Below are 144,179 nucleotides of genomic sequence, written 5' to 3' on the forward strand. Positions count from 1 at the left end.
ATTTACTTGTTTTAATTGTCCACTTTATGCCATTCCAAACCTCAGAATGTTTTCTGCCACACACTGATGAAGGCCGGATGCTCGAAACCATTCGGTGGTTTGGAATGGCATAAAATGCACAATTAAAACAAGTAAACAGATCCTTTCTGAGTGACCTTTGTGTATGATGGATGGGCCACTTACAGCAATGTGCTGGTATGAGTTGTTCATCATTGCAATCAGCATGTTGAGAAGAACTACAAGGGAGATTATATTATAGGTCCCAAACATGGTCGCGCCCACAAACTCGGTGAACTCATGGGGTGCTTTCACATTGGTTACATACAGGCTGATCAGGCCAAAGACAGACCAGAATAAGGACTGCAGTGTCTCAAACAACCTAAACAAGCAAACAAAACACAATACAATTATTTGCAGCTCAGGCACTGATACAAGTATATTTATGGGCAATAGTGTGTCTTAAAAAAGAAAAGACTTGCGTTGAGAAGGCATTGTTTTGGTTTTGACAACGGATGCCAACACATTCCTCTTCCTCAGCTGTATCATAGTAAAAGTACAGCTGGTTGAGGCCGTTGGCAAAGGCTACAAGCACCAGACAGTAGATAAAGAGGAACTTGAGGATGTCCAGAAGCATACGACCCAGTGAGATCTGCAACGGTCCCAGATGTGAGTTGGCTGTGAAGAGGCAGATGAGGCGCAAGGAGCTGAAAATGTTGGCTATGGCAAACAGTGCCTCAGCCACCAACGTTGGGTGCCACATGTCCCATTTCTCTCTTGGTTTTACACCACTATACTGTTGGAAAAAAGAAAGTTTACTCAACATTGTCATTTTATTGGTCCTGAGGACTGTTGCTAAATGTAATGAGGAACATGAAGACAGAATAACGAAAGATAGAAATATGCATTGAGTTCATACTTTGCAATAGGCAACAATCTTCATAGAAATGGTTGCAATGTACAAAGAGTTCATAATAAAGTCCATTAAGTTCCACCAGTCGTTGATGTAGTCTTTGAAACCACCATCCCACATCTGTTTGATTTCTGTCCATATGAAGCCTGTGATAAAGATGAGATAAAGGGGTTAGTACCACTGGACAAGCAACAACAGCTTGGTGTGTGTGTGTGTGTGTGTGTGTGTGTGTGTGTGTGTGTGTGTGTGTGTGTGTGTGCGTGCGTGCGCACGGGTGCGCCTGCGTGCGTGCGTGCGTGTTACCAATGACCCAGGGGAGGATCATCCACTCCACAGTGGTGGGCGCTGGGCCCTGCCGGTTGGGGTTGTTTAACACTATGTGCTGTGAGGCCATCAGGAGCAGTAAGAGGAACGTCAGATAGGACGCTGTGTGACAGATGAACTTAATGAAGGGCTTCCGGATGAACAAGCCAAATTGGCTCTTTGGAGAAATCAGGTAAAAGATGGAGAAGAGTGGGAACAGGAGGCCAATGAACACACACGTGATGAACTTCCCTGCCCAGTGGCGCCTCCTCCAGCCTGGAAACTCATCATACCAGCGAGACGCCAGAAGCTGCTGACAGTTGGGCTGTGCAACGAACTGAACGAAAGTGAGAGATGGGAAGAAACAGACAAAGAAAGAGAGGGAGAATAGCCAACATAGACAGACAGAAAGAGATGGGTTGTGATGGTTTGGTCAGGTGGTAGTTTATTATACTATACTGTACCTTTCTTGAAATATAAAAGTAAAATATCCTTGGACCACAATACAAATGCTACCAACTACCAAGTGGATACTAAATATTTCAAAAGAACTCCTTGATCTGCTTCGAGGACTGGCTGTTTCCGTCCTCCATGTTCTTTGCCCTCTGAGATTTGATATAAACATCTGCTGGACATCTGCAGTTGGTGATAGGACGTAATGGCTGCCTAACTTTGTTATGGCTGACAAATGGAGCCCCATTGTAGTAGAGGAGAGAGAACCGAATTCTATGTGCTAAGGTCCTTCATCAAACAGACAATTAGATATCTTGGATGGCTGCAACTTGTACTGTTTATGCCACAGGTTTGAAAGATTTTCAAAGAGTTACTTTCAATTCAAATTCAGTATAGCACAATGTTTCGGTCCAACTGACCTTCATCAGGTGTCCATGATTAAAGTCATCAGTTGAACAGAAACATTGTGCTGTACTCAATACTATTATTGTAAGTGAAGCCAGTGTGCATGACTTCTCCCTCTTTTCAATTAGATTTTTGAGCGGCACTAACCCCTCCAACATCTGGCTTTTGGAATTACATCATGTGCCAGCCAAGTCTTCGAGCTTCAGTGCCCAGGGGACCTCAGAGGTGTTCATCCGGCCCTGCAAGTCTATGGCTTTTACGGTTTGTTTAGAGCACTTTAAACAAACATTACCAGGCTCCCCTCACTTCACACGAGTGTGATTTTTCCTATGCACCTGGCCTAAATTCCAATTCATACAATTATAAAGCCATTTTAACCACTTTCAACCTGGCATACCTATATATGTGATTATTAATCACATATTGTAAAACCTGAAATAGTTTTTCTTTTTAAGCCATTTTGAAATAAGGGGGCCACAGCCTGAGGCTATGGGACTATTTAGGGGGAAGGTATGCATGGAAATGTTTGGGAACCCCTTCTCACACAGTAGCTGTAGGTTGACATGTTTTACAAGCTTTGTTGAATTATCTGTATACCATGCTGGTAAAATTGTTGCATTATCAACATGAACGCCAACACTGTTTTGAATGAAGATGTAAGAATATACATTAAAAACATAAAATAAAATAAAAACACTTTAGGATTTATAGCATCGTAATTCACAGTGAAAGGACAATAAAATGTACTCAGTAAGATTATTAAAAGGTTTATGATGGAACAGCCTATACATTTTTCTCAGTCTGGAACACTTTTAGAAATCATGCCATTTATCAAGTCCTCCGCACTAGATCAGAGAACTTACTGTGGAAAAGAATATCTAGCAAGATAGATATAGTATCTGCCTGGTAAATTAAAATAATAATTATGTTTTAATATAAAATATTTAAAATATCATCATATATTCATCATGAGTAAGCACGCTTTGAACCTCACATGGAGCTCACAGTGTGGCACGCCGAAGATAGCAGATCTATAACCTCACATGCACTTGTAGATTGGCTATTTCTGACATGCAACACTGTAGTATGGCAGAATATACAGTACATTAGGCATTAGGGTTATGATGATCATAATCATCCATGGTATGAGAGAAAAGAGGAAACAGCCAAATGCTTTGAGAGAGAGCTTCCAGTTACTTTACATCCACCAACGTTTAATTTATACATAGTCATACAATGGAGTCAAATGCGGAAAATAACAGATTTCCACGCGCACGTGTCATAGTAAGATCAGGCTTTTAAAGAGAGTGATTAATGTTTGCTTGGCTACTTCTTCTCTGAAGTGGAACCCTAGTCTGCACACACACACACACACACACACACACACACACACATCAGGTAGAGCGAGGCTATTTTGCAGTGACTTGATAACTCATTTAAACATTTTTAAAATGTGTTATTTGTTTTGGCTTTAAGGGTGAGAGATGTAAAACTTTGTTATTCCACCTAAAATCCTCAACTTGTCGTACACCAAACCAAACATTGACATGCGAAATGTATAGTTTAAAACATTTTGAGTGCTACCTTTGACATGCAATTATCTTCTATTATGGTTAGGTATAAATGCATACATATACAATATACTTAGACAATAGACAAATAATACATTATTGTGCCAATAATACATTCCATATGAATCTTTGTATTGTGTGTTGGTGAGTGTTGGTGAGTAGACCTAGCCTGGTAAAACCACTCCCCCTGCTGGACAACAGAATGCAAATCTGGCGAGGGGGAGGGGTTTATACCCAGGCTAGAGTAGACCTACAGTGATCCTTTTAAATGTTCTCAAGATAATTAGCTATGCCAATTTGAGTCTGGTCTGCAGATCGTTCCACGACCAGGGAGAGACGAAGTAAAACAATAATAATAAATGTTTTACCCCCTTCAGTTGTGTTGTAGTTTTCCAATTGTCTGTAATTGGTTAGCACTGGTTCATCCCATAAGCCAGAGGAACAGGAGAGTTGTAATTTAGACAGACAGGAACCCAATTGGTTACTTCCGGTCCATAGCCTGATAGCCTTGCGGGAAGCGTGCCCCATATGTGTATATCTATTCTATGTCCGAGCATAGACCAAGGAAGCTCTTAGAAGGAAGTGAAGTGGTCACGTGACTGGGCTGCGCCATGACACTTTCATGGACACTTTCACGGGAGCCAAACTACACCCGGAAGTTCGGCAGAATGCACTGGAGCCAATGAGAGCTCAGTGACCAGCTCATGAAGAAAATTTATTTATGAATGACTGAGACCTTTTGTAAGTGATCGCTTCTGGAAAATAAAATAATATATATAACACGTTATTTTAGGCTGTCTTATTTTTTGATGTGCATACTACTTAATGTGATTTATTTTTTCAAAGAGCAGAGAGCAAGCAGCCCAGGCAGAAAACGTACAATGTGCTCTTCTATAAATACCTCAATAAAAATAAATAGTTATTAAGTCGAAAAACAACCACTCGGAAAAAACGTGTGATATCACTTATGTCTTCTTTCATATTCCTGAACCAATTATATGACAAAGCTCGCAATCGTTCATGAATAATGTTTGTTATGAGCTGGTCCAGCCGGCTCCATTCACTGCCATGTATTCATTGCATTACCAGTGTGAGTTTGGCTCCCATGAAAGTGTCCATGAAAGTGTCATGTCGCAGCCCAGTCATGTGACCACTTCACTTCCTTCTAAGAGCTTCCTTGGCATAGACATGGTAACACCCCGCCTGCCTCTGATTGGCCTACCGACACTGCCCGTCTTGCCTGTCCTCCGAGATGCAAGGGCAGTCCGTGGTGGGAAATAATACAAGTACAAGAGAATGGCAAAATGCGACAGTAACTTGAAACTTAAATTTTTGTAGAAGAGGCAAACTAATATTGTTTGTGCCGTTTGCTTTCATTGAATAATTGATGTATGTACTATGATTTGATTTGGCTGTGTTCTAAATTAAAGTCTTAGTGTTGATTATCGTGTATTCATCTAATTATAGTAAACTAATACTATTATCCTACGCACACACAGAGAGAGAGTAAAAAAATGATTTGCCACTGTTAGCTAGATTGATTTCAGATATCATATGATTCATATCAGGTTGGCATCAAATCCATGAGAAAACCAATCCAGTACAGTAAAGATGTTAAGGAGCATTAAAAGCTTCCCTGGAACGCCCTCATTAAATATTACGAGTTTAAATTTCAGGCAAATGCTACATCAGTTTACCATGGCATCATTATCCTTAATTATCCTATTACCATGGGCCCGGTGCTGCTATAGTGCATTGGGAAGAGACGTCTTGGCAATTACTTGTTGTTCTAAACTCCCACAGGATGTCTCCACCCATCTCAGTTTACTTCCAGCTCATTACCACAAAGCTTTTCTACAAACCATCACTGGACTGTATATATTCAATATGTGTGTGTGTGTGTGTGTGTGTGTGTGTGTGTGTGTGTGTGTGTGTGTGTGTGCGTGTGTGTGTGTGTGTGTGTGTGTGTGTGTGTGTGTGTGTGTGTGTGTGTGTGTGTGTGTGTGTGTGTGTGTGTGTGTGTGTGTGTGTGTGTGTGTGTGTGTGTGTGTGTGTGTGGGTGTGTGTGTGTGTGTCATTATGAGTGTACAGTGAAATGTAAAAAAATAAATGGGAATGGGATATGATATGATGCTGACTCTGTTTTGTCTTCATCGCCACAGCACTACAGTTTGCACTCGGCAGTACAACAAAGTAAAATCCTCAGTGTTAATTTTACTATCAGTGTAAAAATTGACCCAAAAGTAGCTTATGGGCCCAGGCCGTAGCGTAACGGTCTGGGCACCGGACTGGTGATCCAGTCGCGGTGTGCCGCGGGTTCGACTCCCGGACCCGACACGGCCTTTACCGCATGTCATCCCCCCATCTCTCTCCCGTTTCCTGTCAGCCTACTTTCTATCCCTTAAAAAATCAATAAAGGCGTAAGCCGCAAAAAAATATCTTAAAAAAAAAAAAAAAAAAAAAAAAAAAAAGGTAGCTTATGCACTGGGCACTCGGGTGAAGCAGTGGTAAAGTACCTGGCCACCACCCCGGAGTCTAGGGGTTCCAATCCACTGTGGTGCGGCTTTGTCTACCATGTTTGGTGGAGTGAAGCCGGTGGGGAGCGTGATAATGGGGGCGGCGCTACGTGCTCCCGGTAGGAGCTCATCACTGATAGATGAGCCAGTAGGATACAGCAGCAGCGACAAATGTGTGTGTGGGGAGAAATCAATTGACATTAACGACAAAAAATTGAGAGAAAAGGGGATAAAAAAGCAAATAATAATAAAAAGAAGTACCTGATGTCATCGGTACGCCACCGGTACGCTTACCTCTTTCTGACGATATTTGATGGCCAGCTTCAGACGGGCCAGATCGTTCACGGTCTCATCCAGCAGAGGGTTGGTATCATCCCGGTAGTTGAGGATTATCTCCAGCTCTCTGGAGCTGCGGGTCTGATCTAACAGATCTTTTGCAAACTGTTTGCACAGCCGGGACAGCTCCTGGTATTCGGACTTGAACTCGTTCTCCACAACGCTGAGCTCGTGCAGCTCCCAACTCAGTTGAAAAGCAGTGAGGAAAGGGTCCTCACTGGAGACGGCGATGAGAGACGGGCTGGAGAGGGCCTTGTAGATGTTGATGCGAGAGCGCGAGTGCCGCAGTCCGTCCATGTCGGAACTGACGCCGCATTCTCCACAGTTGCAGTGCACGGCATGTGGCTGAGGTACGGAGACACCTCTCTGCACAAGCAGTTTGATGATCTCGTAGTTGTTGGTATGGGCTGCAAGGATGATTGGAGTGATGTCTGGGGTGAAGTCTGAAAACTGCTTGTCCAGGAGAATCGGTGGTACCTAAGAACATGAGAAGACCACACAATTACACTGTCCTGAGAAACAATTAAAGGTATATTCAGTGATTTCACTTTTTTTGTTTTGTTGTGACAATCCTCCCTACTATAGTGTGCTGACCATATAAGGAGTTCCTCCCTGTCCCCAGTTAACCCCTGGGGGTCAAAAAACCGTAGCCCAGCCTTCCGCCAATCATGATCGAGCGGGGGCGGGCCTTGGTGTGCGTGCTGTTGGCCTGTCGCGTGCCCACCCCACTGTAGTGCGTGCATGTGCACATCTTGTTACCGGGGGAGATCGGGGGGGTTTCCAAATCACGCAAATCACTGACTGCTCCTTTAACATAATGCAAGTTGCAACGCTGTTAATTTGTCGAAACCTAGACAATACACGTCTTTGCCAAGCATGTACTGTAACTGGTATTCGGAGAACTCACCAGTTTACCAGTTTACTCGCCGCGATTTAGTGCATTTTAGTTTTACTTCACCTTCATTTAAATTGCATTGAATTGAGAGAGAGAGGTGATAGTTGTTTAGAGTTAACACTAGAGAAAGTAGGAATGCTAAAAGTTTAAACACCAAAGTACCAAAACAATGTAATTCATTAGTAAACAATTCCTGAAATGGTACAGTAGGCCTACTTATCATTGGTATTCACATACTCACCTTTTTATCATCATCTAGCTGACCATTTAATCAGTGGCGTGCACAGACATTTAGAGGGGCAGGTGCTCAAATGAAAAAAGCAGCGTTGAACCAGCTGGTTGCCTTAACCCATTTTGGGGCGGTAACCCATTTATGTGTTAGCATCATATGCTTTAGCTATTGAAAAATAGCAGATCTACAAGCTCATAGCGCGCCACCGAGTGGCGCGCTACGAGCTTGTAGGTCTGCTATTTTATTTCTTTATCGAAGAACCACTGACATAGAAACATAGCTTTAGATTGTGGGGGCCTAAATAATATAGTAGAAGCGTTTTTTTATCAAGATTTGATCAATGTCACCGCACAAAAAATTAAGAAAAAAAAATAAACCTTTTTTTTAAAGAGCAAAATTGCCAAAAAGGGCAGGGGGTGCTCTAGCACCCCCTAGTGTCTATCTATGCACGCCACTGCATTTAATTGCACAAAATAATTTGATCACTTCGGAAATTAACTATAACATCTGTGGGTTTGACATACTACACTGATGAAGACAGCATGTTAGCAACGATGAAGACATTGATGAAGAATGCAATTCATCCTGATGAAAGCTATAGGCTGAAATATATGTCTCTTCTAAATATAGCTACCGGTATTTTTCTACAATACTGCAAGTAGAAATTCACAATTTAATTTAAATTGATTTTGATTTTATACTATTCAAAATATATGGGAAAGAAGTTGCCAATTCTAATCTTGGTGGGGTTTTTGTAAAATGTGACACATCTAACTTTGATTCTGCCTATGTAGCTGTCTTTTTTGCAATGGTTTTCAATGGGAACAGAGCATTTTGTTGCCATTGTGCGACTTTCAGCAAGAAAACGCTCTGTTCACATTGAAAACCATTGCGAAAAGACGACCTCATAGTACCCTCTGTGAGTCTAACAAAAAATTAAGCTAATGGTTTGCGGTTCTACCAGTGGCATAATATTCTATAAGGTGGAAGCAATTCCTTTTCCCTTTCCCACAGAAGAACACTATATTATGCACAGTGAAATCCTCAGTGTAATTTAGTTTAAATCTCAGCATGTGAGTCAGAATGGGGTTCGTTTTAGTCAATTTGTTAAATTCAAACTGAGGATTTTACTTGTGTGGTGTAATATAATTTATAAAGTCCATTACAGCATCTCTGGATCTTCATCATCACTTAAACCCTTGCATCTGTATGTGGGAATAGCTTTCAAAGAAAATAGCTAATTGACAATGCATCACGCTGTGACGCACTGTAAGCTTGTTTCAACAAAAGCTTTCCCCACAATAACAGAAAAGACACTAGCATAGAGAGCCCTGAGGGATGAATTAGGTCCTAATTCATCCCTCAGGGTTAATGGTATTATAGTATTTTGATGTAATATTGTCCTAATTATTAGGACAATATTACATCAAAATACTATAATACCATTAACTGCTGATTTTGGTAATGGGAACAATATAGAATTTTGAATGGAGGAAACAGGAAACTTTTATTATCTAAATTCTACAACTGTGCAATTTACAATTTCTGACACTGTGATTAATATTTAATTGGACTAATTCCATTGTTTTACAGATAGGTAAATATAATTTGCATTTCACACAGACTGACAGTGCCAACAGCTATGTGATTACCTCTCTCGGTTTGCGCTTGAAATTCTTCTATATACCAAGAAGGGCAATTATTCTGCAGCCCACACAGTCGACACATGTCACAAAAAACACGAGCAAAAAGCCATATTTCAGAGATTTCCGTTGTGAATGTCACAGCTAAAATCAATTGCTGACCACAATGAATCATTTAATTAGTGGCCTTCTCAAACCCACAGAACTCCACCCTGATCCTGGTAGCTGGTGTTGTCCTTTAAAATTATATATATATTATATAATTGTAGCGCCCCTCAAAAAAAAAAAATCACACCTGTGTGAAGTGAGGGGCGCTCTTATCATCTTACAACATCAATTACAACACAATGTTTGTTTAAGCAATGGCTGTTAATGTTTGTTTTAGTCCTCAAAACAAACATTTAATTTCTCTTTATTGTCTATGGCGTTTTCTTAAACAAGCATCGTTGAAAGACAAACATTAAAACTGTATATAGGAGGGGCTATAGCGCCCCTCAAAAATCAAATAAAAAAGCGACGTGGCCCGCCCTAGTGGTTGAGCCCTAAAAGGATAAACAAGTGAAACTGAAGTGAAACAAAAATGTATTTGGAACCTCAAATTTGACACACGCGTTCCACATCACCACAGGGAGTGCACTGTGCCCGGTGGCGAGTCCGTCGGATAGCCGGTTGTCCAGAACCAGCACAAAAGCCTCTGCCCGGGATCCGGACTGACAATTGATCAAACCTGATCACCCCTAGATCTCCAGATATGGATATGTGATTCTGACATCACATGATGTTATAGACGGCTTATTTGGGCATGCCTGACAAAGAACTCCATAATATGGGCATAAAAGGGAAGGGACACGGGCATAATAACTGGGTGGGTCATGCATTTCCAACTTGCATCGTTCCAAGTAGGCCAGCGCCTAACGGTCAACACTCTATGACTGAAAGCCAGTGAATGTCTGTATGCCTACCTGCTTATCTCTGCTGGGCTTCTTGTGGTTGAGCAGTAGTTCCACTGCACCCACAACTTCTTTGCGGATGGCGTGAAGCAGCGCGTCCCCTACATACACATTAAAGCTGAGCAACAGCTCAATGATCTCCAGGTTTTCGTTCTCAATGGCAATGAGCAGAGCCGTGCGGCCCAGGGGGTCAATGCAGTTGATGTTGATTCTGAAGTAGATCTCAGCCTCCTCCAGCGCCTGTTTAACGCTGCCATAGTCGCCCTTCTCCACCGCGCTCAGGTAGGCCTTCTCCATGGAGGAAAGCTCCGACTCGGCTCGTACAATCCTCAGGGGAATCCGGTCCCTGAAGGCGGCGTTGTTCGCCTTCCGGTAATATAGCTGTGACATTGCTGCAATGCTGCTAGACCTATAAGTCTGACTGAAATAGATTAAACATAATAAGAGAAATAAGACGGCAGTTGCGTAAAGTTGTTTGGAAGATGTTTTCATCTTTGGTCAGGACAATTAGATTTGGATTTTGAAAAATAATAATTAAGGCAATGATTGCCTGGCAAATTAATATCATATTGAGAGCGCATGACTTCACCTAAACAATGACCTGAACTTTAAATAGCTTATAATTGTAATTGTAAACCACCCACCTTATTTCTAAGCTCTTTTAAGCTTTATTTTCCGTTCGAATCGTTCTTAAAAAAATTAAAAGAAAGGAAAAAATAAAGTAGACAATCCAATAAGAATAGTAGGGTAAAATCCAGACCTGTTGAACTTGCACTCGCACTGGAATGGTGCGGAGCCTTAGTATTCCCACTCAGCAGATATCTCACTGTCTGTGCAGTCCAGCATCGCGCCTTGCCTTGTTGTTGTGAGAAAGAAGACGGCAAGTCGGGCAAATAAGACGCATAATGTGAATGGATTGCGCGCGTGCGCACGTGCCCAAACGCGCGCATTATGTTTACAGCCGGAAATGTAACAAACAAACACCACACAACGCAACCGGCTGCATGTCTGCAGTCTGCATATTTTCGTGGTGTGTGTATCTAGCCCGGCGTAGCCTAATTAATACTACAAGGAATCTGTGACCTGATACCTTAATTTGGTATATGATCATTGAGCATGTCCAAGTCTTCAACTCCAACAGTCTCCCTCAACCCCCCACCCACAGGGCCACTCCGACTTCCGAAACCGAGACCATTATCAGCCAGCGCAGTGCACACAGCGCTGACTGGCTCCTCGATGTACAAATCTCCGCCTGGCAGGCTTTATATGGCAAGCATGCAGGCACGGAGTGTTCTTGGTATACTTTATTTACAGTTTGCTAATGAACATTCATGATTTGATGAATTGAACAAGGTGGACCCTCTTGTAAACAAGTGTAATGCTTAATTGGGTTGTCCACTCACAGTTAACAGTCTTTGTATTGAGTTTGTGCTTGAAATGGAATTCTGCAAACTGTTAATAAATATTTAAATTAAACCAAGGTCTGTTTTTCAATGGTGCCCTGTATACAAACAACTTAAGAACATTTTACAGCAATGATTTTACATGCATGACATGACATAGACAAAAACACACATATACACACAAAAACAGAAACAGAATCGGAATCTTAAAATATTACAAAAAGCAGGTGCATAAGCCTTATTTTTCTAGTGTGACGTGTGAGGTCAGTTAAAATTCTTTAAAAAAAGCATATGAAACAAACAAGGACATCCAGATTCAACTTGTCTTGACAGATATTCCATAGATGTGGAGCATACACCCTGAAGGCAGTATCTTATAGTTTAGAAGACGTTTTTGGTACCTTCAACAAAAGCTTATCTTGAGATCTGGTACCATATGCACTGCAGCTTTGTCAAATAAAGGGGTAGTTTGCCAAGTGCTTTGTAAGTGAACAGGGTAGCATGTTGTTTCCTAAGAGCCTGAGGTGTATAGTGCACTACAGTGATGGGTTCTGTAACTTGCTCCTGTAATAAAGCGAAGTGCACTGTGATAGATTGCATCCAGGGGTTTTAAAATGCTGTCAGTTTACAAAATATCTCCATAATCAAATATTGGCATGGTTGTTGCTTGAATTATGCTCTTTCTATTTTCTTTAGAAAAGCATGATCTGTTTTACGGTAGAGGAAGCCAATTAGATTTTCTTTGATAGACTTGCTACGTGTGTTTTGAAAGACAAATCCTCATCTGTTGTTCTAGGCCTTGCCTAGAACAGGCGGCCGCAGGGCAACAAGACCATTCTACCCTACGCTCAGGGTTTCATGGAGTTCTTGACTGTGATGTGGATCGCTCCTACTTTCCAGTACCAGGCACCACGTCGCAATCTCTTCACTTTGGACACGGAGAACCCCGAGACTGCAGGTCTCACAGGCATCCCAGGGATAGACCATGGCGGGCTACTTCACCAACCCAGGACAGCCCCGTTGTCCCCCAGCAGACAGACCACCTGCCTTCCCTGACTCCAAGGACAGAGACGCTTCAAGGGCGCTTAAGAGAATTTGTGCGGGTGAGCAGAGCAGACGCAACGCTGAAGTGCTCCTCCAGCACCAGGAGCCACCTCCACCAGCGTAGCGGCTCGCCAGGCCAAAAGAGGCCCCAACCAGGTCAGCTGGAAGTTCTGTGGATGCGGACAGGCACACAACAGGACTCCGTCACCTGTGCAGGGCAAGGGCAGAGCCCTGGAAAAGTAAGGCTGAGGCAGAGGCTGGAAATTGCACAGGTGAGGGGATTTAGGCTGATTAGGCCCACTGTCAGAGCCTGAGCAGAGCCTTTTGTGGTGGTTCTGGAGAACCGTGGGTCTGACCTACTCGATACCGGGCACTGCACCCCCTGCGGGGGTGTGGAACGAGTGTGTCGAATAAGAAGTCGGTGAGGCAAACGGTTCTCGAGTTACGTGCATTACAACCGTACGCACGCAGCCACGCGCAGACACACAGAGACGTGGCGCATTTATAGTAGGATATAGCCTACAGTAGCATTAACCCCTTTTACCCTGGACAAACTGTGCTGAACTTTACAGGCTGATTCAATGGATCAAACATAATACTGCTATGGTTACAGCTTCTACACAAGCAAAGTCGGGTAATGATGAGGTCACTCAGTACCCATGGAAAACTCTTCCTTGTAAATTGTCTTCACCTGCACTGACCTTTTATATGTTTGCCATGCACATGAGTCTGGAAAACATTTAGGAGGCTTTGTAATATGTCAATTATGTATGATCCATTATCCTGGGATTTGGCCCGTAATTCTATTTTCTGGGGCAGAAGTTTAGAATCATATAACCATAGAATTATACCTCCTAATCTTTCTGTGAGATGAAAACCCCACTTAACTCAAAGGAAACATGAAGGAACAATTTGATGGACAATTTGAGGCATTTTGTTCCAAAACTATTTGTAGCAAAACTCCACCTGTTGGTTGCGCTATAACAGGCCAATGTGGAAAGGGTGGGATTTAATCCTCTGCCTATAGGAAAGTGTGTATAAAATGTCACGCAAATTGCATGCTGCGTTCATGATTTGAGGCTTTCTGTTCAAAACGGGCCAATCCTGCAAACTTTGGAAGCCAATGTTAGGCAATTAGGATGGAATATGAAATATCGGACAGATCCTTCTTGGCTATAGAGATACTGTGTAACGATTTGTGGGATTTTTGGACAGAATCTGGAGGAGTAATATTTAAAAAAATGTTTTACAAAATCGGCCTCCTGGTGGTACTATAAACGGCAGATGTGAAAAATGCAGGTCAAAGGTTTGTCCTTGGCCTCTAGGGAGTGTGCAAGCAGATCTGTGCAGTTATAGGTAAACATGTGAAAATCTGCCTCATGGTGGCGCTACAACAGGCTGTTCTTGACATTTTGGGGCAGAGGTTCGGTTGGCATCCAGGGAGTGTGTGTGTAAATTTTGGCATCGACCGGGTTAACGGGGGTCATGCCTATGTTCCCTCAGCCCTATGTTCCCTCAGCCCTATATGTTCCCTCAATCCCTAACATTAGATTTTTTTTATCCAAAGCCCTATATGTTCCCACCGCCCTAGCTGTACGCAGACAGACGGTTGGACGGACGGATGCACACACACACACACACACAGACAGACGGATGGACGGAGTGCAAAACATACTCTCTCCACATGTCTTCGGCCTAGTGGAGACAAAAATGATGGGATTTTATCATGAACATTAGTGAGGACCAATTATATGAAGGTACTGTGTAGGTGTTATTGTGTTAAGTGGTGAACTAGTCCTTTAATGCAATATATCAATGAAGCACTGTTCTTTTAAATATGAACTTGTATCCTTCATACAGTAATTTGTGTCATTTGCTATTATACAAACTTACAATGTCATGTTGCCACCTTCTGGTAGCACTTGAGAATTGTAAATAGAACAGGCTACATCTGTTCCAGACAAAATGTAAAATATAGATGACAGACTGCACGGATACTGTACATGCTCATATGAGCTAAAAAAAAAGAAAAAGAAAAAGCATTACAACTTGAAAATGAAATGACATTGTAAATAATTTACAATCTGTAAGCTCTTATATTGTGCTAACACCACAGAGGTTGATGATAGAGGTTATATGTTCTGTTTATATCTGCAGGATAATTTCCAGAACTCGATTCGACCAACAACACTTCATGTTATGGTTCAATTGTCAAGAAACATTAGCAAATGCACGATTACTGTATGTGCTGACACTTCAGGTCAGCAGGCGAGGGCACAGTAGGAAGGTTAAAACACACTGCGGTCACACTGAAAACCCATCCATCATGAAGCAAGAAATACCTGCCTCATTACACTCAGCAGTTAACTAATAGATTTGATTACAGATGACTGGCCATTGATGTTAATGAAAGATTGAGATTAAGTTAATTATAACCATGCAGGGGGTCTTAGAAATATTTGAGGTATTCTACAAACTATTGGAACAATACAGACTCCTGCATACTGTGGAGCTGTCATCACTCTGTTGAAATACCGGTAATTGCTATTGTGTGGAGGTTGCTAGGGTATTCCTGTTCCCCTGGGTAGTGCCAATAAAAAGAAATTATCTGCAATGCTGACCAAACTTTGTCTTTAATTCTCTAGTTGTACTGCAAATTGTGCATTGTTCTATTCAGGTCACTATGCCACACATTTCCTTGTTGCAATCATGTTCCATAAAAATATTTTAATTGCCTCAACTGCTATTGAAAAGGGTTTTGTAATTTAAAGGAAACCCAGGGTATACTGCTTTATCCCACACAGCATATTCTTTCAAATGGTTTAAATGTAGGCCTATCACATTTTTAGCTGCATTGTGTGGCTCTGTCACGGTGTGTCAGGTCACAGGTGAGGACCCAGAAGCAGAACCAGGCAGGCAAACTGATGCAGTCCAATAAAGTGTAGCAGGACATACACAGTAACATTGATTTATAAGCTGACAACAGTGACAACAAGGTAACACTGAACACGGGAGGTTTATATAGACTAGACACAGGTGCAACAGAACTACACAATCAACACTGGTATTGGCTGGAAGACTAACAGGACACAGGTGGAGAAAACTAGTAATCACAGTGAGGTGAGACAAGACCATAGAGTATTAAAAGGAGGGACAAGACAGGCAAACAGAAACAGCACTAGGCAGAACAGGAAACACTACATAATAAAAGTATACAACAGACAGATATTGTGATAGGCTCCAATCGACAAACAAGGGAAATTATGATAACAAGCCATATTTCAAAACAAGACAATTCTCCAGTCCACATTCATTGTCTATCAACAAGACTAGAGGCTAAAAGTACTTGAAGATGTTTTGTGCCAGGACCACCAGAAGAGATGATTTGTTTTAAAAATTATTAAAACATTTCCAAACATTTTCGATAATAAAGAAATAGAAGATGTATAAGCTTGGCATGAAGTGATGTGCTGTGAGCTCGTGCATCTGCTATTTTTGAATAGCCAACATATACATGGATATTTAATTAAGAAGTTAAAAGGATTGCGATGCTATTAACTACTTTTGCTGGGGACCAAATGGAATCCCTCCAAGGACCCCTGGGGGTCCCCGAAGTCCACTTTGACCGCTTTTCCAAGGGTTGGGAACCGGTTCAGTTCAGAACCAGTTTTTAGTCCATGAGCCAGACCTCCAAAATTGGAACGTTAATATCAATTGAGTGGGCAAAACCATATTAAATTGTTTATATAGGATCAATATAAGTAAATTAATATATGATAACCCTTCCTGCGGGGCGACGCTTCCCTCCCCCATCCCCTCCCATAATTCTGTCTGTCAGAAAGCCTTGGGGGTTGATTTCACCCTACACCTGATTGCAGTCACGACAACCATGCTTGCAGTAATAACAATAAGCACTCCATCACGTACAAACACAAGCAAAAATAGTGAGTTAACTCAAAATACACGTAAAATTTATTTAAATAACAAAGTTATAAGTAATAAGTAGGCCTAATAATAAGTAACAATTCGTAGGCTATATAACTCCAAACTGGTGTAGGCTGGCTCTGGGCTGAATGAAGTCTTATCTGAGCTGGAAACTGAAACACCTGCATGCAAGTGTCAAGCATCAAGTCTAAAATAAATAAATAATAATAATAATAATTAATTTTGAAGACGAAAAAGACATTTTGCACAGTAACAAAGTACACTAGTACAGTATTGACTGTAGCTGATGATCAAAGACCATACAGGCCTTAAAGATGCACTACAGTATACTGACCAGCTGTATCATTGCCTGGTATTGTGAACTGTACTGCCCTCAACCAAAAAGTGCAACAAATGGTTGTGCAGACAGCACAGCGTCAGCATGTCAGTGGGTGTGAGCTTCCCTCCATCCAGGACATATACAATGGATGCTGTGTCAGAAAAGCCAGTAGGATTATCAAAGTCCCACACTATGATACAGACGGTTACAGGTGCTACAATATAGCGGTTTTGCATCCAATGAAGATGAGTTGTTTGGTGGCTAAATGGGGTGCATACTTAGTTTAGACTGTCCTATGGCAGGTAGAGCACAAACGTGTGGTGGTAATGGTAACTCTCCAGTCTCCCAGCTTCTTATACTCCTGCATGTGGGTTCTATCCAGGCACAGCTGCCAGCGCACGTGTTATGCAGCAGCAAAATCCTCCATGGTCTGATTTTGCACTTCCTTAACGCAGTCTTCAGCTGGTATTTGTAGCGCTTCTGCCCTCCAGCTGAGCATTGCCCATGGTGTAGCTGCCCATATACTGCAAGGCAGCTTGTTGTCCTTACTCTATGTCATCATAGCTGGTATTGGGTGATCGTATAGGCTCAATAATACTCATACACGATCACACAGGTAACTCCAAGGATGCGCTGAAGGCAGCATATATTTGCTCTAGGGATTTGAGTGGTGGCTGTAAGTTACCCACAGATCTACCGTACGTGCGGACATGAAGGTTCTTGATTTGAAAGACCTGACACTAGAGTCTCCCAAAGGCAGCTGATGCCTGCTTGATTCTGTTCTGGACCTCATTATCAATGCTGTTGTCTTCAAAGAGAATGCTCCTCAGGGATATGAAGGATGGAACAATTGACAGTTGTTCACCAGCAACAGTGAAGGTATGCTGTGTGTGGATGCGATGGTGGTACTCCACTGGCTAACTACCTCCATTCCATGCACGCACGCAAGCACACACAGACATACAGCAATTGTTGGTCTGATTGAGGATGATTGATTGATGAGATAAGCTATCGAAGAACAGTGAATGAGTTTGCTGGTTGGTGCAAGAGTAACTTCCTTCAGTGAATATTAAGAAAACTAAGGAGGTTATATTTGATTTTAGGATTAGTGCTCAATGCACACCATAGTAATAGACATTGATGGGGATGAGGTAGTGACTGTGGAGGAATACAAGTACATGGTTACAATGGTTGATTCCAAGCTGAAATGGAATTCCAACATGCCTATATGATATGAGAAAGTCAGCAGATGCTGCATTTTATGTGCAGACTGAGACAGTAGGCTATAATGTGGAAAAAAGTTGAATGATTCCATCAATCCTTTGTGGAGAGTGCATTCACTTTTTGTTCCGTTTCCTGGTATGGCTCATTATCATTGGTAAATAAGAACAAACTCCACAAAATCATCAATGTAGGCCCAGGCCGTAGCGTAACGGTCTGGGCACCGGACTGGTGATCCAGTCGCGGTGTGCCGCGGGTTCGACTCCCGAACCGACACGGCCTTTACCGCATGTCATCCCCCCATCTCTCTCCTGTTTCCTGTCAGCCTACTATCTGTCCCTTAAAAAAAAAAAAAAAAAGGCGTAAGCTGCAAAAAAAAAATCTTAAAAAAAAAAAAAAAAATCATCAATGTATCCTATCCAGCAAGATAACTGGGATACGACTTGAGAGTATGACAGCAATGCATGAGACCCGGGTACTCCGGGATAGGAGGGGAAAGCTATTGCTGTATGGAATGCATCCGTTATAGAGTCAATACCATCTTTTACCATCAGGACGACGGTACAATGTATGTACCAATGTTGCAAGCTAGGGCAATGTAGCCTTTCTTGTTTCCTCTCTGCAAGAGAGGAGCTGTGTAGTAATAATGTATTGTGTGATCTGTCTATGTATTGTGTATTTATGTGTATCCTGATGGGTTCTTGCTTGGTACAAAATGAGAACCACAAGGACAAGAAGGCATATATCTATCTAGTAAGTATAGTGTAGATGGTAGATGCTAATATACATGATAGTAGTATGTAGGCCTTTAATGTTCAGAAGTTGGACCTATACAGCACCTTTAGAGCACCACAATGTAAGAATTACTACAATGGAAACAAGCTCCTGGGGCTTTTTGTGGTGTTATCCTTTTAGCATAACTTTACTGTACCTGTACGTGTACTGTTAATAATCATGTTAATAAAGTATTCAATCAATCAATCAAACCTCCAATCAATCATTCATAATTTCCTTTGTAAATGTTATTATTGCTGCTGTTATTGTTATTGTTGCTACTACTACGTTGGAAAAGAAACCACATGTTTTCTGTTTTGTGCTCATTTATGAAGTGCAACATATATATATATCTTGAATCTTGAAACTCAGATCACAGCAACAGTGTGTGTGTGTGTGTGTGTGTGTGTGTGTGTGTGTGTGTGTGTGTGTGTGTGTGTGTGTGTGTGTGTGCGTGCCTGAGTGCGTGCGTGTGTGCGTGTGCGTGCGTGCGTGCGTGCGTTTGTGTTTGTGTGTGTGGTATGGTATCACACACCAGGGGGAGACAAAGTTTGTCTCCATAGCTTCTGGAGTCTAGACAATTTGCATCTGAATTGATTTATATTATTTTGCAGTGGTGTAACTGTAAAGTAACAAAGTACATTTACTCAAGTACTGTACTTAAGTACAATTTTGAGGTATTTATTTATTTTTCACTTTCCTGGAGTATTTCACATTTCCAGTAGGCTACTTCTACTACACTACATCGGATGCAAATATTAGGCTATATAGTACACTTTGATTATTATTACAAAACTATAATATAGTTTTGTAATAATATAAATACATTTTGGCCATTTGAAAATAGCAGTATACAACCTCACAATGCTTTGCGATGCTACGCATTGAGAGCTTGTAGATTGACTATTTTGTGAAATGGGACATTCTGCATAATGAGTAGCCTACTTTTGGTAGGCTACTTTAAATTCATTTTGATACTTTTGTACTTTTACGCAAGTACATTTAGAATTCCAGACTTTTATTCTTATACAAGTAGGCCTATAGTGATACTTATTTTTATTTTTTTAAGATATTGTTTTGCGGCTTACGCCTTTTATTGATTTTTGAAGGGACAGACAGTAGGCTGACAGGAAACGGGAGAGAGATGGGGGGATGACATGCAGTAAGGGCCGTGTCGGGTCCGGGAGTCGAACCCGCGGCACACTGCGACTGGATTACCAGTCCGGTGCCCAGACCGTTACGCTACGGCCTGGGCCTATAGTGATACTTCTAAGTAAAAATCACACCTGTGTGAAGTGAGCGGTGCAACTATACATGTATTGTTATAGTTATTGTACTGTGCTCTGTACTGTATTGTAGTGTACTGTGTGTGCTCTGTAATGTACGTACTTTGATTATTTTTGGAAAGAAACTTTGAGAAATGACAGAGTTACCGTGTGGGGGTCCCCGGAACATCCAGACCCCCAGGAACGCGCCCAGGGGGGGGCGGCCCGGTTCCGGTGAGCCTTACTGGGTCCGAGAAATGACAGTTACCATGTGGGGGTCCCCGGAACATCCAGACCTCAGGAACACGCCCACACATAGGGACACACATAGCTGCGTAATGGAGCGGAGGCACCGCTCAAAAAATCTGACCCGTGTGAAGTGAGGGGCGTCCTCGCTTTCCTGTCCTCACTTTTGAAGCTTTTCTGTACTGTAATTCTCATGTTAAATACTTCATAATAAATACTTCAATCAATCAATCAATCAAACTCATCCAATCAAATCATCGCTATGGGGGGCACACACACACACACACACACACACACACAAACACAGTCACACACACACACACACACACACACACACACACACACACACACACACACACACACACACGCACACGCACAAGCACGCGCGCGCGCGCACACACACACACACACACACACACACACACACACACACACACACACACACACACACACACACACTAAACTGGGCATAAGAGGAATGTGAGTAATTTTTCCACTGTTCTTTTGTCACCTTGATCGAGGTAATTATCGGTGGTTCTGAAAGCAGTCTACGAGAGTATGGCCTATAACTGCATAGCCTATTATATTAACAAATAGCACAGTCAATCTGGTGCTACAATTGTGTATGTAGTTGAATGAATCAAATAGTCCATCTTCATTTAGGTAACAAGAAAATTAATCAATTGTAATTGCAATTTCATAGTAACCCCCAAACTTTTTTTCTTTCTTAAAAAAAAAAAAAAAAGTATAATCCAACCTGCTCCGATCAATCCACCCCACGCGGTGCTGTCTTCTCTTGAAGTCCTGTCCAGAATGACACTGCCCACACCCATTTAAAATCAAAGAAATGCATTCCACCGTGAATATCAACCAATCGGTAAGAAGGAGGGCGTATAGCCTACTGCCTTTACTCCAGCTTTGTGAGAGTGGGAAGTTTAGGTTATCTGTGATTCTGTGAACACTGAACAGCTGCTGCAAGAGAATGATGCACCTTAGCACGGATAGGTGCGGGATGTTTTTCGACTCACAGTGTATATTCTGGCAACTTTAACCACTGCACTTCGTTTTAGGGGTTTATGTTGAAACTTCAAGGAGTCTTCTCTGTGGCTTTACACTACAAATGGCTTGGATTATTTCCCCGCATCTGCACAGGACTGGTGCTGCTTTTATTATTCTGATTGCCGCCATTCTGACAGGTGGTGCGGTTGCGCAGATTTTTGACAGTTATGGATTATCCTATGCCTTGAGATCCGAGCTGTCAGAGGATGCGATATTGGTTGCCAACAATGGAATACGCGTGCCTTTTGGGAGATCCGTCTTTATCGATCCAATCAACGACTTGGTTATTCAAGTCCAGCCTGGTGACAAATGCAGCATAACAGTTCTCGACCATGATCCCTTGTCTCAAAGACCCGGACACCTGTCTCCAAAAAAGTTTCCATGCGAATTCGGTCCAAACGACGTGAAGTATTCTCACTTCGGTTCTAGGAGCCCTCCGAGGGATAGGGTGAGGTTACAACTCAGGTATGACACTCAAACGGACACAATTATAATTCCGTTTATGATGGAGGTGGAAGTAGTTTTCACACAATTGGAAGTGCTAACCAAAAATATGCCACTCACGGTGGACAGGCTACTGGGCACCAGCAACCCTATTGATAGAAAGATTTTAGAGTTCACATTTGATAGAAGCGCACACCAATGCAAAATAGCGTCTCTCTCCAGTGACAGCGCGCTGCCCAGATATGGGAGACTTGTGGATGAGAGCAATCTTGGAAAGATGGTTGACTGTGATGAATTCACAAGGATGAATATCCGTTATCAGCACACTTTTGCTTTCAAATCACCAAACAGAGATTATATCCCAATGCTTGTAGAATTACAGGATAAAGAAGGCAATTTGCTCAAACAGGAATTTTTCCAAATCTTGGTGCGAATTAAAGAAGGGGAAGAAAATAGTGCTCCTAAACCTAGTTTTGTAGCAATGATGATGATGGAGGTGGACCAGTTTGTAATGACAGCTATAACCAGTGATATGTTGGCTGCGGAGGATGTTGAATCTAATCCGGATGATTTAATTTTCAATATCACATCCCCTCTGTCATTTGAGGAAGGGTACATAGTGAGCACTGATGATAGGAATTTGCCAATAACTTCATTTTATCAAGCAGATCTCAAAGACCTGAAAATAGCTTACAAACCTCCTGCTGTGGATTCAGACACTGAGCGCATTTTCCAAATTGAGTTTGAGGTTGTGGATACAGATGGGGCTGTGTCTGACCCGTTTGCTTTCATGATTGTTGTTAAACCTATGAACACGTTGGCCCCCGTGGTGACAAAGAATACTGGACAATTGCTGTATGAGGGGCAATCCAGGCCGCTGTCAAGTTCACATAATCTTGAAATCAGTGATGAGGACAATTTAGACAAAGTTAGAGTCAGTGTAATTGATGGGCTTCGACATGGAGAGCTGACTGTTTTGGGCTCAAGGAGGAAATTTTTCACCCCTACAGACCTTGATGCAGGTGTTGTTATTTACCAACATGACGGAAGTGATACATATAGTGACAATATTATTTTCAGGATGACTGATGGCATAAATGAGGTGGAATTTCTGTTTCCTATCACTGTTGTGCCAACTGATGATGAGCCTCCTATTATCAATGCCAACACTGGTTTGATTTTGTTCAAAAACCAAATGATGCCAATTTCCCCTGTTATGCTCAGCGCAGCAGACATAGACTCAGAGGATTCTACTATAAGATTCACTATAGAGCCTCCCTTTTCCACTGTTGGAGAAGTACTGCTCCGCCAGTCTGAGGCCCCAGAAGACCCATCGACATGGCGGTTTAATGCTGAGGATGAACTATATGAGAAAGTAATAACAGAGTGGCTGCAGCAAGACATTACTGATGGTAAACTGTTTTACAAGCATATAGGACCTCACAGCACCAGCACAGTCATGGATCAGTTTGTGTTCAGAGTTCAAGATGACAATGATCCGCCTAACCAGTCTAGTGAGAGCTCATTCATCATTAAGGTACTACCCATTGATGACATCCCCCCTGAACTGTATCCTGGCACTTCTCTGCAGATGACTGTACACGAATATCAGCTCACTTACTTTCGCAAAAAATTCCTCCGCTACACTGACCTGGACTCGGAAGATAGGGATCTTAAATACATTATCACCCAGCCACCGACAGATACAGACAAGAACAGCCCTGTTATATTGGGATCCATTGTGTTAACCGAAAGACCAGGAACTGAAGTCACAACCTTCACTCAGGCACAGATTAACCACCACAAAATAGCTTACAAACCCCCAGACCTTGAGCTAGGAATCACTACTCATGTTGTGCAATTCAAGTACTCTGTGGAAGATACCTCTGGAAATAGCGTACCTGGGGATTTCACCATAGTTCTACAGCCAGTTGACAATAATCCACCCCAGATAACTAACACTGGCTTCACAGTGTTTGAACGCGGCACACACATCATTACAAGTGCAGAGCTGGACACCACAGACACAGACACAGACAGTAAACAGATATTGTTTACCGTCACTCAGCCTCCGCTACATGGCCATATCAAGTTTACTTTCACTGATATGACAAAAGGCGACACTTTCAGCCTTGATGACATTGCTGGTGGTAGTGTGTCCTACATTCATAATGGTGATGAATCAACAGCTGATTCAGTACAGATAGATGTCAGTGATGGTGTCCACGTTGTTTCAATTACTATCAGGGTTACTGTGAAGCCCATTGATGATGAGACACCGACTATCAGCCTCCCACCTGGCACGATTGGCTCTTATATCGATGTATTGGAAAACGGTGCAACAGAAATCACGACCAATGTTATTCAAGGAAGGGATGAGGACACAGACGACCTGCGCTTGACCTTCATTGTGGAGGACCCACCAGACTTTGGTGAAATCCTAGTGAGAGGTGTCCCCTCAGGCAGGTTCACCCAGGCTGACATCATCAATGGTCTGGTGGTCTATGCACACACCAGTGGAGAACTGGGCTTTACCACAAAGGATGATTACTTTAATCTCACACTGACTGACATGTCTGACGAGTGGACTGTAGGGGGTAATATGGTCTCCGGTGTCAGAGTTCATGTCACTATTCTTCCGTTAGACAGCCAAGCCCCGGAGGTCTTTGTGGGGCCGCAGTTTACTGTTGTTGAAGGAGAGAAAAATATGATTGACATCCTTCATATAAGCGCTGATGATGTGGACACGCTCACTGATGACCTCCTTTGCACAATTATTGTCCAGTCAACCTCTGGCTATGTGGAAAATATCTCCCCAGCCCCAGGCTCAGAGAAGTCCAGGTCAGGGACAGCTATTAGTGCTTTCACCATTAAGGACATCCGACAGAATCACATTTACTATGTTCAAAGTATTCATAAAGGAGTAGAACCAGTGGAGGACAGGTTTACATTCAGATGCTCTGATGGAATTAATTTCTCTGAGAGGCACTTCTTCCCTATTTCCATAATACCCGCTAATGATGAAAATCCTGAGATTTACATGAGAGAGTTTGTTGTTATGGAAGGTATGAACATAGTGATTGACACACCCATCCTAAATGGTGCTGATGGAGATATCCCCTTCGATGAGTTGACATTCATTATCACGATACCACCCAAGCATGGAAATATTCTCAATCAGCTCACTACTGGCACTGTACCAGTCACAAACTTTACCTTGGATCAGATCAGGGAGGCCTCCAGCATTGTATACGAACATGATGACTCAGAGACCACAGAGGACAGCTTTGATGTCCTCCTGACAGATGGTAAATTCAAGGTGGAGAAAACCGTAATAGTTATGATTATCCCCATAGATGATGAAACTCCGAGAATGGCAATCAATGATGGACTTGAGATAGAGATTGGTGACGTGAAAATCATAAGCAATAATGATTTGAAAGCCACTGATTTGGACTCTGATGACAGCACACTTACATATATTGTCCGCTATGGGCCTGGCCAGGGTTATTTGCAAATGGCAACGCCTTATGGGACATTCCAAAATATCACAGTTGGAATGAACTTTACACAGAGCGAAGTGGACCAGGGATTGATTGTGTATATTCACAATGGACAAGAGGGGATTCGTGACCTTATCAAATTCGATGTGACGGATGGCCTCAACCCTTTGATTGACAGGTACTTCTATGTCACTGTGGGTGGCATTGACATGGTTTTTCCAGATGTTGTCAGTAAAGGCGTTTCCCTCAAAGAGGGAGGCAGGGTGACCCTGACCACTGACCTACTCAGTACCAGTGACCTGAACAGCCCAGACGAATACCTGGTCTTCACAATCACCCGAGCCCCAATGAGAGGACACCTGGAATGTACTGACACCCCTGGGATGCCCATCACATCCTTCTCGCAGCTCCAGCTCGCTGGAAACAAAATCTATTACATCCACACGGCCGACGATGAAGTGAAGATGGATAGCTTTGAATTTGAGGTAACCGATGGTTACAACCCGGTGTTCCGCACATTCCGTGTCTCCATCAGTGATGTGGACAATAAAAAGCCTGTCGTAACAGTGCATGGCCTGGTAGTAACCGAGGGTGAGAACAAACTCATCACTCCCTTTGAGCTTACAGTGGAAGATAGGGACACTGCAGACCGACTGTTGAAATTCACAGTCACTCAGATCCCTGTGCACGGACGCCTGCTTTTCAATAACACCAGGCCTGTCACCACCTTCACCAAGCAGGACCTGAATGAGAACTTGATCAGTTACAAGCATGATGGCACTGAGACTGCTGAGGACAGCTTCTCCTTCACTGTCACTGATGGCACTCACACAGACTTCTATGTGTTTCCGGATACAGTATTTGAGACTCGTAAACCTCAGGTGATGAAGATCACCGTCTTCTCTGTGGATAATGGAGTGCCACAGATACTGGTGAACAAGGGTGCCCCAACATTGAGGGGTTTAGACACTGGTCATCTGGGCTTCTTGATTACTAGTAAGACACTGAAGGCGGAGGACAGAGACAGCCTACAGGATTCAGTGACCTTCAAGGTCACTGTGGGAGCAGAGCATGGTTACCTCATCAACCTCGGCAGAGGGAATGCTACTGTCACCACCTTTACTCAAGGTAAGTGTATTTTATTACTACTGGGAATAAACTATATTTACTATATTTGCAAAGCTTTGCTCAGGCTTATCATAAATAAAATAACTATGAAATGCACTTGGTAGAGTACAGACTGAGAGCTCAGCAGGTTCAAATCCATATCCAAGATTTCACCTAATAAATTTACAGTATATTATTGCATTTATTCATTTACTACTGACAACTGTAAAGTAGCGTGGTTATAAAACCAGAAATCATGGGCATTGACCAATGACAGAGGGTCCGACTATACTGCAGCACAGTGCGATGATGCCCCACGTGGGTGGTGGACTGGAACGTCAACCAGTAGCTCTGAACTCAGCCCAATGAAACCCCAAGCAGAAAGTGGGTGTGAACTGGAAAGAAGGTCAATCAGTTCTTTCTTGTCCCATGGCTAACTTTTCCTGTAAGTTCTGTTCTGTTCTGTTCTTTATAAACTGAGTTTTAATTCAAAGGTTTTGCACGCACTCAGACACGCATGCATGCACGCACGCACGCACTGTGTGTACTGTGTGTGTGATATTCCTAAACACTTTCAGGCAAGCGAGATCAGTGTACAGTGTACACCATGTACCTCCTGCTTGCAGTTATTGAATCACTCTGAAGACGCTCTTCTCAGGAGACATGTTTAATATTTCAAGAGAGCTTGCAGGGATAAACAGACAGCAAATAAAGTCACTATTTCCCATCATGGATATTTGAAATTGTGGCTATGAATATTTATGAGCCAGCAGATTTGAGAGGAAAGGATTGACATTAAATATTGAAGATATATAGCAAGGGCTAGTGTGAACTTCACATTCTGTCAGATTGTATGGATGTATAGAACCCACTATATTTTAAATAGTAAAACAGAAGACTGTGGTAAAGCCCCTGGAGTGTAGTTTGTTGTTCCTTAATGCTCAGTGTGTCATTCGGGAGACAATTTGTCAAGCAGTCTTGGCTTGCCTTTAAAAGCAATTGTCAAGCCGAGTCAGCCGACTGTAGATAGTCTTTAAACCTCTGGACATTTATGTCCATTAAGTCTAAATAGGGGAGGAATCCTACTTTGCCAAATATTATTTGTGTGATATTCATGAAATAAATATATTTATTATTTATCATCATCATTTTATTATATCAATATTTGCCTTTTTTATTTTAGCTGACATTGATGACATGAAGATATGCTATGTTCTGACGGACCATGACAATGCAACTAATGACATCTTCCATTTCTCCATTGAGGACAAGGGTAAGTTCAATTGCATACATTACCAAATATAATTTGATATTTCAAGAAGATTGGACAGCATCTATGCTATGTAGTAGCAAACAAATTGATTCAATGAAGCTTATTGAAGAGTACAATTTTCCATCTCGTGCAAACAGCCAATGTTAAAATAATATATTTGTATGGATATCAGAGCTGTCCTTTAACATTCCAGGATATCTTTCTTCATGGTGAATCTCCTTGAAATACTGGTGACAGCTTCTGGCTTTACACACAATAAGATGGTCTGTTTAGGCTACTTAGTGACACTCAGGCCACCAACATCCCAACAATATGAACCAGTCTTGAATTAGGAAAGATAAAGGCTTTCACTGTTAGGTATGCAAGTGATGAGGCCCTGTGTATGGTTCGAGATGATAACGCTGGTGTCGCATGTTAGTCGAAGTAGCATGCCTGACAGTGTCTCCTTTCTTCTACCCTTCTGGGGTGATGAGGGAACACAAAGGATCCCACTGACAGAGGCCCTCTCTTTTCCCACAGGCATATCAGTGGGCCCCCTAAATGCATTTCCCCATCCCTCAACTTGGGACTAATCTGTGGCTTCAGCGAAATAATAGACAGGTTAACCGCAATGCCAACAGGTGGATGGGGGGGATAATGAGTGTGTTGACTAAAATTAGACGCCGCTTTATTGAGAAGATCGAGACACTGAATGCCAGGACTTTTATCTGTGTGGCTTGTGGTGGCGAAGGCATTGATGTTTAGTTAATTCTATTCAATGCCTTTTTATTTTTGCTCAATTGGATTATTTGTTATGGATCTCTCTCTCTTTCTCTTGATAGTTCTTCTCTCTCTCTCTCTCTCTCTCTCTCTCTCTCTCTCTCTCTCTCTCTCTCTCTCTCTCTCTCTCTCTCTCTCTCTCTCTCTCTCTCTCTCACACACATGCACACAATTAACTTGAAGGGTTGTCTCAATACTCTGTAGGTAGACACAATGAATTTGTACAAGTCTGCATGCTAATACTGCTATGTTAATAATGTTAATACAGATTCCTTCTAAAACATTGTTTACATAAAGTATTTCAGACTTTCAAAAGGACCTTACACCTGGCACATCTTATCGTCAGATGTCAAACATATGCTTGTCAGTCATAGTCATCACCTTTTATAGACAGTTAAAGCTGAAAGCATCATCACCTGACAAGTGATAACAGTCAGTGCACTTAGGAAACAGCTGCAGTCTGCAGAACATTGGAATGGCATGCACACGGTCGTGTAAAGTGATGGAGAGCCTTCTACGATTGACCCATTCGCAAGAAGCTGCCCTAGGCCTACATATTATACGCAAGCTTGTGAGGTAGCCACAGAGCTGTAATTATTTTAAGGATTTGAGCTGTGCTGGTGGTTGCTGCCTTAAATCCCCAGATAGAGCCTCAAACTCTTTGAACAGCAGTTTTGAGGAGCAGCCAGCAAACAGTACACAGCTAATATAGTCATGTTCAGCAAAGAGAAATAAGAAACCCACTAGTTCTTAATTCATGTTCAGTGGCACAGTATATACTAATGCAAGTACACCTGCAGTTGCTATTACTGTATTATTATTAGCCTATTATTATTATTAGAAAAGCTATTTTTCTTGTGAATGGTAAGATGTTTCTTTCTTTAATTTATTCTAATTCCTGTGAATTAATGCATTCACAATGTAATAATAGTGTGTGGTGTGCAAGAGTTTTTATGTGGTTCAGGGGTACACTGCATGCATGTGTGCGTGTGTATGATGTGTGTGGTGTGTATGATGTGTGTGGTGTATTTCTGTCTGTTAGCTCAATTAAACAATAGAGCTGAAAGCCTTCTCTCAGCTGCCATTGTTGCTCTTGCTCTGCTCTAACTTGAGAGCACTGGACTGAGGCCAGTGTTCTACCCAAGTGATTGTTTTAAGGTTCCTGTTTACATTGCCCATCCAAAAGGAAAGCAATTACAGAATGCACTCACCATGAGAAACATCTCCATGCACTCATTTATTTGCCCTTGTTTAGAGTGTTTTACTCTTTTTTTTAATGCAGCCACAAGCTTGTTCCTCCTGATAAAGTTGAGGTCCTCAGTCTCGTTAGTTGAGTTGATGGATTATACTTTGTTACTGTAGATAACCCAATCTCTGCCTATTTGTATACCTATTTGACCTACTGTAGTACTGCCCTGGTGCGGTGGTGATCACTTGCTAAGTGCGTGCTTGAAGTGTGTGATTTTGATAGATAGAGATACTCTTGCTCAGACAGTCTCATGCAGAATATTGCATTTTAAAAACTGGCTGCAGATTACAGAATAATGCAATTTTTCAATGTAAGCTGGTGGAAAATTGTCATCTTTTAACCAAGGATAAATACTGTATAATATTGACATTAGAGAACCTATTGTAATCTAATTGTAATTTGTTGGATTTCTATAGCCATGCCATTGAGATAGGCAACATAATTGAAATGTGACACAATGAACGAAGGCAGAAATAATGTAGCCTGGCTAATAACCCAGACTCAAATAACACTGTCGCCAACGGCTGATTCGGTCTGGCTTATTAGCCAGGCTACAAATAATGCATCTTAAACCCCCTTGTGGAACTTTGTTCACATAATTTGTGTACTTAACAAGTCTGCAAAACTTTGTGAAAGTGTTTACATTGAACCTCTTACTTGAATGCGTTTTCCGTTTGGCTAGGAAATGAAGCAGTCACAGTGGTCCTTTATTTCTGGGTTAGGGTGGTTGAGTTCTGCCTAAAGCAGGTGACAGACAGAGGTCATAATCTGCGAGGAGTTTGTGTGTCTTGCCATTTGTCATGCTTGTCAAAGCCTTGAATGAATTATCACTGGAGGCTGAAGTCGCACATGTATTAGTTTGTGTTTCTGTGTTTACCGTGTGAAGAGAAACAACACACCTGGACTAAGTCAGGAACAAAGTTTTGGAACAAGAGTTGCTTTAATTTCCTACACAGGGTCAGAGCATTGATTTTGCGTGTGTGCAAATTCACGTCTATGTGTGTGTTTGTGTGTGTTCATTCGTGTACGTGTGCATGCATGCACGTGCGCCATGTTAGCTGTCAGGTAGATGTTGTGTTTCGGTGCACTCCATCCCTCACACTGTCTCTGTAGGACTGGTGGTGCATTCAGGTGAGCTTACCTAAGCACACACACAAGCCTTAGCAGTCCCAGCCAGTTGTTTGTGGAGCTCAATCTCTGTCTGCCTCCAGCAACTTAATCCAGCCAGTCAGTCAGCATCAGGGATGTTCCAACTGACAGACAGACTGCTGTGGCCTTTGTTATGTTTTTCATTCCATGCTACTCATCCTCCCTCTCATTCTGTCTGTCTGTCTGTCTGTCTGTCTGTCTGTCTGTCTGTCTGTCTGTCTGTCTGTCTGTCTGTCTGTCTGTCTGTCTGTCTGTCTGTCTGTCTGTCTGTCTGTCTGTCTGTCTGTCTGTCTGTCTGTCTGTCTGTCTGTCTGTCTGTCTGTCTGTCTGTCTGTCTGTCTGTCTGTCTGTCTGTCTGTCTGTCTGTCTGTCTGTCTGTCTGTCTGTCTGTCTGTCTGTCTGTCTGTCTGTCTGTCTGTCTGTCTGTCTGTCTGTCTGTCTGTCTGTCTGTCTGTCTGTCTGTCTGTCTGTCCCCTCCCACCCTGTCAATCTATCCCCTTCCCTTCCCTCCCATCCTCCCTTCCCATCTGTCTGTCTGTCCGTCCCTTCTGTCCCTCGCTTAGTCAGTCAGTCAGTCAGTCAGTCAGTCAGTCAGTCAGTCAGTCTGTCTGTCTGTCTGCCTGTCTGTCTGTCTTTTCCCCTCCCCCTCCTTCATGTTAAAGGGTTAAGGAGGAAGGATGAGAATGAACTACTTTCAAAGTTCAACGTCAGCAAATATGACATGCTTCTACTGTACCATGTGAGAAGTGAGAATTTTACTGCCACGTTTCTAATTCCATAAATCAGATTTTGTGGTGGATTGGATCTACAGTCTGGAACAAGAAGCACATTCCTCATTGGATCATTCATTTTTCCTTTACATGGCACCAGCTTGAAATATGGAGGAATGTATTTCCCTGCCTGACCTTTGCAATATTCAGTGCATTTATAAACTGCCTTACCTGACTCACTAGGCATGATGGCTCGTTATTTCTGCTCCATGAAACGAGATACATACTGTATGTGTACGTCATCATGAATGCCCTGAGTTCTCACAAGTGACTCATGCTGACTTATACTTAGTTGCGCACTATGTCGCCCTATCTACAAGCTCACAATGTGTCATGCTGCAACGTGTTGTGAGTTTGTAGATCTGCTAGTTTTGGCGTGCAATACCGGCATGCAAGGAAGAATAATAAAATCAGGCGTCAGTGTCACGTCATGTGCTATGTTGAGCACCTACAGTATGTTTTCTATATGATCAACAGCAGTGACTGCAGAATGCATGTTTGAATCCATCTCTCTATTTGCCCTACCTTCCTAATCCCAGGTTCGAAAGGGATTAGATTTCTCTCTGTAGCGTGCCAAAGCATAGCAAACGTAACAGAGAACATGTAGTTGCACTCGCACGCAAATCAAAGTTAGTAGAATGTTTGTATGGTTGGTCATAATCCTTGTTCCCAGCCCTGGAAAGGTTTTGTCTGTGTTTTTCTACCCCATGAAATTACTACCCCCAGACTTACATTAGGTGGGACATAGTTATAGTACTATTATGGTAGTTATGGTATATATATTGCATACATGGTTTGCTATAGGCATCTCTGCAATGCTGTGGGAAATTATATAGCAAGGGCTATTGTCCTTGGTTGGTGTGTGTGTGTGTGTGTGTGTGTGTGTGTGTGTGTGTGTGTGTGTGTGTGTGTGTGTGTGTGTGTGTGTGTGTGTGTGTGTGTGTGTGTGTGTGTGTGTGTGTGTGTGTGTGTGTGTGTGTGTGTGTGTGTGTGTACTAGAGATCTCATCACAGTCCATCTGTGCTGTGGCTAATAAAATATTTGTTAGTCATCTTGTTGGGGGGAAAATGTAATGTTATGATAAAACATCTGGTAGCTGATTACAGAGCTGTTCCCAGGTAACAGCTGCTTGATGGAAACAGAATTACAGAGAGGATATAAGTTGATCAGTATGATTTGTCTGGCTTGCTTGTTTCCTCAATTCATGCCACTAACATTTTTTTAAAGATATTTTTGGGGCGTTTCTGTCTTTATAGATTACAGTGTAGATAGACAGGAAACAGGGGGAGAGAGATGGGGAGAGACATGCAGCAAAGATCGTTGGGAACGGACTCGAACCCGCGATGCACTGCCATGCCGCTTATGTGCCTACAGTAGGTGCCTGGACTGCTGGACCACGGCCCAGGTCATGCCACTAACTTTGAGGCTTGTTTTTCACCACATGACAAAACAAAAATACACCTCTTCCTCTATGCAATTTCCATCCGAACTCAAGTACTCTGTGAGGGAAATCCATTCCGTTGCCTTGCACTATTATGCAACAAAACATTAGCCATAATTGGGTCGTTCATTGTGACAAGGTCAATGATGGTCCGCTATGACACGATGAAGCTCTGGCAGTGCCAGAGACTTTGGGCAAATGTGTAGCTGTTGAGCTGGTTGTCATAATGAATGTTCTATGTTTGTGTTAACAGATACTACTACTTGACCAGAAATATATACTGTGGCAACTTGACAGGCTTCATGTGTTAAAAGCATAAGAAGTCAAATAATATCTGCTATAGACAGATACAGTATTATGAAAGATGTCAGGAAATATTGCCTTTGGAGAATTGCCAACCCATGTTGTCCTCTTCTGCATATGCCAAGAGTTTCACCTAGTCTCATCCCATGTAGACAATTCAACTTGTACAGTCTGATGAAGTGTATAATCACAATTCAACACTTTTCCCATCGCGTAGTGCGACATGTGAAGGAAATTAGACAGTGAAAATTGTACAGGCTTCAGGAAACATAAGTGCCTGTTGAGGCTGTGAAAAATGCAAATGTGTTACTGTTAATCCACTATTCTGGTACAGTAATTAACAGAAGCAACAGCAATGCAATTAGAAAATGGCCTGGAAGTTGCCAGTGCTTCTTTGCCGTGTCAGTGCCATTGTCTTTATGGAGGTAAAGGGGTTATCCCGCTCTATCAGTCCTTCACTCCCTCTTGTTGTGCTGCCAGAGTAAAGATAGGGATCCGGGGTTCACTTGGCAAAGACAAATTCCGGTGTATGGAAACCCCAGGCCCAGGCTTGTCCCCTGGATGATGATGTGTGTCGTCATCCCTGCCTTAGGATGTCTCTCTAGCAGAACTGAGATTGTTCAAGCACACATAAGCTGGCAGGCACAATGACCAATGCATTCCCTTATGTCTGAAGTAATGCCATAGTGGAGCTTTTACAACGTTAAATCCCTCTATCCCTTTGTGGAATAAGGTGTAATATGTATTATAGTAAGGTGTTATGAAGATCTAACGACCCAATCATATAGTAGCAATTTTCAGGGTGGTGAGGATTTCTACCTGCTTTGTAAAACCTGAAAGAAGAAATAGTTTACAGGATCCACACAACGAAACCTATAAGATACAATGTTTTAAATACCTAATATCCTATCCTATTTTATTTGCAGCCAAATACATTTCCAAATACATTTCCTAAAAGTAACAGTACCCAGAGGAAGCTGCTGCTGTATCTTTGTCCACTGTAGCAAATATTTTGCTCAACAAATCACCCTGGATAATGTGTCTTTGTCCCCCGAATCCCGGTAGTGGGGCTGAGTTGCCCCTCTCAGCCACTGCCCTTTGAAAAGCTGCTGACAGCTGGGGCGAGGCTACGATGTCACATCTCTCTCCCGACGGACCCGGGTGGCATGGTTGGAACCTGATGGGTACCACCAACACACCCTCATTTGTACCTCCCCCATATACTACACGCAGATGTGTATCATTTTGTGCTCACATATTGTGCACAAAAATGTGCATGCACATACAAGCACCCAAACACTGAACATTTATTCACCATGCATGCAGATGTCTAGGGACCAGCAGCCTTATCATATATTCTCTGATAAAGGCAGCACTGCTAGGATGGTGAATCAAGATGTGTAGCATAAAATGAATTTTAATTGATATCTGTCTTTGATTTAATTTGATTTGTCTTTGCTTTCAAGCTGCTGTCAGCTTCGTTATGATGTTAGGCGAGTGAAAGAAGGAGGTTAAAATAACCTGTTCACTTGATTATAATATTAGTAGCGAGGTGTAATTGCAGGAAAATCCACAAAAGGTTATTAAAAAAAGTTCAATTGAGAAGGTTTCTGGAAATGTGATGGGCGCGTAACTTGGGAATATCCTGCCTCTCATTTCACAGGTTTTTTTTAATGCACATGTTGACAAAAACCTTTTGGGGATTCAACATATGTACAGTAAGTAAGTAAGTAAGTAAGTGCTGTAGCTCCTGTTTACCACTACCACCTGCTTCCTTCCGATGTTGGGCTTGATAGGCAGGATGTGAGGACTCGTCAGTTGAGGAATGGCATGGAGTCCGGGGGAAATGAAAAGGTGTTCTGTGGGTTCCAGGGCAAGGCTTCAATCCGCTTCCTGATGCCTCAAGCCATGGCATTAAAGTGCTGACACGCAGCTCACTCTCTAAACACAGCCTGCGTTGACATGTTCTGAGCACTCAAATACAGTAGGTAGGCCCTGTGGATATGCAGCCAAATCTACATATGAATGGAGATTATTTTTCTGTCATATTCGATTAGATGTAGCTATGAACATACATGTATAGTGTTGGTACTGTAGTCTCTCAACAAACTACCTAAATACCTAATGGGCATGGGTCAGAAAATACGACTTCTGCCTTATAACATATATGTTCTCTGCCTGTCTGCACCTATAACTACACAACATACCTCACACAAATTTTCACAAGTAGCTAAAAAAAGATGTGCTCGAGTTGCAGGCCAAGAGAGCTATTATCGAGTAACTTGGATGCAATGCAAGTGAAAGCTAATCTTGTTTAGCTAGAAATGTAGACGGCACCCTGTAAATCAGTTAAAGTTTTCAGACCCATTTAAAAGTTACAGGCATCACATAATAAACTAAACAAATTTCAAACAGTATTTCCAAGTTAACTAACTTCATCAGTTACCACATTATACATGTTTATACATTTTTGACATATACATAATACATTCTTTATGAACAGCACTGTTTGAGGGCTTAACTTAGTTTTCCAGGACTGGGTCTGTAAAGGTAAAAGTTACATATTAACAAGAGAATGAAGTGAGGGAAACAAAGAATGTCAATTAGGAGGACCAGAACTAGACGCCAGGGGAATCTGATATACTGTAGTTGGTGCCTTTAGCTTCTCAAATCCCTCAGTAATTTCGCAGGACTGTTCCAATTAGCACAGAATTGTTCTTTAATATGTTTAGTGTTAGAGTGACTCATCTAGTCTGGGCCATATTTCATGATATTGTATGTTTAGATAGCTTTGGAGGGCCCTCTCTTTCTGCCAGTTTAATTTAGAAACCTTTGGGATTGTTTGTTAGTTGTTAGTCAGTCGATCTGAAAAGTGCATTTTTCATGGGTGAGTGATTTTCAGTTAAACTGTCACTGACTGCGCTTTAGACAACAGGGCAGCTGGCCTTTGACATTTAGCCTTTGGTCTGGTCTGACAATGTAGACACTGGAGGATCTTAATATGCCACAAATGTTACAGTATGTGTATTATTATTATTATTATTATTAAGGGGCCAAGCCGAAATAACCTATGGTTCCTTATTGTATTTATCTGTTTTCTTCATATTTTTCTTCTTCCTCTTCTTCCGTCAAAAATTGCAGTAACCGTGGAGTCGGTTTTCGCAAAACTTGGCAATATGGTAGAGGGATATGCCAAACGGCGAGGAAGCGAAGCCCACAACCAATGGCCAAAGGGTGGCGCTATAGCACTCAATTGAAAATGCTAACTTTGAACACGTTTGACCGTCCGCAATAAAACTTCTGACTTTTGACCACTGATCTTTAGATCACGCACTATTTTGAATTATAACGAGGAAGGGGCGGACGTTAGATCAGAGTGCACCAGACGGTCTCTCAGGCTACGACTGCGTGTGAAACACAACAGAGGGGGATCAGTACAGGTCCTATATTTGAGGATCACTTTGAAGGACAGCTAGTTTTTTTTTAATTATGTTTTAATAGGACCTGCCGCTGGTGTATATCGTGTGGTTTGGTTTCTTTTGTAAAAGGGCGTAGTGTTCTGTCGTATGCAGAGTCGAGGTCTATTTTAGCATAGCCTCTTTCTGAAAAATGGTTAGTGAGCTCTGTGGCTGTGTTTACAAAGTCGGGTTGAGCTACAGTTCCTCCTGAGACATAGGAATTGGCCTACAGGGATGTTACTTATGAGCCGTTTTGAGTGATTGCTGTCAGCTTTGAGGAGGGTGTTCCTACTATTAGGGTTTTCTAGAAATTTGATTGATTATTGGCATCATGGTAAGAGTCAGTGGTGGGGTTGGCATATGTGAGAAAGAGATTTAGCTCATCTTGGGTACCTGTCCAGACCAGACCAACAGGATGTCATCTATGTACCGGTGCCATAGAGCAATTTTAGGGTGGAAAAGGTTGTTCTGGGGATTATACTGTAAATACATTTATCTTCCCAGAAACCCATGGTGAGGCATGCATAGGAGGGACTGGAGATAGAATTTGCCAACGTTATATAGTTATTAGAATTCTTTCTGCAAGTTCCACAAGAAACGTGGATGGAGGCAGCACATTTGTGGGACGTCTACCCAAGAAGTGTGAAATGGCAGTGAGACCATGCAGGCACCATGCTGCATCATGCAGGATGCATGTGTATAGGCTCTGAACATCCAAAGTGGCTAATCATTGTTACATTTGAGATTTGCGATGATGTTCAAAACATCTGTGGTGTCAATGATTGACGGCATGATGATGATGAATAGTCTACATATTGGGATAGGGGTTCTGTTATACTGCCTAAAGAAGACACATGGGACATCTGTCACTTTGTACGTGATGAAAAAATATAGCCGCAAGCAGCGATAAGAGGGGCCAAGGAATGCAGCAATAAGAAAAAGACTACAGGCAATATGCACAATAAGCGGATCTGTTAGTCCTGCAAGGCAGTAGGGGCGTGGAACGGGGGCTGGAAGTGGGCCAGGATCATTACCCATGGCGTAGGGGAATAGTGACGGGGTTTGTGCTGTGTCCGTGTGCTCAGAGAGGGGTGCTGGGACTTTCCTCAGCCTACTAGCGTGCCACCCTGAGCCGTCGTCGAGCAGGAATGTGGCGGGGCCCAGAAGGTGTCTGACCTGTCTGGGCTGGGACCAGAATGAGGCCATCTTGTTGAGTCCTGACCCAGTTGGAGACTTGAAGTGACTAGCTCTATGAGTCTATAGGGACTCAGAGCAGCAGTCGTACCCAGACAGACAGCAGAGAGCTCTATAGGACTCAGAGCTGCAGTCGTACCCAGACAGAAGAGCGCTCTAGGACTCAGATAGATAGATAGATAGATAGATAGATAGATAGATAGATAGATAGATAGATAGATAGATAGATAGATAGATAGATAGATAGATAGATAGATAGATAGATAGATAGATAGAGATAGATAGAGATAGATAGATAGATAGATCAATCAGTGCATCAGATCACAAAACAACATAAAGCTAAAACTATGAAACAACAAAACACACATTACTTCCTGTTATTGCTCAACCCCTGTAGCACTAGGCAAATATACTGCACAAAAACATGTAAATGCAGCTGTTTTTGCACAAACCCTTATTGCATTTAAGACAGCAGAAAAATTACAAAACATGTATCGCAGCAACAGATCATTTCTTAGCAGCATTGAGTGAAACTACCGCTGTGGGATAGAAGCTGTTACTAAATCTGCTGGTCCCTGACTTGATCACTCTCACCGTCTGCCTGATGGCAACAGTTGGAACAGCGAGTGACCGGAGTGGGAAGTGTCTTTCATGATGTTCTGTGTTTTTTTAAGACAGTGGGATCTGTGTAGTTCTTCCAGTGTGGGCAGAGGGCAGCCAACAATCTTCTGTGCTGTATTAATGACGCCCTGGAGCTTTTTCCTCTGTGCCACTGTACAGCTGGTGTACCACACACGTATATGCACCGGCAGTCTCTGTGTGATGTTGTTCCCCCTGAGCACCCTCAGGAAGTATAGTCTCTGCTGGGCCTTTTTCAGCAGCTCAGAGGTGTTCACGCTCCAGGTCAAGCCCTCCTCAATGTGGACTCCCAGAAAACGGAAGGAGGACACCCTCTCCACACAGTCCCCATTGATGAACAGTGGTGGAATGTCTTTTTTCTTCCTCCTGTAGTCTATGACCAGCTTCTGGGTTTTTTGATGTGTTTAGGAGCAGGTTGTTCTCACTGTGTCAACTGCACCACCTCATCCCTGTAGGCAGACTCATCTCTACTGTGGTGTCGTCCGCAAACTTTACCATGCAATTGCTGCGGTGGACGGGGGTGCAATTGTGTGTGTAGAGGGTGTAGAGCATCAGGCTCAGTACACAGCCCTGTGGAGAGCCGGTACTGAGGCTGAGGGACGTGGATGTGTGAGCAGCAGTCGTACCCAGACAGCAGAGAGTTCTATAGGGACAATGAAGCGGTGATGCCAGTGGTGGGCGCACTTCCATGGTGCGCTCTGCTTGCGCACAAGTAGGCCATACATGGCCTACTTGTGTGCATGGTGCAAGTTGGCATCTTGAGAGAGCGCATTTCTAGTTGTTATTATTATATTATTATTATTATTATTTTAGTTATATCTTGCTCATAATAGAACGCTTTAAATAGACAGGAAATGTGAAGATAAAGAATATGCAACATACTGCAAGGTCTCTGAGCTGGAATGGAACCAGAATGGCACTAACCTGGATGACGCACTAACCTGGATGACGCACTAACCTGCCAGATGTATTTATATATTTCCAGATCAAAATCTGCAAATATCACAGTTGCACCATTCCACCAGTGTTTAAAGAATGTAATGCGGAGACAGCTCTGCTGGCTCTGGAGGAACCCTGGGAGCAGTGGTGCATCATGCCATGCCTGGGGCCCGATGCAAGACCATTCCTTTGCTTATCTGACCATAACTGTAAAAACACTATACACAATGACTTATACCATGGCCACTAATGCCTCATCTGGACACCCAGCACTTTGCAGACTGGGATACAGCATAGTATGGTAGAGAGAAATAGGGGGGGGGGGGTTGATGTAATTGTGGTCAGGGCACAAGGTCATGCTGAAGGAGGAAGAGCAGTGTAGGCTGATTTAAGTTGTAAATGATGATTTAACAGAAAGAGATGCTTGTCCACATGGAGCTAGAGTTTATGTTGTGCTCTCAAGGCAAACGGCAGCAAACATTGTTATATGGAGTCTATAAAACTTTCTTTAAAGGACAACTTTAGTTTTTTTTTTTTTTTTAGGTTCATGTTTTAGGTTGTTATTAGAGAAAGGTGAGTGTTCATTTTCTTTCATTTGCTGCTTTCTTTCGTTTTGGGGATTTTAGCAGTTTTTGACAGGGGGGCGGGGGCATTCGAGCATGGGGCTTAATATGATTTTCTTAACACAATTTTATGGTGATTTATTTTTTTATGGTTTACTATAGTCCTAATAAACGCCAGGAAATTACATCTGGCCACAAAAGATCACGGGATCTATTGAATGTGACAAACTGACATATTTAGCCTATACACACAGTATAAGCCTTCCCCCAGTAGGCTACCTTCACATTCAGTAGATCCTGTGATCTTCTGTGGCCAGATGTAATTTCCTGGCGTTTATTAGGAACCATAAAATTAGGTAAACCATAAAAAAATAAATCACCATAAAATGTTGTTAAAAAATACATATTTAGCCCGATGCTCGAATGCCCCTGCCCCCCTGTCAAAAACAGCTAAAATCCCTAAAACGAAAGAAAGCAGCAAATGAAAAAAGATTAACACTCATCTTTTACTTTCTCTAATAACAACCTAAAACATGAACCTTGGTTGAAAAAAACAAAAGTTGTCCTTTAAGCTGGTATTTGACAAATCCCTTTCCTTCACTGACAGTCTGCAGGGCTCAAAAGGCAAGCTATAGTCAGAGTATGCTGTTACCTTTTGTTCAGAATTTTCCACTTTGACTTTCACCTTGAGTTCTTTCATTCCTCGTCATCTTAAAAGGCGCCTTACTATGTCTTGCCTATGGCTTAAACCTCAGACATTCTAGAAGGCTGTGCTGTGCATCAGTTCAAATGCAATTGTATCGTCAGAAGTAATATAATCTCTAGCACACACACATTAAACGCTGTGCTGGTTACAGTGCACATGAAGTATCTTGAATTCTCAACTTCAAGAAGACTGGGAACTAAACGCTCCCTCAGACACCTCCTCACTTCTTTTTACTTATGCAGACTAGCATGCTTATCTTTAACGTGCAGGTTTGCATGGTTCCACTTGAAAGCCCTGTCTTGCCAGCCAAAAAACAAAGGACTTTGGATCATTTACTACTTCTTTAGGAATTACAATTTCAGAGAGCTTTTTTCCATTAAATGGGGAGGGGGCTTTTCACGTGTAAGGATTTGCAAGAAAACAAGTGCAATGCAGTTGAAACATGCTGTTCCGAATGTGGGCTGGCCCTGAGGAAAGAGTCAAACAAATGCCCACCTCTATTAGTATGGAGCTCATGGTTCTGTGGGACCAGGATGAGGTTTGATATTCTGCGTCCACACTACTGCTTTCAGCAAGCAGTCCACCATTATTCCGCCTGACAAGAGAGCAAACACTATGCATTCGGGGGTCAAGATAAAGCTTGTCTCTCTCTCTTTGTCTTATCGCTTTATCCTACATCCTTATGTTGCTTTGTTCTCGCAACACATTTTCACAGTGCAGGGCCATGCAGAGAGCACTGAGGGGGCAGGTGCCCAAACTCTAGAAAATGTTTTTTTTTGTGAGGGTCCTTTGTGCCATTTCACACCAGAAATGTAGTGCATTTGATGTCTTATGCTAATGGAGCAATATGTTCCACAATAACTTGGCCCATGTCATTGGACAGTAAAATAAACATTAACATATATAATATTGATAAGGGCCACAGATGTTGGGCAGGCCATAACATTTGCCCATAACGTTGGCCATGTGCCCAGGCACCAAAAGCAACTGGTTAAAGGTGCAGAACTTTCTTATTTCAAATGTATTAAATACAGTAGCTGCATATTAAATGGACTGGCTCCATAAGCTGCCTCTTATTAGTGGTCCTATTGTGCAGCCTGCAATTATTTCTTGAGTGGGCCACAGAAGTTACTTCAGTAAAAAACTGTGGCCTTATGGCTGTCGAAGTCCTCATGCATAATTGGCTGTTGCATTGACTGAGAAAAAAGAAAACAAAAAAAACTCAATGTTTAATCCACGCTGACCTTTATGCGTGAATGGTGAAGGATACACTGCAGCTGTCGAAGCAGAGCATTGCTGTTTTCTCTCTACTCGCTACCATGTGGCAGACTGTTCATAAGACAGGTGAGAGCTAGCCTGTGTTCTCTTTGACAGACAGCAGTGCTATTCAGGCAGTTAGTAAATGTTTTGTCTAACCTCACCTATGCAATCAAAACCAGAAAAAGACTAGATAAAGTGCCCCTCGGGCACAGGTCTCCACCAGGCCAGGTTGTGACCTTCTGGTGGCGCTATAATAGGCCAATGTGAAAAGGGTGCCATTTCTTCTTACGCCTTGGATGGCAATTGAATGATTTGAGGCATTTTGTTCCAAAGATGTGTTTTGCAAAAATCCACCTGTTGGTGGCGCTATAACAAGCCAATGCGAAAAGGGTGGGATATTTTCCTCAGCCTAGTAGGAAAGTCTGTGAAAGATTTCACGTAAATTGCATGCTGCGTTCATGATTTGAGGCTTTTTGTTCAAAACTTTGAAAGCCAATATTAGCCAATTAGGATGGAATATGAAATATCGGACAGATCCGTCTTTAACACATGACTATATAGATACTGTGAAATGATTTGCAGGATTTCTGGACAGAATCTGGAGGAGTAATATAAAAAAATATGTTTTACAAAAGTCGGCTGTTATATCAGGCCGTTCTGGAAAATTGGTGGCAGAGGTTCATTCATTGTTGGTATCCAGGGAGTGGATCAACCGGGTTCACGGTGCCGGAGATTAGCTGGTAACAGACGGACAGACAGACGGACGGGCGGACGGATGCACGCACACACGGACGGAGTGCAAAACATACAGTAGCCTACTCTCTCCCCATGCCTTCGGCCTGGTGGAGCCAACAATAACTTCTGAGCTGTCTTTCCAATGTTTATAGCGAGGGATACATCCCGAGTCCTGACCTTGTGAGCTTGGCAGAACACCTTGTGTGTCCCTGGTTGGAACTATCAACTCATGACAGAGCCTGTTTGCAATGCTGGGCACCCAGAGTGGGCTGCTCACTAATCCTAAAGGTGTTCGCAAAGAGTCTGCTTGAACTCATATTCTCAGGCAGGGCTAATAGGATTATATTTATAAGCTCAGGATTTCTTTGCGTGTACATTATGCTAGTGACTCCCAGTCACAGTGAAATACTGAACAAAGTTTTCAAAGTGTACAATTCTGAGCTGTTTTGAGAGTTTGGGACAAATTGTGTTACAATTCTTGATGCATTCCCACTATCTTTTTGAGGGGCACTAGTGTGTGCACAAACTTTGTCCTACACAATCATTAAATTCCCATTGACAATGAATGGCCAATTTTATGTTATAGTGTAACACAAACGCCCCTCACTTCACACAGGTGTGATTTTTTTAAACTAGCGTTTCCGGCCTCACACGGCCCTCACACCTACACTGCACCGCCAATATAACTGATATGCCAATGGAGTTTTCTGAATCTGTCTGGCCCTGTCCCTACTTTATGCCCATTTATGGACATCCCTGATGTAATCAGTACATATATGCCCATATATGGGTATGCCCCTTCTGTGCACATAATATATGGAGCTGAGTTATTTGTTTGTGTGACAAACTCCATATTTGGTTGTAGCTGCATTGGAAAGTGTGAGGTATGAGGCTTTTGTGAATAGGAGAAACTGTGATTAATGTCCACAACTTGCATACTGTATGTGAAAGATATTCTGACTGGTAAAAGGAGGCTGGCTATTGTACAGTATGTGCACTCCTACTAGCCTGGCTAATAAGCCAGACTAATATCACACAACACTGTCGCAGGATATTTCTTTTTTGCCAACGGCTGATTCGGTCTGGCTTATTAGACAGGCTACACTCCTACACCTGCATGCCTATAAGAGCATGTGAGGTCCACAGATCAGGCAGTTTGATAGTCAAGAGGTTTAGTCAGTGACATTGGTGGAATGAGGATGAATGATGGTTTAAGATGATTTTAAAGTAATGCATCAGTATACAGGCACGGAGGAGTTGTGGTCCTGCAAGCACCTCTCAGTGAGGGACAAAATGTCTGCTGCTTAGTTAGGCCTATATATAGTCCCCAGGTGTGCTCACTGTGCTGATTGTTGGCCCCGCCCACACCACCAACAAGGCAACCTTCCACTATTCCACCCCACTCACAGCTAGAGTGGTGGGGTTTTCTAATTTCTACAGCATAGAATCAATCATTAGGGCTTAACACATTTCAGTCATGTTGGAATTTATGCATTATCGTAGACTACACTCGTAAGAACAAGTTGTTTCACAACTTTTGTACTGGCAAAGCATAAGCATAATCCGTGAGCTTTAATGTGAACTGCTGTAGCTTGGATGCATTTCAATAGATTGGCTATGTGGTGCAGGATGCTGAAAATATGCCCTCTTCTTCATGTTCACTTCTATTTTTCTTAGAGGCTATAATAAGCTGTCCTCTGTCTGAGTATAGTGATAATAGTTTAGGCAATCTAGTCCCTAACCCTAACCCTAGTACACACAGGAAAGCTGAACAGAAGGGCAGAAACATCCAACTGGTATAATATTTTTGTCATGTAGGCTAATATGGAAAAAGAGTTAATGAGCTAGGGAATTATTAGGGTTTAGAAGTCAAATAAATCACAGCGGCTTAACAGAGACCTTTGAACTAGACAGTGTAAAGTAGTCATTATATCGAACCCAGGTCCCACTATTTCTACTGTTGAGCTATAAAGGGAAGCTCTTTAGGGAAGGCTGTATTTCCCATTGAATTTCAAGCGATACCTCTTGTCAGCCTGTAGCAAGGTTATTATAGTTAACTATAACTAACGAAAAAACGAAAACTAGAATAAAAAAAACATTTTAGTTAACTGAAACTAAACTATAATGAAAAAACCAAAACTATTATAACCTTGGCCTGTAGTGATCTGACCAGTGTGACCACAGGATATATTTGATATTTCTCAATGGAAAAACAGGGAGACCACCTCCAACTACCAAAGTTGTGTTAGTTACATAATCTACCTTTCAGATAATAATGTTTTACAGAAATAATGTTTTATTCACTAAAAAGGTTGGAAATGCAAGAGACCCGGGAACAATAATTTCTTGGTCTGGTGAAACTCGGAAAACTCGGAAAACTCGCAAAATAGTTTTAAAAGGACTCTTAAGGCTAAATCTCCATTGTCCAGAACCAGCATTCTGAAGTTTATAGTTGAAAGACCTTTCCCTGTGTGCCAAGAGCAAAGCCTTCTGCTATTTGTGGTGGATTTGATCCAGGACGCCCTTTGGCCCTCCTTTCAAGTCCCTTACATGTCCACTGTGCAAAAGTGGGCACAGAGGGCGCAGACGCCAAAATGAACCTGATGGAGTGGTCAGATTTATGATAATCCGTTTTCTTGTAAGGCTCTGCCAGTGAAGAGGGTTTTTTGGCCCTGTTGAAATCATAATGGCTTTATATCTTTCAGCCCGTGGGCCTTTTTACTGCTGATACAGGGATTGATGTCTCTCGCTATCTGCTTTGCCGTGTGCTTTCGCTCTTTCAACAGGATTATCATACAGTATCCTCTTCCCTTTAATTGGAGCGGTGAAAAGCATGCTGGATTGTCTGGTATGCCAAGTGACCAAAAACAAGACGCAATAGACACAATGCACTGTAATAATAATGACATACTGTGACTGCTCTAGCCTCTAGATATACTTGGTTCCAATGTTATATAAACAATATATACGAATTTACTGGCAGTTGATTTTTAGACTTCTTTTGTGAGAAACAGAGAAAATGATGTGAGCAGCAAACAGACCTCCCTGCTAGCTGTATTTCCATACATCTGCATGTATTTACTTTGCTTATACTTGAATTATTTGACACCTGCAATATGTTCTCTGACGGGACTCTGTTAAGCTGCTGTTACTTGCTGTACAAAATTATGTTTTTCACTAAAGCACGTGTGGCACTCACCCCACACGTGCAGTCAAACATATCGATCGGGACGCTCTTGTGCCCTTGTCCTGCCTTCGTTTTGAAATACATTTTAAACTAGAAAAAGTGCCCTTCCGGGCACAGGTCTCCACCAGGTTATCCACAGATCCGTGCAGTTAGAGGTAAAAACACTTTTCGGCCAGTTATAGCGCCACCTTGAGGCTGAGTTGAAATTGTTCATGTGGCATTTCGTCCTCGGCCTAGTGGGAATGTGGGTGCACAATTTCACGGAATTCACGCGATGTGTTCATGATTTGCAGCATTTTGTTTGAAACTGAGCACTCCTGTGAACTTTGGAAGCCAATCTTAACCAATCAGGATGGAGTCTGATAAATGTGAAAGACCCGTTTCGTTGAATGGCTCTAGAGAGACTGTGTACCAATTTGCGTGATGTTTGGACAAAATCTGTAGGTGTACTGTGCAAAAACTTGTTTTGCACAAAGCGGCCTCCTGGTGGCGCTATAACAGGCCGTTCTGGAAAGTTTGGGGCAGAGGTTCATCGTTGGCATCCAGGGAGTGTGTGTGCAAAATATGGCATCGACCGGGTTAACGGTGGCCGAGATTAGCTGTTCACGGACACACACACGGACACACACACACACGGACACACACACGGACGGACGGAGTGCAAAACATACTCTCCCCACATGCCTTCGGCCTGGTGGAGACAATGAACACAAACAATGAGATCCTGCAGTACTAGCAGTAGTGTGTCTTTCAAGGTGTTGATGTTTGAGGTTAAATTAATGCTCCACCTGGCAGACTATTATTCAGCTGGAACTGTCACTGTGCACAGTCAATCAAATTTACATTATGCTTTATGTTATGTTATGTTATGTTATGTTATGTTATGTTATGTTATGTTATGTTATGTTATGTTATGTTATGTTATGTTATGTTATGTTATGTTATGTTATGTTATGTTATGTTATGTTATGTTATGTTATGTTGTGTGCAGGCTAGAGCTTTGGTTACATATCAACATATCTGAATGGATTACTGTCATTACATCATGGAAAAACGTGTAAAAGTTATTTGCAGCCGTACCATATGAACATTAGGTATTTTTAGCCGCATTGTCCCCCATTGAACAGGGTTCAGAGACCAGTCCTACTTTATCCAGCCTAATCAGTGCGGTGCATGCTAGCTCTGTGTGGGCAAAGGGCCGCCTGTCTGTCTGTCTGCCTGGCTGAATGAACAGAAAAGGGTCCGTTGGGGCATCCTGGCCCCACGTTCCTTTGGGGTGACCAAATAAGGACTGTCTGCAACATGTATGCAGGGAGGAGACAAGGGCACTGTGTTGGCACAGCCCAGCCTTTCACATTCTCTGGCGTCCCTCAAAAGCCTTCTGTCCTTCATCACACATCCAAGTGATTTCACTGTACAGCTACACGCACAGTGCTTTCACCATCTCAATGTTGTGATTAAATTGCCAGTAAGCAATGGCAATTAAAGTATCTAAACTAATACAAATAGATAGTATAGTACTTTATACACAATGAGCTGTCTGTGATGCCATCATTGGTGTGATGAGCAAGTATGATGCACTGTATGCCTAAATGATTACACAGCCATGCACTTCACACATAGCCTATAGGTAATATACCACAGTAATACAGCACTCACAACTCAATTGTGGCTCACTGCTGCTAGCAGCAGTTAAAGATTAACAGTAGTGTTTCCCTTGAGGACTCTTTGAAGTGGACGTATTACAAGCTTATCTTAATTAGAATGAAATCTGGGGGAGTGAAGTGGTCCTCAGGAAACAAGCATCTCCAAGCTCCAGCTCCTTAGGGGCCACATCGCAGGTTTTAAAACCACACTGCAGGTTTTAAAATGACTTCAAGGCTTCCTCAGCCAATATTTACTCATGCTACTTTATACTGGGGAATGAGTATAGTATAAATTGTGCATAAATCGTTTCCCCTGTAACGCGAGGACATTATATTGTTTTGACTTTTGTGCTCACCTGGTCTTGCTGAATGTGAACAGATACTTGATGGGCCCACTTTATTATACAGCTGGGGTGCTTCATTTAGATCTCTGTATATGAATAATTATGCAGTATGCGTCAACGTAAAATTTTCCTACTCAAATGTATGAAACACTGTGTAATGAAGCTTACCTATAATTAACTGTCATTTAGGAGCTGCCAGAAACAAACTAATTTTAAAAGATCATGAGTGGTGGAAAAAGTACTCAAATGTTTTACTTCAAGTAAAAGTATCAATACTGCAATATAGAAATACTCCATCCAATGGAGTACAAATGTATTGGCATCAAAATGTTCTTAAAGTAACAAAAGTAAAAGTGCCCATTATGCAGAATGTCTCATTTCAAAATGTCATGTATAAATTCATCATATATCTTCATCTGATTCATCCTGTATTTTCATCCTTTATTTTCATCCATGTATTTTCATCACGTATTTTCACTGCATATTTTCATCGCGTACTTTCATCCACGTACTTTCATCCACGTACTTTCATCCACGTACTTTCATCCACGTACTTTCATACCCGTATTTTTTTATTGCGTACTTTCATCGCATACTCTCGTCGCATACTTTCATCCACGTACTTTCATACGCGCGGGAGACACTTTATTGTGAAGGGACGACAGGATGAGGAGAGCTGTTGTTGCTGCGTAATTGTCCAGAGTAATGGCTGCGAGCGATATTGAACAGTCAAAACTATGTGTCAACAGAATTATTAGGTATATATGGGGGCCTCATTTGGTCATGAAACGGGCCTCCAGATTCCTAAGGCCTATAAAATGTATGGTCTTAGGACGTCCCTGTGAAAGTCTTTGATTATAAAGAGCTATTCACATATATCTAACCGCCTGTATCAGTTGTGCTTTGTTGAGTTAATATCAACAGTGTTATCGGAACTACAAAGCAAAGTCTTCGGATGCTGTACGTGTTTAGATTAACAGCGCAGGTCCTTTTCTCTTTCCGTTACATGAGTCATCCATCAAGACACAGAGGTCCTACACACTGTATAGTGTTTACCTGTGAGTTTAGTACAATGCTGCTGGCTCCTATCCAATACTGTTGGGAGGTCCCACACACACGCACACACGAACAAACAGTGTCTCAACTTGACCTAATGTAAGTTGAACACCCATGAGGAAAAATATTCTCTGCCGAGACCGAACTTAAGTTTCAGTGGTGTTTTGAGACTCAGTAGAGTCCAAAAGCATTTCTCATTGTTAGTTACTCATTTAGCTGGAGGAATTTAATACAATTATGATTAACGTTGAGATCATTTTTATTTTATTTTTTCGTGAGAAGAGAAGTATGTTTTATTTTTTTCCATCTCTCATCTATTCTCATTGTGCTTCATACTGTTTCACAGTATTTTTCATTCAGCCTCAGTTATAACGCACGCACGCACGCACGCACGCACGCACGCACGCACGCACGCACGCACGCACGCACGCACGCACGCACGCACGCACGCACGCACGCACGCACGCACACACACACACACACACACACACACACACACACAGGGAAACGTATACATAGTGCAGTGGTTGGCTGGATGTGACAGATTTACAGATCATGACCACTGGGGTGGGGCAGATGAGAGGTTTGTGAACTTTGGCCTCAGCTGTAGCGCCAAGACAAACAAAAGCAACTCTCTGAAATCCCAGAACAATACCACCGCTGAAGTGCCTCCTTGCAGTCATTTCTCCTTCATTCCACCACTTTCACATCTGCCAGCTGTTCAGTTGGTTAGTCACCTGGGCCTGTATCACATAAGCCCTGTCTATTTTATGCTTCATTGTTTAGATCAGCTCAACCAGATCTATCCACCAAAAATATATATTATCCCATTGCTGAAAGTAGTTACGTATTAGACAAATGCACTTTTTTTCCCTTTTTGTACTACTGATGTTTGTGCAAAACACTTTTGACAACTATTGCATTGTGGGTTTGAGCTGTCCTTTTTTGATGTCAATGATCAATCCAATGAAGTCACCTTAATTCAAGTGGCAGATGCCAAAAATAGTTTTTTATTTAATATTTATTTAAATTGTATATTTTAGGGGCATGTCATGTGTTCTACAGTACCTGCACAGCATGTGTGATCTACTGGTAGATCACAATCTACCTTTTGGGCGCCCCTGGTTTAGATGGTGTCATGCTACAAACTAGCTCATCTACAAGCTCAGCTTTTAGATGTGAACTTTTCACTATACAGTATTTGAAAATGTATTTTCCTATAATTACATGCCCAAAATAGGGATGCCAGGTTGAAAGTCATGTTACATTTTCTCCATTGAAATCAGTTTGTTTTTGTATGATGAACAGTAAATTAGGCTTTTATTCTCTACGTTCATATGTGCTCGCGTTAAACGGCTGTGTGTGCGTGGCTTTGGTCCCGCTCTTTACAGTATGGTCAAAATGGTAACAGCAATGCCCTCCAGGACCACAGCTGCCACAACTGCCTCTGATACCAACTAACCAGGGCAAGGTGTAAATTGTCCAGTTCAGAATGGAAATACACATTTCTCTATTAGAAACCAAGCCATTAGACAAAATGCTTAATATAAAATTGTGCCGCTGCATGGTACCTTGTACCACCCACAGAATCCTGCCAGGCTTTGGGAGGCACAAGGTATACATGGATTCACTGTAATGAAGGGTTACTGAAATTGCAATGCAGAAACATTTCCACTGCATGTTTCTCAATAGTAAAGTCTTTAAACTGAAATAGTTTCAGCTAGACATAATTCATGTGATTATCTGGGGTTAGTTTTATAATATCCTAAAATCTGCTCCCCTTGCAGGAGGTAACAAGTTGAAGAATCAGCAGTTCCGTCTGAACTGGGCTTGGATCTCTCTGGAGAAGGAGCAGTATGTGGTGGACGAAGGCGTCCGCTTTCTGGAGGTAGTTCTGAAGCGCAGGGGCTACCTGGGAGAAACCTCCTTTGTCAGTAAGTACACTGAGACACAATTCATTAAAATGCTTAATTTCTTTCTAGTTTTTACTCTTTTTGATACTTTGATACTGAATTTTAAATTAAGATTTCATTAATGTTTGTTTTTCCAATGCAAAATTCATGTCCGTGTAAACCCCGTGCCACCATCTTGACATATGCACACACGACTGCACGCCCTCATACTTGAGCGACTGCGCACAAACTTCGATCTCCTGACTAGTAAAACAATAACCTTTAGGGTTACACAGGTCCTAGCCTTTCACCTTTCTCCGTGGGTCAGTACTTAAAGTCCAGTCACACAATGGAACTGAAGGGGCTGCATGTGCTCATGAGAAAGGTCATTCAAAGTTGGTGGACACTTAAGGACACTTCTCTGCAACTTAATCACCCAGTTTTACTGGCCTGAACTAAATGAGCAATAACTGAAGCACGGCAGCAAAAAGAGCTTCTGTAAGAGTTTATGAGTGGCTGGAATCTTCACTATTGTTGGTAATTGTTCCTCGCTACCCTCTATTCTGTCTATATAAATGACACGTTTAAAAAATGACCCGCGGATATATGTCTCACCCCATACAAGGTGATTTAACTGTGGTCTGTATCTTTGTTTTCTCTGGAGCCACTGACTAATGAAATGTCCCTAGAGAGAACGGCCCTTTTTGGTGAACTTTATTTAAGTCTTACATTTTTTTAATCTCCAGCTTCTGAGTCAGACCATTTAAGTCAATAAAACAGAAAAAATGTCCATCTCAATAATAGCATTAATATTTTAATCACCATTACAAAGACAAATGGATGGATAATGCCTAGCATGAAAAACAATGGTCCCTGTGGAAAGAAAAGGGATGTGATTTGCTTAACTGAGAAGAGAATGATGCAAGAGAAGAGAAAAGGGAAAATAAATAATTATAAATAACACCCAACATGCATTTTGTGAGCATCTATTGAAATCCAAAAATAAACATGAAAAATAAGGCTCATCCGAAAGAACAATTTCAAACAATCATTTAGACCGGGAACCCAGAAAACTTTAGGATTTAGAAGGCATTTTTAGAATCAGCCTCAGGTCTAAATGGGTTTAATCCATTTGGTTGAGACATTGTTTCATTTTTTAATTGTGAGAACAAATATGAGCACAGTCACAGATTGTGATGACATTCAGGCTGTCTGGCTTTCTAAAAGATCAGAGAATTCTCTGATCTTCAAGAAGGCTGGACAACCAACACATGGCCGATTGTGATTGAAATTTTGTATGATGCAAAAATGGGGGAACAGATGAATCCAAATGGCTCGCTCCGTGTTTCTAAACCAGAAATTGCTCATTTGAACTTTGATAATGTTTTCCATCATCTGCCAGTCTAGTCTTCAATCCAAACATCAGGCATTGGATCAAAGCCTCAACAAAGAGAGAGGCAATACAGAATATCTTTGTCAGGGATATATATATAAATATATATTTTTTTTGCATAATGGTGGTCATATGACATTTATATCATCTTTGGTATGTTCCGTATGGGTGTGTCACATAATATGTGACACACAAATACAATATATTATATTGTATTATGTTATTTGATTTGATTTACTGTATACCCTGAAATCTTGAATAAACAAAACTGTGAAAAAAGGGATATTTATGACTTAATGTTAAATAAATAATAATTAAAATAATAAATGTATTTCTTTATAAATAAAGTGTTATACTTCTCTGTACTGTAGATATGAGAAACTCAAGCTTCTCTCCGTTGTATTATAGAGAGAAGCTTGAGTTTCTCAATGTGGCTCTAATGTTTGCTACTGTATTTTGTGAACTGTTATGAATATAATGCATTTTAAAGGCATTTGAATGAATTATGGACATCCTTATGAAACTTAAAAAGGATGTTTATCTTAATTACATTATCTCCCTTTTCTACAACAATCCATTCATTGCTTTCATTTCAGATGTGAAACATATTTTAATTAAGAAAATATACACGCACGCGCACACACACACACACACACACACACACACACACACACACACACACACACACACACACACACACACACACACACACACACACACACACACACACACACACACACACACACACACACAATTCATGCTGAAAAGATCAATGTTTTGTCTTTGCCCTTTGACAAGTTAGAAAGAACAGCAACATTCATTAGTTCTTCGTGGGTATTCTTTGGTGGCTTTCTCTACTGCGGTGAAAGAAACGCAAATCTTTTGATCAATAGGCATGACAGCCTGCCGATTCACGCCAGTGATGCCACCCATCTGCCTCAGTGCAGAGATGAGACTACGGCTGATCCCAGGCCAGTGCCTTCACATGTAGACTGGGGGCATCTCCTCCAGGCAAGCATTGCATGACTGAACACTGATCAGAGGGCTCCATTGACGACCTGCTTCAGTGGTCAATATGTGCCATGCAGGTGGCACTGGTTTGAAGGCTTGACCTCAGAATGGCTGCGGTCGTCACAGCAATCCAATCCCTGCTGTTTGAGTTAGGATCAACTAATATTGTGCTCTTTGAAGACAGGTGATTTATTTTGTCTTAGCATACATACATATGAGCCTTTTCCCCTAAGGTTATACTTGCATATGAAAGCCCATTTTTGAGGGGCCTAGCCCCTCCTATATCCAACTTTTGGTGTCTCTCCACAAACTTTGTCCTACAAAAACATTAAATTCACATTGACAATTTTACATCATGATGCTGTACGATGATGTACATCTAAATTTAACACTTATTTGTTTTACTTTCTGGGGCTGTGCCATAAAAAATGTCATACCCCAATTTGTATGCCAAATAACTACAGTACATAGCTATGAATATGACTAAGAGTTCACACTTTGAAGTGTACCAACAGTGAAAACAGCATATTATAGTGTAGGTAAACAGTGCTCCTATTTTAAGTTCCACAGTCCAGAAGACAGAGCCATGTTCTGTTTAGACAGATCGTGGTGTGTTTATAGACGGTTGCGTCCCCTCTCAAACCACTACTTACCTGGTCAGGCAACCTGAAAGCAAACTCCCCCTGCCCGAAAGTTTTATTTACCTGTCAGAGGCAGGTGGGCATGCCCTTAGTGTCAACGCCTGTTCATAAACTAAACTCATATTATTTATTACATTTTCTTATATTTTACTAAAATGTTACTCTCTAATAGGCCTACTATCTCCATCGTTCTTTCCCTGTTCTAAGAAAGCAGGTGGGTGGCTTTTTGAAAACGACCCTGTTATCTTTAATTATTTTAATATTCATTTATTCATTATTTTTTTAACCTTTCGTCTTCATTTTGTCATATCCGTGGGCGCCCTATGAGACAGCCAGCTGTTAATAGACAGCTATTGCAGAGCATACCTATTTACACGCACCTCGACAGTGGATTCTGCTGTCACAACATGCTTGCTGATTATCGTAGCTGTTACATTCTCCTGTTACATGTCATGACCATATGTTTATAAATACTCCACGGTTTTCGGTGCCAATTGACTGCATTCTGTTCAGCCTAGGAGACTGTACGCTGTGCCAATGTTACTTTTTCTGTATGATTTCAAGTGATAATAGTACTTTTCCCCCCTTCTCCTCCCAAAAGGCATTGGCACTGAAGACGGCACGGCGGAGACAGACAAAGACTTCCGTGGGAAATCTCAGAAGCAGGTTCAGTTTAACCCAGGGCAGACCACGGCCACCTGGAAGGTCCGGATCTTGTCCGACGGTGAATATGAGATGTCAGAGACTTTCCAGATCGTTCTGTCTGAGCCAGTCATGGCGGCCCTAGAATTTCCAGACACTGCCACGGTGGAGATCTTGGACCCCGGCGATGGTCAGTAATATTTTCACTTGCTATTAAATGCTTCCATTGTAGTATTTGAAAAGTAGCGCTACCAAAGCACTAGTCTGGAAACAAATCTATAATGCCCTCGGCAGATTTGGTCTGGCACTGCTCAGTTGTGATTGGATTTCACTCCCTCCGAAGTAGTGAGGGACCAACCAGGACACAGTATGCTTATATGAGGCGGGTCTATCACCAGAGGCATTGTTGTTTTATCCACATCTTGGAATTGAAGATTCCACACAGAGATTCCAGAGAATATCTGCGTAGTGATATTAGTCTGGCCATGCCAGCCTACCAATTAAAGCACATCCATTTTTTGAACCAAACAGCTTTCATCATTTCCGTTTCCATAGGTCTTCATTAGAGTGAAGAAGACTTTTGGAAGACTTTTGGTAGAATTATGACGTGAATACATTCTCAGTTTCCTATTGATATTTTTGCATTAATATAGTAGCTTGAGATGAATATTCTGCAGCTGTTAAAAGTATGTTTTTTGTTTCTATTAAAACAGGGATTGTATCTGTGGAATTTTTGATTTTAGCATTGGCGATTCATAAATAGCAGATATACAAGCTCACAGTGTGTCTCTTTGTGCCACGCTGTGAGCTTGTACATCTGGTATTTTTGAACAGTTTTGAAAAAAATGGTTTAGAAGGCATTTGTAGAAATAGCCTCAGGTCTTTATGGGTTAAGAACCTATTTAAACAGTGACTAAATAAGTATGCCCTGGCCTCCTGCAGCTTCTTTATCTACCGACAAGGCGACAACCCAATTCTGCAAGTTGTGATACAAGATCACAGTATCCTCTCTGTCCATCTTAGCCAGCCAGAGTACATACAGCAGCACAGTGCTTCACATTTACACCATAGAACGATAAGACTGAAAGGAGAGCAGAACTCTACGGCCTACCTATATGGAACCCAGTGAGAACGAATGACGATGTTCAGATATAGTGAAAGAATGTTTCCTTACCACAGGATTAAATAATGTCAATTAGATAAGGAATCCACCAGTTTAATGAACAGTCAGAATGATAAGACTGAAAGGAGAGCAGAACTCTACGGCCTATATGGAACCCAGGGAGAACGAATGACGATGTTCAGATATAGTGAAAGAATGTTTCCTTACCACAGGAGTAAATAATGTCAATTAGATAAGGAATCCACCAGTTTAATGAACAGTCAGAATGATAAGACTGAAAGGAGAGCAGAACTCTACGGCCTACCTATATGGAACCCAGGGAGAACGAATGACGATGTTCAGATATAGTGAAAGAATGTTTCCTTACCACAGGAGTAAATAATGTCAATTAGATAAGGAATCCACCAGTTTAATGAACAGTCAGAATGATCACGCATATGGCATTCAGCTGATGACAGTGGTGGAAAATTGCTCTGTCAAATTTGTTCAGTTAAAGTACTGGAGTAGGCTACTTTAAAAATACTGAGTTGTGGGCTTAAGTGGTTAATTAATAATGTACATATTCCTTCCTAAACATGTAGTGGAGTCAAAAGTACAATATTTGTCTTTGAAAAGTATTCAAAATTTGTAAATGTACTTTGTCACTGTCCACCACTGGCTATTGGTTACTAGCTTTGTTTCACCCGTTTCTAATTAAACCGGCTGGCGGCTGATACAAGAATTGAATAGCTCACTCGTGTGGCAAGTTGTGGTTACTTCTTTCAAAGATGACACACTGGACAGGCTTCAAAGATAACAGCCAGGTTTAATTGCAGTTCGAATCAATAAACAATTGACTTGTCAACATTCACAGCAAAATGGGAGGTGGTCACTGGTCACTTCTTTCACTATTTCGCTAAAGGTGTCAGCTAATACAAACAGGTTAATTCTAGCTCAGCTAGGGCTGACAGTTAGGATACAGGGGTGGACTTATGGAGTTATGATCTTCTTCTTCTTTCGTGTAACATTAGAGGTCCAACTCGGTGTCGTGGAGCCACGCCCGCATCTCTGGTCCCAGGTCAAAGAGGCCGGCCTCTGAGGGTGGTCTGTGTAAGGGGCAGGTGAAGATGACATGGTCGGCGGTCTGCTCAGGGGCACCGCACTCTGCCAGTCCCCACTTCTGCAATGATGCATTGAAGCGCCCAACCCCAGTTCTTAAGCGGTTCAGTGTGGTCCATTGCTTGTGAGGAAGATCATCTCCTCCTATGGCGCCAGCTCCTGGATCCCAGATGAACCGATGCATGCGGGAGGGCCCGGCTGACTCCCATTCCTGCTTCCACGCTGCTGCTAGCCATGCATCTCTGGAGATGGCCTCAGGGGTGGCGTTGAGCATCTCCTGTGCTGCCCTGTTGTAGGAGTGACGAGACCTGAGTCTGCTTGGAGGCGCTGGAGTTGTGGTGGTGCCATGCAGGATGTGCCAATCCTGCTTTTGGGCTTTCCTGGCCAGGACGAGGGTGGCAGCTTCCCGTCGGAGGCCGGCCGGAGCTATTCCCGCAAGGACTGGCAAGTGGGACACAGGGGTGGGCTTCAGGCATCCCGTAATGCTCCGGAGGGCGTTGTTGATTGCCACATCGACCTTTCTTGCATGTGGGCTTCTGCTCCAGACTGGGGCGCAGTATTCCGCTGCTGAGAAGACCAGGGAGGCTCCCCAGGTTGTTCCAGCGAGGCGGCGGATCAGTGCAACCCTAAATGTCACCTTGGCCTTGAGATCTTTGAGGTGTTGACTGAAGGACAGTGTCTGATCCAGACGCACGCCAAGGTACTTCGGGGCTTGCTGGACCTCCAGGCGTTTGCCGTCGACACTCACCTCAAGCTCCCTCCTTGCTTCTCTGGTGCTAAGGTGGTATGCCGCAGCGACTGTCTTTCCAACGCTAAGCTGTAGACGCCACCTTTGAAGGTATGCTACCATGGTGCCCATATCTTCATTCAGGCCCTCTTCCATCGTCTTCCATGTTGGTCGACTCAACATGGCAAGGTCGTCTGCGTAGCCATACTTTCTGGTCATGAATGTAAATGTTGAACAGCATTGGCGAGAGGACAGACCCCTGCGGTGCCCCGTTCCTCAGTCTTCTGAGCCTACTGCACTGCCCACTGCTGGTCTGGAGAATGAAGCTGCGGTTGGAGAGCGTCTCCATGATGAACTTCACCATATGCTGGTCCGGTATTGTCCTCAACAGCTTCAGGTGGAGCCCCCGGTGCCACACGGTGTCGTATGCGGCAGTCAGGTCCAGGTACACCACCCCAGCTTTCTCATTGTCCTGGAAACTGTTCTCGATGTCTTGAGAAAGTAGTGTTACCTGGTCTGCTGTTGACCTTCCACGACGGAAACCAGCTTGTTCCCGTGGGAGCTGTGAGTCCACTACTGGCTCTATGCGGCCATGGATCATCCTCTCCAGGATCTTAAATGGGACACTGAGCAATGAGATGGGCCTGTATGACTTGGGGTTACCTTTGCAGATGGAGTACAGAGTTCCAGCAAACCCCAAAGTGCCTTGGTGTTCGCCTAGATAGGACACTGTACTGGAGTTGAAGCACACATGTCATCAAGGTTATAATTATGTAGTTGCTAGAACAGCAGAGAAACCCTCTGCTTAAAGGCAGGGCTTAGGAGGCAGTCGCTAATAAAAACGGGCCTGTTGTATGTAAGGTTTCACCTGACAAAAAAGGCTAGAGTTACAGTAACATTATCAAAGTTTGCTCGGAGGTACATTCTGGAGGCAGGGATGAGTACAATACTCTCCTAGAGCTAGTGAAGATCAACGACTAGTAATTGCTGAAAAGGACAAGGTTTCTTCTCATTCTAAAACAAAAATATTATTGATTCAGTTTATTCAATTTATATTCATTCATAATTGAGGGAATTATTTGGATTATTACTGTGTTGAGATGTCCATGGTGCTTAAAGAGGACATCATGCAGTCCCAAACATAATACCATAAACTAACCTGAATCCTAGTTATATTTTTGTCTCTTTTCTCTTTTATGTTTGAAATGGACCCCCAGATGCTGTATACTGCAATATGGTTTTACCAGTGGAGATAAGCAGTGTTTGCAAAATAAGTAACTTCTAATAAACAACAGATATGGCAGAGAATGATATAAATGACTATATTGCTGCTTTGTTGTGATGATTAACATGTTATGTTTTTCATACAAAGTAGCAGTCTCTGGAGAATAATTAAACTTTAAACTGACCTGTATCTCTCCAAAAGTTGTGATATATTTTCCTTGTGCCAGTGCCTTTAATAGACCCTGCTTTTCTTTCTTCTTCTGTTGATAAACAAACATTTTCAATTACCATATGCTGTTTATGATTCATAACATACTGCAAAGTCATTTGAACTCGCCGAATGGAATGAACCCATGTTCCAGAGGCTTATAAAAATGTAAATGTTTGTCAGAATGTTTTCACGGTGAGCAGAGAACTTGAATGCATCAGGGATTGTCCCTGTGAAATAGTTCAGCTCCAGTTGAGATTACAGCTATCAGAGAGATTACAATTTAAAATCTCCAATTGGTTATTTGTAAGCTATCTGAGTTACCAATGGACAAATATACACTGGGGAATTTACTGGTGGTGGTGGCTTAGGAAGTGGACGGACTGCTTTTGAATGGGTAATTTCTCACTTCGATCAAAGTGCCTTTGAGCAAGACACTTGAGTCGTAACTGAGAATTACGAGAAGAAGCTAGATCATGTATTGTAATGTATCGAACGTTTAGAAACTGATATTTAGAACCAATAATCAATTAGATCTTGCTCATGTACTGTAGTAGGTTAACAGAATAATCAAAAACCTTTTTTTTAACCTTTTACTGTATATCAACTAATCAACATTTCTTATAATCAACTAAATCGATTAGTCTGATTAACCACTTAAGCACTGTATTATAACTTGTTGTAATACATAAGGTACTTCTTAATTGTACAGTACTTCAGGACAGTACTTAGTAGTGTGGTACCACTAAGGAAATTAGAGGGGGGAAGATATAGGGGCCACCAGTAAAATAGACCAGTAAAAAACACCAATAGAACAAGTCTTTGCTTGCGGAAGGAATCACGGCACATGCCTGGCTTATCCAGGCCAACCTTTATGATTCGTCTTTGCATGCAAAGATGCGGGCAAATATCAGTCGACCTCTATGAAGCAATATAGCGTGTAAGACCCATAGCCCATAGCCTAGAGTATGCCTGTTTCATTAATCCTCTCTTCTCCATTCCTAGATAGCATTAAAGTACTATATGTCCCAGCTGTCTATCTGTGTTAGGCTGCATGTCACTCAAAGCAGTGATGCTGAGTATTAATTTAAGCGAGGGACAATGGAAACCCATCCAGGTGACCTTTACAGAGAATTCATATTCATGCCAGTGTGTCAGCTAGCCAGCCAGTGAGATCGTTCTCTGTGATCTAAGCCGAGGTCTGATATCATCATGGCGCCTATACAGTTGCTTTCTCTGGGTTCTCTTCTGGTCTTCGATCTCCAAACGGTCAACAGATCTTCCACAGATCTCTGATCACACACTCCCTTGACCTAATCCCCATATGAAAATCAAAAAGAAATATTCAAGACCTTTCTGTATCCTAAGCGTGTTAGTGTGTATGAATAATGTAAGAGTGGTCATTTGATTTGCTTCTTTTTCTTTTGATCCTATATAGAATCAACAGTGTTCATCCCCTCGGCTGTCTACAACATAGAGGAGGATATCGGTGAACTTCTGATCCCTGTACGCCGGAGTGGAGATGTTAGCCAGGAGCTCATGGTCCTCTGCTCAACCCAACAAGGTACACTAGGGACACTTCATGGAATAGTTTGGCTTTATTAATGTCATTAAAGAAATGCTTAGCCCGTTTCTTACAGTGTACACAGTACCATGTACCAAACTCCGACTCTTAAAGTGAACACGTATGTTGGCAATTAGAACTGGGATTTATGCTAACAGCTAGCCGCAATAAATGTGTTAATTTGCCCCTTGAAAAGGCAGGTTCCACACAGATATATTAGTCTGGCCATGCCAGGCTAGGTCAGGCTCTAACTGACTCTGTATCCATGCTTTGTGTCACGTACTCCAGTGTCAGCCACGGGCACCATCCCCACCACGGTGCTGTCCTACTCTGATTACATCTCCAGGCCTGACGATCACCACAGCATCCTGCGCTTTGACAAGGGCGAGGTGGAGAAACCCTGCCGCATTGTGATCATCGACGACTCATTGTATGAAGAGGAGGAGAGCTTCAACGTCTCTCTCAGCATGCCAATGGGTGGTCGCTTGGGTCAGGAGTTTCCCGCTGCTAAAGTCATAATTGTGCCTGACATGGATGATGGTAAGATGGCCTTTCACCCAGCATAGCTACAAGGTGAAATATTTAATAGATAGACCTTTATTGATCCTGAGGAAAATTCAGTTGTCATGGCAACACCACAGTAAGGAATCGGATGAAACAAAGATTCAGGTAATGAGAAGAAGTACAGAATAAGTAGTAACACTAGAAAAAATGGGATTACCATATCATTTAAAATACAGTATAAAGACATGGCCTATACAGCCTATAAATATACTGTACCACAGGACTGACCTGACCAGGCATAAATAACTATAATGAGCTGTGTATCATGTACTGTATGTACTGTGAGTATCAACAGCAAAAATGTACTGTACATAGGCCTATGCATGTACATAGGCCTATGTAAACTCTTCATTTCCATTTTCCAGCCATTCAGTTGCAAAAAACATTTAAGAAAAGAACATGTCAACCCCCAAAATATTTTGATGACCACCCAAGGGGTCACGACCCACAGGTTGAAAACCCCTGCTCTATAGCAATGATTACTATCAGAATACAGAGCATTAACGTTTTAGAAAAGATTTAAAAAATGAAAATTTACTTTTTCTTTCTTTCTTCACTTATACGCAGTTCAAGTTCAAGTGGTTAATACAAATTTAAAACAAATTTTAAGCTCAAATTAATTTTCAAAGTTATACTGTAAAAGTAAATGTAAAGTTAAGTGCAATTGTGCAGTATGAATGCTTTTATTTGTGCGTGCGTGCGTGCGTGCATGCGTGCATGCGTGCGTGCGTGTGTGCGTGCGTGCGTGAGTGCGTGCGTGCATGCGTGCGTGCGTGCGTGCGTGCGTGCGTGCGTGCGTGCGTGCGTGCGTGCGTGCATGAATGATAGAGAGCGTGAATGATAGAGAGCGAGGTTGAGTGGGTATGTCCGCACTCTTTGCTGGAAGGGAAACGCTTATCTCCTATCTGCAGGCTGAGACCGGAGGCCCGATAGTCTTCATATCTCCCTGACGCCTCTTTGTTGCCCAGCACCTCACCGCCGTTCCTTATCGCCCTGCTATCTGTGAAAGCACACCCACTGATTGTGGGCAGGCAACAGTGCAGCTGAAAGATTTGGCATAATTGCTCAACCTCCTTTTTCCTTGGATCACAACTCTTGTTTGAAGCGAGATAATTAAGCCGGTGCGATTTTTAATCCACCATTTAATTAATAAATAATGTTTTAGCAAGGTCATAAAGCATAAGAGGCATTTTTCAAACAGAGTAGTAAAGTCAATTAGCTGTGCATTGATTTATTTCAGATCTGCAGTTCAGATTTGTGGTCTCTCTGGTTAAGGAGACATGCACCTCTGTTATATACTGTATGCTACATTGCAGTTCATTACTGCTGGAATAAGTTCACACATTCATAACGAAAACTTGGTCTGGTGAGCAGCTAATATTTATTGATGTATGCTAAAGCATAATTAAAACTGTGCAGTCAAACTGACTTATGGATTAACAATGTCCATATACTGCGTTGAACTAAAACGTAGTGATTAAATGTAGTTATTAACGTACAATTCTATTTTCTTTAGTTTCTGTGTCAATAATATTCATAGATGTTATATTGTAGAATCCACAAACTACTCAGACTGTGTGGTAGCAGGTTCTTTTCCCTCTCTTCTCCCCTCGGACTCTAGGCAGACAAACTTCAAGTGGATTTGTTTGACCTGCTTCACGAGGGAGGTTACGTGTTTGGAATATTTACTTACTGTAGCAGTGTACTCTGTACTGTGTAACGTGAGACTGTGCTTAGGACCCTTTGACCCTCACTACTCCTGGGCATTGACTCCAGACGGCCAAGACAGCTGCTGAGACAAACAGGTTTTTAATGGGACCCCCCCAGCACCCCACTGCACAGTTCTGTAGGCAGAATACCGCTGTTTTATGTCCCAAGTGCCAAGTGTTAAGATCAGCAGGTCTGCAAGTGTTTATCAGTGTAGCTATTGAATTTCCAAACACTGTCAAAGTCTAGGTAGACACGACAGGCTCGGACAGTGTTTGTCTGGTTGATCTATTGATCTGATCTTGATTTTTATATAACTTCCCCACTCAGTCACACACTTTGATGTTTAAGTTGAGGGTCAAGGATATTTGGGAGTCTTGGAAAATGACAGCCCATAGATATTTGGAAACACATTAAGATAACACAAGATAAACAAATGACAAGATTGCAGTGGAAGTGATCTCAGAACAAAGGGAAAAGGTCAATAGTTTACACAGTGTGTATAGAATGCAGGAGTCTTTAAAATGTCTAGACCAATTTCATTGTTATTGCAAAGCAGTGTAGATAATCATACACCGTTTTATCATGGGGACACAGTTGCTGAGACTGAAGGCAAACAGTTTTATACTTATAATGGGCTCCACTCTATAGAGTGACAGGCAGTTTGCTTATCTCAGCTGTTAAACAATGACATGTCTGACTAATCCAATTAATGCACCTTTTTGCAATTTGAAAAATCTATTGATTCTACATACATACATTAATGTTATCTCCACTGTGTGAACTCCTGGCATGGCTTCGCCAAACCTACTGTATGAAGACATTATTGTTCACACAATTTATCACCACACAAAAAACAACACGCCATTATTACTTAGGCTGAGAGACAATGCTAACAGTCTGTAGTCAGGTTTATTCCTGTCTTATGTTGCAGTCATGCTGCCTTTGCCTCAGGCTTCCTTAGGCTGGCCGAGGGAAATGAAAATCTTCTTATGCCTATCAGTTGTCGGAGTGCACAAGGCACACAAGGGTGACTTTATATAGAATGAACATTTTGGGAGGAGAATACGGCCCTTTATTGTGGAAACTTGCTTGCACGTACCTTTTTGTATTGTTATCTTATTTTCACATCCTGATTCAGTCTTGTGTCAGGAATTCGAGCACGCGGATGGGGAAGCATTGCCTGAAGCTAGCGCCTGACAACTGTGCTGATTCTTGTTAGAACGGCGCAAGTACCTGAAACCAGATCGACTGTCTCAGCAAACACACAGACACAGACACGCGGTGTGAGGTACAAGATTGTATGATGGCGCCTCCCAAGTTTAGTTTTGATCAGGTGTTGTAGGTGTTTAGGATGCCAGCATCCAAAGAATAAATGGAACGTGAAGAATTGAGTGAAAACGGATGGTGCCAGGGATGATATCCAAATCTCACCAATGCAGGAGATAATGGAATGGTCTTAGTGCAGCTGCCAGTGTAGTAAATAGTAAATATCTCTGAGGGTATAGTGTCCTTTGGAGAGGACCCGTTGTCAACTCCACACAACATGTTTTTGGCTCTGCACACCCCCGGGTGATATGGGACACACGTCAAGTTTGATGTCGATTGGTCGGAAGGCGCCAACAGACAGACAGACAGACAGACAGACAGACAGACAGACAGACAGACAGACAGACAGACAGACAGCAAAACATAATTTCGCACCTTTTAACACCTTTCTGTACAGACAGCTGTCCGCAGAATGCCTGCTGTTTTCCCATGGGTGGAGAAGCTACAGAAAAATGTCCACATCCTTATATTTACAGTATACTATTCGCCTTGAAAGCGATGAGTACAGGAAAAACTTGTCCTTTCATGCAGAGGTAATTGCTGTTTAATATAGACCGAATTGCCTGGGCATCCGGAGGAGGTTTTGGTGGCTCTGGCTGTAAAACATGAGAATGCTTGTACAGCAGGATTAGACTCATGTATTTATGGTCTTGTGTCAGTTGCCTGTAAATTTGGCTCTGGTTCTAAAGGTATGATTATTAGTGGGTTTTAAACGTGGGGCAGGTCCAGTCTATGTACTCTGGATGAGGCTGCAGCGAGGAGGCGCCCACAAACCCTGTCATTATGCCTCACCTGGATTCCATTTCATTCTGATAAGAACAGATGTGTAAAAATATTAAGCAGGGGGCTGTTTATTTGTATCCATGTTATCAAGTCATTTATTTCTGAATCTTTATTAATTAATCTTTATTTAATGTATTAATTAAACTCTCTCTGATTAACACCATGACGTAAATCACCGTCAAGTTCAAGTGCATGGTCATGTGCCCGTCAAATTAGTGCTATGAAAACTGATCGCATCGCTCTACAGCCTAGAGGCGCTTGCTGACGATGGGCACATTTTATTAATGGATTAAATAGGCCCGGACCTGTTAAAGGTTTCCTCAGAGACAATTCTCTGTTCCATACGTAGTCATCACAGTGCACTTCTGCTGCAGAGGTAAGATTTGTTTACCATACACTGGACAGAGCAGCTACTGCCTGGGTCTCTGTTGAATCTCCCCATTAGAAATCACTTAGCGCTGCAGTGGGAACGGCATGCAAAGTTCAAGTGTGATCAAGCAGCCAGTCAGAGTGTAACAGTCCCCTCAGGGATGCCTCTGTCTCCCTGTAGTCTGTAACGCTGTGCTTTATATTCACACATCTGCAACTGTATAAAGACAGTGATCCCCCCATCTTCGCTATTATGGAATATTTTACAACCTACAGTACTGCAAAAAGTGCAAATGCATGCATGGTATATGTATATAAAGAATGTTTATTGCCCATTTATATGGCTTGTACCTTTAATCATTATGATTGGTAACTAGTTGTTTGTTCTGGATATAGAAAGTTAACATAATCACCAGGTCTGAATGTAGTTAATCTGCTTGCATCAACCACCTTTCCTGGTAACCCTAGAAAGACTGCGTTTGCAGAGGTCTTGGCTGTGCTGGAACAACTCAAGAGCCAGTGGTTTACCTTTCACTTAATGGGCCGTGGCTCTTTGAAGGCCACTGTTTGTGTGCTGCATAAGCCTTATCTGATTACTGGGCCAATGCAACAAGGTCTGAGCTCTTGGCTGCCAACCTGCGGCTAGCAGATCTGATTACTGCACGGAGATCCAGTGAAGGCAGTCAAAACCAGCTTTGTTTGGCTTGTCTGTGGGGACAAATGCTGGCAGCTGCATGCCTCTTGATGCAGTATTCTTTGTCTTTGGCTTGTTCTCAGTGCAGATTAAAACATAAGAGAGTTTGCCCTTTGCCTGCACCCCCAAGTGAAATAATATTACCCCCCAAGGTAATATTATTTCACACCAGGCACTGATCGCTACTTTCAGAGCCGCAAATCCCAAGGCTTTGCCTGAAAAGATTGTTTTCCCTTTTAGAGCATGTCTCCTCTTGCAAATATAGAAATGCTTGTTTCATTGTAGAGTCCATCAACATATGCCTTTGAGTCCAATATCATTAGTGACTCGGATTACTGGAAGGGATGCTGTCATATTTCAGACTGAGCAAGTCTTTTGTTTTGAGATGTCAGTAAGTAATCATATGTCAGCACTGTTGGCCACCCTCTTTTTACAAAAATGTATTTATTTATTTTTCAATCGCTTATATTTCACTCTCATCTTCTGTGGGCAGATAATGTATCGTCCCTGGAGTTAAAGTAGATTTTTTTGAATGCATTTACATTGCTTAGCCACACAATCCCTGTTTTGTTATTATCTACAGCACATCCATTACACACTCAAATGTCTTCCTTTTAAAATGCATATGGTTGCTGTCAGGAGGAGACCACCTAATTCCATGTTTGAGGTTTTAGTTTTTTTTGCATAAATCAGTGCTATTATACACCCTTTATGTGTGTGTAAAAAGCGCTTCGGACAAAACCTCTTAACTCCATTGGATCCTCAAACTGTCTGCTGAAGCAACTAACTCCACCACCTCTCATGGAAGTATATTGACAATATATAAAGTCACAACACCAACTGTGATGAGGCAGGTTTTGTTTTCAAAATATACGGTTTTCTTCATTTTCTGAAAAACAGCAGAGATACTCCTAGGGCCCTATCTTGCGTCAGAGGCACTAAATCTGTAATTTGGGGGTTTAGCATTGCGTAAGAGGTGTTCCCCCGTAACAATTGCTATCTTGTACCCCGGCCTAAAACCTTAAAACACCTCTGCTACCTGTTACAATAATGAAACCAATGCCGTGCTATTAGCTTTAAGAGAGGACTGCGCAATCCATTATCCCCAGGCCATACCAGTGCAATGTTGCCTTACAACACGCTTACGGCCATACCCCACTGGCAAATATAGGAGTCGGCAAAATGTATAGTGGGTTGCGTGGCCGCAAGATACCGTTTACGGATAGCGGAAGGTTCTAAACCCACTATACTATACGGGTAGGCATGGCATACATTAGGGCCCCTAGTGTTCATACTCCATACTCCAATGTTTTTGAACCCCTGAAACACTGTTTTTGTTTGAAAATTTCGCGACTGCAATTTAGAATGGAAAGGCAGAAACTGAGACTTTTGAAAATGGTCATGGCTGGAGTGTATTAATGCTTTGATAAAATATACCTTTAATAACAAATTCATTACAAGAATATTTTCTACTAGAAAGTGGTTTCACGAACAAGGTAACTTAGGTGGTTGCTATGCAAGTTTTGTAACATTTACATTCACATTAAATTTATCATGCAGCTCTGCCTGTTGTCCTTGCTAATGTTTTATTATACGTAGTATACCGTCCAATAATTGTTTTTAAATAATCGTATACCGTCCAGCAACCATCCAATAAAGCATATCTGATACCCAGGAGGAGGGGCTGGGGGCAACAAGAATATATAATTCAGTTCAAATAGCCTTTTTCATGTGATAATGCGGCATCCTGAGGTGAAGTCTTATGTGTGGCTATTGTCTTGAGGTGGTAATGACCATTGGCCATTAGAATCTTTATCTAATTCACACATAAACATAACTATAGAGCAGTTATTTCATTCTGTCACCACACGCGAGTGTATATACACACACATGCGTGCTCGTGCTGTGTGAGAGAATAATTATACCCTCCGAAAAAACACACCACTGTTCCATTGTCATGGAAACCACATCTCTGCCCATGGCCTTTGCCAATCACTTCATTTTTTATTCTGTATACGGTCCAAAGTATCTCTCTAAAGGCACATTCCTATACTTGCAAATCTGTAGTGCCTGTTAGTACCCTGGAATTCACAACAACGATACAATGATATTTTAGTTTTTTTTAATTCCCTATGTCACTAATTCATGGCCAAAACATAGGCTGTGCACTGTAAGATATATCCCTTTGCCCTATTAGTCCAAATTGCTGGAATCAAGCTAGCAGTCTTCAATTTCAATACTGCTGTGTTACTGTATTTGCTGACTATAATGGGAGCATATGCTGAGGGCCAAGAAAGAGCTTTCACAGCCAGCATGACCTACTGTACATTGTTAAGACGAAACAGATATATTGGAGGTAAAAGAGAATAACAGTGGGGGAGTTTGGCTGCATTGGAATCTCAGCTCATAGTAGCACTAATTGCAGTCAGGCAGGCCCAGACTGGCACATCAAGCTCCACATCCCCCAGCCCTCCTGTCAGGCCTCCTGTCTGCCTCTCAGACCAACTACACCAGGCTCCCCCAGTAGAACACAACTCTGCCTTCAGGTCCCTTTTTGGTGGTTTAATACGGATGTAACCGCCCGCCCTCCTGAATGATTCATGCCGGGACATTTGAAAGCATTATTTAAGTGCCGGAATTACAGTGTTGACTGCTTGCTCATTTAGTCCTGTAATCAAGGGTAATCGCTAGGAAAATGCTAGCTGTTACAAATTCAGTTCAGTGATTATATCAGGCATCCTGGCATCACGTCGTGAAACAGACTGCTGCACTGATGATTATGCATCACGTCTTCCTGTGTGCCCCCACCCACCTGTCATCCTCTCCCTTCCCCAGCTCCTGTCTTCTACTTTGGTAACACAGACTACCATGTGGATGAAAGTGATGGCTTTGTGGAGGTGCAGGTCTGGAGGACGGGGACGGATCTTTCCAAAGCAGGGACTGTCACCGTGCGCTCCAGGAAGACAGATCCCGTCTCTGCCGAGGGTAGGTGTCTCTGCACTATAGAGCCTGACCGATATATCGGCCGTTATGTGACCTTTTTGATCTGTATCAACAATAATGAGTACTACAGACGAAAAACAGTTTAAGTCCACACTATTTATCCATAATGTATAAATGATGGATAAGGGGTCAGGACAACGAGGCCTTTTCGTAGAGGGGTCAGAATAACATTTTGACTTAAACAGTTTTTCGTCTGTAGTACTCATTATGAAGCTGAGGTGTCCCAATAAAACCTATCAAACATATATATTATCTACAAGGTCACAACAATGCAATATGTCACGTTGCAAATCTTAGTTATTTGTCTTTATTTGCATTTATCTAGTACGCTTTTCAAATTGATTGAAAGATTTTGCACATTTTCAGTGTTAGGCTAGGGTCTAGGACTCTCCAAAGGACCCAAAACGATGGCAACGGTCGAGCTCTACTCTGTACAACCCCCTTCTTTTTCTGACAGCTTCTGTAGTCAGAGCTTACAAAACATTTAAACCACAGAAAACAATAGACTTAAATCGTCACTCTGCCCCACGTTGTTTTGCGAGCTCAAGAGCCCAAGGAGTTGTTAATGCTGGATTTGTTGGATGGTTACATGACCTGGGGAATGTAAACATTCTTTGAGGGGTGGGGGGTGGAAGTATTGGAAATACAATGTTATGAGCTCTAGGGATGAAGGTGGTTTGAGTGTAGGCAGAACCATAGGTATGCATACTGATTGTCCCACATGCAGGCTCAACATTTGGACTATATAGGTCTGAAGCCGAACTACTTCTTCCCTACAGCTTCTTTAATATTCCCTGACCACAGGCGGTCCGCACCATTTGTCATAGCTTACATGCTTCCGTTTGGCCTGTATCCTAATTAAGTTAAATAACTATAGAATCTTATAGGGGCACGGTGGCACAGTCGGTAGCTAGAAGGTCCTGGGTTCGATTCCCGCTGGGGGTGTGTTCTCTCTTCCGTGTCATAAGTGCGCATACCCGAGGCGGTGTTGGCGAAAGGGCCTTTCTGTGTGGAGATTAGGCCCTAGGCGACTTGAGCACTTAAATTGTGAGTTTGTCCACACACAAATCACGATTGCATGGGTATCCAGTGTTGCTGCACAGAAACATGTCAAGCTTGCCCAGTTGCACTTGTCTACAGCCTGCCGCCAACTATAGAATCTCATCCAGTATGGAAATGGACATGTAGCTATGATATGTAAATAAATGAGAAAAGCTACCCACGACCACACTTGCCTGGTAAATTCCCTGTTTACAGCTGGGCAAAGTATGACAATATTTTATCTCACTGCCCCCTTGATGATATGATGAAATTTCAACTATTCTACTATAGGTTAGAAAGTGAAATTTCATCAACACGTAGGGTGTTTCCTTTCATCTTGATCACAGTCACACATGAATTATAAAGTAACGTGAAGCGTGCTACTGAATTAGGCCAAAGTACTGTAGAGAGCCCATATTTTGTACTGTGCATTGAATCTCATAGAGATCCAGCCCTTTCAAACATGCTTTGTGTTGCAGCTGGTCTGGATTATGTGGGGATCAGTCAGAACCTGGACTTTGCCCCAGGTGTCACCATGCAGACATTTCGCGTCTCCATCCTGGATGACCTGGGCCAGCCAGTGTTGGAGGGGCCAGAGAGGTTTGAGCTAGTTCTCAGAATGCCCATGAATGGTATCCTGGGGGAACCGAGCAAAGCTAACATCTTCATCAATGACTCAGTCTCAGACTGTGAGTATACACCTAATACAAATAACTGGTCACATCGATTGATCAGTGCATGTGTTGATTGACTGAGCTTGTTCTGTTTGTTTTTGTAGTGCCAACGGTCCAGTTCCGGGATGGTATGTACATGGGAAATGAGAATTCAGGGCAGATCTCAGCTGTTGTATACCGTAGCGGAGATCTAAGTTACAAGTCAACTGTGCGCTGCTACAGCAGACAGGGAACAGCCCAGGTCATGATGGACTTTAATGAGAGACCAAACACAGAAGCCTCCATAATCACCTTCCTGCCAGGTACTGGAATGTAATCCGAACTTGTTATTTATTCATTTTTGAATGGTTGCTTTTATATATTTATTTATTACTTGTCTATTATTGATAGCCCCATACCCCACGGGTGCAAAATGTCTTCTATAGCGAACATTTGCTGTGTCTTTCCCCAATACTCTCTATTTATATTAGTGTCTATGTTTATATGTCATGCCATTATTATTATGACATGATCAGAATAGGGATGCTGAGGTTCATGTGGTTAATATACATGACCCTACTTTTTCGTCAGGGGAGGTGGAAAAGCCTTGCATGCTGACACTAGTTGATGATACAGAACATGAAGAAGAAGAAGAACTCCGTCTGGTGTTGGGAAGCCCCAAGAGTGACTCTCCGTTTGGAGCGTCCATCGGCGTGCAGAATGAGACACTCATCAAGATAAAGGATGATGCAGACAGTAAGAATGATGCTTTTGTTGTTGCTGAGAAACTGTTATGAGACTGACAACATTTCTACTACTTTAAGCATGATACAAAATCAATCTGCTTGGGAGTCATTGTTTGTTCTGTGCATTCACAGAGGCCATTATCAAGTTTGGAGAGACTAAATTCAGTGTGAACGAGCCCCAGGAAGGAGGCCAGGTGTCGGTAGTGAAGATCCCGGTGCTGCGTGTTGGGGACATCTCCAAGGTGTCTGTTGTCCGTGTTCACACCAAAGATGGCTCTGCTACGTCTGGAGAAGACTACCACCCAGTATCTGAGGGTAAACAAACGTGCACCGGCACATCAATCTCCATTCAATTGACCTATAGCTGAGCCCCTCCCCAAACTGCTATGGTCCAATCACAGCTAAGCATAACATGGGTTAGACAAACCTCTCCACCAATAGTTTTCCTATATGATAAAACATTGTTTACAAAAGAAATTCCAGGCACATATTCTTCCAGTGCATATGGCAGACCTTGTTGACGGATTTGGAAGAGATTTTGAAGGTACGTTTCCTAAAATGAACAGGTATTTAATGTGTAAAATCCATGATATTCACATTGGAATAAATGAGCCCGGCTGGAAAGTGTCCAAGTGGGAGTGTCTAAGTGGGAGAGGGCAGGGCTTAGCTAAAGGTGAATTCAATTCAAAGGATCTTTAATGGTATGAGAAAACATACGTTTAAAACAGTTTAAAATGGGGAAAGTATATACAGTTGGAGGGGGTACAGAATTTTGTAAACAGAGCTATGTCACATTGTGTTGTTATATGTGTTATACAGGTTATACAGCTTTTTTGAAAAAAACACTTTGGGACAAATAGCAGCATTTTTCTCAAGACTATTAATTAATCTCAGTCTTTGTGTTGCAATGGTTGAATACAATTCTGTGCCACCATCAGTATCACAAACATCTGTGAAACATCCCGCTGTGTGGTGGCCATAGCAGAGTGGTAGGTAGGCTACTGGGTATTTAGAGGTCAACAGTTTGACCCTTGGTTCGCCCATCTATGTATCAAAGTGTCCTTGAGCAAGACACTTAAGCTTGATTTATACTTTGTGTCACACACTGAAATTGGCTATATTCTGTGTGCTACTGTACATCCACATCCATGTGCAACTAAGCATAAATCAGGCTTTAACCCCTATAACAGCTTTCCTTTCTCTTTCTCTGCAGAGATTGTGTTCAAGCAAGGAGACACAGTGCACTATGTGGAGGTGGAGATTCTGTTTGATGGAATCAGAGAAATGAGGGAGGCGTTTACCGTCCACTTGAAGCCTGACGAGAACATGGTGGCAGAAACCAAGGTGCACGTTCGGACTCTTCAAAGAGTCGGATTGAATTTGTCAAGTATTCCACTAGCTTGCAATCACAAAGCAGCAGAGAATTGCTCTTAATTAATGTTATCTTGTTCTCTTGGCTTGTCAATCAACAGATGAGCAAAGCTATAATATACATCGAGGAGACCAATAGCATGGCAGATGTCACCTTCCCTTCAGTGCCCTTGGTCGTGTCTCTGTTACATTTTGATGACACGGATAAGACCAGAGATTCCCACCCAGTGGCTGGATACCCTGTCATTTGTGTAACCGTAAGTCCCAATTGCCAAACCCAATACAGAATTATGTTATTTTCATTCATGTTTTATTCAGAGAGGCTCTTTCCCTTTTATCAGCAATTCCACTACAGATACTGAAATGATTTTAATGAGTAGCACTGAGGTAATTGTGCACGCATTGCTCAAAAAACTTACTCCTGTGAGGATGTTACAGAAATAGCTTTGGTCATCAGAGCATATTCTTGCATGTTTCACCCACAATCATTATTTCCACTCTGCTCTCTTCTAAAGGCCTGTAATCCCAAGTACCCAGACTTCGACAAGACGGGCTCCATCTGTGTGAGTGAGAGCATCAACAACACGCTGACCCGGTACCGCTGGCTGGTCAGCGCCCCCACTGGCCCAGACGGTGTCACCAGCCCCATGAGGGAGGTGGACTTTGACACCTTCTTCACTTCTTCTAAGCTCATCACTCTGGACTCAGTCTACTTCCAGGCTGGGTCCAGGGTTCAGTGTGCTGCCCGGGCAGTGAACTCTAACGGGGATGAAGGTCTTGAGCTCAGCAGCCCCATAGCGTCCATCAGCGTTGAGGAGGGTGCGTGCGCTTCTACTCCCTTCTCTATCTTCAAACACAGTTTCATCCCTTTCCCTCTGTAATGGGAATGACTCAGTGTTGATGGCTCGAGTTCCGTTTGTATCTCGGCACCCCTGCCCTGTACTTCTAAACATGAGAGAGATGAAAGAATTCGCTTTGGTCGACATTCATTAAAGAAAACTAAATGTTTGATGTGTTCTCATGGCATGGTTGCAGGGATGTGCCAGCCTCGTGTCATGGGCACAGTGGGAGCTGAGCCCTTCTCTGCCAGGTTGCGTTACACCGGAGCAGAGGATCCAGATCACCCCAACCTCATCAAGCTAACTGTCACCATGCCCCACATTGATGGTGAGAAACACAGATTGCTGTATGATGATAATTTTTATTACTGTGAGAAGATAAATAGTGTCATATCAAGCCTCTATAGAGCCTATACTCTCTATAGAGTCTATGCTATACTTCACTGACCAGTGACCCCCTGGCATCTATACTTGGTCGCACCCTTTTCTCCCTCTACACTAACGCTTTGCAGAAAATAGCTGATCTACAACGTGTTAGGAATTAGGATGCATTTTGAATTTGTAGATTATATATATGCTATTTTTATTAAATGTTTGGCTATTTACGCAGAATGTGTACATGACATGCCTGCTTGCAGAGAATCAGGACGATGGGTTTCATGTGGTTAAATGAGCATGCTGGCTTCATCTAATGTGTGTCGTACTATATGAACCTACCTCGTTCCAGTTCCAGTTCCTGTAACAGTGTAACACCCAGGCTTTCACGGTCCATGGCCTCCATGTAACTGCTGCGCTATCTTCCTTCTTTCCCAGGTATGTTGCCTGTAGTGTCCACGCGGCCAATGTCCAACTTCGAGCTGACATTGAGCCCAGATGGCACACGTGTCGGTAACCATCGCTGCTCCAATTTGTTGGATTACACTGAAATCAAGACTCGCTACGGTTTCCTCACTGAAGCCAGCAAAAACCCAGAGGTGATAGGGGAGACGTCACCTTACCAGTACAGCGCCGCCCTCAGGGGATCCAGTGCACTGCGCTTCTACAGAAACCTCAATCTGGAGGCGTGCCTTTGGGAGTTCACTAGTTATTACGACATGTCAGAGCTGCTCAGTGACTGTGGAGGCACAATTGGAACTGATGGACAGGTGAGTAGAACCCGCCTCTCAGCTTCAGATTATCCCTGACACGCATTGTCAATTCTGGCGAAGTGATGTCAATAGTTAGCTCACTTAAGTGATATGTTTTGACCTCCCGCACAACAGGCGAACCACTGAAATGTGTGGGGATATAAATTGGCATAATGACAAAATTGGGAGAAAATAGGGGTACAGATAATAATAGAAAAGGAATGCAGAATCAGCTCTTAATAGCCAGTTCTTTCCTCTAAGTCTTGCCCCTTTTCTATGCGCGGCCACACTCCTCAATCCCACTGAATTATTTAGAAGCATAAAACCCTGTTTGCTTACTTGGTGTCCCCTTAACGAACCCACAGAGAATATAGGCTATACTAATGACAACCCCAGCACATTGCTTTAATTGTTTCGCCCGCTCTTGGTGTTCCCAGTTATTTATCTTGTCAAAATGGCAAGCCAATTGACAGAAGCATCATACAATCCTTTGCAACAGCAGCTCTTAGAATAGGCAGGAGGATGTCTTAACCACTTTCAACCTGACATCCCTATTTTCTTGATGACATATATTTTATTGAGGGGTTTATCTTTATATAATAAAAAATAAAATTATAATAATATTGTCAAATTTTCACTCTGATGAAGATGCCTCAGGCATCGAAACATTAGTCCGTCTCTGTCATGACTCATGATATACAGTAGCACCTTAAAAAAAGGCATTAAAAAAGCTCATCACGTGACGTGTTGTGATCTTGCAGGTATTGGTTGAAGTTGATTCTGTCATCCTGGCCCATACTATAGTATGCTGCACTGGTCCCAGCATTTGTATTCATCTTGGTAACCTCCACTCTTACTTGACTTGCGGTTAATTAAGCTAGAGGGTAATGATAAAGGAGGGGCGGAGAGTGCAAGGGGCACATTATGGAAACCCTCCATTCTCATTCTCCACTCGAGATTATTAATAACACAGTCCTGTAGTGTGCATGTGCCTATAAGCACTAAGCAGAGTTGTGTGATAGCGATGTAGGAGTGGGCATGCGTGGAACTGTCTCGAATCAGTAGACTTTCTCGCTGTGCATTGCTTCAGATTTATTTTACAAAGTCCTACAGTACAATAATAGTGTAAAAATCACACTGGTGTGAAGTGATCAAGTGATACAGTTTGTTATTGTGTAAAACAAAACCAGTCACAAGATGTATTATATTGGCCACATGACGTCTCACGTCGTCATTTAGTGCCTTGAACAAACATTTAAAGTCCATAGACTTGGCTGGCAAACGATTTTTGTTAAAAGTGCTCTAAATAAACATTAACGGCTCCATCTTGCACCACCACTATTTTGAAAAACATCTTAAAATAGTTCAACTAGCCGATCTACATCGGAAAAAATGGTAAAAAATGGCTGCCATATATAATGTAATTTCAAAAGGCATGTATTGGAGGGGCTAGCACCTCTCAAAAACCATTTTGACAAGTGGACCAGTTTCACGTTTGTCTTTGTCTCTATTATATTTCTTTTACTTGCAAAAAAATATTTTGTTACCATGGTTACAGTTAAACATATCCAAACATGAAGAGCAGTAGCCAGAGCAGAGCATCACAGTCTCAGTTACACTCCGTACAGGGCGTATTATTTATATGTATGTACTGTATACGTATACGTATCTCTAGCCACATCCCTGGCCTGCAAGGCAAGATGTGAAAAGAAAGCAGTTTGTGTCCATGGGCAAATGAGACCAAGATGCCCTCTTAAAGTGGGCATGTTGGATAGAAGGAACCGGGCCTGGGGCCAGTGTCATTGTATGGTTTAGTGCCCAGCTTAACAGGACCACAGATATCCATCAAGGCCAAGCAGGCAGTGTCATGGGGCCATTTTGCAAATCATTTGCCTGAGCTCTCATTGCCAAAGGCCCCATGAACACGTCTCCACATGAACGGAGAGCCAGTGCAGGCAGGTACCTCTCACAGGTCAGGGAAAAGTGCAGATACCTTAGACTGAGGGCTCTTTTAGAAACTTTCACCACACAAGCCTTTGTCTCACTGTAGCACAGCTTTTGTTTTGGGGAAGTTTACAGCTTTGGGGAAGTTTACAGCTCTGATGATAGAGAAGTATAAATGCTTTCAATTTCGGTATAAGCAATCTACTTTATTGTCACATCACAGTAAAAAAGTGGGTGAAATTTGTTTTTGTGCATACCGGTAGTTCCCATCGTGTCACTTTTTCCTAGAAATACAGGAAGGGAAGGAGGGGGGGGGGGGGGTGTAAGGAGATCAAGGCAGGAAAGAAGAAAGTTTGAGCACTTTTACCACAAAAAGCGATGTAGGAATAAACTACATTTTAGAGTCAACTCAAATTAAAAGGTGAACACTGTGCTGTCGGGAGAGGAAACAACCTAACTAAAAAAAATCACACCTGTGTGAACCGAGTGGTGCAACTCCCCTCTCTCCCCCCCCTCCTCTCTCTCTCTCTCTCTCTCTCTCTGCTCCGTCAGATTAGCTTTATTATGGATATCAATCCGCGTCGCTGAGAACTATTTTTTCATTATTATTTTGGGTCGGCCTTTCCTTCTTTAGCATACCTAGACCGGATCGCGCATGCGAGCTGCCGTCCACCTCCCATTATACAGGCAGACTAAAAGCTTCAATAACTCCTAATCTACGGAGCTCTCCATGGTTTGGTCAATTAGCGCGATGTTCGGAGGTCTTTGCTGATTATCCGGTGGTCTAGATGGAAACATTGGTGCTTTCTAGAGCAAGGATGGCTATATTTTAGCTCGCTAGCATTGACGCTATTTATTTAGCACAAGATGTGAGGCACGCATTGTGCAGGCACGCGCATTGTACACACACGTGCGGATATTGCTGGCCATTGCTGGTTTCACGCATGCGCACACCACTCGTGCTCATGACGGATACATGATACATGAACATGATACATGATACATACGGACATTCCTGGTTGTAGGAGTGGTTGCACCACTCAAAAATGTTTTCCCATGTTACATCAGTGCTATAGACTCTATAGCACTGATGTAACATGGGAAAACATTTATAGAGCACCGCGTCACTGTCAGTAGAGGGCGCCAGTCTACAGGTTTGTGTACTTTTTATTTGCATTGAAATCGCCATAGGGGGATTTTAGATCTCATATAAGAACGGTGTTTGAAAAATAAACCAATCATCACAGCCTTTTCGGCCTCATATGGATATGAAGCATCGACTGAAGGTGGAAATGTACAAATATACCCAAAGAGTAACACAATAAGCGTTAGAAACGAGTCAAACAACCCAGAGACTACACTTCCGGGTAGGCGGTGGTCCCTAACCTCCCCCGGGGCAGACACCTAAACCTAACCCCAACCCTCTCCCGACCCCCAGCGCACCTCGGACCATTGCTCCTTCGGATGCTCCGTCGGATCATAGTATGCCTCCCGCTGCCTGTCGCACAACAGAAACTGACTAATTAATTTTTTTTATATATGTTTTTATTGTTTCGTGGTTATTACAAGTCGAGTCACCGCCAGCTGAGCTTACGTCAACGAGGAATCTCAGGAATGCAATGTGTTGACAGCTGGGCATGACGTATATTTGCAGCGACATTGCTTTCATATGTAGTTTCAACGCTTTTGCGGTCAAAGTAATTCCATTTTCTCCAGAAACTGGCTGTATCAAATATGAATGGACATCATTAATGACGCACAGCCACCCCCCTGACAGAAAGGCCGGGATGATCGGTTTATCTTTCAAACACAGTTCTTATATGAAGTGACCTAAAATCGCCCTATGGTGATTTCAACACAAATAAAAAAAGACATGAACCTGTGTACTGGCGCCCTCTTCTGAAAGTGACGTCAGACTGCTCTATTGAAAACCCTTTACGTCTGTGTGTTGTTTCGAAAATATTGAACCAATGTAGTAAAAAGCGCTTGGGACAAAACCTCTTAACTCCATTGGATCCTCCAACTGCTAAAACAGCTAACTCCACCACCTCTCCACCTCTCATGGAAGTAATTGAAAATACATAAAGTCACAATACCATGAGGCAGCATTGCTTTGTTTTCAAAATATAAGGTTTTCTTCATTTCCTGAAAAATTTATATTTTTCATTTCCTGAATTATGAACACAAGTGGTTTCTTCCCGACAGCAGAGCTATGCAAATAGAGTGAGTGCAACACTTCATACAGCTGTACAGCATTAAGTGGTATTAAGCTGTTACAATTTAAAGTTACAATTTATAGATAACACCACCAAGTAAAGCATTTCATGAAACTCCATGTCCATTATCTGCTCCTCCTAAACAATACAATACATCTGTAGCATAGACGAAGAGCTATCCACCACACTGAGTCCTGTTTATACAAGCCATATAACTTAAGTGACTCTGAATCAATGTGCAGTTGAAGCAGAGTGTCTGAGTGACTATAAAATCTGTTTTATTTTTTAGATAAAACGTATGTGTATTTTGTCCATACAGGCAACTATATAAGTAGTCTATTAAATCTTTTTAATACGTTATAGCATCAAAATCAGTTTAACCACTTTAACCCTATACACATAGCTACATCAGTTTGGGGGTCCTTTTCCTTGACATGAAAAAGTGTTATAACGACTGATGTAGCCTACCTGTTTTTATTCCAGGTTTTGAATCTGATCCAGTCTTATGTGACTCTGCGGGTGCCTCTACATGTGTCCTATGTATTCCACTCTCCTGTGGGAGTGGGAGGATGGCAGCACTTCGACCTGCAGTCAGAGCTGAGGCTCACATTTGTGTACGACACTGCCATCTTGTGGAGGGATGGCATCGGTAGCCCACCGTCGTCAGAACTGCAAGGCAAGATCGCATCTTCAGATGGTTTCCATTGTCAAAATAATCACATATTCGTTGAAAAGAAATAATACTGACAAATGCAATGGACTATAATGTAAATCTTTTAGTTTGTTTTCTTTTGTGATGTGTGGCTTCAGCACTAGAAGCCAAACTACTACATAGAATCTAATGTCTGCCCTCTACCCAACCAGTATTATAATGTCTGCCTCACTGTTCTTGCAGGTGCCCTCTACCCAACCAGTAATATAATGTCTGCCTCACTGTTCTTGCAGGTGCCCTCTACCCAACCAGTAATATAATGTCTGCCTCACTGTTCTTGCAGGTGCCCTCTACCCAACCAGTATGCGTATCAATATCCAGGGACGTCTAGTGGTCAACTTCCGCACAGAGGCTAGATTCAGAGGCCTGTTTGTGATTTCACACCCAGGTATGATATAGTATACGGGGCAATCTGCATGCTCCTTTAAAAAAAAGTATTTGACATACAGTAGTTACAAGCTTCAGTATACAGTAATTACAAACATGTAATCAAAATAAATAAATAAAGATAATCACTATTGTATCAGATTGCTTAGCATCTTTTTCAGAAAATTCGCTAATTACGTTAAAGGGTAAGACCACTTTGGTAGAGGTTTGGGTTGTGTAGTTACGTTGCCATGTGGACAAGAAATCAAAAATAATTACTCCAGTGATTAGAAATTGATAATTCAAAATAATGGTCCTCATTGACTTACATTGTACGCTGAAACAGCTCTCAAAGTCTCTCTTTTAGTACTTAAACAAACACAAACAAAGTTGATTCAGACAATATAGAGCATCATGTAAGTTGATTCAGACAATATAGAGCATCATGTAAATCATTGTAAGTCAATGAGGAGCATATTTTGAATTATCAATTTCTACTCACTGAAGCAATTATTTTTAATTTCTTGTCCACATTTGGAGTTACATCATGGGAAGGTAACTACACAACCCAAACCTCAAAAAAAGTTGTCTTACCCTTTAAGTTAAATTGTAATCACTTTAATTGGCATAATTGGTTTTGATAAACTTTTTCAAACCTTTTTTCAATTTAGCAACTTGCCACAACTTGTGACTTTGTCATGAAATCAAATGAATGCTTAATTCCCCCATTAGCCTCGTCCCTGTCCTCCATGGTCATGTGTCCGGAACACCCTGGTTTGACCTTTAACCTGAGTCTTGTGAGGAGTGAACCCACCTATAACCAGCCCATCCAGCAGTGGACTTTTGTCTCAGATTTTGCAGTAAGAAACACAGCCTTTCCTTTTAAGCACTTAAACTGTACACTTCATTGACTGGGTAGGGTCCCACTATACTGGGTGGGGTCCCACTATACTGGGTGGGGTCCCACTATACTGGGTGGGGTCCCACTATACTGGGGGGTCCCACTATACTTGGTCCCCTCCTTTTTTACTTCTACACCTGGGGCCCTATTTTCTCTACTGCCTTACCCCTTATCTCTAAACTTCTTTGCCTTTTTTACTATTTTGAAAAAGATTTTTGAATAGTTCAAATAGCCGATCTACAAGCTCACAACGTGTCGATGTAGATTGGCTAGTTGAACAATTTAAAAATGTTTTTCAAAATAGTAAAAAATGGACAAAGAAGTTTTGGGATAAGGGGTAAGGGCAAAAATAGAGACCCAAATCTCTTCACTGAAAATAGCCGATCTTCAAGTTCACAACACGTCGTGAGTTCTTGTAGATCTGCTCTTTAACCCATTCTGACCGGGCACCCATTTTGCTTTAGCTATTGAAAAATAGCAGATCTACAAGCTCATATCGCGCCACCGAGTGGCGCGATACGAGCTTGTAGGTCTGCTATTTTTGAAAAATCGAAGACACTTTTAGAATCTGATCTCAGGTCAGAATCATAGACTGTAAAAAATATGGACAAAGCGTTCCCCGGGTCTAACATGAACGTAAAATGAAGCCTGTAATAATATGCTAATTCCTGATGTAAGTCGCCATCTTTGGTACCAGCTGGCCATTGGCTGGCTCCGTTTTGTATACCAGCTGGTCATTGGCTGCCCATACAACGAGGCGGGACTTCCCCCCTTCTTCTCCGTTGGTTTTTATTTTGACTCGAGTGGGAGGGGAATCCCGATCATAGACTGTAATGGTAGCCACGCCCCTCAGAACATACGCAATGTTTTTTTTTCTTTATGGTCATTTTTTTAATTAATGGGACCATAATTTTCCAAAAAGAATATTATGACATTAGAAATGAGACTTTAAACTAGTGACTGGAAGAAGAAAGTATTCATGACCATGTTTATTAAGGTAATACAGTCTAGGTGAAGTTGGGCCAAAATACATGGGCCTCTATGGAGCTATGGGGCTTTTTGGGTCCGGTCCAGCGCCACAACAGGCCATTATATGAACTACCGATTTCAAATGAGGCTTCACGAAATATCTGGCTGACTGCCCCCCTGGTCAGAATGGGTTAATAATGAAACTGTCAGGATGTAATAGACATTTTTAGAATCTGATCTCAGGTCAGAATGGGTTAAAAAAGATAATATGCCAAGTTCCTGCTGCACATTGCATTACATTCTTCACTGTAACGTTACAGGTCCGTGACTATTCTGGGTCCTACACAGTGAAGCTCGTCCCATGCACGTCACCTCCCACCCTGGAGTATACCATTCCCCCTGTCTGCAGTCCCCGAGAGCCTGTCACCTTCCATCTGGACATCCGCTTCCAGCAGGTTATATTTCCTTTTCTATACGACACAGTATACCTTTCTCTGTGTGTGTGTTTGTGTGTGTGTGTGTGTGGGGGGGGGGGGGTGTTGCATCTCTATTTGTCTGATTGGCAGGCTGGATGCATAATGTCTGCTTGACGCACTCATATTTTCCAGGTAAGCGACCCAGTGGCTGCTGAGTTCAGTCTGAACACACAGATGATCCTGCTTTCTAAGAGGACACTCTGGCTATCGGATGGCTCAATGGGCTTTGGTCAAGAGAGTGACACTGCCTTCTCACCAGGTAAGGCAGAAAATCACATACTTGATGAGACCAAACATGTATTTGGTCTCATTGTATCTTTGTCCCAGAGATTCTGTCATACTGAGATACTGTTGTAGAAAACTGTCGTACCCTGATGTCATCGCTAGGGACACATGCATCAGTAAGCAGGAACTGGGGATGGTAATGAAGGACCGGGAAGTCTGGCGTGGCATTGTGAAAAATCCATGATCTCGACCGCGGTCGAGAAATGATGACCAGAGATACCAGAGATTTGTGTTGATAAAATGTATGTTTAATGTAACACTTTTTTCCCCTTTTTTTCTCCGAATAGCCAATGCTTAAGTGGATAAACCAATGTTGATGATAGATTAACTACTTTGCTGGGGACCCACTGGATCCCAGGCCCAGAACATGTGGAATGGAAGTCATGGAACCACTATTGGGAACATTAGGACTATTGTAATACTGATTCATGTCACAGTGCAAAGGCAGGAGCTTTAGGACCCAATAGCAGACAGATAGGCGCAGGCAGATGAGCTTCAATGCAAGGTTTTTATTCCAACAAAAAAAACCTTGCCACAAGGAAGTACATACAGTACACTAGGAGTTAAATCATGGATAAACGAGGAGAACACTACTGACATAAAGTGACGAACTAGCAAGGGAACTGAACAAACAGGGGAGTATAAATAGACACAGACTAATTAGGCACAGGTGAAACAAAACTCAAAATCAAGACAGGGATTGGCTGGGGGACTAAGAAGACACAGGTGGAAAACAAAGCCTAATCACAATACAGGTTAGACAAGGCAGGTACAGAACTACAGGGGCAGACAGGAAGGCACAAAACAATACTACAAAATAAAAGGTACACAATTAAAGGTGAAACTAACTGGAACTAAGAAACAGGGAAAAACACAACACTTCAAAATCACAGGAAAACACCAACTCAAAACAAAGGAACACAGGAAAAATACAACAGGGATACAGAACACGGAAACAGAAGTCACGGACCGTGACAGATTCATAACTGTGAGTGATTCATAACCCACATACCGCTATATGTTCTCCATCCAGGGGATATCATCTATGGGAGAGTGATGGTGGATCCTGTCCAAAACCTTGGGGACTCATTTATTTGTAACATTGAGAAAGTTTTCTTGTGTACTGGCGCTGATGGATATGTCCCTAAATACAACCCGAGCAACTTTGAGTTTGGCTGCTTGGCTGATGCTCCATCCCTACTCTATAGATTTAAAGTCATAGTAAGTACAACTATTTCTCTGCTGTCGGGAAGAAACCACCTAACTCCAAAATGAAAAATTAAGAAAACGCTATATTTTGAAAAGCAATACTGCCTAATACAAGTTTGTGTTGTGATTTATATATTGTCAATTACTTGCATGAGAGGGGGAGAGGTGGTGGAGTTAGCTGTTCTGGTTCAATATTTTATACCAACACATGAACACACAGACGTAAAGGATGTTCAATAGCACTTATGTTATTACTTTAACATAAGTTACACACACATTACTTTATGCAGATTTTTTTTTTAGTTAGGCGGTTTCCTCCAGACAGCAACTTATACTGTATCTATATGTGCATATGAATACTTGATATTGTGTTGATAAGTAAAACTCAGTATGCTTCCATACTTTAACCCACTGTTCAGTGGTTCTCAACGTGGGTACACTAAATTAGTGTACAAATGAAGTGTACAAATTTGGGTTTGGTTTGTATAAAGGTCCTTTCAGACGGGGAGCGGGTGACGGGCAGGCGTTGTCGCCTGGATCAATGATAGGTCTGCTACAGGTCTGCTCATGAGGGGCACGGGACACGTAGCGTAAAAAAAGGCTCACCACAATCCAGGTCTAGTCGGCCACGGGCGTGTGAACGAAACGAGCACCGTGAAAATACGCTTCTCCACGTGTCCAAAATAAATGCACGCCTCTTTATTGAAAAAGAATTACTAGGCGTATCAGTCGCTCCCCATCTGAAAAGGTCTTAAAATGCCAGAAAACACCAATACAACCACTTGCAAGCAATGACAATGACAGTTGCAAGGAGTTGCATTGTATGGACTGGCCTTAAAACTGTTTTATTGACTAGTTACATGGCGGTCCTTGAAATGAGAATGGTTGAGAATCACTGCTTTAACCTGTCATTCCAGGACAAAGCTCAGCCTGAGACCCAGGCCAGGGCATTTGGAAGTGTAGCTTTCAGTGCGCTCCTGGCAGTGGATGACCCTGGGGCTTTGACTCTTGTAAGACAGCCTGGCTCAGATGGATTTAGCATGGACTCCTCTGCCCTCTTTCAGGTCAGTAAACTTAGCTTGCCATGTGTGTGCAAACACACACACACACACACACACACACACACACACACACACACACATTATAATGCATAGCTTAAAAAAGGATACCAGATTTTTTTTATTTTTTTTAAGAATTCACAAAAATAACCGATCAACAAACTCACAACCTGTTGATACCTTGATCAGTTGTGTAATGCTCAATTGCTCATGCAAAGCCTAATATATATATATATATATATATATATATTCTTTATTATTATTATTACTATTACTATTACTATTACTATTACTATTACTATTACTATTTTTTTATTATTAATAGGACAGTAGGCTGACAGGAAATGGGGAGAGAGAGATAGGTAATGACACACAGCAAAGGCTGTCGGGATCGAGACTGGAATCCACAATGCGTCAGGCTTAACTGAAGGCCACATTGAACGTCACCGGTGTGCAACCAATAATATTTAACACCGCTGTTTCCTCTTTCTAGGTATCTGCAGGAAGGGAATGGTACATCCACACCATCTACACGGTCCGATCCAGGGAAAATGCCAACCGTGGCATCGGCAAGAGAAGTTTAGAGTACCACACGTTGAGCCATCACAACAGACTGGATCCAAGTGCCCGGTCTCGTGTCAGAAGAACGGCCAATGACGTTCCGGACATCATAGAGGACATCGGCGCAAACAATAACCGTGGCACCAACATCCTGCACATAGCGCTGGACCGCAGTAGCCAGCGGAGGACGAGCCCAGGGAAAGAGATATTCACCAAGGGGATCGTCCCCCGTGAGCTCAACCAGAGCGAGGATGGTGACGACAGACTAGTGCTGATTATAGGAGTGGTTGTCGGGCTGCTCCTCACAATCCTCATCGTCATCGTGGTTGTGCTGCTGGCACGGTCCAAGCAGGAGAGGAAGAAGGTGCCAAAGGTATCCAGCAGTACAGAACCCATGATGACACTAGGCCCCGGCAGCAGTGACAGTTCGGAGGTCTGATGTGTGAGCGATGATCAACATGCTAGTTACTGTTTTTGTTTTGTTTTGCAAGTGCCTCATATTCAGCAACATGGAAGAGGGAGTGTGGCATTAAAATAAAGCACAAGACAGTTGGTTTTGTTACAAATTTACTTGAAATACAACAGCACTTCCTCCAAATGGGAGGAATAGGGAGCGTGACTGCAAAGGTTAAACTCAGTCATCAGTTTTGCTTCTGCTGCCACTTGATTCACCCCCCCCCCCCCTTCAAAAGAAAAGAAAATAATAATAATAATATTCGTCCAAAGGTGCTAAAGAAAATGCCTCTTAAGTTCTGTTAGTTGGCATTAATGGAATCAATCAGGAAAAGCTGTTACAAAGGATATTGTTGCATACTATCTTTGTTTGGTAATGTAGTTGTGTTATGATGACACCGTCTTTTGTTCGAATACACTGGGAACCCCCTACCTCTCTGTTCACGAGTATAGAGAACCCCCAACCTCTCTGTACACCAGTATAGAGAACCCCCTACCTCTCTGTTCACGAGTATAGAGAACCCCCTACCTCTCTGTTCACGAGTATAGAGAACCCCCTACCTCTCTGTTCACGAGTATAGAGAACCCCCTACCTCTCTGTACACCAGTATAGAGAACCCCCTACCTCTCTGTACAACAGTATAGAGCACCCCCTACCTCTCTGTACACCAGTATAGAGAACCCCCTACCTCTCTGTTCACGAGTATAGAGAACCCCCAACCTCTCTGTACACCAGTATAGAGAACCCCCTACCTCTCTGTTCACGAGTATAGAGAACCCCCTACCTCTCTGTTCACGAGTATAGAGAACCCCCTACCTCTCTGTTCACGAGTATAGAGAACCCCCTACCTCTCTGTACACCAGTATAGAGAACCCCCTACCTCTCTGTTCACGAGTATAGAGAACCCCCTACCTCTCTGTTCACGAGTATAGAGAACCCCCTACCTCTCTGTACACCAGTATAGAGAACCCCCTACCTCTCTGTACACGAGTATAGAGAACCCCCTACCTCTCTGTACACCAGTATAGAGAACCCCCTACCTCTCTGTACACGAGTATAGAGAACCCCCTACCTCTCTGTACACCAGTATAGAGAACCCCCTACCTCTCTGTACACGAGTATAGAGAACCCCCTACCTCTCTGTTCACGAGTATAGAGAACCCCCTACCTCTCTGTACACCAGTATAGAGAACCCCCTACCTCTCTGTTCACGAGTATAGAGAACCCCCTACCTCTCTGTTCACGAGTATAGAGAACCCCCTACCTCTCTGTACACCAGTATAGAGAACCCCCTACCTCTCTGTACACCAGTATAGAGAACCCCCTACCTCTCTGTTCACGAGTATAGAGAACCCCCTACCTCTCTGTACACGAGTATAGAGAACCCCCTACCTCTCTGTTCACGAGTATAGAGAACCCCCTACCTCTCTGTTCACGAGTATAGAGAACCCCCTACCTCTCTGTACACCAGTATAGAGAACCCCCTACCTCTCTGTTCACGAGTATAGAGAACCCCCTACCTCTCTGTACACGAGTATAGAGAACCCCCTACCTCTCTGTACACCAGTATAGAGAACCCCCTACCTCTCTGTTCACCAGTATAGAGAACCCCCTACCTCTCTGTTCACGAGTATAGAGAACCCCCTACCTCTCTGTACACCAGTATAGAGAACCCCCTACCTCTCTGTTCACGAGTATAGAGAACCCCCAACCTCTCTGTACAACAGTATAGAGAAATAATTATCCTGAGACTCATTATGTGCCTAAGAGATCACTGGATGTTAACATCTTAAGATTATAACTTTCCTAAGACATTTTGGGAAAATTATATTTTTGACATTGTTTTAATGTATTAATGGTTACATTATTTGCATGCTTTTGTTTGTACACTGCGATTGTGTGAAATCGTATACAATGTCTAAACACTGATTTGATTGGAAAGTGTCTAATCTACTGTAATTGCAGTACTAGGTGTTTTACAGTATATTCCTGCAGAAACAGTATTTAACCACAGTGTCCAATTGTTATTGTTAAATAGTCCCCCCAATGCCTAGTGGTTTAAACATTTTTTGACTTTGAGAATCTTTAAATTAACTTACTGAACCCAATGAGAGAAGATATATATTCAAAGAGACTATACTAGTATTGAGGTGATTTTCAAGACAGCTGGTCTGCAGTCAGTGTACAGTGTATGTACTGTACTATTCTAACAGTTATAGATCCACTTTACCATCACACAGTACAACTGGTGTGCTTAGTTAATACATCTGACTACTGTGGTGGCACAATACATGAATGGGATTGAAATTGTTCAAAATCTTTGTTCAATCTCATAACTACTGTATTTTTAACTACTACATTTTTTTCTTCCTTTTTTGCAGATAATGTAATGGTTTCATCAGAATTCAGTTAAAGGGAATTTTTTTTTTTTTACCCACATTGACTAAACAAAATGCTTGGTTTTGGATTTATTTATTTATTTGCTATGTATCTTTATTTAGTGTTTCCAATTGTAATCGTTTAATATCGCTTCCACCACCACGATTTTTACATTTTGGTTAACTTAAAGAGTTTGTCAGTTAATCTTTACTATAAATATGTACCACATTTGCACTGAAACAATTCACCTACAAAAGGACACATCATGCTGTACAAACTAGCTGTGACGGTGTTCCAGATCCACACTGGATCGCTTGACATTGAGAATTACTCTGGATTACCTCATACTGGATCTAATGACAACTACACACTCTTTATTTTAGAAATATCAGGTTTATTTATCCATTTTCCAGTTTATTTTCAGGAAAATATTTTCTATGCAAATATAGCTTCATATTCATCCCATGTATATTTGTTTTTAACAGTTCTTTTTTGTTACACTGCAACAATGTTTTGTGACTATTTTATTCCATCTTAATGATTTAATTTGAGTTAAATTGAATGCATGAAAATCCTGTGTTGATACACATGTGTACGTATGTATATATCTATGACTTAAAATATACCATTTTGGATGTTTTGGAAATGGTCCAATAATGCATATGTGATGTAAGTATTTGTAACAGAGCAGAGACACAAGTTGGTTTGCAAATAAAGACTTTCTTTTTCAAGACACTAAGTTTAATACAATGAGGGTTTTCAATAACTGGACTGTACGTTGGGCTTTCGCTTTCCTATGCTGAATAAGGACTGTGGCGCTCAACTATTCATTACCGTTGTTTATAGGGGAGCGTACCTATGTTCCCCACAGAAAGCACCATAGAAGACAGGGAAGGTTTGTCAGTATTATGATCAGTGTCATGCAGGTCACTTGGTCAGTAGCAGTATCATGGTCAATATCATGTTTAGTATCATCGTCGTCATAGTCACTCCCTTCACAGACGAGTGAGTAAAGCGACTGATCGTTATTATCAAAAGTTGGTATGGTGCAAAACTTAAATTTATTGAATTTTGTATTTAAAAAATGTTTTTTTTTTTTTCTAAATTTTTATCCCACGATTTTGTAACCCAGTTTTTCTTTTCACCCAGTGCCAATTATCTAATGTAATCCTGGGCGCTACACTTCCTCTGCCAACCTGGGGGGGGCAGCGGACTGACCTCATGCCTCCTTCTATGCATGAGGAGTCCAAGCTGCTTCTTTTCACCTGACAGAGGGGAATTTCCCCGGCCGGACGTAGCGCGTGGAAGGGACACGTTATTCCGACCAGTTCCTTTCCCCTCCATCAGGCGCCCCGGCTGGCCAGGGGGAGGTAGTTTTAGAGACCAGGATTACGGCATGTTTTTGTGAGGGTATCTACCCTAGGGGACACGGGGAGAACATGCAAACTCCACACAGAAAGGCCCTATCGCCAACCCCCGCCTCGGGTATGGGCACTGATGACGCGGAGGAGGGAACACGCCGCCAGTGCCCACAGTGTCCCCAGCGGGAATCGAACCCAGGATCTAGCTGTGAGGGTTAAAAAAAATGTTTTGATTATTTTGTTTTTCATAGTGTTTTACTCTATGAACAATTCTGATCCCATGGCTGTGCACGTCTTTAACACAGTGTCTCTATGCTGTAGAGACAACGTTGTCTCCAGTGACGACTGGAAAAAGAAAACGTCACCTTGAGGTTCCCTCCTCGCGCTACTCCCACACAGCTGTGCTGGTAGGAGATATCGTCTACATCTGGGGAGGGTGGACTAACACAGGTCTCTGCAACGTGCTTTATGCATTTGATGTCGACGCCCACACATGGTCCAAACCCAGGGTTTCTGGGGCTGTTCCAGAGGGGAGGGAATACCACTCAGCCTATGTGTTGGAGAAGGTCATCTACATTCATGGAGGATGTACCCAGGATGGATACATCAATGACATCTACAAGTTGGACACCACCACAATGGTCTGGACTTTAATTAACACCAGAGGAACTCCTCCACCTGCTACAGCAGGTCACTCTGCCACTAGCCTGAGCTAACGTGTTAGGTTTCTGGTCTAGAGGGGCGGGTCGCGGCTGAGATTTGCGCACGCCCTGATTGGATCTCATCGATCTGTCCGTCACCCCCGGCCCCTCCTCTCCCCCCTAGTGCAGCGCTACGTCACATAATTTGGAGCGACGCCCACCCGGAAGGGTTGACTCCCACTTTTAGACCAGAGCGGCCAATGCGTTCCTCCAGGCTTTAAATTTTTGCACCAACAAAAATGAAAGCCTGGTACCGAGGCTACTCTGCCACCATCATCGGGACAAAGATGTTTGTATTTGGGGGCTACAGGTGGGAACCGAATGAGTACTACAACACCATCAGAGTGTTTGACACAGAGACCAACCACTGGATGTACACACCTTCTACACAGCCCCTTCCAGAAACACGCGGTCATCATTCAGCCTTTACCTACAATGGAGAGCTGTACATATTTGGTGGTGAGAAGTCTCTGCAATTCAATGATGTGTGGAAATTCAATCCAGATACTTTCTCCTGGAAGGAGGTTAAGACCAAGGGGAACAGCCCATCAAGGATGAATGCTTGCTGCTGTTGCATTGTGGGAGATCAGATCGTATCATCCACTTTGAAGAATGTGGCCTGTTCATCTTAGACTTGAGTCCTAGTCTGAAGACCTTATGCAAGCTGGCAGTTATTCAGTACGATCTGGATCAGTCTGAACTCCCACACGACATCAGGTGGGAACTGGAAGCCATGACTAGCAACAGCAACAGTAAAGGAATGAATGAAAAAAATCAACTGCCCGTAAGTAAGAAAATAAGGAGGGTGTGATAGATTGTACTCGGTGTTCAATTAAGAGTACTGCACTGACTGTTATGTGATCGACTGTGCCACCGTGCACAGTCGGTAGACTATTTGAGGGACTTGAACTATGAAATCAATCCAAACTTACTGTTACAGTAATTGACAAGTACACAAGTAAATAGTCACAAGAAAATACAACACTTCCGTAAACCATGTGCTTTTATTACCAGTGCATATTCATTGAGAAAACAAAAGTGTTTGTATTTGGTGTAACACAAATGGCATACTTTAACAATGCTTTGATCACCTCTCCAAAAGTGAGCCTGACTCTTTAAGAATATCTGGGCTCCTGTTTGGCAACAAGTCAAACAACAGATCAGATGCATAAAAGTGTCAGCCACCAGGTTGTTTGGCGCTCTATCCGTCCTATCGTGCAACACTCATTCAGAAGTTCTGATAATTTCTAAACTGTCAGGGGGTGATGTGAATGTGCTGCTGGGCCGGGGCAAGTCCCTATATATTACATGATGCTGTATGAAGAGTAAGAACAATACAGTATATAGCTCTACTAGCATAGAACGTTTATAGGAGCTATGGCTTGAAATAATGCAGATAGAAAACGTTAAAAGTATTCTGCATGTCCATGATCATATCACAGTGGTATTATCATAGGCAAGTAAATCTAAGCTTACGTATGACATTCCCAAAATGTCATCAAATTCTTCTTTACATCTAATACATTGTCAGAATTGCAGCAAAGAAGAAAAAGTGAATCTGAAAAACAGATTTCATACATGTAGGCTATAGTCAAGTGGTGAACTGTGAGTTTATCAGTCTCCCTAACAAAGTTTGCATTGTCAACAAAAATATTTGGAGCTGCTCTTTAAACAATCAACATTCAATTTGAATTTGAGGACAATTCATCAATACCCTGGGTCAGGGTGATATTCCAGGGACACATGCATGTTCTAGGTTGAAATGTTATAGTCACCAACATAAGGTATTTTGCTGTAGGCCTAAATGTCTATGAGACCACACCACCAGTCTTAAAAACAAAGTACTGTAGCTTCAAAACCTCTCTTGATGAGATACAATGCAAAATCCTCAGTGTTAATTAATTAATTTGTAACTCGGAAAGTGTACACATTTACACTCTCTGAGTTAAATCAACACTGAGGATTTTACAGAGTAGTTTTGGACCATTCTAGTCTAGATTTAGGTTGGAGTTGTTCATGCTTACACATTATGATGCAATAATGAGCTCTGCTTTAGGGTGAATTTACCTTCAAGGGAAAGGACAAGGTGTGAAATGGGGGGGAGGGGGGGGGGGAGAAGCACATAAAATAATTATAAAAATAATTTGTAAATGCTGAGATAGTGTACAAAATAAAATAAATTAGCAATTCCTTTTTTCGTTTGTATTTTTCTTTAAGGTATTACAATCATTTATTGTGCTGCTTACATTTGCAATAAATATGACAAACTTTATTTCGAGCATGTGCTAAGCTTTTCGGTTCAAGAGCACACTTTTAAACAGCTGCCATAAACATTTGTATGAAATGCTGGAATCGTTGACCGCTGTTTGTATTACCAAAAGGCTGTTTTAAAATCATAGCACATATGACATGAGTGATCCAATATACACAATATACATTTATGCATATATAGTACATACAGCAATTCAATGCACAGATGGTGGTGGCATTAAGTTAGATGCCAGTTTTCCATAAAGGAGGAAAGTATGACTTTTACTGTTGAATAAGCTTAACGTCATTCATTTCACTGTAAGCACTAACTAGATCATGATGAAAAGAACAAATTAAGGGCAATATCTTGCGCCACCCCTTACCCCTTATCCCTAAACTTATTTGCCATTTTTTACTATTTTGAAAAACATTTTAAAATAGTTCAACTAGCCGATCTGCATAGACACGTTGTGAGCTTGTAGATGGGCTATTTGAACTATTTTAAAAGGTTTATCCAAATAGTAAAACATGGCAAATAAGTTTAGATATAAGGGTTAAGGGGTGCAGCAAGATATAGCCCTGAGTCTGTGTTCTCTCCTAGGCATTTAGGAGCAAACAATGGCATGCATTTGGACAAGTTATGGCTCATTATACTTCAATCTATCTCTGACCCTTCTGGTCATCCAGACAATCTCTGTTATATTTAACAGTCTTTAACAATTCTTCATACTTCCTCGGACATCCTTCCGCAGCTTTACGTGAATTACTGTACTTGACACAGAGGCATTACATCACCCGGCTTTAAAAAAAAGAAAAGAAAAATAGCCTTCAATACACACCATAGTAGAGCGTCAGTGTGGGCTACGTCATTGTGTCCTGGGAGGTCATAGATTGTTAATCAGAGGATGTGCATGTCAAAAGGCTTCATTGGAAATGGTGATTGCACCCTGTGCGTTACACTGGTTATGTCATCCTTCAGTCCTTGCCATGTTGCCAGGTTGGAGCCCCACTCTACTGCAGGTAACGATACACTTTGAAGCAGTGGTTCCCAGAGTCTGCCACAGCCACGTGGCCGTCAGAGGTGAGGGCTAAGCCCTGGGGGCCGTATAGAGGGTCTGCTGTTGTGTTGATGTATGAGAGAAAGGACCCTGAGCTGTCAAACACCTGCATGGAAACAGAACCCACAGCTTTTACTGTTTATTTCTTTTTCAAATAACGTTGTTTTTATGTTGTTGCTATTCCTCTGCCCCCCATGTAAAGCATCTTTGGGTACTCAGAAAAGCGCTATATAAGTTTGAGATATTATTATTATTATAACATACAGTAAAGGACAGGTTTAGACAAAAACTTCAGAAATCCAAGTGTCATTAGAAAATGGATTGATACTTGACCACTTCAAATAATGGCTTACTATATGTATTCTTTTGTATTATGTATTATTAGTATTTCTCTCTCTCTATACAGTGGCGTATCCAGGAATTACGTTTTGGGCAGGCAAGATGTGTTAATTGTCGTCTCCCTGTGCACAATCGTAGCACTAAAGGTTTTCAAAGAGATATACCTGCCAGACGAGTAGGATACAAAGGCTGAAAGGCATGCATTTACATTCCAATGGGTGATTGAGGGTCACGCTCTACCGCAACAGCCAATATATATGATACAAACACATAATTATGTATAATGTACAGTAGCAGCTAAAAGACTGTATTATAACAGAAGGGTTAAAACACCAAAAGGCTTAATAACAAGGCAGTCGACAGAAGTGGGCTTGAGCTATCTTCAGCAAATGTTGAATAGGGACGGTAGGGTTCAAAAGTTCCCCTAGAATAGGGACGGTAGGGTTCAAGTGGTTCATTATATGAATTATTACATATAAGCCTACCTGAATCCGGCTGTTGCCCCAATCAGCAACAATGATATTTCCATTGGCATCAACAGCAACCCCAGTTGGAGCATTGAACTGACCATTCCCCTCTCCATGGGAGCCAAATTTAAAAAGAAATTCTCCATCTGCATTGTACACCTAGTAGAGAGATTCAAGTTTCAAAGTTTAGTTTTATCAATTCATATATGATATCAACATTGGAGATTTTTTTTTGTTGACAGTTTAAAGCTCCCTCCAGTGTTTATTTTATTTAAGAATTTCAGGTGAAACAATTCTGGCTAGAAATAGTATCAGACATTAACGCAATAATGGGTTTCGAGATTGAATTGAAAGTGTCTATCTAACATACCAGAGGACCTTAATACCCCAGACAAATACCTTCTTAAAATACTGCTAGTGGCAGCAAAAAAAGCAATAACCAAGAAGTGGTTGGATAAAAGCCCGCCTAAGAAAGGAGAGTGGACAGCCATTGTACGAAACATATACGAAATGGAGGAACTTACTTTCACCGTTAGGATAAGTACGGAAAAGTTTTACAGATACTGGCTGAAATGGATATTATACATGGGAATAGATATTTCGTAAAGGATTTTTGTATGAATGAATAAGAGGTGAACACTGTCATTTTTCTGTCATTAATGATGTCATAATTGTATCTGTTGCGCTCATGTTTTTGCTTTATCCTTTGTTTACCCTACATTTTGTTTCGTATTTTATTTTATTTTTTATGTAATTATTTATTTTACTTTATTGTTTTATTCTACCGATGTGTGATTATCATGAACCCTATAACTGGAAACGAACAAACTAAGACATTTTGAAACTACTCAAAGAGGGTTCCCTTACTCTCCTGGAACTGTAAGACCAGTTACACTGTGAAAGTTAATAATAAGAAATGTAACGAATGACTTGTAACAATTACGATATGTACTGTGATGCCCTACGTGACCCACCCGTTTATTGAAAAATAAAAATAAAAACAAATTTCAGGTGATGTTTTACAGTGTAGTACTAAAAATCAGCAACAGCGAAGGCAACCAGGTGCTCCAGTGGCTAAAAATATAACAATGTCCAAAGCTGATGGAACGAATAGGAATGAAGATATATCTGAACAAGAGGCAGGCACTCAAACATGAAGGAAATCCTATATTTAAATGCCTTAATTGAGTAGCTAATAAAAAGAAGAATAAAAAGCAACATCTGTCTTCATCAGGGCATAACAAGAGAGAAGGATTCAATCCATATACCGGAGCTAATCTAAAGTGACCAAAAGATGGCAGTCACAGTCAAATTACATTTAAATAAACAAAGGAAAATATATTTCTTTATTTATCTTATTACGTTTTATTAATTGATCATCATTCTCTATATTATCTCTATATTATTTCCCTTTGATTGTTAAAATGTCATTACCATGACTGCCATCTATTGGTCACTTTAGACTACTGTATTATGTGGCTGGAAGGAACCTTTCTCTTCTGTTATGCCCTGATGACTTTTAAAATATATTCTCTATAGATGTTCTTGTGTCTGGGACCCACTGACAAAAATGTCTCTATATACTGTATATACACCAGTATATATATATAGTTGTATGTGATCTAGAAATTGTTTTGCCAGTCATAATCCCAATAAAATGTAGGAATAAACAAGGAAAGATAGATAGTATTTGCTCACGAGGCATATGTACTGTATTGAAAGAGTTGTTATTGTTGTGATCACAAAACGACCCATAATCTCCACACTCACATGACAAGCCCCTACCTTGACTGAATGGTTATGGAAGTCTGTTACAACAATTTCATTTTTGTTGTTTATGGCCACAAAGTGAGGACCTAGAGAGGATCGAGTAGGAGAGAGGAAAGATGAGTCATCCACTGCCTGCTAGCTTACAGTATGAGAGGATGTCCCAAGCTATTTTGGGACATTCATTAGAAGAAACACATTTTCCACAGTACAGTAAGGGTGATTCACACTGAGCACTATAAGTATAATGACTAACTATTATAACTATCACATTGTATTTTTGAGGGGTGCTAGCCCTTCCTATATACAGGTTTAATGTTTGTGTTTAGGTCAATGTTTGTTTTAAAAACACCATTGACAATGAAGAGAAGAGAGTTTGTGTAGTAACACAAACATTAAATCCCATTAACAATAAAGAGAATTTAATATCCGAATTCCCTCCTCAATGTTGTAAGATGATAAGAGCACCCCTCACTTCACACGGGTGTGATTTTCTATCTCTATGGCCATCCACTTGGCTGAGAACACTATTTTTTATTCTTACATTTTTATCCCACGATTTTGTAATCCAGTTTTCGCCAGGTGCCAATTGCCTAAACTGTAATCCTGGGTGCTAGTCTCCCTCTGCCAACCTGGCCTTCAATGCATGAGGCCACTTCTTATCACCTGACAACGTAGCGCGTGGAAGTAAAACGTTATTCCTTCCAACCAGTTCCTTTCCCCTCCAACAGGCTGACCAGGGGAGAGAGACCAGGATTACTGCATGTTTTTTGTGAGGGTACTCGGGGAGACCATGCAAACTCCATGCACACAGAAAGGCTCTTTTGCCAACCACACCTAGGGCATGACGCGGAGGAGAGAACACGCCCACAGCATCCCCAGCGGAATCGAACCTGGGACCTTCTCGCTGTGTAGCGACAGTGCTACCGACTCGTGCCTCGTCTTAGAACACTTCATAAAAATATATCTTTATAGTTATAGTGCTCAGTTTGAACGGGCCTTTAGTCTGTAAAGAAACACCAGTTTGAGAGTGGTAGAGCATGGATTGGTTTGTTGTACAGACGGTGAATGCTTTCCCACAGTTAAACCATGCCTTAAGCAGGTTTTTTTATTGTAGTTTATTTTATCACATGTCCGTTGAGTGTTTCACCCATACTTCAAATCAATCCTTTCTAGAGATTCAATGGGAGAGCCCAGTTAATTATGTTAACATTGAACAGACTGAGCTAGGAATGTGTAAAAGGAGAAGAACAAGAGACCTGTTTATCAGGATGAAATAAACACAGACAATGAATTAAGTATTACTTACTGAAAACAGGGCCAGATTTACTAAGCTTTTGCTCCAGAGTAATGTTACCACCACTTTTTTCTAAAAGAAAAAAAGGTCCAAGTGAGAAATGAGATTCATAATGAATGGAGACGATGAAGTAGAGTACTGTACGTGATGGGCTTTCCATGCAACAAGTGAAGCCATATCATTGCAGGATTACACTAATTCTGAAAATCCTCTTACTGTAGTCTGAGTGAGAAAATTGGTCTAATGAGGAACGTTAGGTTCTTTCATGCAACAGTGCACTTTGGAAACAATTGGATTAAAGAAAATTATAATATTAAGAAGATATACAATATATGCAATTTTAATAAATTACAGAATCTCTCATAAATAGACATGCTCCTCCCTGAAATTCTGAGTCATCTGTGAATATGTTATGTACAAATGATCATACTCCTGTGCAATATGAACCATGGAAAACATCTGTAAATCTGGCCCAGGTGTGTTCACTCAACACATACACGAGGCAGCACTTGCCTTGCAAAGCTGTGCATAATGAGTGATTCAGTTTAAACAAAATGACCGTTTGTTATTGAACTCAATAGCACTGTATCGTACTGTACCTGCAAACTGTCTGTCTGAAGTTCCTCGAGCTCCAAACTTAGTCACTAGCTTCCCATTTGACTGGAAGATGAAGACACAGCAGGCCTTGTTATCAACAGTGATGATATGGCCATTCCTGTCTACGGCCACACCTTTGGGTCCCATTAAACGGCCAGCCCCTATTTTGTTCTGTGAGGGCCAAAGGAACAGTCAAAAACAGTTAGTGATATATTGTGACTGTGGGAGATGGAATGGTCTGTCACTTTTTCTCCCAACTTCATGACCATTCACCTTGAACTTCCCATCCGACGAGAAGATGCTGATCCATCTGTTGTCATAGTCAGCCACAATGATGTCACCGTTACTGTCGACTGTGACGCCTGTGGGTCTCTGCAGTTGGCCTGGTGAACGACCTCTGACGCCAAACCTCAGCTTGAACTGGCCATCATTGGAGAAGACCTGCAAAAGAACTAGTGGTGTCAAAAATAATCGATTCAGCAATGCATCGCGATTCAGCCGTGCAGCAACGCAATGCAATGCAGCAATGTGACATAATCGATAATCAAAGCCTAAATATAATTATATAATATATATAATTATGACATAATTATAATACTGTATATAATCTAATATTATTATATAATATAATTATAAATAAAATATGTTGTTCAGTATATCTGACTGCTTGTATTGACTGATGGTGTGATGCATTGCAATGCATCGTAGAATCTAATTGAATCAAATTGTTACCTGGTGAATTATAATCGAATTGAATTGTGCCAATGCACACCTCTAAAAAGAACATTTCAGTTACTCCACACTTTAACCACTGTCTTAAGCCCTATAAACTTTGCCATATGATGAATGCAACGCGTTGTGATCTTGTGCATCGTCTATAGAGTGTTGCCGTCCCGCCCCCGACGATAGGCCCGGAAGCGAACTCCCCATTCATTTTTCCCATAGACGTTTCAAAAAGTTTTTATTTAAAGACCTTTTAAGCCTCAGACAAAGCCAACTCTTCTTGTGACAAATCATGACAAAAAAACAACGTTTTGGGCTGATCAAATAATTAGAAAGAAGAAAAAAATGTTTTCTTCTTTCTAATTATTTGATTATTGTCATGATTTGTCACAACAAGAGTTGGCTTTGTCCGAGGGTTAAATGTCTTTAAATAAATACTTTTTGAAACGTCTATGGGAAAAATGAATGGGGAATTCTCTTCGAGGCCTGTCAACGTCATGAAAGAGAGCGGGACTGTGACGCTCTATTATCGCTATTTTGAAAAATGCAGAAAAGTTAAGGCAAATTGTCACCTACAGCATACAGTAATGATGCTAAGGTTAATGTGGTTAAACAGGGAATTGAGTGTCTGTTTCATTTTAGAATATATCCTCCGGCTCTGTGGTGTGGCAACATCCCACCTGTATACACTGGTTGTTGCTGTCAGCAACCACAATGCGGCCATTGCTGGATGTTGAGATGCCTTGTAGGTTGGTGAACTCTCCTTTATCTCTGCCCCTTGTTCCTGATAATGCAACATAATGTAATATAAGTATACAGTGTTCCAGTTACACAAAGACTCGCACACACACACACACACACACACACACACACACACACACACACACACACACACACACACACACACACACACACACACACACACACACACACACACACACACACACACACACACACAAACACACACACACACACACACACACACCATTTAATGCCAGCCAGCCATAAATTGGCCGTATACCCACCCACTCTGTAGATCAGCTCGTCTTCAATGGGGTTTTCCTTTTTCTTGGTGGTGCTGTACATACTAGAGGGCCTGCGGACAGCCTTCTGTCGAACGTGACCCCCTCCCCCACTGGGGGACTTCACCCTTCTCTTCACATCATCTGGTGACTGGAGGACATCTGACGGCTTGACAGCACGCAGGCGGAACGGGCTCCCCCTTACAGGCTGGTCATACAGCAGTAGAGAGAATGTGGACTCTCCCTCAGAGCGTAGGGTATATCCAACCTCATAGGTTCCATTCTTATTGTCCATCACCTCAGCCTCGGCGCACGCACCGTCTGCAGAGGTGATTTGCGCCCTCAGAGCAGCATTCCCAGTCTTCACCAGCTCCCCAGCCTTGTCCTTTGTGGTTACCGTAACAGTAGTGTGCTGACCTACCAGCGCATGCCTCAGGCCTTCGCCGGTGGCCACACTAGTATGGCCCACAGCCCCTGTCGTAATCAGAACTCCCAGATTCTGGATGGAACGCCGCAGGCCCTCTGTCTCTACCTGGCAATCTAGGTGTCCGTTCTCGTGGGGTTGCTCAGGAAAGGTGTGCCTGGCTAGGGCACTGACCCGCTCTCCCATCTGCTTCTGGACCAGCAGGACCTCTGTGGCGCTGCCATGACTCAGGGCCTGTTCTGTGAAATCGCAGCTGCTTTGGATGTTCTCCTTGCCCTGCAGTAGTGATGCTAGCTGTGCCTGAAGTACCTGAAAAAACACACAACCAGGTAAAGGTCACCAGTCAAGGGTGATTTCACTGCAAGGCAGTGAAAACATTTAAACAAATGAACAGCACCATATAACCCTTCTAGAGGATGGGTTTATATAACTGTGATATATTCTGGCCTGGGATACCATTCTGACCTTCTGCTTGGTACTGCAGATATTCTCTACATCAGTGATGAGGGCGGTTTTACGTAGGTGTAAGGCCTTCTCCAGCTCATCGAAGGTGTTACTTATTTCAGTCACTGCCTCGTTCTTGCGGTCCGTCAGTTGCTTTGAGATCCCATTCACAAGCTCGATGGCTGCCATCAACTGAGGGAGCCTGTAAGAAGTCAGTAAAGAAGAAATAGTCTGAGTGGGACCTACCTGAATAGTAAAACAACATCTCTTGATATCTGAGAAGAACTGCAGTATCAGCTGCAATTACATAATCTGGAGGTACATGGCGGCCATACATACCTGTTGCGCACAGTGTCCAATTGAATTTTTAACGCTGACTTATGCTGTTCCAGCACATCCCTCAGTGGAACGGTCACATGTTCTCTGTGCTCCCCTTCTGTGCACTCCAGGCACATGGCTGTTTCACATGACTCGCAATAGAATTCCATCACCTGCAGAGGGCGCAGTGGAGCATACTATATTACAAGCTCAATCCTCCAAGAAATTAAATAATACAAATAATTCATACACTGTAAATGTTTTACTCAGGTGTAGTATGTTCTGTTTTTGATTGTCTTTGAAAGACCTCAAACAAGACATAATAACCTTGGTCAAATCGTGAAGAAGCTTACCTTGCCCTCATGGTTGGGGCAAGAGAGAGGCTGGCAGGCTGCAGCTGCACTGACTGACTCAAGAACATTGCAGGCCTCAGGCTTGGGGCACTCTGGGTCTCGCTGCAACACCTCCATGAGGTTTGTGATGAAGAAGTTGTTCTGCAGGGCAGCCACGCCTTTCTCTGGCAAGATAGACGTTTGGCGGCACACTGGGCAGGACAGAGTCAGAGACTGAGGAGGGATGTAGTTTTGTAAGCATCTAAAAGAAGGCGAGAGGTAAACGACGAATTTTGATTACTAGCATGGCAGACAAATGATCTGTGGTGGCAATAAAGAGTGCAAATTTTGAACTGATGAAAGTGCTTCTTTCATGTGAGAGGAGCAAGCCTGTGGAAATGTTCATGCTCATTGCCAGCAGTTCTTTAACATGACTAATCCTGTTTTCTTGTGGCAAAGTTCAGACTGGTTGGTAGTGGTACCTTATGTCATACAGACAATCAGACATAATGATGGGACAATTACTGCCATGTCTGTGCCTTAACTCACATTTCAAGCTGTGATCCAGTAAACATACTGAAATCATTGCTGCTGATTGTATTTATTTTCCCTATTCTACTTCTACACGAACTGAAAATAATGTTCCATTACAGATACACTTATTCTTATTCCATAATGAACTAGAATATGGAGCACATTCTCCACCAGGCTGGGTTGTACGTCATTAGTTACAGCCATCATGACCTATGAGAGGCCTATAGAGGCCCCTCAAGCCCTCAACACATAATTTCAATTTGCAATGATCGAATGTTGCCTTCATTGTATGTTTTCTAAGAAATAGATTTGGAAGCCAATTACAGGAAAACAGGATGGAATATCAAAAAGCTCTTTGACACTCATTGTCACATGACTCCCGAGATCATGTGTACCAAATGTGGTGGGGGAAATGTTTCTGCAACAAACAGTGACATTTAGCTTTTGTGGTGCCCCTAATAGGTCTCTGTGAAGTTGTTTATAGGCCTCTCAATATCTGATTTGAATTTGGGGTTCATTGAACAATGTCCTTGATTTTGGGCCTTTTTTTGAGAAATGGGCCGCCCGCAAACTTTGGAAACCAATATAGCCAATCGGTATAGATTATGAATAAATTGTAATTTATGTTTATCACGCATGTATGACTCCAGATTAGCAATTTGTGTGAGCTTTTGAAATAAATATGCTAGTAGTAGCAATCTTGGAATAGGAGAAAAGTGTGTTGGTATAGCCTATAGTGCCTCCATGAGGCAGATTAGATTTATTTTCTCTCTTTCTTTTGTCTACAGGCAGCATGCATGCTACCATTTTGATTGATTGATTGAAATATTTATTAACAGTTTGTAGAATTTACAGTACATTTTAAGCACAAACTCAATACAAAGACTGTCAACTGTGAGTGGACGACCCAATTAAGCATTACACTTGTTTACAACAGGGTCCACATTGTTCAATTCATCAAATGCAAGGTTTGACAGTGATTGGCCCAATAGACGGACAAACAAAACAAAACGGACGCATGCACAAACGTGCACATAATCTCTCCTTCACGTCCTGGCAGAGATATTTTTAAAGATGCTATTCAGCATCTTTAAAAATATTCAGTGGTATGTAGGTAGACATAATGAAGCACTTAAGTCCTATAGTAGATACTTTGTGGCACGGTCCTCTCCTTGGACCGTGAACTTTGACTGTCCTTATTTTGATTTTGGACTTTAATATGTATTTCTGTCTTTTCACTGATTTCAGTATGTTTTGTTTATGTATTTGCTCTTGTATTCCTGACTGTTTCTCTTTGGTTTTGGTTTTCTGTTACTCTGTTGTTGCCTTAGTTTTGTGTGTCTTTTTGTAGTATTGTTCATCCCTACTCATCGTAACAGTACAAACCAACCAGAACACAATGCAAACACAGGACTTAAATACACACAGGATAACAGGGCACAGGTGGAACCAAAATACAATCAACACTAGGATAGGCTGGGGGACTAAAAGGACACAGGTGGAAACACTGACAAATTACAAGGTAGGTTAGACAAGGTCACTAACAGTAACTGGAAGACAGGAAACACTAAGAACAATACTACAAAATAAGATACACAAAACTAAGGCAACAGAGTAACAGAAAACCAAAATCAAAGAGAAACAGTCAGGAATACAAGACAGTCAAAGTTCACGGTCCGAGGAGCGGACCGTGACACTTTGTCATACAATGGATTACATGTACGTTGTGTACTTGTGGATCTGCTATTTTCTGGGGAAAGAATTTTCACCTATAATGGCAAAAGAGGGACACCAGGTTGAAAGTGTAAAACTCACTTCTCGCAGAAGGTGTGCAGACAGGGCAGGACCTTAGGGTTGTGATAGTGATCCAGACAGATGCTGCAGACCAGGAACTGCTTGTCTATCTGCCTGACCACAGGGCTAGTGCTGCCTGTCTCACGCTTAGCCATGATGAGGGACATTCAAAGGACACGGTAGCACAGGTACCACTTAACCTAGAAAAAGGGGAAAGGAAAGGGATTTGTGAGCGAGCTATAAAGACATCCACAGCAGAGCAGAGGAGGGTGTAATCACTTCATCAGCCTAAAGGAACATGGAAAGAAATGAGTCACAATTCCTGCTGCTCAAATGAGGCTGACAAGAGCTCAAATCAGGGGCAGAAACATACTGTCCCTTATGAAATCCATTTTGACCTGGGAACGATTCTACAAATCCTGACAGTTTTCTGAAAAAGCTATGTTTCTATGCCAGTTGTTCTTCGATTTTTCAAAAATAGCAGACCTACAAGCTCGTAGCGCGCCACTCGGTGGCACGCTATGAGCTTGTAGATCTGCTATTTTTCCATAGCTAAAGCATAACATAATGCTAACACCAAAAGGGGTTCCCGCCCAAAATGGGTTAAATGCGGTATGCATACTTTCTGATTCTGCCTCTACAAATGAATATGTTATATGCTTTTCAGTATTCATGGACAGAAGAACAGCCTGAGGACCTTTGTAATAATACATTGTAAGTGAATATCATAATAATGTTAATGGCTGGGAAGAAAAAAATAATCCATGAAATTATTATTGCAATGGGATTCCATAATATAATAGTTTTGGAGCCAGAAGGGAGAAGTTTGGGACATGTGGAGCATTGTCCCAGCGTTGGCTGATCTAAGTGCGCGGGAGGGTTTGTAGGGTTCGATTAGACTTGCAAGATATGCCAGCATCAGAGTTTTGTACTCTGCGGGCAGCGACAGGGAGCCAATGGAAGGAGCGGTGAAGGAGGAGACATGTGATGTGGCTGGTTGAAGACCAAGCAAGCTGCAGCATTTTGGATTTAAGTTTGCATCATGCCATGAGAGGGAGTTACAATAGTCAGGTTTTGATATGACTGATGTCTGGATAAGGAACTGGGCTGACTCCTGGGTGAGGAGGGGACTCGGATAAGAATGGATGACGGACAGTTTCACGCACGCACGCATGCACGCACGCACGCACGTGCTAGTGCATTCCTAGCACCAGTTTCTAGTGCAGAAGTTATGATTTTTTAAAGAAATCTCTCCTTGTTCTGCTGTGCACATTCATTTGGTGATTGGAGACTGACGCATCTCTCTCTCTCTCTCTCTCTCTCTCTCTGTGTGTGTTGGGAGGGACGAGAGAAGAGCGGGGGAGATGCGCTGTGCGCTCTAATCGAGACGGTTATTTTTTAATTAATTAGAACAAATGGTCCGAATGTTCACTCGGAAATTCCTGCCGAAGTTCGAGTCCTAAAATAAGGTCTAGGGTACAGCCTTACTGTCACACACACACACACACACACACACACACACACACACACACACACAATAATGAAGAACTGTCGTACTAGTGCTTATGGTTTTTGAAGGTGCAGTGCGCAAGTGTCTTACTCCTAGGTTATACACATCTACTATAAAACACGTGTTCAAGTAAGACTGTTCAACACACAGTTCAGTGGATGACACATGCATTAGCAGATAGCGTAAAATTATATTAAATGGAAGGGTGTCAGTGGGTTAATTACAGATTATCTCTCTGTGCCAATGATACACTGTACGTCATATTGTCCACATGCAGATAGAGGATTAATACATACTCAATAGCAAGGTCCTTGGACATTGATGAGAAAATGCATCTGTATTTCATATTATTCTGATACTTCATACTACATTTTTCTGATAATCTTGTTTGTACTTTTATCAACATAATTAATGTTAACTAATGTTGTACATAGAACAGAAGACCAGCTAGAGAAAAGTGCTGTGGTCAGAGAGCTGAGACACTGACCACACAAAACATGAGTCATTGGCACTAGCTCTAGTACTTAAGTTCAGATGCTATACAGAAGAAAGTGACCCTGCCCAGTGCCCAATGTCTGCCACTGATGTCTGTATACAACCTTGAGAGGGAAAAAAAAGAAAAAGAAAAGCTTGCTGCTCATCATCTTGACCATCACCAATGGTCACCAACAGTTTTATAGGAAAATAAATACTTTTCCAGTGCCTTCCAGAGACAGACCGACTAGCTGCACCAGGACCTGGTGGCCTGGATCACGGACTAATTCACGTCAGATTGCAGGTCTGCCTGTCAGGTGCGTCTGTGTTCTGTCACCCTTCTTGTTCACCCTCTACACATCGTGCCACTGTCAGAAGTCCTCTGACGACACTGTCCTTGTCAGCCGTATCACAGATGACAACACTGTCGAGCACAACGCTGTGGTAGAGACTAGAGAGTAGAGAGCTTCATGAAGTGAAGAGATGCTGACAACTTCCTTCACCTCAATGCAAGCAAGACCAAGGAGAATGCGGTGGACAATCGTCGGAGCAATAAGAGACCTCCAGCCCTGTGCATCATTCATGGGGAGACAGTGGAGTACGTGGAAACCTACACTTTCCTAGGGGAGCACGTAAAAGAAGCTGAACTAGACTGATAACACGGATCGCTACAAGAAGAGCCAGAGCAATCTGTTGTTCCTGAGGAGGCTCAGGCGAGACTAACAGGATGCTGCAGGTGTTCTACTAGTACTAGGCTGTTGTGGCCAGCGTCCACTTCTCTGCAATAGCATGCTGCTTTGGGTGTGTGTGTATGTGTGTGTAGGGGGGGGATACGTCAACAAATGGGACAGTAACAGGCTGACTACGCTAGTGAAAAAGGCTGGCTCTGTCGTTGTTGGAGCTCAACAGGATGGTGTGGAGGTGGCGGCGGACGTAAGCACAATATGGAAGCGTGTGGCCATCATGGCTAACCTTTCCTTCCCATCGCCTCCAGAAGGAAATAGTAGGGTGACTGAGCAATAGTAGTCCTTCATGCCATCTGCCATGAAGCTGTACAATGACGCTATGGCTCGAGCTACCACCAGGCATCCCACCTGGTCCGTGGTCTTGGTCAAATGGCCAATATGACTCTGGTTCTTGCGAGTCTTATCTTTGATTGATTGATTGAAATCTTTATTAACAGTTTGTAGAATTTACAGTACATTTTAAGCACAAACTCAATACAAAGACTGTCAACTGTGAGTGGACGACCCAATTAAGCATTACACTTGTTTACAACAGGGTCCACATTGTTCAATTCATCAAAACATTTAAAGACATACAAACATTTAGAGACATACAAATAGACATTTCTCTGTAGGTAAAGAACAGAACAGGAATTCATCATATGGGAAGCAAAAAAAGGGAAAAGATACAATATACAGTGAGGGAAAATGGGGGGGGGGGGGGGTGGGGGGATTCAGATTTTACAGAGGCCAGTTTCGAAATGCAGCCATCCGTAGGTGCCCTTTGAGAGCGGTTTTGAAGGAGTCAAGGGATTCACATGTCTTAATGACTGTTGGTAGGGTGTTCCACATTTTGGTGGCATAGGAGCGAAAATAATTTAGTCCCTTGTTTGTGCCGAATCTGGGTTGTACATGGTTTGTTGCACTCCCTCTGGTGTTGTGGGTGTGGACTTCGTTTACATTAAGGAAGTATTTAGACAGGTACATGGGTATCTTGGTGGTGTATCGAATCTTGTGGACCAGACCCATTGCAAGATGCTGTACTCTGTCGTCGACCCTAAGCCATCCCAGCCTGTCAAAGTGGGCAGGGGTGAGATGGGTTCGGGGGGTGAGGCCAAGTAGGAGCCTGACCAGTTTGTTTTGAGAGGTCTGGAGCCTTGTTTTAAGGGCCTTTGAGGTGCTGTGGTACCAAGAGGTGGATGCATAGTCAAAGAAACCTTGTACGAGGGCTCCTGTTAAGGTCTTCAAGGTGTTTTTGCTGACCAGTGAGGAGATCCTGTAAAGGAATCTTGTTCTTTGATTGACTTTTTTGATTACGTTGGTGGCCATTTTATCACCGGAAAGATTGGCCTCCAGGATGGAACCTAGGTAGGTAATTTGATCTTTTCGTGTGATAATATTGTCACCCACTCTAACCAAGAAGCCATCTGCCTTGCTGAGTTTACTATTTGATCCGAAGAGGATGGATTCAGTTTTTCCCAGGTGTAAGGATAGTTTGTTATCAGCGAGCCAGGTGCAGATTCTACCGAGTTCAGAGCTGAGGGTCTTTTCAACCTGCAGTTTGTTCCTGTCCGAGACCAGCAGTGCTGAGTCATCTGCGAACAGGAACAAGTTGCAGTCACAAGCTGAAGTCATGTCGTTAACATAAATTAGGAACAGTAAAGGCCCTAGTATGCTTCCTTGTGGGACGCCACAGCTCACTGGGAGGGGAGGGGACAGTGTTCCGTTCACCTCCACCATCTGTTCTCTCCCCTCCAGGTAGGATTGCATCCAGCTCACTGATGTGCTATCAAAACAATCCTGTGTACTAGGGGCTAGGGACTAATGACCAATGTGACTCTTGTACTGGTATCTATCTACCTGCCTGCCTGCCTGCCTGTCTGTCTGAGCACACACACGCGCACAAGCACGCACGCACGTACACGCACGCACGCACACACACACACACACACACACACACACACACACACACACACACACACACACACACACACACACACACACCTAATTAGGAGTAGCCTATGGAAAGTGATGGTAAATGGAGGCCTCATAGCCAAAATGTTACATGATTAAATTACATTGTTTGTAACTATGAGGAGTGTTATGATTTCTTTGAATTCATGGGTCACATACATATGAGAAGTTCTCGGGTCATGCATAGTATCGTTCTTTTTTCTTTTCTTTTTTTTTTTTTAAGTCAATGCCAACTGGGACAGCTGGCTCTGATTCTCCTGCGAAAATCAAGAAAAGTATTCTTCTATATTCTTCTCATTCTCATTCAAAAAATGGTGAGTGCAGTTGTATTTGACAGACAATGATGTCAACAGAATAGGCTTGATGTTTGATGGAATATGATACCTACCATGATCTAGAGATCATGGATTTTAAATCCTTTTAAATGGATTTTAAATAATGGAAGTGTGGGGGAAACTCAATGAGTGTCAATTTCCATGAAATGTTAGAATGTGAGATATTTTGTTACAAGCTCAAACAACACAGTAATATAGCTATTGGCTTTACATCTCGATCTGTGGGGGTTACCATTCAGCCACATAAGAAAACAATGTGCACATTGTGTACAAATGTATTCACTGAGTCAAGAAAGCATCTGCTAGCTCATCCTTGTAACTGCAAGCATAGCCCTACGCCGTAATGTGTTAAAAACACAAAGCTGCTGCTGGTGGTAATGGCAGTTTAACGGCCATTACTTAAATCTGACTAATCCTTAGAACACACACATAAAAATGTCCCTTAGAAAGCTATGTCAACTCACCCTTAACCTCTTTACCTCATCGCCTCGCCTCATCTTTCAGCCGTGGCCTCCAAACCCAGGATTTGTAATCCCTCTATTGAGGTTACAGTACTTCTACTGTACATAAGCAATCATTCGATCTGTCCTTTGATGGAGCAGACTGCCAGCAAACGTTCAAGCTTCTGTGTGCATCTAGTAGCAACACTGAACTGAACTCAAGCTTACCGCTCTGTCTTTCAGTTCCTGTCTGAACAGTGCTTTGACAAATACAAGGCCTGTTTTTTTTCCGGTGCTAAGAGGAAGGAGAAAAAGAGGAAACCTTAAAACGCCGCACCCCAAATTCCTCCTAGTTCCTTCCCTTGACTGAGCCTGACTGAGTTCACTCAGGCACCACCTGTCAAGTGCCTATGGGGAGATGAGGTTAAATACACAGTTATCGGAGAGCTGGTGGCTGGTAGCCTCTCTCTCACATGAACAGGCAGGGTTCAGAGGCAGCTGTCTTTCTGCAACACAGAGCAGTTATCTCTAACAATGGCATTCCTTCCCTGCTTTCAGCCACAACTCACCACAACCTCTCGTCTCTTCCCCTCCTTTCCTCTCTACTGTTCTTCCTCGCTCTTGCTCTTTCCTGCTCATCCGACATACGCATTGTCCTGTGTGTCACCACCAACCCAAATCTCAGCTATGTTAGAATTTCCGTTATGCAGGAGGACCCGTTGTTGTAAGTTGCCCAAAGATTACAAGGCCCAGTGACTAAAGAAATGCAGATGCCTTTCACTGTCCACACACTCAGTCTGACAGTCCCAGCTCTTCCCAGCACCTCTCTTCCTCCCTCCCCTTGTCTCCTCTCCAAAAGCCCCCTCCCGCCCTCTATGCGCCTCCTTCCCCTCACATGGGCTGAGGGCTCTGAATGGCAGCAGCTGAGAAGTGACATCAGGAGGCAGCAAGCCTGCCAGATCCCAGAGGCTCCTCCTCTCTGTTCTAGGCCTGCTACAGTGAGTCTCCCAGTCTTCCATTCCCTGTTCCCTCAGCAGCCCCCCTTTTGCTCAGTTCCTCCCCCTCACCACAGCACAGAAAAAGACAGCAGCAATGCATGCTTCCATGCAGATCTATGGAGTGACGAGTTTAGCAAAGACAAAAAACTATTTAAAAGTCTGGAAAAAAGGAAACAATATAGCAACGATTAGAAATATAATATCACACAGAAAATAGATCCTAAAAATCCAGGGAGACAAGCAAAAGTGTGATAGGACATCTGGATAAACCTACAGTAATTCTACATACAGCACAGCCCCTGAATGGATAGTGATAATGGTGACGGTAAGGTTCTATAGAGAAAGGAAAGTTGTGAGTGAATATCCTCTCCAAGGAATCCTTGGAGAGGATATTCACCTTGAAATTGCCTGTTCAGCAGTTCTTACAGATCAAGTTTATTATTCTAGTCCTTACTTCACAATCCACTTTCACACAGGAACAGGATGCCAGCATAGAATCTACAGAATATGTGTAGTTGAAAATTCACGTCTAGATTCAGCTAGATTTAGTTCAGCTTTTTGAATATAAAGTGTTTTTCACACTCTAGAAAATAGTGTGGGGGTCCCCAGGGGTCCCCGGAACTCCCAGACCCACAGGAATGCGCCCTGGGAGCCGGGCCGGTTCCGGCGAGCCGCCCCACGTCCGAAACGGTTGAGAAATGACAGAGTTAGCGTGTGGGGCCGGAGTCCCCAGGGGCGGGTCCCTCTACTGTACTGTACTGTACTGTCACACCCAAAGTCATCATATATACAGTGTGTGTGTGTGTGTGTGTGTGTGTGTGTGTGTGTGTGTGTGTGTGTGTGTGTGTGTGTGTGTGTGTGTGTGTGTGTGTGTGTGTGTTAGGCTGCACAACAGTGACACTTGGTGTTGAAAACCAACCAAACAAGCTATTTTCGTGCTCGGACACAGGGACACAGCCAGAGACACACAAAGCTCCGTATAGGAGTGGTTGCACCACTCAAAAATATCAGATCTACACACTCACAAAGTGATGCCTTGTGAACTTATTTTTAAAAAGAGAGCCAGGTTGAAAGTGGCTCAATGGCCTTCTCTTATGTACTGTACCACCTGGATTACTGTGCTGTCCCCCAGAATTTAATGACAAACGGCACACTTACACATGCCCATGACATCACCCCAGCAGGATCAGTTCAGCAACTATTGATACTTTTTTTAGCGATTATTCTGTCACTTTTTTGATTAATTTCATAATTAAGACAAAAAAATTTTCATATTGATTGATTAACCACTTAAACGTTGTTTTATACTTTGTCACAAAATGGGGTCGTGCGAAAAGTGAACATAACAGATCTACAAGCTCACAACACGTCACATCGTGACACGTGAGCTTGTAGATCGGCTAGCTTCACTTTATTTGAACTTTTTGTGATATATTTTCTTTATTTGCTTTTTGCCTATAATGACATGCCTAAAATAGTTTGATTAAATGTTGCACCTCTACTCCAAAACAACCTTTCACCTGAGGTCAGGTCTGTGTGACAGACTTTAATTGGATCTCAGCAACAGGCTTACATTCAGTGAAAACATTGTGCTCAGCTTAATCTGCTTTGATCAAGTCTGCAGCATGAGGGCATTTAGCCATGCCTTTCTCTTTCCGAAAACCCAAAATTGGTTTGCCCCTCACAGGCCGTACTGTATTGTACAGTAGCTGAGCTCCACTATACTATATTATAAAAACAATTGTGGTAGCACTGTATAGGAAGGTTGCATACAAATTGTGCTGATATTCCCAGGCTCAATACATACCGGTATGTAGCACTGACTTGGCTTTGATTGATTGAAGTTTTAGTTGTTAACGTTAGTTCAACTTAGAGCTGTAATGCTCCATCATCCGTCTGCTCCAATCAGATCTGCGTTACCTTGTCCGCACCCCTTTATAAACGGTCCTCACTTCCCTTCGCTCATCTGTGCTTCCGTTCAGGTAGCACACAGACACGTTCGAGAGCTCACAGCTCACCTTCTTCATTCGTCATTTCCATCCAAGTCCAAGAGTCAACAAACTCCTCCACGGCCGCAGCTTTCATCCCAGGACACACCGTCGGGTGTTTCGCCAGCGTCCCAGGCCCCGCATGCCTCCATCAGATACAGTATCATTCTAATTGCTCGTCAATGCTATTTATCCACCTGAATGGTTCAACCTTCAAAACAAACGTAACTGCTAACAGCCTAATTTCGATTCCGTTCCGATGCTGCCTCCGCACTAGCCACTTTTTACCCTGCTTGCTTGCTGCTGCTCAGTGCTTTGTATGTCGTGCGTTGCCGTTACAAGGCTGCTTATACTGTATAGTGTATACTGCTGCTAATGCCTCATGCCACCAGTCTCGCACTGCTTCAGGTGGCGTCCGGGCGATCATGCATTAAACGTTGCTTTCACGGCAGTAAGCTACTGGTCATCCTGTGAACGTAGCATAGATCAGGCTGCAGGTCTAAAATCATACACGGCGTTTTAGTTCGTCCACAGTGTAGAGTGGCGACACGCTTTGTCTAGTTCCAAACTTTTTGTTCCTTGGCGGAACTTTTCCCCGAGATAGAACGAGCACTTCCGCATTCCATTGTTGCCACGAGAGTCAACACTAGTGTAGGCTCGAGGATCGTTTGCTTTTGCCTGAAGGCTGGCGTGCTTTGATGACGCAGTGTTGTGATGCGCCAGTGTTGGCTGTGATGAGCTGTTGGATGGAATATTAATAAACGGAGCGACCGGTGGCGTTCCATGATAAACTCCTCGTCATCTATCCTTATAAAGAGAGTCTAAAGCCTGCATTTTCTTCTAGCTGCGGCCGGCGCTACACTAGCGTCACCACTATCGTATCTTAGACTCCTAGACTACTCTGAGCATGTCCGGTGCCGTCAGGTTGCCACGTCCGCTCATTATAAGCGTCTCAGGCTTGTTTTATTTAATCACTTACCAGGTGGACGCCGTTGTTTAAACCCACGGTTCATTCGAAGCACCCTCAGTGTTACATGTTGGTAAATTATCCGACGCTGTCGGATCGTTTTCATAATGATTCAAGTTAGTTTTCGTGACTTGTTTTTGCGGACCTGGCGCTTGTCTCCTCCAACATGGCAACTCGGTGCCCCATTCATTCATGCCCTGGCAATCTACTAGTGCTCCAGATTCTTTCTTCAATCATGTGGATTGTGATGAGATGTTGAGCGTAATCGTAGGAAAAAGAAAAAGAGAGAGAGAGAAAGGGAGAAAGAGAAAAAAGAGAAGGAGGAGGAAAAGAAACAAAGTAAAAAGAGGAGAAGAAGAGAGAAAAGAGAGGCGTGTGTCAGTGTGAACACGTTCAAATAGCTGATCTACAAGCCGTGAGCTTTACAGGTCGGAGCTCCCACTATCAGCTCAATAAGTCACTTTTTGCTGTGGTTTATTCCCGGGTTTTCATTCCATGTCTAACCCCCTGATCGACGTTAGACCCTCAAGAACGCTCCATTATTACATTGTCAATGAAGGGAAAATGCGTGCCATATTGTCCCTCTTTACGCCACTCTGTTCCTATCATTCACGGCATTTAATGTTCATGCCGGCACCGCTCGTTCACTTGACCTTTCACCACCTAGTTAACTTGAGCTAGCCCCCTTTTCACCAGCGCCCCTCATTTCTCACGGGTGTGATTATCGGCCGTGTTCCATCTGGTATTCCTCTCCTTTCACAGCAAATCTCAAATCTGCTGCCGCGTTTGCACATTGTCGTACCTCGCCCAGCAGATATGGGAGTTTTTCGCCATGGGTCACGTTCTCAATCTCCAGTTGTAATCCGTGGGAAGTACGTGTCTCTGATGTCTCGGTTCAACACATGGTTAGAAAGCGTAGCTCGCTTTCCACTTCATTCACGCGCAGTGGGCGCATAGTCGGTCTTCTCTCAGGATTCAGGTCCGCCTATGTCGACCTTCTCGATGGCGAGACCGTGCTCACCGAGCCGTACCTAATTAAGATTTTCTCTGTTACTCACCCGTCAACTGCATTGTTTCTCCCGTCAATTAAGTCTTAATATTCTACTCTCACTCCAACTGCCACGTCGGTCCGACCATACTAACTCCATGCTTGTGCCCCTCCTGTCCAGCTACCTGCTCGGCGATCATCAGGGAAACGAGCACTGTTCACGCATGCCTGGAAGGCCAGGTTCCCGGCTAGGCCTCAACACGGACCCCCACCGAGCTGAACTCGTCAGCCATCCAACGCAGCCTAATCCCATCAGCAGCCACGCACTGCAGCAGCCAAACCCAGCCGGCAGCCACGCACCGCGACAGCTAAACTCAGTCGGCAGCCATGCACTGCAACAGCTAAACTCAGTCGGCAGCCACGCACTGCAACAGCTAAACTCTCTGGCAGCCATGCACTGCACCAGCTAAGCTCGTCAGCCACGCACCGCAACGTCTCAACTGCGCCGTAATGTCTAAACTCATAGGTAACCACCCACTCAACGTCTCAAACCACTCACCTCAACCCATTTCCGGGCGGGAACCCCTATCGGTATCTTACCCCCTCAGGCCGGGAACCCATACAGTACGTACAGTATTCAAATGTAAAATTTCGATGCTGCTTTATAAATATTTGAAGTTTTTCAGAAACCTTAGGTCAGGATTCAGAGGCGTTTTTAGAATCCGCCTTAGGCCTAAATGGATTAAGCCATAACCTATTCACAGCCTCCGTTGCTCGGAGAGCTCAGGCCACCGTGCTACGCTCCCACTTCAGTTTTGGGGGGGAATTCCAAGCGGAATAGTTCCCGCAGTCGGCCATATCACTATTAATAATTTCGGTTCCACGTCCACTGCGTCAGCCATAGCCCAAGAACCTATGTTCGTCAAACCTTTCCCCTCGGGTCTGCCGCGTTCGTCAAACATCACGACGCCCAGTTTTCGCTCGATGCCCAGAGATCCATGGCGTCTACTAGTCCGGCACCGTGGTCAGGTACCTCTCCTCCGTGCTCCTCCCCCTCCACGTTAAGACCAGTTTCTTCCCTGCTACTGCGGAGACCATCCTCCTCCTCGGCCGTGAATGCCGGACACTTCCGCCCCACGGAAATCCCTGGACGGGTGCTGCACCAGGATGTCTCCGTGGTACTTGACATCAACCAGGATGAGCACATCACCAACGAGCATCCGTACGGGCCATTACCAAGTATAACAGAGAAGATAGCAGTGAGGAGACTAGCTGGTCACTGCCACCGCCATCGAGAACTCCCGGCCAAGGCCGCACCGCGGGAACCAACGCTGGGCGTCGATCGAGAGGACGTCCCACACCTTCCTAGGCAGACGCACTAAAGAAAGATACCGGTGCGGAAGCACAAAGGAGCTGGCCAGATGTACGAAGGACCGAGATGACCGGAGTCGTCGTTGGAGGGCTCGTCTGAGGTCGTCGTAGAGAGTTCGCCTCCCATCTCCGCTCGCTGCTCCTAAGATGTGGTCTCCCTCCTGACCGCTATACTCCAGCCACTCCCTGAGAATCGGAGCCGCCACCACCGCTGCTGCCAGCGGCGTCTCCGTCCTGATCCTGCAAGCCTCGGGCCACCGGTCGTCCTCCGCCTTCTCCTCCTACGTCAGACCTTCCTCCGCCTCCGTGCTCGATGCCCAGAAGTCCATGGTGTCTTCCAGCGCGGTACCTACATTGACTGGTGGATGTGTCGGGTGGCGGGTACCTCCTCCTCTGCCCACTTCTAAACATGTTCTCCCTCTCCAGGACGCCCACTCACTTCCTCCAAAACGACGGTCGACCCGTCCTCCGGCCACGCAGGCCTCCTCCGTCGGGAGTCTCCCTGTCCCGCCAGGCGAATCAAATTCTCACTCACTGCCCTCTGTCGAGAGGACGCCTGCTAATCAAATTCTCACTCACTGCCCTCCGTCGAGAGGACGCCTGCTAAACAATCATTCCATTCACGTTTCATTCATGCCATGCTAACCAACCTTACTCTCATCCCAAACAGACTGCGCCGGCAAACGATTTCCGGCCAACCATCCAGAGGCTCGCTAACCACCGGGCTGTTCGCCTACCAACCATACCTACTAACCATTCTCCCACAAGCCCCTTCCGCAAAGGCTCCCATGTCGGCGGCACCAGCCGTCGTGAGGCTCCAATGGCGCGGGGCCTTCCTGACTCTCCCACGGATCCCTTCTCGCTAAAGGCCCCGGCTCGTCGAAGGAATCTCTCCAACATCGTTTGTATAGTCCCTTCCAGGTAAACCTTAATTTACTCCTCCTCCAGACGTTTGCACCATTCCTCCAGGCGCGCACTATTTAATTCCTTTTGGGGGGCAGGCTCAAGAGCCCCCCCTGCCTCCGCCAGGCAGGATCCGAACCGAGGCTCTGGTCCGTCCCCAGGGGGCCCACGCCAAAGCTCCTCCACTGTCTCCTCCTCATACTGTCATCATTCTGTTATCATTCTGTATCATACTGTCAGTCACTTCTTTGTCCATTCACTCAATCCCAGCTCCATACTGTAATCAATTCACCTGCAATAAATCTCACCTCCAACCTCCACCCTCCGTCTTAAGTGTAAGCTCGTTAAGAGTTGAAGTTTTAGTTGTTAACGTTAGTTCAACTTAGAGCTGTAATGCTCCATCATCCGTCTGCTCCAATCAGATCTGCGTTACCTTGTCCGCACCCCTTTATAAACGGTCCTCACTTCCCTTCGCTCATCTGTGCTTCCGTTCAGGTACCCGCCACCTCCCCGACGACCGCCCAGCAGCAGGCTCCACCAGGTCGGCCCCAGGGGGGCAGGCTCAAGAGCCCCCCCTGCCTCCGCCAGGCAGGATCCGAACCGAGGCTCTGGTCCGTCCCCAGGGGGCCCACGCCAAAGCTCCTCCACTGTCTCCTCCTCATACTGTCATCATTCTGTTATCATTCTGTATCATACTGTCAGTCACTTCTTTGTCCATTCACTCAATCCCAGCTCCATACTGTAATCAATTCACCTGCAATAAATCTCACCTCCAACCTCCACCCTCCGTCTTAAGTGTAAGCTCGTTAAGAGTTGAAGTACAGTTGAACAGTTTGCAGAATAGATACATTTCAAGCACAACTCAATACAAAAACTGTTAACTGTGGACAACACCACACCATAAAGCATTACACTTGTTTACAATAGGGTCCACCATTTTCAATTCATCAGAACATTTAGAGACGTACAAATGTACACGTCTATATAACCAAAAGCGGGAAATCGTCATAAAAGGAGGGAAAGGGGGTGGGGGGGGGGGGGGGAGAAATATGTCCGTAGGTGCCCTTTGAGAGCGGTTTTGAAGGAGTCAAGGGATTCACATTTCTTAATGACTGTTGGTAGGGCATTCCACATTTTGGTGGCATAGGAGCGAAATTAATTTAGTCCCTTGTTTGTGCCAAATATGGGTTGCACATGGTTTGTTGACCTCCCTCTGGTGTTGTCAGTGTGGAGTTTATTGACATTAAGGAAGTATTTAGACAGGTACCTGGGTATCTTGGTTGTGTAGCGAATCTTGTGGACAAGACCCATTGCAAGATGCTGTACTCTGTCGTCAACCCTAAGCTATTCCAGCCTGTCAAAATGGGCAGGGGTGAGGAGTGTTCGGGGAGTGAGGCAAGTAGTAGCCTGACCAGTTTGTTTTGTGAAGTGTGGAGCATTGTTTTAAGGGAGCTTTGAGGTGCTGTGGTACCAAGAGGTGCATGCATAGTCAAAGAAACCTTGTACAAGGGCTCCTGTTAGGGTCTTCAAGCCAAGGTTTTTTTGTTGACCAGTGAGGACATCCTGTAGTGTAGGCTATAGCTGGATGTAGTTCTGGCATCCGATTGTATTTTGAACAGTAACATGAATAATTATGTTATTACTAATAGATAGGTTGTGACACTGATATTATTGGTTTTGCACCACTTAGAATTACAATACACACAAAAAATATCTGATATAGGCTAAGCGTAAGTTGACTTCTACTCCACATTTTCTAGCCTAATTATTCCTTCCTGTGAACTCAGTCCGTCAATATAATGTTACCATTTGATATTCAAAATAATATGATTAATTTCAGTTACTATTGCATTATTTTGTTTTCAGGAAGTGAAGCAGACCAATAACTATGCTTTTTCTGTCTTCTTGCATTTAGTTTCAGATTTTTCTGTTTTCTGTTTTAGTCAGTATTTGCAATCAGTATTTCAGCATTCTTTTAATCGTGTATTCCATTCCATTGGCCAACCACTGTGATTCAGTACTGAACACTTGGGACTGTCTATTTCAACAGTCAGTAGTGACCTCATGTATAAGAAGGTGTTGTCATGACAGTGTTTAAAAATAGAGCCTTATATTCAAATCTATTGTGTGCCTGCGTGTATGTCTTCAGCATTGTACAACAATTGTTCTACAAATTTCTCACTGTAATTTTGTTCATTTCTCTGTTAGGCAGATTGGCTATGGTCTCTGTTTGACAGACAGGGTGGGTGACAGAGATAAAGTGAGACATAGGTAGAGAGAAAAAGAGATATTATTCTACCGGAAGCGCCCATAGATCCCTTGACCCAGAAATGTTTATTGTGTAATACGTTTGACAAGTACAATAGGGCTACCATTGATAAGATATCGATTGTAAGGTTTAAAATGCATACTTTTTCCAAGGCTTGAAGGTTTACTATGAACTACATCTTGGCTAAAGAAAAATACAAAAACAAATGATATTAGTGACCTCGGAACTGTAGTGATTTAATTTGATGGACCGATATGCTCTTAAGCAGTGAACGATCCTTCAGACATGGGTAATGCATGACTGCTCACAGACTCATGTGTATTGTGACTTGATTTTATCACTAAAATGACCCCATTTGCTCTAGTTATAAAAAAGTCTGAAAACAACAACTGGTTGAATCAGACCTGACCCTCAGGCTATTCTATCCTTCCATCAAACATGAACAATAAAAATGTTTGTATGCCGAATCTTGAGGATCTTTGTGGTCAGGACCCGTAAATGTTCCTGACTTTCACAGGAATCCATCAGTCAAAGAAGTTTAGGACTACAAGTACAAGTTATGGTACAGCTATAGAAAACAAGTTGTGGTGCAGCTATTGTAAAAGAAATATGTCAAACAGAGTTTAATGGAATAAAATTACCATTATGACGATGTTATATCAAGTACAGTAGCCAGAAGTGTTGATTGACAGTGACAAGAGAAGACAGGGTGTCAAGAGGTATCACTCACAGCGTCATTACTATGACAGAATACAATGCAGCATGTTGGAGACTAGCAGCCTGCAGGCACACTCATAAAGAATATTCATAAAGGTAACGCTGTTACCCAACTTTAGCTTTCTAATGAGGCGTTTTTAAGTATTAAAGAGGATCCGTTTCGAGGGGGACAACGATTGGTATGAAGCGGTGGTACAGTATGAAGCTATACCACCAGAGTTACGATAATCAGCGATATAGGATCGAGCCATACTAGAACAATGATGGATGAAGAATGATGGATCATTAGTGTCATCATTGCAAATGGATTAAAAGTGAACTATGATTTGAATTTGGTAGGCCTTCATTAGGAGACTGTAATCATGCTTCAGCTTCCTATGGTATCGCAGATATATACTGTATATGCGCAAGAAAAGAAGAAAAGAGAGAACTCCTGCACACTGCACACTGTCCTTGGCAGTTATTTTCTTGCCTATGGATATTTCCTCCTACGCACCTGTCAACAAGAAATGGAATGTGGACTAGAGCCGTTACCGTTGAGATATACAGTAGAGTTAAAACATTATATAGAATGAGACAAAATCACCCACAGAAGTTGTTAATATCAGTGTCATATCTGCCTTTGTTCATAGAATGCAATGACATTTGATTAAGATAACTGTCAGCCATTAACAATGGTTCCAATTGTTGAGCCAAACTGATACCACATCCCTAGAAAACATATCCCTGATGATTTAATTATCAAGCATAACAGTATGTGCTGACCAAGATACTAAAGCAGAGAGTGCAGACTGCAGACTTCTAAAGTCATTACATAATCAATGTGAAACATAGGTGCTACAGTAGTAAAGTATGCTAAACCTGTACAATCTTTGAGTTTACAGTGCGACTTTAAAAATAAATTGGGCTAGGCACAAAAGTGATAAAGAAGGTGCATTTCAAAAGACTATACCTATACCTATCTACAATGAATAGCGTTGGATTAGTCAAATCTGAAGACTCATAAGCAATAAGCAATATTTTGGTCAGTGTTCACAAACATCATGATATCTTGCCGAGGCCAAGTCATGGTTTTCAGTCACACCATAATAAAAGCTTCGATGCAGATGAATTTAAGAGGGGAGGGTGTGTGGAAGATGCCTTCATCATTTGGCTGCATTCGCATTGCAATATTGACTTATCTTAGTGTCCTTTCTTTGATAATAGAGAAATTAGTTTTATTGTAGTAATAATAATGTAACCTAGACATAAATCTGGTAAAGTGGTCAAGAGTGCAACATGCACTCTTGTTGAGATGTTGCACATGTTGAGATAAAAAAATGATCATTAATTATGTGATGTAATTTCCTTCTTGGACATAAACACAATTCATTAAGTGATTATTAAAATCATACAACATAGTCAAATCCCATGAATAAAGTATGTTTTCTACAGTTACTACAGCGTAATAGACAGACTGTTATTACTTCCTAAATAGCTGATTCCATGGTTAAATATCACAGTGAGAGACTGGTGGTATCCCATTATTACGTATCCATTAATGTAATAATAAATAATAATGCATAACGTCTTAGTCTAGACATACAGGGAAGTACCCCTACTCCTATAGGGTAGCATGGATCCAGCTTCATCTTCATTACTGCCACATACCGTATCTGCATTTTATCAGATTAGTATTCAGAGATCGTATCCAATCATTCCGGAGGTACACTTTGTGCTCTACTCTTGGCAGTTTACACTTAGTTGTTCATTAGTTCAGGTTTCGCAAGGAGAATCCAATGCTGGATCTTATATCCGCAGCATCTGGATATATTTGCATCTGACAGTGTTCCATGTGTTCCACTGTTATAGTGGCCAGCCTGATTTGTATAGCCTACAGCTGCTGTATAAGTGAAGTGAAGTGAATCTGACTGCAACATCAGCCATGCTTGCTGTCTTGCTCTGTTCATTATGAGATTCATAGAGCCTTGAAGACCATGAAGTAGACATGCAACCATTCTCTCTGCCCCTTAGGCACAACAACCAAGGATGTCTGTAACCTGCCACGACCCAGTGTAGACTGCAAGCAGAGCATCCCACCAGCTGCACCAATTAAATCCAGATATCTAGGATGGGAAATGATTGTTACACAAAGACAATTGCCTGAAAAACTAACTAACGGCCAATCAATAACAAAGATTCACAGAACCATCTGGAAACCATCCAGGTCAGAAGTATGCAAATTGCACTGGTTGTTGCTGGCTGCAGTACAGTGCCACATGAGGAGTCATACAGTGACATAATCGAACTACCAGCTGATTCACAATTACCACACAGAGCTTTCAACCTCCTTGTAAATTCAGTTCACACCAGCTGCGAGATTTACTAATCTCCCAAACAAAAGAATGTGTATGCTAATAGTTGAGGAGCCCAGCCCTCAGACTGCAGCAAAGATGCCCACCTGCCACAGATAAAAAGCAGCCAGGGCTGCCTACTGTAGGAACTAAAATGGAGAAATGAGTGGGCTGCTAAGGAAGACACAGAATAGTAGGTGGTATAGTGCAATCGTTGCTCGCGGAGGCTGGTATAAAATGCTTGTTTTGTATTCCTTTGTTTGTTGATGTTCTTTTTTATTATAATAAACTGAAACCAAAAGCATTGCATATCAGAACAGAAATGGTACAGTGGCAGTCGTAATTATTGCCACCCTGTGATTTATGGATGGACAGATGCCGGGCAGGATGTAGCAATCAATTATTCATCCCCCCTTCCCTGTATTGAGGAATCAAGGAAATTTGCACTGGTTTTAATAGAACAAGGAGGCAGCAATAACGTATATAAATAATGAATGGCCAGATTGTACTCACTTGAATTCCCGGCAGGAGTGATTGGAGTGTCAGCATCGCAGGCTGTACAGCAAGCTGCCCATTGTCAGTGTCCTACACGCCAACAACAAAATCCAGACGCCACTGGGAGACAGAAATGAAAGGGCAGGGTCTGTTTGGGAAAAAGAGACAGTGGGGAAAGGGAGAAAGGAAAAGAAGCTATGTGAGTATGTGGGGAGTGGCATGCATATACAGACTAACACAGTGTTGGTTTGGATAGCATGTGGGAGGAGTTTATGTGACCAATGGCAGAATGAGGGGGCAGGGAATATGCAGAATTGTTGGAACCTTATGAGCAGAGAGCAATATAGTCCGTCTGGTGCAATGGGGCTTGGCCTCTTCCTGTACCACCCCCACTTCCCATAAAAGGACAATGGATGCCTTTCGGTTGCCTTTTTAATAATCAGGATGTAAAGAGGATCAAAGACATATGGAATTAATGCGTAATAGGAAAAATATATATATTTGCACTTTTGCAGTCATAAACAATTACAATGATATGAATAACTAGCCTACAATCATTATCATTATGAATATCATATCTGTCTACTGTGAGTTTATGTGACCAATATTTATTCTATTCATATCTGTCTCTGTATACTTACTGTATGTCTGAAGTTTTACTCTTATGCACCTGTGCACAAGATGTAACAATAAAGTACAACCTTGAATCTTGAATATTGTATCTTCTTGTGGTTGGCCGTAAAACAACAATGTAATGTTTTTTGTTTTGTTTTGTTTGTGTACTTACACTCTTACAGTATAAAAACGTATTATTACCATATAATTATTGGCAGGGAAATGAGAGGTTATGGGGAGAAAGACAAGAGTTTGGTATGCAAACAGTCAGGGAGTCCAGATGTAAACTTGGTTTACAAAGAATGATACAGTTGGGTGGGGTTACAGATGGTATGAATGTTAGTGGTGGTTGGGACAACTGAACGCTCTCCGGGATGAAGACAATTAAACCTCTAAGCCCCTATTACGTATAGGGGCGAAACTACAAGCGCACAACACTGCATGATCCATCCATTGCGAGCTTGTAGATCTGCAATTTTTTAAAGTGTTTGAACATTCTTGGAAATGTTTTAATTTTTGGGAAATAAAAAATAAAGAATTTGACGATGCACCATAGGGATGTTGGGGTGATAGAAGATCTCAACTCAGTTAATTCCTTTGTTTTCTGTATTGAGCATCCAAAGTGTTTCATTAACAGTTTTTGGCACAAACAGAGAGTAGCCCTATATAGTATGTGTGCAAATAGGCTTTGGAGACGTATGTGTGAACTGCAAATAGGCTAGATTTGGACAGGGAGACACAAGGAAATAAATGAAGAGATGGTGAAGATGAGCAATGCTGTGGCAGCATTATGCTGTATGATGGTGCTAGTGGAGGGAGAGAGGGGGCATAGCATTATGCTGTATGATGGTGCTATAGAGGGAGAGAGGGGGCATATCATTATGCTGTATGATGGTGCTATAGAGGGAGAGAGGGGGCATAGCATTATGCTGTATGATGGTACTATAGAGGGAGAGAGGGGGCATAGCATTATGCTGTATGATGGTGCTATAGAGGGAGAGAGGGGGCATAGCATTATGCTGTATGATGGTGCTATAGAGGGAGAGAGGGGGCATAGCATTATGCTGTATGATGGTGCTATAGAGGGAGAGAGGGGGCATAGCATTATGCTGTATGATGGTGCTATAGAGGGAGAGAGGGGGCATAGCATTATGCTGTATGATGGTGCTATAGAGGGAGAGAGGGGGCATAGCATTATGCTGTATGATGGTGCTATAGAGGGAGAGAGGGGGCACAGCATTATGCTGTATGATGGTGCTATAGAGGGAGAGAGGGGGCATAGCATTATGCTGTATGATGGTGCTATAGAGGGAGAGAGGGGGCATAGCATTATGCTGTATGATGGTGCTATAGAGGGAGAGAGGGGGCATAGCATTATGCTGTATGATGGTGCTATAGAGGGAGAGAGGGGGCATAGCATTATGCTGTATGATGGTGCTATAGAGGGAGAGAGGGGGCATAGCATTATGCTGTATGATGGTGCTATAGAGGGAGAGAGGGGGCACAGCATTATGCTGTATGATGGTGCTATAGAGGGAGAGAGGGGGCATAGCATTATGCTGTATGATGGTGCTATAGAGGGAGAGAGGGGGCACAGCATTATGCTGTATGATGGTGCTATAGAGGGAGAGAGGGGGCACAGCATTATGCTGTATGATGGTGCTATAGAGGGAGAGAGGGGGCATAGCATTATGCTGTATGATGGAGGGAGAGAGGGGGCATAGCATTATGCTGTATGATGGAGGGAGAGAGGGGGCATAGCATTATGCTGTATGATGGTGCTATAGAGGGAGAGAGGGGGCATAGCATTATGCTGTATGATGGTGCTATAGAGGGAGAGAGGGGGCATAGCATTATGCTGTATGATGGTGCTATAGAGGGAGAGAGGGGGCATATCATTATGCTGTATGATGGTGCTATAGAGGGAGAGAGGGGGCATAGCATTATGCTGTATGATGGTGCTATAGAGGGAGAGAGGGGGCATAGCATTATGCTGTATGATGGTGCTATAGAGGGAGAGAGGGGGCATAGCATTATGCTGTATGATGGTGCTATAGAGGGAGAGAGGGGGCATATCATTATGCTGTATGATGGTGCTATAGAGGGAGAGAGGGGGCATAGCATTATGCTGTATGATGGTGCTATAGAGGGAGAGAGGGGGCACAGCATTATGCTGTATGATGGTGCTATAGAGGGAGAGAGGGGGCATAGCATTATGCTGTATGATGGTGCTATAGAGGGAGAGAGGGGGCATAGACTGTCGTCTCAGGGTTTTATTGTGAGACATGTGGTTGCCATGGAGACTGCATCCAACGTAGTTTAACCAAGAAGGCGGGACAGTCTGGTTTCTGAGTAGCAGCAAGAAGGTCAGACATAAAGGTATATAAGGCGGTTATTGCACCATTATAAAACACATTTTAATGTAAAATGTAGGTAATATATTTTGAAATTGAGGTAAGTGGAATTTTCTGCCCTATGTGTATAGTATATATATCATATTCAATAAATTTTATTTATGGCTGTCGTTTTTAACGTTTTTGTTTTGGGATGGTGGGGTTACAATCTTTTACAGCTCTCATCTCAAATTTAAATTAATAGTGTTAGCGAAGTTCACATGCACTGTGCAGTTTTTATTTTGTTCTTTATATAGTCAATTAAACTGCTCTGTGAACAACCATGTTAACCACTTATTTATGGTTTGTTGACTGGGGTTCCCCAGGGGTCTGGATTTGACACTCTGCTTTTTGAGTTACCACTCCAAGCCAAGGAACAGCAATGTCTGTGTTCACCTATGTGTTGTTCATGACATATCGTTGATGGTTCTGCTTAAAACTAATTAAGCACCATTGTTCCAAGAATCTAAAACAGAACTGGTTCAATCAAAGTGATTGATACAGACTGATACATCTTGAACACGCAACCGATTTGCGCAGGTTTTGCATAACATCTGTTGAGTAGCAAAAAGTGGAAAAGTACAAAAAAGTACATTGGAAAATCACCGCCCTTGTTTTTGTTTGCCCTATAGTTGCATCATGATCCAAAGAATCCAGGGGCAATTCATTTTATGGTATATGACCTACTGGTCAAGAACCAAAGGGAAATGGTGAAGCGACCTGTTAGCACCACATGCTTTGGCCCATTTTCTTCCTCTGCATACTACGTGCAAAGTTTTCATTGATTGATTGAAGAATGTATTAACAGTTTGGAGAATTACAGTACATTAAAAGCAACTCAATACAAGGCTGTTAACTGTGGATGACACCATAAAGCATTACACTTGTTTACAATAGGGTCCACCATGTTCAATTCATCATAACATTTAGAGACGTACAAATATACACTTCTATATAGCCAAAAACAGGAAATCATCATGAGGAGGTAAAAAGGGGGGGGGGGGGGAATATATACAGTGAGGGGGAAAAGGGGTGGGTGGGGGATTCAGATTTTACGGGGGCCAGTTTCGAATTGCAGCGGTTGCACATGGTTTGTTGAACTTTGTTTCCTTAATGGCAATTGATCCAGTGGTGCCAGAGATTAGCTTCACAGACACACAGGCACAAACATAATCTCTGCCTCCTGGCGATCTGACCCCAAGTTGCAGCAACACGAAGCATTACAAGTTATAATGCCGCTGCGATGACTCCCTCCCAAAGAGGGCATGGCAGTCATGGCTGTAATATGTACACAACATTCTTGCAATATCACAGCCATTAGAGCTACAGTGATGGTAGTTAGAACTGATCTCAACTACCGTACTAAAACTAGTGTGTAGAACTGTAGATAGATAAACATTTATGCGTTCGTTAATCCTATACATTGGTGTCTAGGGCCTGGGCCTTATAGCCACCTTCCCTCCCTCAACCAATAAGTTATTGGTTGAGGCAGGGAAGGTGGCTGTGTCATTAGAATGCACTTCCAGGTGTGAGGGCTGGTACATTATGTGCTCTCTGCAGTCTGCACAGACTTCACGTGATTAGATTACCAGCATTCATTTTGTCATGCAAGCTTGTAGGTTTTGCTGACATGCAGGCTGCTTTTGTAACACTAGTGACCCATTTAGAACACACACAATAGTTGAACCAAATACGGTCCTGTCCTGAAAGTAACCATCAGCATAGAGGGGTATACATACAGTATATTGTAGGACGGTGATGATGATGACACATCTATTGGGCATGGGCAGCATGCAGGGCATTGAGCTATTTCATGCGAATCCCATTCCTCCCCACACACAATAACCAGAGTTTAGCCTTGTTTTTATTGGGATCTTATAGGTATATATTATTATTGCGATTATACAAGTTACCCAAAAAAAATTACATGTCAACTCAATTTCATTATAACCAAGATATTCTATAAAAAAATAGCTACTACAACTGAAAAAAATCACACCCGTGTGAAGTGAGTGATGCAACTCCGTGTGGAGGTCCCCGGAAGTTCCAGACCCACAGGAACGCGCCCAGGGTGCCGGCGCGGTTCCGGTGAGCCGCCCCGTGTGCGAAACGGTCAAGAAATGACAGTTACCATGTGGGGGTCCCCGGGGGCTCCCCAGAACATCCAGACCCCCAGGAACGCACCCGGGGGCCGGGCCGGTTCTGGCGAGTCGCCCCGTGTCCAAAATGGTTGAGAAATGTGGATCCCTCTACTGTACTGTCACACCCGAAATCGTCAACAGTTAATGTGTGTGTGTGTGTGTTAGGCTGCGCAACAGTGACACTGTCAGATGATGATGGTGCAATTTCCTACTCACTCTGTGTCATTGGCTGGCTTTTGACAGTTCCAAAATCTGCCAACCAATAACATCATCAATGGGAATACCAAGCTAATAGAGACGACAGGCGACAGCTTAACGCAACATAACTCTGTTGCGTTCACACCATTCATTGTCAATGGAAGCCAGCAACATGAAGCTACGAAGCAGCTATGACGCATGAAGCTGCCACAAATGATGCTGCGATGCGTTTTTGCATCATTTCATCTGCACGTCTGAACGCACCTTTAGTGGTCTTTTCACATCCCAAACTGTACCGGTAACCGGCTAAACTACAAATGCAGTCTACCGCTAAGAGAATTTAATAAAAAGTACGGCTTCATACTTTTTTCATCACATATCCAGCCTTTATTTTAATGCTATGGCAGTAGCTGACCAATCAGTGCAACACCTGTCACCGTGAGCCACCTCACAATGCAAGCCACAAGGCCACGGTCAAACCAGAAACACTAGAGTTTGTGTGTGCAAATTAGGATTAGGATTCAGAGCAGAAAACAGCATAGCACTGAATAGCTGTATCAACAAAGACGTGCCAGTACAGTAATATATAAAGTAATACACACATAGAACCTCTCATAGATGGCTAGCCTGGCTCTTATTGCAGATCCATGCCATAATAATATCGGTCTCTGGGATGCCTCAGAGATAGGCTACCTCAGACGGATACATATGATGATCACTTTGGGCAACAATGAAAAGTGATCATCTACATTTACAGCACATCTCTGACAGTATAATCCAACCCAAATGTTTACCATAAACACACCCCTTTTAAATTTCATGTTGCGAAAATAACATTGTTGTATTCAGAGAGAACTATTTATCTAAGTGTCAAAATAAAATAATATTTCTATTATTTTTTGCTGCCATGAATAAACCTATACAAGTTCAATGGACAATAGAGGAAGAACCTATTGAATAGAATGGTGAATTTTCTGAGCAATAGTCTTTCTGCCATCTAGTGGTATAACACAGACACTGCTTCTGCACCTTGTTTTTTGAGTGGTGCAACCACTCCTACAACCAGCTTGCAATGTCCTCGTACGTGTTTGTGTGTGTGTCTGTGTGTGTGTCTGTCTCGTACTTGTTTGTGTGTCCGTGTGAGCATGAGTATGTGACTTAAAAATAGCAGTAGGGGGCGCCAGAAACAGTGAGAGGGGTAGTGACTCTAATGAGAGAGAGTGAGAGAGGTAGTGACTCTAATGAGAGAGAGAGATAGAGAGAGAGAGAGAGGGGGGGGGGGGGATTGCACCACTCAGTTCACACGTGTGTGATTTTCATTTACGTCTGCCAAACTTTCTCAGCCATGAATAAAAAAAAAAAAAAAAAGAGTATATAAATGAACAATAATACTGTTATACTGTATGTGCATCCCTTCACATGACAAAAATAACATTCATTTATCGATTCGCTTTCTATTAAGCAGCCTATACAACAGTACCACTGCCCTTCTGCAGAGTTTCCCTGCTGTGGGGTTGTTTGCTCCTTTCCGTCTGAAAAGAGCGTCTGAAAAAGTTTAACAATCCATATGTGTCAGCTTTAAACCATGGGTTCTTAGGGGGTAGTGTCTGGCTTTTAGTGTGATTGGCAGATGGAGGCTCTGTTGTTATTCCCTCTTGGTCTTCATTAAGCACTGTTAAAGAAGAATTTGTCTCATCTTCCTGGCCAGGTATGGATTTCTGGCTCAGGGTGGCAGATGTTTCAGAGTCATGAGAGTGGTCAGTCAAACCTAACTTTGTTGAGGAATACAAACCGACATCCTCTGATTTCATCTTCCCTATATCTCTTAAAGTCGGGGTTTGACGTCTGCATGGACGTGGAACCCACTGGTTATCTTCTTCTCCCTCACTTGCCTGGTCTTTAGAATGGACAGGAAGAGTATGGCGGCGGCTTATGGTAGTCTTAGAGGAGAGCTGAGGATTGTGTCTAGTTGAGTCCTCACTACTTGCCTGTCCGAGGTCAATGGTGGGTTGGTGAGGTGAGGTGCTAAGTGCACTGTGAGATTTCTGATTATCCAAACTGTGATCCACGGAGGAGATACTGCTTCGGCTGTTCTGATAATGCAAAACTTTCTTAGATGCCTCACGCAACTTTTGGATCTCTTCCTTATTATTGTCCTCAGTTGGTTCTTCTTCTTTGGCGTCCTCAATACTTACTGAGGGTCTTCCTGAGGACGAACTGCTGCCGGTCCTCTTGGTTGTGTAAACATTACAGTTTTCATTTCTGTGTGTTTTCAACTCCTCAGCACCTGGAACACAGTCTTTTACCTCACTTTCATTGTTGTGGATCTCAGCATCTTGTGCAGAGTTCTCGGTCAGGGCACCAGCTGAGTTCCACAGATTTTTGCGCTCCTGTCTGGCCCCCACCGAGCGACTTCCATGGTGATCTCCAGTGTGGAGGTCTCCAAGGGAGACAATCAGGCTGCCATTGGTGGGGCTGCCGTTGGTGGGGCTCCCATGAGCAGAGGAGGGCTTTCCTACTCTTCTACGGGACCTGCGGCTAGTAAGGATGCTTTGTAGCATGGACTCCAGTGCTACACCCTCCATTTCCTTGTCCATTGTGGAGCAGGTGGCAGTGGACCTCCGCTTAACAACAAGCTGCAATCTCTCCCTTTGTTTCCTCTTCATCTCGGCTCCTTCTCGATTCTTGTTTTCCTGCATGGAAATAAAAATTAATTAGGGGTTAAGTTGTGATTATTTCGACAGGACTGTCCAGTGTCCACCACTCAAGACAACACAAATATGAACAGGCGTACCTACCTGGATGGCCCGCATAAACTTGTCACAGAAGGATTTAAATATGGTGCAACACTCCTCCAGTTTGAACATGCTGGGGTCCTCGCAGAAGTATCCTGCCACCGAATCACTCACTGAGTTCAGACTCTGAAGAGAGATCTGTGTCTCTTCCAGACAGGCCTCAGCCTCCTAGATGGGATCAGTGCCAAACTATTAGGACAATGGCCTACAGTATAATCATCATATTCTACAAAGGTGCAGAATGTGGCAGATTCGGCTGAGACTGGCCAAAATAAGGTCTAACCTTTAGAAAGTCCTCCATCTGTGGCTTGAGGTCTTCCTGCTTTTCTGTGATGGTTTTAGCCTGCTGTATTTTCTTCACCTCTCTCTCAAACTCGGCTTCAATGTCACCTTTACTTATTCTAATAGTGTACAATAATATTATATAGTTAAAAAATAAGTAAAAATTTGTGTTTTTAATAATAATAATATTATTATATTTTATTATTATTTTACCTTGCTGCAGGACCAATGTGTTTCAGTTGCTCTGTAAACTTGAGGAGGGTCACATCAGCATTCCGAGCTTGCTGTTGTAAATATGTAAATATTTGAAAAGGCACATTATACAGACATTGCCATAGGTTCAAAGGCAAAGACCACAATCTGATTAGGAACTGTACTTGCCATTACAACATAATGCATGAGGTTCATGCCTGGTTTGTTTGCTTTGGCGTCGACTAATTTCAAGAGGGATGTCATTCTGAAGCCAACAGCACTTCCTGCATAGCCACCCTGTAATCAAACAAATATAAAAACAAAAAAGGTACAAAAAGTGATTAAAAATAAATAAACACTGAGACTAGTATAATGTCAAAATTACATCAAACAGTCACTCACAGCATTCATGTAATTTCCTGTCTTCAGTACCAGCAGAATAACAGAGTGGAGTTCATCACACTCCAGCAGCTCTATGAAGACATAAACATTGTGAATGATTGACGGGTCCAAGTGGATTATTGAGCGCTGTGATTATGAATTACAAATACAGAATAAGTAATACCTTGGCCAGCAGTTGTCAAAATGTTAATGTATTTATGCATTTCTTCCATGAGAGGGAAGAATTCCTCTTGGAGCACCAAGCAGTTGAGACGCTCTTCATAGCTAACAGACACAGAGATCAAGTTTTCCCACTGTTAATAAAAAAAACATGCAACACTTATGTAAAGCACAACAGACTGTGTTTCATTAGTTCACCTGGGAATCTTGACCAGCATCAGCATGAATAGATCTGCTTCAGGAAGAGCTGACTCGTTGCCATTAAACTTGACTAGCTTTTGCACCTGTATCCCCAGAAAATAAAGATGGAATATTATTACTTGCGCAAGCAGAGCGTGCAAGTAATGTTATCAGTCAGGTGCTAGTATTAGTATGGGTCTAGCCTGAGCTAACGTGTTAGGTTTCTGGTCTAGAGGGGCGGGTCGCGGCTCAGATTTGCGCACGCCCTGATTGGATCTCATCGATCTGTCCGTCACCCCCGGCCCCTCCTCTCCCCCCTAGTCCAGCGCTACGTCACATCATTTGGAGCGACGCCCACCCGGAAGGGTTGACTCCCACTTTTAGACCAGAGCGGCCAATGCGTTCCTCCAGGCTTTACATTTTTGCACCAACAAAAATGAAAGCCTGGTACCGAGGCTAGTATGGGTCTAGTGTGGGTCCTAGTGTGGGACTAGTATGGGTCTAGTACTAGTGCTAGGTCCTAGTATGTCCGGGGCCAGCATATGATATTGGTTTTCAGCAACAAGTAAATATTTCATGACAAAGCAGACATACAGTAGTATGAAAACGTCTAACACACTAGTACCTCTCCTTCTTCTGGCAACAGCTTGCACAGTTCTCTCAGTTTCCCTGTACCAAATTTAAGCCTGTTTCCTAAATTAATGTCTTCAATCATATCACTCACAGACCTGTGGAAGGAGACAGAGAGACAGATACACATCGATTTATCAGATACTATAGAAACTTCACTTGCAACTTACTATTTTTCCTGTACAACCCTGGCTTTATTTAAGCTGGGGAACCTTTTTTCTGCTGTGTGTACTTCCTAATGTAAAACTCTGACTTCCTGTTAGCAAACTGCAACAACACGCCGCTACCCACTGAGAGGATGACAGGATATAATGTAAATAGCAAAGAAACCAGTTGAGGCACGAACAATACTATAACACTATTATGAGAACACACACACACAACATCCGATCCGAATGTGTCATTATTACAACAGTATGTTCAGATTTGTGTGTATAGTTGTTACAGTATATTAATATGTATGAGGGCAGCATTCCAGACATGAGAAATAATAATACTGTAATTATGTCAGATATGTTGCCATTGCCAAATAACAGTAACAGGCGTCATGTTTTCATTTCTCAATAGTTGATCTGTGTCCCAGCTGAGGGAGTGATGACAGGTCTGTTTTTGCAGTGTAGTTAGTTACTGTAGGTGATTTTAGCCTGTTAAGACATGTCAATGAGAGATCTTTAACTGTAATAAATACTGTGAATGAAGCTGTGCTCCTGATTCAGTGTTATACACTTGAAGTGCAAAACGATGCATGCATTGATAGTTCTGCCACACTGACTCACCTCCTGAACTGTTTTAGGAAAATTCCAAGGTTCATGCTCCTCTTTGAACTGAGAATGGTAACCTTAAAGATACAGAGGCAGATACTCGTACTTTTAAGCAGACAATTATTATTCCAGAGATTATGGATACTTTGCATTTAATTGCAATGTAATTGAACATTTCAGTTAATTCTGTTAAATTGGCATTTTCTAGTGCAATGATGGTTATTGAGATAACCTAGTACATGCAGGTCAAACAGATTTTATCCCACTAAAATCAAACAGATTCCATCCCACTTTCAGTATCTCTATTGACCTATAATGACAGAGAAGTTTCACTACTGAAAGCTACAAATAGAGTACTGTAATGACTTTAGCCTCTCAGACAAACATTGCCTTTAGACAGAATGGGAAGACAGTTTCTTGTATAGCTTGCATACAGAATACAGAAAGTAATAATACAGTATGACGAATGCTTTCCCGTGGCAAACAGATATGAAGAATAATAAGACTCCACCCTTTATTGTGTGATTCTAAAATACCATGTTCCTGGGGAAGGATCTAAGAGGAACAAACCTATTAGCAAACCTATTAGCAAACCTATTAACCCATTACTTCCACATCATAACTGGTTTAAAAAATACATAGTATGTAGACCTTTTAGCCCAGTTGAATATACAGTTTCACTATAAACAAAGTGCCAGTCATTGTAATCAATAGGGTGATAGTGGTTTAACGAGTAAGCCAAAGGAGGCTATCCATTGCTAAACTCCTAAATAGCTGAGCTTGCTTGCTGCAATGCTTTAGTCTTGGGAAACTACCACAAGGAATGCTTAGCGTTAAACAGCATACGTTAAGAAATAATGTCTGCATTACCCAACAAAGGGTACTATTTAGCTTTTTGCAACAAGTCAAGCTGTTACTCCTGAATAAATACGGTGTTATTGCTTTGGGAGAATATTCTTATCATAGCCAACTCACCACTTGGAGTCCTGAGGTGGATGTATGCAGGAGTCGCAGACTCTGGCGGTTTTGGGCCTTATTGTGATGCTGTCCCGGTCCCGGCTGGCTGTGGCTGAACAGTTCCGTCATGTGATCAGTGTCCAGCTGATATTCCTGTAGAGTCTTCGGGGCTGTCCAGATGTTGTGCTTTCCCATTACACTGTGTTTAGGAATGGTGTCCCAGTTGAAGTTCCTCATCTTTGAGCTGCGGCGTTCTGACCTGGACATGCATCCTATGTCAGGGGCCGGTGGTGGTGGTGGCGGTGGTGGTGGCGGTGGTGGAGGGGGAGGTAGCGGGGCAGCGGGTGGTGGGGGAACACCTGAATGCATCTTCTTGTAAAGCTGCCACTTCGTATGAGAGGTTATCGTGGCCTCAGGCACACAGCTGTGAGGGATTGAGATGTGTTTTGTCAGTCAAATAAAAGATTTGTGATGAATAGGCTTACAGCCAGAACTTAACATTTCGTTTAGCCTACAGAAAATGGCATGTCTACTAAAACTCTCAATTATGTGTACATTAAACATAAAGACCTTTCAGTTTTTTTTATTTAATAATGTATTTTAATAATGTATTTTGCACTAAAATTTAATTTAAATTTGTATATTTTATTCAAATGTACTTATACAGGATCACGTCTTGATGTTCTGTCTGTCTTAAAGGTGGTGTAAGTGATATTGTTTTGTTTCACTCTCTGGAAGCTCTTTTTAGTAAACATAAAATACATCTTCAGGTCTGAATACGAATTTGATCCAAATATAATAGGCTACACAATACACATGATAAACAAGTGAAATTCAAAGTGATGGGAAGGATTTGGAAAGAGAGATTTATTTAAAACCAAATGTTCTAAAGCAAAAATATCATACACCACCTGCCTTAATGCTTGTACAGCACTTAATTTGTAGCCTACAGCACTTTTGTATTATTATTATTGTTATTATTATTATTATTATTATTATTATTATAGTATTAGTATTGTATAGCGTTCATTGTCGTTCATGTAAACGTGGTGCGAGCTTTATGGCAAGGCTACATTCTTCTAAATAAAGTTGATACAATCATAATAGCTTGGCCTGGGTAGACCAGGGTGGCCTATGAGCAACATGTAGCAGCCCATATAGCCACTGTGTTGCACTATTTTTGTCATTTGAGACTCGGATCAGAAAAACAAAATCATCTTACCTTTTGTCTCGGCTAATTCGTGGCTCATCGTCTAGATCAAATATTAGTAAATTCAAGTCCTTCTGCCCTCATCTGGAGACTGGAACACGAGCTATAGATGACACGTTCTAGGTGTCTACGGTCGGGAGAAGAGAAGTATGTTACTGTGTTGAAATGTTCACCTGTGTACACGACACGCCCAGTTAGTCATCCACCTTCTCCGCAGGGTTGGGTACCACTATCTCTCCATACGCGTCCAGACTCGTTCTTATACTGCTCAGTGGTCCAGACAAGTTGCACCTCGTCAATCCCCTCATTTCCTCATTTCCTCATTTCACTGGCCACATCAATGTGTTTACTTTGACTTACGTCTTAATGACTTTTTTTGGGTATCATTTTGGATAGCTTCCATTGAAAGTATTGTGTCTTGTGCTCACAGCTGCTTGATTGATTGATTGATGATTGTATGCAGAATGGGAGGGTACATTTCAATTCAAACGAAAGCACAAGTCAATACAAAAACTGTTGTGGACGACACGATCTGGTCCATATAATGCTGCCTGCAATGGCATTAGAGTTATATGGACCAGAACTAGACGACCATGATAATTTTGATAAAGCATTACACTTGTTTACAACAGGGTCCACCATTTTCAATTCATCAGAACATTTAAAGGACTTGGACGAGTGGACACATAAATAATACATGTGTTAGGCAGGGGTTCTCAACCCGTGGGTCGCGACCCCCAAAAAATGCAACTGGGAAATGGAAATGAAGAGTTTACATAGTACACATACATGCAGAAACGTTCCTTAATGATTATAGCCTATGGTTTCCGTATTTATTTATGATATATTTTCTCTTAAGGATATTTTTGCAGTCAGTTTGTATTGGGGGTGCAGGGGCTGCGAGACATGGCCAAAGCATTTCCGGGGGTCCCCAGCCAAAAACGTTGAGAACCCCCACTCTAGGGCAGTGGTTCTCAAACATTTTAATTTTAACGACCCCATTGTTAGATAATTATGTCTTATCTGTTTACAAACTAATGCCCAGTGGTCAATGTCCCATATCCTCCTGAACTTTGGCCCATGTATAGGTCATTCATATTGTCACCATACTCTTCAGTCTTCATATCATCATTTTACTCTTAGCCTACTGCCTGTTTACTCCGGGTTGTTCTCCTTATCATCATTAATGTCATGTCACCATCCAAGTGCCTAATCAGCCCTATATTATCCTTTATATTATTTTATCATATTTATATTATGGATTTCCTGACGCTAGGTTCAGATTTAATATCTTATATCTTGTTGACTCCTTATTCAGTCTCCATGTTGTCTGCCTCCAGCCACAAACTTTCACCATAATGAAAGGTCTATTTTGGTTTGAGACTACATGTATGTATGAAATAATGTTATCAACAAGTTGCCATAGCAACGCCAACCAAGGAAGATGAACTACGCCATCCTCATCATCAATGCGTTGGACTAATGAGAGACCGCCAACCCTGGTCTTGTCATCTGACATTGCAGACATGAATCATCTCCAGCCAATTAACTTTATATCAACAAATCTGACGTGATCTGCAGTATTTAGCCTGGAACTACTGTGAAGAGGTTCGGGTTCAGTTCAGTTCAGTTCGGATCCATTTTGGAACCGAACTGATATATAATATAATAAATTATAATGTAATTCTCAATTACACCAGGCCTGTATGGTTCATTTGGAACACCCACAAGGAACCTTAATTTGAGAACCACTTCTTTTACTCAACCTATTGTTCTGAAATTTCTTCTTGGGATGGGATCCTCAATCATGGTCATTGTTGATGAGGCTATTCTAATGTAATGACAATAGCACGAGGATGAAGATTTCTGATAAACTGACACAATCACAATTGACTGGGCACAACCTGTTGTTTTACAGGTAGTAGATCAGTCACTAATCAAACAGATCATTTCATTGTCACAAAAATGATTACTGATAATAATGATAATACAATCAGCAAATTTGTTCTTTCACAAAACATTTGAGGAAAGTAACAATTTCTTCTCAGTAGACCAACATCAAATGCAGAAATAGTGAGCTTCTGTATACTGTAGCATCATAGGTAAACCATGCAACAACCTATCAACTGTCTTTTTGAAACTATATACTATACACTAAGTCCAAGTCTACAAATGACCTGGCATCTACACACATGCTACATACCATGGCCTTTGCATATGCCTGCAAGTTATTGTCACGGCTAGACAAACTAGGCAAAGTTATGTTGGTAACTTTGGAAATCTGTGTAAGGGCACATGCAGTCACACCACCGTTTAATTCTACCTGAGGTCGGATTCTGCCAATTCTTTTCAATGGGAACAGAGCGTTTTTTTGGCAGAAATCCACAAATGCAACAAACCGCTCCGTTCCCATTGAAAAGCATTGGCAGAATCCTCCCTCATAGGCAGAATCAAAGTTTGGTGTGACTGTGCCCTAGGGCTAGGCAAAGAAAACTCCTGTCCTTCTTTAATCTATGGCTATTTGCTTTGTCAGATAAACTACTTTAGTCTGAATTAACACCCCTACTGTAACTTGTTTTGGCAGGTCTGGGGTTTTATCAGCCCCAAGGAACAGAAGGAAGTTACTTAATGTCACAGATACGCAAATCTATACACATATCTAAAGAATGTATCACTCTAGCAAAGATTAGGGTGATTTTAGAAGTGGAAGTAAAGGCAGTTCAATACTGGATGACTCAACATGACAATTCTGAACACAGAATGGGTGTACGCAAGAACACTTACCTTACCATGAAGTCATTAAATCATTATCAGATTAACTATAATGATTTCTTCCAGATAAGTAACGAAAAATGCAAACCTTTATAGTTTTTGCTTCCTTTCCAAGGAGGAAAGGAAATTGACTGACCAATTTGCCTTGCAATGTGCAATCTCACTATTGCATTGTGATTTCACTGCTGAAACAATCTTGTGCAGCAGCCCTAATTCCATCCCAAGCTGAGTACCTACCTCAGCATCAAATTAACTAATAATTAGAAGGTGTGGAGGGCATCACCATCCCATGGGGTATTCAATGTACATTAGTCATGTTTGTGATTGCTAATCCTATGCAAATTGATTCTTACCGCCAATACTTGTCACACATTGCCGCCCAAACATTCCCTCCAAATAGGGCCAAAGATGCAGTTGCACATGCGGTTGCATCAGTTATCTTATCTCCAACACAAACCTTTCGTGAAGAAAGGAAAAAGAAAGGCTCAAGCTGAAACCAGGCTGATCCGGTGCGTCTCAAGAGCGGACACATATAACTGAATAAAGGAGGCACTGGAGCAACTTTTTGAGCCTTTATTTTGATCACAGCAGGGTGCAAAGCACAGAGAAATGCAGACAAGCATAGAAAAACGCTTTGCACCCTGTGATCATTTTTTATGTGATGAGTTTCACCAGCACCTTTCTTTATTCTATTGTATGTACTGAATATGTGCAATAGGCTTATGGGCTTTATAAAATCTTGTACTACTCCTTTAAAATGGGTAAATTGGCAGTCATAATTGAGAAATAACTCCTGAAAGACACGATCTTGCTCTAATATCAAGTATATAATGAATGGTTAATTTCACATTACATACTGTAGATATTGATAAAAGTACATAGTATATAATTATTATACTGTACATCATATACATACATACATCATCGGTGGAAGCCTGCTGTTGTATGCTGCATGGACATTTTAATTTTGAGGATATAACTGTACTGTAATCTTGGTCAAAATGCAGGACAATGGCAAAAAACAGTAACTATGAAATGAACTGAGACATGTAACAAACTATGTTACAGTACAAAGGGATAAACAAATATAATAACATTATATATATTAAAATAAAATAACAAATATGTAGTTGTACAGTCACATACTGAACTGTGTATGTGACATTCAGTTTCCCCAGCCACCATTAATGAATGTACTATAACTTAGTGTAAACGTCATGCCTTTTCATTTTGGGACCCATGCTGTAGAAAAACATTTTAATTTGAGATTATGTGGCAGCTAAACATGAGTTTGGGGGTTTCATGAGGCTTTTAACGGCAATGTAATTATTATGTCTGTAAACACTGGTATACAACAGGGCTACAAGTGTAATGGGTTAAAAACAAATCAAAAATAATATTTTCCATCTACAATTCAAACGTCTTAAAACATGTTTGAAGAGTAGATACTAGTCAAATGAATTCTGGATTGTATCATTAAGTTAGAGACAATTACCCCTCTAAGCTTGTAAACAGTAAACTGACCATCCAGGTGACAATGCCCTGAAATGTTAAAGATAATGATTTAAACCACAATATTAAAAAGAATAAATGCATGTGCAAAGTTGCCCATGGATTGCTCCACAAAAGCATAGTTTACATAAATAATAAGTGTACAGTACATTGTGCTACAGTACCTAAATTAATAACAAATATGATTTTGTGGGAAAACAAATGCTAATAAATACAGCTTGCACTGTAGCTGAACCATCATATGAAAAATGAGTGACATTGAAAAACACCACAAACCCCTTATCTTAGCCTTTCGTCATCCTACAGTATAGTTCTGGTTGAACGCTATGGAAGGCCGTTTATACAAAAACGTCTGTCGGCACGAAGACGCATTTATGTCAGTACACATTACGCCTACAGACGTTTTTGTATAAACGGCCTTCCATAGAATGCCACCTAATAATCATCCATCTACTGCTACTGTGCAATGGCCAGTTCCTCTCTGTACCTGTACCACTGTACAGCTGAAAAGTAGGTACCCTTATTGTTCCTCCAGCCAGGATGGCTTGTCTGAACCTGGCGGTTTTAACTTCACATTGAACTGTATAAGAGTTTGTTCCAATTGCTGCTGGTTGCCAGCAAAGTAAGCTGAGATAGCATTATGGAAGAGAAGCAGTTGTTTATGCATCACTTTGACCTAGAGGACAAAATGAAATGAAAGAAACAAACAAATGTTAAAGACAGAGCGAGAACGTAGCGCAGCTAACAAACAGGTCTGATCATCTTTCTTTACTCAATGTAAATTTGTTTATTTTCCCCTACATAACATTTCTTTGAATGGATTCATTCCATTGCTTACTTTTATATTCTACATTGTAAGCAATAAGGTACACCCGCACACTGTGTATTTGCTCGGTATTGTCTTATTTAATGAAGCAACGTTTCGGTCCCTCCGGACCTTCCTCAGTACAGGCAACAGGAGGGACCGAAACGTTGCTTCATTAAATAAGATAATACTCATGTACCGAGCAAATACACAGTGTGCGGGTGTACCTTATTGCTTTCATTGATGTCCACTGGCCTACGCACCTGTGCATACGCCTAATTTCTAGGTGTGCGAAAGTTTTCTCCTACATATTCTACATTGTGAAATAAAGATTATAATTTAAGTCAGAGGTCTGTCTGGTATGTACCATTTTTGGTTACAGTATATTCTGAAGCATTTCTACATTATAAGTCAATCATTAAGATGCATTTCTTGTGTTATCTATTCACTATTTTAGACTATCGCTTTACTACAAACCTTATTCTCCTCCAGAAATTTGAGTTTGATGGAGACATCACTACGGAGTCTTTCATATTTGTCTCTGTGGATCTGGTAATCATGTTGGGCCATGTCAATGCGCACCATGGTAGCGCCATCCCTCGGACCCAGGCTCAACTCCTCCAGATCTGAACGGTAGGCATCAAATTCAAGTCTACATAGAGATAGAGATAAAATGTGTCAGTCATGTACTCCCTATAATTTCCAAACATCAACACATATGTATTTCTGATACAGAGACAGTCATGGTGGCAAGACTACCGGTAACTGTTATCCAAAATGAGTCAATAGCACAGGCAGACTATTCACATACTAGAGCATGTCTGAAATAAATGTCAGTGCTGAAATCGACAAATATGAAATAAATGCTTAAACATGTAGCTACTGTGTAATGTTAGAGTCCAGTCCACACCACAGAAGTGAACCTTTCAAGCCTATTTTCTCAACTCGCTGTTTTCTACAAGACATTACTGTATAAGCCATATCTCAAAAACTGGTGGGACAATGTCAATTTGAAGCTATGATTCCCTGCTTTCACATAACGAAATAATGAAAAAACTTTTATTTTTTAAATAGATTGACTTAGCCTCGTCTCAGAAACGGTCACATATACTTGTGATGTGTCCATGGAGCAGTCAAAATAACTGATCAAAATGTCATGCTATTTTACCTTGCATTCTCATAATGCTTGATGGTGATCAGAGTGTCCTCCATAGTTTTGTTAACCAGTGTGTTCACACTAGACACAAAGAAGTTGATGGCACTCAGCAGAGCCTCCCCATTCTTGCATAAAAGCTTTTGTGTTTCTGCATTGTATCCAAATTCATCCTGCCAACAAAGACAGTGGGTTTACCTGCTACAGTAATAACATCTGCAGTTCAAATCAAAAGTGAACCTAAAGAAACAATTACCGGTACCTGCAGCTCTGGGGATTTCTGGCTGAGCTCTGCAAAGGTATCTCCTAAAGCCTGTTGTGTCTGCACCATGTTGTGAAAATGGTTGGTGAGTGCAGTGGTCAGTCTTAGTATGTTCTCATACTTGTCCTTGGTATCTCTCAACACTTCAATCTGAGCCTCCAGTTCCAAGTCCACTGTTCGTGAGCCTCGGCCAAAGCGCTCTGAGAACATCTGCTTGGTACACTGGAATAGGATGGATTGATATGGACAATAAAATTACAATACACCCACTGTTTATTATGATAATGGCTTCAAAAAAATATAGGCTAGAAAATGTCTGCTTGAGCGTTCAATGCATTTGTCAACTCGCATAACAATGACCAGTCTGGAAAGGTCATGGACTTGAAAAGGCTCTGGCAGTTCGATAGGCATCAAGTATGTTTGATTGATAAAACAGCACATGGTACAGTAAGACAGTAAGGCTAAAATGATAACACAAAAAGTGCTGGGGACTTCTTAACGACAGCAGTGAATGACAACTCACTGAATTTACATTTACCGCATTCATGTATCTCTAATGACTTCTTCATGTTAGAATAAAGTACTTTACAGAGTCGAACGTAATCGACGCAAGAAGCCCTACGCAATGGAGGGTTCCAGAACCTGAACCTATTTTTTTAGTTCTGGGTTTGTTTCCACAGCGCGGTACGGCACGGTTTCAGACCAGGTTCTCATAACCTTTTTTCGGCCCTGCTTTTGAGGTAGTACTAACACTGAGTTCTGGGAACCTATGGGCGGGGCCAGCAGCGCTGCTGCTCTCGATTGGTCGAGCTGAGGTGACAGCACTCTGAGCACTGAGGAGACCGGAGCGAGGAGAAGCGCACACAACACAACAGCGCACATTTTAAACTCCTAAGGGAGACACAGCGCCGCGGACACACAGAAAAATAACCTGGAAAAGCACACAGAAACACTATGGCCACGAGAGAGGGAGAGACAGAGCTTGTGTGTGCGTGAGGGAGAGAGAGAGAGAGATAGAGAGAGCCATAAAGCTGTCGCGACGAGTTGTTTGCTTGCAGTTGTTGTTCTACACTACAGCTAACAGCTAGGCTAACTGCAGATAGGGGGGTGTGTGCGTGTGTGTGTGTGCGCGTGTATGTGTTTGCGTGCGTGTGCTCGTGCGCGCCATATGATCTATTCTAAATTGCCAGAACAGAATTTTCTTTCTTTTTCAGGGCAAGGCATTAGGCATATCATTACTAGAAATGTGCTGTACACAATACTACACATTGGAATAATTAAATTCAACTAGCACAACGGTTAAATGATTTGTATTTGCACATTTCTTGATATTGACAACTGGACTGGATGTTATGGCACAATTGCTCAAGAGGCACTATAATTGCAACCCACACAATGTTAAATGCTATATTCAAAAGTTGGGTTATCATTTATCATCATATGAGCTATAGCCTATATGAGATATATTTTTCTCTTGCAGTTTAAGCAAAATATTGTAGACAGGTAAAGGTTGGAGAACAACTGGTCTAATGCATTTAAAACGGGTGTTTTACTGTTTTCCCACTCCCCACATGGAAAGGAAATCCATATCGGCAAATATAGCCTATATATAATGTATGCTGCATATATCCATGTTCATATAAACTACAGTATGTGCATATACAGTATATGTATTATGTATAGGAAATATATGTGACAGCTGTGGCATGTGGCTGCAACAGCTGTGGCACATGTGGCATATAAAAATATGTTCATTATTATGGGTTTAAAAAAGTACAATAAAGCAAATAAATTTGAAAATAGACAATCTACAAGCTCACGTGTCTCATCGAGCTTGTAGTTTGTCTATTTTCAAATGGCCGAAATGTATTTAAGTACAGACTTAACAGGTTCTTGAAAGTTCTGGGTTCTGGTTATATGGAAACAGAAGCAGAACTTGGTTCTGGAACTTCACAGGTTCCTGGTAGTTCTGGGATCTGGAAAGTTCTAGTTCTGGTTCTTGTTCCACCTTGCTAGTGGAAAAGGGGCCTTACTCCAACAGACATCATCAGGCAGCTCCAAAGCGGCTGCACCTGTCAATCATTAGTAGGCTAATCACTGTGTGAGAAGTGCGTGTGTAGAGTTCCTTTTCCCCACAAAAACTGACATTTTCGCTAACCCTTGTTGCTTTTCCTGTGTGTCACTCAGCAAATACATGAAACAGAACACAAAGATGAGTATTTGTTTTTTAACATGCAGCATCTCTCTCTCTCTCTCTGTCTCTCCACCCAGAATGTGCGCACTGCTCCATAGTGTCTGTAAGACTGTGACACAATATAGCATAATAGGCCTAATATAACCGGATATATACC

At 42.4% G+C, this 144,179-nt stretch overlaps 5 protein-coding genes across 8 annotated transcripts in view; 1 reads left to right on the top strand and 4 right to left on the bottom strand.

The window, feature by feature from the left end:
- Positions 1–10,617, bottom strand: part of trpc4b (transient receptor potential cation channel, subfamily C, member 4b) — a 14,469-nt gene extending 3,852 nt beyond the window's left edge. For both annotated transcript variants that reach the window (XR_014569701.1, XM_083772588.1), the window contains exons 1-6: positions 10,227–10,617; positions 6,453–6,971; positions 1,214–1,550; positions 917–1,056; positions 480–793; positions 184–379 (exon numbers count right to left, since the gene is read on the bottom strand). Coding sequence is in view for 1 of the 2 variants with exons in the window: in XM_083772588.1 (XP_083628714.1) it covers positions 184–379; positions 480–793; positions 917–1,056; positions 1,214–1,550; positions 6,453–6,971; positions 10,227–10,604 (1,884 nt within the window). In the remaining variant the exon portion in view is untranslated. The remainder of the gene's footprint in view (positions 1–183; positions 380–479; positions 794–916; positions 1,057–1,213; positions 1,551–6,452; positions 6,972–10,226) is intronic.
- A 10,773-nt stretch (positions 10,618–21,390) lies between these two features.
- frem2b (FRAS1 related extracellular matrix 2b) lies at positions 21,391–86,332 on the top strand. The gene is made up of 24 exons (XM_083773018.1): positions 21,391–26,565; positions 27,728–27,817; positions 51,003–51,149; positions 54,754–54,984; positions 60,613–60,738; positions 61,027–61,278; positions 69,020–69,169; positions 70,708–70,917; positions 71,007–71,204; positions 71,473–71,637; positions 71,760–71,942; positions 72,841–72,971; positions 73,100–73,255; positions 73,514–73,817; positions 74,034–74,165; positions 74,651–74,982; positions 79,608–79,800; positions 80,120–80,224; positions 80,935–81,062; positions 82,393–82,527; positions 82,681–82,807; positions 83,867–84,054; positions 84,960–85,106; positions 85,594–86,332. The coding sequence occupies exons 1-24, from the start codon at positions 21,552–21,554 to the stop codon at positions 86,098–86,100; spliced, it is 9,351 nt and encodes a 3,116-aa protein (XP_083629144.1). The 5' UTR covers positions 21,391–21,551; the 3' UTR covers positions 86,101–86,332.
- Positions 86,333–91,541: 5,209 nt separating this feature from the next.
- LOC310864921 (tripartite motif-containing protein 3-like) lies at positions 91,542–122,603 on the bottom strand. Of its 3 annotated transcripts, none has more exons than XM_083773766.1 (13): positions 122,428–122,603; positions 103,944–104,122; positions 101,616–101,856; positions 101,284–101,435; positions 100,966–101,146; positions 100,080–100,809; positions 99,735–99,838; positions 98,605–98,772; positions 98,334–98,502; positions 97,747–97,806; positions 96,456–96,526; positions 94,689–94,829; positions 91,542–93,970 (listed from the first exon to the last, which is right to left on the bottom strand). In XM_083773766.1, exons 2-13 carry the CDS (start codon positions 104,087–104,089, stop codon positions 93,818–93,820), a joined length of 2,316 nt encoding a protein of 771 aa, XP_083629892.1. In that variant the 5' UTR covers positions 104,090–104,122; positions 122,428–122,603; the 3' UTR covers positions 91,542–93,817. The 3 variants fall into 3 exon arrangements, with proteins under 3 accessions (XP_083629892.1, XP_083629894.1, XP_083629893.1); XM_083773768.1 differs by lacking the exon at positions 122,428–122,603 and adding an exon at positions 110,125–110,199; XM_083773767.1 differs by lacking the exon at positions 122,428–122,603 and adding an exon at positions 109,950–110,176.
- Positions 122,604–129,101: 6,498 nt separating this feature from the next.
- On the bottom strand, positions 129,102–135,447 carry fhdc4 (FH2 domain containing 4). The gene is made up of 12 exons (XM_083772999.1): positions 135,337–135,447; positions 134,133–134,538; positions 133,173–133,234; positions 132,392–132,494; positions 131,785–131,870; positions 131,591–131,691; positions 131,428–131,498; positions 131,215–131,322; positions 131,047–131,117; positions 130,835–130,952; positions 130,555–130,719; positions 129,102–130,449 (listed from the first exon to the last, which is right to left on the bottom strand). The coding sequence occupies exons 2-12, from the start codon at positions 134,481–134,483 to the stop codon at positions 129,223–129,225; spliced, it is 2,463 nt and encodes an 820-aa protein (XP_083629125.1). The 5' UTR covers positions 134,484–134,538; positions 135,337–135,447; the 3' UTR covers positions 129,102–129,222.
- A 3,240-nt stretch (positions 135,448–138,687) lies between these two features.
- LOC310865034 (arfaptin-2-like) overlaps positions 138,688–144,179 on the bottom strand; it is a 10,255-nt gene continuing 4,763 nt past the window's right edge. The window contains exons 6-9 of the mRNA XM_083773975.1: positions 141,829–142,050; positions 141,582–141,739; positions 140,891–141,065; positions 138,688–140,284 (exon numbers count right to left, since the gene is read on the bottom strand). Coding sequence (XP_083630101.1) covers positions 140,129–140,284; positions 140,891–141,065; positions 141,582–141,739; positions 141,829–142,050 — 711 coding nt within the window. The 3' untranslated portion in view covers positions 138,688–140,128. The remainder of the gene's footprint in view (positions 140,285–140,890; positions 141,066–141,581; positions 141,740–141,828; positions 142,051–144,179) is intronic.

Source organism: Protomyctophum parallelum, assembly GCF_964188405.1.
Source record: "Protomyctophum parallelum genome assembly, chromosome: 9".
In the NCBI taxonomy this organism is placed as follows: Eukaryota; Metazoa; Chordata; class Actinopteri; order Myctophiformes; family Myctophidae; genus Protomyctophum; species Protomyctophum parallelum.

What these genes read in the sequence shown, in the direction of transcription:
- frem2b (XM_083773018.1), top strand. Translation starts at nt 21,552, where the DNA reads ATGGCTTGGATTATTTCCCCGCATCTGCACAGGACTGGTGCTGCTTTT. An exon ending in GGGAGAAACCTCCTTTGTCA is followed by an intron (nt 51,150 to 54,753) that starts GTAAGTACACTG and finishes TCCTCCCAAAAG; the next exon opens with GCATTGGCACTGAAGACGGC. An exon ending in TGTGCCTGACATGGATGATG is followed by an intron (nt 61,279 to 69,019) that starts GTAAGATGGCCT and finishes TCCCTTCCCCAG; the next exon opens with CTCCTGTCTTCTACTTTGGT.
- LOC310864921 (XM_083773766.1), bottom strand. Translation starts at nt 104,089, where the DNA reads ATGTCCCTCATCATGGCTAAGCGTGAGACAGGCAGCACTAGCCCTGTG. An exon ending in TCTGCAGTACCAAGCAGAAG is followed by an intron (nt 100,810 to 100,965) that starts GTCAGAATGGTA and finishes GTGTTTTTTCAG; the next exon opens with GTACTTCAGGCACAGCTAGC. An exon ending in TAAATCTGGCCCTGTTTTCA is followed by an intron (nt 96,527 to 97,746) that starts GTAAGTAATACT and finishes GATCCTCTCTAG; the next exon opens with GTCCTCACTTTGTGGCCATA.
- fhdc4 (XM_083772999.1), bottom strand. Translation starts at nt 134,483, where the DNA reads ATGCATTCAGGTGTTCCCCCACCACCCGCTGCCCCGCTACCTCCCCCT. An exon ending in TGTTGCCAGAAGAAGGAGAG is followed by an intron (nt 131,871 to 132,391) that starts GTACTAGTGTGT and finishes CTGGGGATACAG; the next exon opens with GTGCAAAAGCTAGTCAAGTT. An exon ending in ATGCTGGTCAAGATTCCCAG is followed by an intron (nt 131,692 to 131,784) that starts GTGAACTAATGA and finishes TGTGTCTGTTAG; the next exon opens with CTATGAAGAGCGTCTCAACT.